We start from the raw sequence: 143,622 nt of genomic DNA on the forward strand, positions 1-143,622 counted from the left end.
GGGAGTGTAGTCTGGGGTGGGGCTTCATTGGGGTTGCGATGCCACTGATTCCCCCTTCCAAAGCAGTCATTTTCTACAGAGGAAATGACCTCTGTTGTCTGAAGATGCATTATTGTAATTAGGTCCCAGGTGAATGTTGACAACCCTATTGTTGCTTCAGATCAGAAACCTTTATTAGGCATCAAAATAGAAAATCAACAGAGTAGAAACAAACGAAATGAAGTAGCTGAAAAATATATATACATATCCAGCATTCATGGATAAGGTGACCAGATTGTCACCTTTTAAAACCGGGATGGGGGGCGCATGTGCGCACGGCCTCAGGAGCGCATTGCCTTTTTGGGCGCTCCCCGGTTTCCCACGCTGTGACAGGGTGGGAAAAGAGGAGTGCTCCAGAAGGCAAAATCAGGACAGTTAAAAAAACCCACGGGACAGATTGGTTTAAGGCGGGACTGTCCCACCAAAAGCGGGACGTCTGGTCATCTTATTCATGGAGGCAATATCGGCAGAGAACAACTTACTGGCATCCCTGGCCCCTCCATGATGCAGCTGGCCTCTACCCAGGCCAGGGTTTTTACGGTCCTGGCCCCTGCCTGGTGGAACACTCTTCCATCAGATGTGCGGACCCTGCGGGATCTTGGCAAATTCTGCAGGGCCTGCAAAACCATATTGTTCCACCGGGCCTTTGGTGAGGCTGGCCACGGATTCCCCCTCCTAGGTGCCCCTGTGTTGCGTGCTGTTCCATCTTTGGGACGCCTGACGTAACATCTAATTAGATCTGCCTGCCCCCTCCCGGCCTTGGGATCAGGCGCCACCATATTTGCAACGCTGCTATGTTTTTATAGAGTTTGTAATATGGTTTTTAATTGAATTTAACTTATTTATTGTGTGTATTGTTGAATCTGGTTTGATGTACACCACCCAGAGCCCTCCGGGGGTGAGCAGTTCTAAAATCCATTATATAAATAAATAAAAATAAATAATATAAACAGGAAAAGAAAAAAACACCAATCCAGAGTGTTAGTCAAAAACTTAGCCACCGTTTCTAATCCCTATTATTGCTTATTTTATATCAAACCAGTAGAACAAAACACTATACTCAAGACTACATGTAATGATAAAGTGAACTATAACTATGGCTTATTTAGATTCAGCTTCTCCGCTCACTATCCATAGCTGACTGTTAGCTGAGTTTTATATAAGAAGGTACTGAGGGCTGTTTTCGCATGCGCAATGTAATTTAAAAGCTTAACTGTGAGAGACAGCATATTTCTTGGGCCCTGGATTTTTTCCTGGTGGCTTTAAAGGTATGTCTTTTATGATTCTTTGTATAAGAGATTCTTTAAATATTTGGTGTTTCATGAGACATGTATGCTGTTTTAGAGCACGAATTGTGATCCCAGCCCCGCCGTTTGGAAGTGAAGTTTTGCATAAGGAAGACAGCAAGCAGTCCTTCTCAACAATATTTTTTTCTGCAGCTTTTCTACAATTCTTCTTATATGGTTGACTCTATTTTTTTAGGAACTTCTTCTATTACATTTCTTGGTATTGTTAAAAAAAGGAGGGAATTTGGTTTCAAGACAAAACTGGCTTAATGTGTCTGGGAATCCTGTTCAATATCTATGAACTGTGGATGTTTACAATTATTTATCCACTTGTGTAATTCCCATACCTAATTTTAGGATTGGGATTTTGATATATTTATTGGATTGTCAAAGGCTTTCACAGCCAGAATCACTGGGATGTTGTGTGGTTTCCGGGCTTTATGGCCGTGTTCTAGCAGCATTTTCTCCTGACGTTTCACCTGCCTCTGTGGCTGGCATCTTCAGAGGATCCAATGGCCAATCTGTCCTCGCTTTCCATGAAGAACGCTCCCCATCTGATCTCTAGCATCTCTTCTTAGTATTTCAGGCGTTGGGATAGACTCTGGGAAGCCCCAGACATGATAAATTAGGTTGGCTTCAGATGTTGATTGCTATTGTATTTTTATGATTTGGTTTTATTCATGGCTTCATTGTTCATAGTTAAACTGCCATGAAACACATCCTAAATACCATAAAGGTATAATAAATAAAAAGCAAAGCCCAATTTTAAGTCCCTCTGACACTGGCGTAATGCCCATTAGGCAAGGTGGGCAGCTGCCCAGGGCATCATCGAGTGGGGGGCATCAAATTGCTGGGTTCGTTTTGGGGTATTTTTAGTGGTTTTCCATTTTTGGCCTGCAGGGGGAGCAGTTTTTAGGCTAGCCAGCGGCACCAAATTTTCAGCGTATCATCAGGAGACTGTCCTTATGCTACCCCCCAAGTCTGGTGAGGTTTGGCTCAGGCAGTCCAAAGTTATGGACTCCCAAATGGGGTGCCCCTATCCCCCATTGTTTCCAATGGGAGCTAATAGGAGATGGGGGCTACAGTTTTGAAGGTCCATAACTTTGGCCCTCCTGAACCAAAATGCACCAAACTTGGGGGGAATCATTAGGGCAGTCTCCTGATGAGACCCTGAAAGTTTTGAGACTATGCCTTCAAAAATGTGCCCCCCCAGTCTGCAACCCCCATTGATAGCAATGCAGAAAACTCAATGCAGAACAAAGATTCTTGGTCAAATTTCTGGGATGTTCCTGCAGGGGGAGCATTTTTGGATGTATTGGCACCAAAATTTCAGGGTATCATCTGGAGACTGTCATGATGGCACCCCAATGTTTGGTGCAGTTTGGTTCAGGGGGTCCAAAGTTATGGACCCTCAAAAGGGTAGCCCCATCTCCTATTAGCTCCCATTGGAAACAATGGGGGATGGGGCACCCCCTTTGGGAGTCCATAACTTTGGACTCCTTGAACCAAACCTCAGCAAACCTGGGGACTAGCATAAGGACAGTCTCCTGATGATATGCTGAAATTTTGGTGCTGATATGTCTAAAAACTTCACCCCCTGCAGGCACCAATGTCCTGGTGCAAAAAAAAAATTTGGTCGTGGTGGAGTGGCCCCCATGGGGGAGGGCATCCAACTCAGGTTTTGCCCAGGGCTACAGTTTGCCCAGGGCTGCCTCGTTACGCCTTTGCCCTCTGATTTCAGCCTGAGATGTCTGAGCGTGGACGTCGCTCTCCCGTTGCAAGCTAAATGTTTACCTGGTATACTGTGGATGTTTGAAAGCAAAATAGTGTGTTATTTAATGAAGTGTGTATAGGAGGGAACTCTCGCTGGCTTGCCTAAGAGAAAAAATTAGCTGGTTTGAACAAGAAAAACAGGTTTATTTATTTATTTACTTCATTTATAAGCTGACTTTCTCCGTTAGTAGTGTTTGCTTCAGGACTGACAAAGGGAACTTGCCGTTTGAGGTAAATGGTTATTAAAGAAAAACAAACATATTGATTTCACAGTTCAGGAAAGGTAAATTGAGAGAAGGAAAGAAAGGATAAGAGAAAAGGAATGAGATTTCATTTGGAAGTGATATTCTTGACATGAGTAACGAGTTGTGGAAAAGTATAATTTCATTAGTACATACCCAAGCTGTTAGGTCTACAATGAAGAAGAGAAGAAGAAGAGTTTGGATTTATACCCCCCCCCCCTTTCTCTCCTGCAGGAGACTCAAAGGGGCTTACAATCTCCTTGCCCTTGCCCCCTCACAACAAACACCCTGTGAGGTAGGTGGGGCTGAGAGAGCTCCGAGAAGCTGTGACTAGCCCAAGGTCACCCAGCTGGCGTGTGTGGGAGTGTACAGGCTAATCTGAATTCCCCAGATAAGCCTCCGCAGCTCAGGTGGCAGAGCTGGGAATCAAACCCGGTTCCTCCAGATTAGATACACGAGCTCTTAACCTCCTACGCCACTGCATAATACAGCTGACCATTGCTTGACTGACTGTTCAAATCTAGTTTAGTTAACTGCCGAATATCAGTATCATCTGATCTGTAACTGCTTGATGGCCTCAGTCCCAACTCTAACGGACCAGGCCTCACATCATAAAGTCTCCATCCCTCTTTGTTCCTTTTAACTTGTTCGTGGGCTGGCTCATCAAAGGGACTGAGGACAAGACGCATTCAACCACTGCCATTCTTTAGTTTTAACTCATGCACTCACGAGTATAGTAGAAATCACTCTTCAGGAACCTGTGTATGGAATGATGTCTACTAAGAAGCACTGAATTATGGGCCCTTGCAATTTCTCTCTCCTAGGAAATATGATGAGACCCAGGTTAGCGTAGTACTGTAGTGCTTCAGGCGTCAGACTAGGACTTGGGAAGCCCAGGTTAATATCCCTACTCACGAGGTGGAGACGTGCTGGATGACCATGAGCCACTCACACAATCTCAGCTCTGACCCTGGCTAGGAGCAGCAGTGGCGTAGGAGGTTAAGAGCTCGTGTATCTAATCTGGAGGAACCGGGTTTGATTCTCCGCTCTGCTGCCTGAGCTGTGGAGGCTTATCTGAGGAATTCAGATTAGGTTGTGCACTCCCACACACGCCAGCTGGGTGACCTTGGGCTAGTCACAGCTTCTCGGAGCTCTCTCAGCCCCACCTACCTCACAGGGTGTTTGTTGTGAGGGGGGAAGGGCAAGGAGATTGTAAGCCCCTTTGAGTCTCCTGCAGGAGAGAAAGGGGGGAATATAAATCCAAACTCTTCTTCTTCTCTACTATCTGGAGAGGAGACCTCCAAGGAATACCAGGGTCATGACATGGAGGCAGGCACGGGGTGGAGTGCAAAACCACCTCACACACCCCTTGCACCGGCCCGGGGGTCATTTGACCCCCCTGTCACCATGGGCAGTACGCGGCTCCCATCCGAGCTGCCTCCTTCCCTCCCCAGGCCCTCGGGGTGGGGTGGGGGGTGGGGGGTGGGGGGCTTGGACAGGCCACAGCGCCCTGCCGGCTGGCTTCTGCAGGAGGTGGCCTACAGGGAGGCGGGGTGGTGGTGGATCAGACGGGCACCGTAGCAACAGGCTGGCCTGCCACTGCGGTGCCCATCCGAGCCGCCCCCCGAACGTGGGGAGGCACAGGGGGCGCCATTTCCCCCCCATACGCTTCTGGAGGCAGGCAATGGCAAACCACCTCCAAATGTCTCTTGCCTTGAAAATCGTACAGGATCACCAGAGGTCAGCTATGACTTGACAGAAAAAAGGAAGATAAAGTAGAAATACCCTGCAGAGTATTTGAGGAATTTTCCATAGACTGTGATGGCGTACACACATACATCTTTCTCTCTCTGATATTTTATGGTCTTTGTGATAGATGTTTGGAACTAAAATTGTCTGAAGAGTGGGATAGAAAAAGTCAATAAATCTTATTGCAGCTATTTGCTATTTTGTATGAAAGGGTTGTGGCGGGGAGGGGGATCCACAAATTGCCAATGCACTGAAATTGTGGATGTTACAGAGGCTTAAGGGACTCGAAGTGATAGTGGATTCTTTGGAAGTTTATTGCAAAGGTGTAGATTTGATATTTACAAAGGTCTTGAAAAGCTACGTTGTGTATTGTCATTTCAGGTGTCTCTGTGTGGGTTCTTGCAGGGTACTTCTCTCGTCTGGTTCGGTTTTTAGGGTGACGAAGCTCCTTGTCTGGCTGTAACCTCAAACTCACCCTCCTCATATTTTCCTTCATGGATTTGTCACTATGTAGCCAAGCCAGGGAAGAGTCTGCAGGGATCATACTGCGAGGTAAATGACCAGTTCGCACATTACAAAGTCCACATGTTTGCTGCATGCCCTTTCAACAGATACGCTCTGGCAGTTTCTCGCTCAGAACTTATTTTCTGGGCACACCACAGTACCAGTCCAAACTGGGTCCATGTGTGAGCTTGGAAGTTAATTTCTGAGCGGAACTCTCAAAGTATTATAGCCGTCATTCTTGCATTGCTGGCTGTTGAGCTAGGTACGCTGCAGTCTCAGCGACTGGGCAAGAGGACCCCGGGAGGCGGGGGGGCTGTTGGGAGGTAAATTTTGTCCCTCTGTGAAGCTGGCCTGTTTTGAACTGCCTAGCCAGATTGACAGACTGTTGTCACACGCTGACGCATCAGCGAACCCAATGGCCTGAGACCCTTCAAATGTCTTGGAAGGCACTACCAATCCCTGTCGGTTCCCTCCAACTATCTGTGTCAACCTACCCACTTGCTTCAGCGATGTTACAGTGATGTTACAGTGGCGTAGTGGTTAAGAGCAAGGTACATTCTAATCTGGAGGAACCAGGTTTGATTCCCAGCTCTGCCGCCTGAGCTGTGGAGGCTTATCTGGGGAATTCAGATTAGCCTGTGCACTCGCACACATGCCAGCTGGGTGAACTTGGGCTAGTCATAGCTTTTCGGAGCTCTCTCAGCCCCACCCACTTCACAGGGTGTTTGTTGTGAGGGGGGAAGGGCAAGGAGATTGTAAGCCCCTTTGAGTCTCCTACAGGAGAGAAAGGGGGGATATAAATCCAAACTCCTCCTCCTCCTCCTCCTCCTCCTCTTCTTCTTCTTCTTCTTCCTCTTCCTCCTCTTCATCATATTTTCCAATGCTCTCCTTATGAATGCCAAGTCTGGGTTGGAAAATACATGGAGATTTTAGTGGTGAAGCCTGGAAAACACAGGGTTTGGAGAGTAGCCTCCTCCAGATATAATGCGATGGGGCCAACCTTCCAAAGCAGCCGTGTCCTTGAGGGGAATTGATTTCTGCAGTCTGGAGATCACATGTAAAAGTGGAATCTCTCCAGGTCCCACCTAGATCTTCTAAGGTTTCGATCTTTTGTCAAACTATACTGAAGAGTGTGACGATAAACCTAAAGAAACCAATCCATGTTAAAAAGGCATATTAAGGAGGGGTTTTTCCCTTCCCGTTGTGTTTTTTTAGTTGGCACTGATTTTTTTAAAAATCAAAAGCAACATTTGAACTCCTGTTGTCCGCAGTGCAGCAGCCTCCTCCTTCGAGCTCTGTCCCTTCATGGCACAGTCAACCTGGCCAGTGATAGCAAACCTTCTGTGCTCAGCATGTTGAACATTCGGAAAATGCCTAACTTGGCTCTGCTGACGTGCCACACCCAACAAAAGAGAAACCATTTTTGATATTATTTTTAAAAATCCTATCTGATCACGTGTGGTACTGTGTATCAGTAAAGAAACGTCAAATAGGAAATTGTGTTGTGACCCGCCCTGGGCCCTGCAGGAATTGGGCGGGCTAGAAGTCGAAAAATAATAATAATAAAATAAACAATGACTCAGATGCAAACAGGGAGAATACTTGTTGTCAGATGCTGGTGAATGCTGGCACGTCACCCCAAATGTTGTGGCGCGTCATCTTTGACACGTGTGTCACGCTGGTGTGTCACCTAGAATGCTGCAGCGTGCCGCCTTTGACACATCACGCTGGCACGTCACCCCAAACGTGGTATGTCACCTTTGACACGCAGTCACGCTGGCCCATCATTCCAAAGGTTGCGGCGCGTCATCTTTGACACGTGTGTCATGCTGGTATGTCACCTAGAATGCTGCAGTGTGCCACCTCTGACGCGTCACCCCAAATGTGGCCTGTCACCTTTGACACGCAGCCACGCCGGCCCATCACTCCAAAGCTTGTGGCGCGTCACTTTTGACACACAGTCGCATCACCCCCAAACACTGCAGTGCATCGCCTCTGACACGAGTGCGACGCTGGCACATCACCCCCAACGTGGTGACACGTCACCTTTGACACGCGTGTCCTGCGTTTACCATCATTGCTGCCGTCCACTTTACGCAGGGGCCTTCAAACGATGACCCCCCCCCCAGATGTTCACGAACTACAATTCCCATCAGCCCTGCCACTTGGCCCTGCTGGCAGGGGCTGATGGGAATTGTAGTCCATGAACCTCTGGAGGGTCTGAAGGCCCCGATTAGCAGGCTCGGACGTTCCCTGGAGCCTGTGCGAGCCGGGCCTTCGGGCGAACCCAGAGGCTGGGATGGAGGCCCTTCATTTCCTGGGGAAGCCACCCTCGGGGCTTTAACGGGGATCCGTTGCGAGGCGCACCGGCGCGGCTGAGGGAGGAGAGCGACTCGCGCGGGAAGCGACGGCCGGATCCCTGCCTGTCTGGCGGCGGAGGGGCGGGCGGGCGGGCGAGAGGAGCGCCATGGTGGCCGCCGGGTCACCTGACGCCGCCGCTCCGCCGCCATTTTGTCTGGGAGTGGGAATGTGAGGAGGGAAGGACGGGAAGGGAAGGGGCGAGCGGGGCTCGGGCCGGAGGCGAGGAAGGGCGGGCGGACGGACGGGAGGGGGGGGTCCTCCAGAAAGCGAAGCCGGGCGGGCGGGCGGAGAGGCCGGGGCGTCGGTGGCGGGAGGCGGTGGTGCGGCGGCCGCCCTCCCTCCAGGGGTCCCCTCCGCCGGGCCTGGGCTGAACCCCCTCGGCCGTGCCCGCGGGCGCCAGCGGGGGCCGGGCCTCGGTGGGGCGGCGACCGGCGCTCCTCCTCCTCCTCCCCCTCCTCCTCCTGAGGGGGCTGTGCTCCTTTGGGGCGTCGGGAAATTCCGCCTCCTCCTCCTCCTCCTCCCGCTGCCGCTGCTGCCGCTGCTGCTCGTCTCGCTCGCCGCTCTCCATTGCCGGGGCCGACAGGGCGACGCGACCATGATGTCGGGCCAGTCGATCACCGACCGGATCACGGCGGCGCAGCACAGCGTCACCGGCTCGGCCATCGCCAAGGCCGTCTGCAAGGCCACCACCCACGAGGTCATGGGCCCCAAGAAGAAGCACCTCGACTGTGAGTCGCCCGGGATTGATTGACAGCGCGGGGAGGCGGGGGGGGAGGGGGCGCCTCCCTGGACCTCCTGGCCTACCTGGCCGCGGGGGGGGGGGAGACGAGGATGATGGTTCAAAGGGGGAGAAACACTCCAGAGAGCCAACCTGGGGGTTCACATGGGGGAGGGGGGGGTTGCAATGCGGGCTATTTCGTTGGGGAGGGGTCCTCAGTCGTCCTAGGCAACCTGGACAGGTGTCGGTGGGGAAATGAAGGGGTTTTGGGGGGGGGGTGTTGTAAAGGGTAGGGTACTTGTAAGGGGTAGGGTAGTTGAAAGGGTTGTAAGGGATAGGGTACTTGGATGTTGTAAGGGGCAGGGGGCTGTAAAGGGTAGGTACTTGAGGGGTTGCTACGGGTAGGGGGGAGTAAGGGGTAGGGTAGTTGAGGGGGTTGTAAGGGATAGGGTGCTTGGAGTGTTGTAAGGGGCAGGGGGTTGTAAAGGGTAGGTAGTTGAGGGGTTGCTTTCTGGTGGGGTAAAAAGGGGGGGTAGGAGTAGTTGAGGGTTGTAAAGGATAGGGTACTTGGATGTTATGAAGGGCAGGGGGGGCTGTAAGGGGTAGAGTACTTGAGGGGTTACTTCTGGGTAGGGGGGGAGTAAGGGGGGTACAGGTGTAGTTGAGGGGGTTGTAAGGGATAGGGTGCTTGGAGTGTTGTAAGGGGCAGGGGGTTGTAAAGGGTAGGTACTTGAGGGGTTGCTACGGGTAGGGGGGAGTAAGGGGTAGGGTAGTTGAGGGGGTTGTAAGGGATAGGGTACTTGGATGTTGTAAGGGCAGGGGGCTGTAAAGGGTAGGTACTTGAGGGGGTTGCTTTCTGGGTAGGGGGGAGTAAGAGGTAGAGGTGTAGTTGAGGGTTTGTAGGGATAGAATTTACTTGGAGTGTTGTAAGGGGCAGGGGGTTGTAAAGGGTAGGTAGTTGAGGGGTTGTTACAGGTAGGGGGGAGTAAGGGGTAGGGTAGTTGGGCGGTTTGTAAGGAGAAGGGTAGTTGCAATGTTGTGGACTGCGTGTGCAGGGAATCTAGGGGTTTCAGTGGTCCGCACTGGAGAGGCGGCCCGGATGGATTCAGTTTGAGGGGTCAAAATGCAACTGGCAAACTAGGCAGGGTGGACTTGTGCGAGGTGCGTGTTGTAACATCCCGGGTCACTGCAGTTCATTGTATTTTGGCACTCCAGCTGAGACCGAGTCATTGGTGGAGCTGAAGAAACGCGCATTGGCGAGCTGGAAGGTTTTGTTTTGGGGTTGAAAGTGGGCCCGTCGGCCCGTGGGGTAATGTCAGCTTTGGGGTTAAGTGTTCACCTGCAGACCAGGCGAGGATAGATTCAGTGGGGCTGAAATCAACACGGGCAAGGAAGGTCCCCCCCCCCCCCTGTAAAATTCCTTTGGGCACAGCAGCTCTTCTCCATCGTGTTCCCACAGAGGATGCAGGCCTGTCATCTTTGCCACTGTCCGACATTTTTGGACAGTACTGGGTAGCTCCTTGTGGCTTTGCTTCTAGCTCTCATAAGAAATAGTTCCTGTGGGGATGGGATTCTGATGGATTTGCAACAGTTGTCAAAAATGGTGGGGTGGGAACTGGGAGAATGGGGTGGGTGGGGAGGAGGAATCACAGCTGAGTAAATTTGATAACAGTAGTTTTCAGTCGTCTCTGATTCACTGCCCACCTTTAAACCCCTTCTATGGCATGAGACCCAACTTACATTCTTTATTGCATATTTCCACCTTTTGTCTGTTCTCTCCATGATGACCATGCAGGGCTCCTGCAGTTTTGTGGCAGAAGATGGTGTCACAGTGGCGTAAGATGCACCTGCCGAAACCTCTGCTGCAAAACTGCGAGGTGCTGGAGGTGTGACTTTCTTTGCATCTCCTGATTAACTTTTCTTCTGTTTTACGATGTTGACAGCATAATCTGCGTGCAGGTGAAGTAGATGGATGGAGATATATTCTCCATATTATCTCCATATTCTGGATGGAAATAAAGGAAAGGTGTGAGGGAGGTTATTTCCCCCCCATGTCGTGTAAGAACTCTCCATGGAATAGGATTTGTCTGTGCCATGTTTAGCCTTGGAGTTGCCTTACTCCTTACTAAAAGGACAATGCACAAAGAGATCGAATAATGGTTCTTCTTTGCTGCTCAAGCAATGAATAAAACATCGATAAGGCTTTTTTGCGGCAAAATCTTTTACTCTGCCTCTTTGCAAATAACTGAAGTGTGTCTGGTCTTAAGAGGTCAGTTGAGTGAACGCTCAGTCCAGCAACTCTCATCTTAATGGAATTTGCCTCCAAATAAAGAGCATTCTTGACCTGATGCCTCTGAGGTCTGAAGGCTTTCTGTTAACACTCTGACTAGATAAGATACCAGGTCTGGCTGCTTCTGGCTTAGCAGCTGAAATAATCTCCACCCTTCAGCCTTGTTTTATACAGATGGTTAAAAAGTGCCGTCTTGAAAGAAGGAAGTTTTCGTTCCAAAGCTGGTATAGAACAAAAGCCAGGAATCCTCTGATTAAATTTTTTATCTTAGCTACAGGTTCCCTGGGTAGCTTTTAGCAAGCTGCTAAGTAATACAGGTCTGATACTGGCCCTCTTTTTTTGGATTGTTGCAGAGTTTATCCTGATGTGAAGCATTCAGTATTGCTGTAGTACTTCGGGGTGTTCTAAATGCAGCTATTGCTGTTTCATTAAGTACATCTTGTTTCTTATTTCATTAGACAAGGTGCACTGCAATAATCTGACTTCTTAGGGGACTGATGGTTGCTTCTTGACCATGCTTGTGTGAAATGTAGTTGTCCTTGTGTGTATTGTTAAATGTTTCTTGGACCTTCTGTTCTCCTCTAGTATAATTATGTTACTGTGGAGGCCCACTCCTCTCAATTAGGATCTCACCCCCTGGCTTTCTATAAATACTCCTTCCTATCATGTACTGAAGGAGCCATGTGCCATTTCCATGAATTTTTATTTTGCAGTGAAGTAATTCTGTGTGAATAGCCTTCTTTACTTACACATTCCTGAATCCTGTTTCTGCAAACAGATAAAAGTCAGGCAACGGACGCAGCCACGGAATTTCAGAAGGCTGGGCCCCCCTGGTATATTCTAGCACTCTTCTCCATGTTTTCAGCCTTCATTTAAAAACAAACAAATGAAAACATCATTGTCTAGTCTCTTATGTGTGCAGATATAGATGAAAGCAGGCTGACCGTATTCAAGCCAACTGCTTATTGGACAGCAATACCAGCTTCCTGTAATCTGGCCACTGAATATAAAAACAGTGTGGCAAATATCAAGCACTTGAGCACTCGTTAATTTTATTAACATTATTTACCAAATATATTATTTAGGATTTCCAGGTTTTGTGTTGACTTAGATTGCTTCCCACAATGTATTCTTTGTCTGTCCATTGTAGTAATTTCTGGCTATCAGCCTGTAGTATGTAGCGCCATCCCAGTCCTTATCTCGTCCTTATAATTTCACCTCTTCTCTGAAGAATTCATGGTTTTTTGTTCCCCTGTTTATAATCACTCCGTGAGTTGAGGAGTGTGGACTGGCGTCACCAAGGTTTAATGGCAGAGTGATTACTTGAACCTTAGTTTTCCAGATTCTAGTCCCAACAGTATGCTGGTCATATTATATGTGACTTTTCTTGAAGAAGAAGCTTTAAAAGCTAGGTCTTTTAAAGATAAGCAGGTTATGAAGTTTGAGGAATTGTGCAGTTGCTATTACTGTCAGTTGTCTAACCAATTCTAGCGTGAGGTTGCTTTTTGAATCCTGCTTTTTGTTATTTGGACTGTCTCCCTCTCTGATGCTCTTGAGAAGTTTTGCTCATTTAGATCAAAAGGAATTGCTTGCCTGCTAGCTTTGGAAAAAAAAGGTGTTCAAAGAGATAAGTTTTAAGCATGAAAGAGTAAAGGTAGTAGACGTTTTTTAAAAATTGTTTGGTTCCAGAGGGATAACTGTGTTTAGTCTGACAACGACAGCATCGGAGATCTCACTGACACCTGACAGGCTAACATACATTGTTTCTTGAGTTTTGCGGAGCTGTTTAAGTGTCTCATCTTCAGTGATCACAGCCTCAAGATATTTTCCGTCTGTGATCAGAAGCTATCCCAAGCTGATGCTGTCATGATGAACTAAAGTTCAGATGTGAGCTTTAAATCAGTAAGCTGAAATGTATGAGCAAACAGCAGAACGGTGGCAGCGGAGCATTACTCAACAGTTTTGGAGGCATCAGTATTCAAAACCAAATTAGTTTACTGTATGCTCATTTGCTAACATGCAGTCTGTGATGTAATCTCAAGACATTGCGAAAAGCAAACAAGATTCCTTTCTCCAGTTATGAGTGAGCATCTCCGTCCCTGGACACTCGGTAACAGGCTTGTTATGTTCCAGGAAATAAGTTTCAAAGGGAGACTCCAGCATGAAACTATCAAGCTTTGACTCCCTAGAGAATGGAAATAAGGTTACTCATAGTTAGGTTTGCACACTTAGCACAGTTTAATTTGCTTTGCCAGTTTTTGTCAGTTGGGAGAATTCTACACTCATTCCGATAGAAATATTTATGCTCTTCCAACTGGATCTCATTTTCATTGTTTTGCATATGCCTGTCTTTTGATTGCTTTTGTAAATCCCCACCACTTTCCCCTTTGTACCCATGTGTATATATCATATATATACAGACACACTTGTCTACCAACTGCAGGTAACACTTCATAATATGATTTTAGCTTTCGATTACAACAGCTTCTGCTAAAATAAACCTGTTAGACTATTGCAGCCAAAACTGATTAACATAGCTATCCCATACAACTGTAATGAGGCTTGTAGGAGCTATTTCTCATTGTTGAGATTTCTTATTCATCATGCATAGGTTTCAGGGTAGAAGAAAAATAACTGTGATGTGTGTAATTTTCTCTGTTTTCTTTCTTTGGGGGAAACTATTCGTTTAAAGACAGCTGTATAAGGGCTGTTGATGTTCCAATCTGGTTGGCTGAAATCAGTAGGAAGTTTGATGCAAAGGCCCCTTCCGCACACGCAAAATAATGCGTTTTCAAACCACTTTTCACAACTGTTTGCAAGTGGATTTTGCTATTCCGCACAGCTTCAAAGAGCACTGAAAGCAGTTTGAAAGTGCATTATTCTGCATGTGCGGAATGAGCCTAAAAGAGATTACTAAACAGTTCTATGGTTTTCCCCTATAAAACCTGTATACCTGTTTTTCAGACTTGTTGGTATGGTGCTAACATGGGTTTAAAAAAAGCCTTACCGCTGATACACGTCTTATGGATCACAGGCTCTGTATTTATAGAAGATTTCCCCTGAGTTTGCTTCCAGCGCACAGCAGGGACTAGGACTAAGCTGTATGATCATCCTTTCACTCCTTGAACCATCTGAAGCAGGAGTATGTCAGTTATTTATCCTTGTGGTAACAAGGAGTCTTGGACTAGCGAAGGCTATTCTGATTTGAACGCACCTGATCAGAGGCTCATTCCGCACATGCAGAATAATGCACTTTCAAACTGCTTTCAGTGCTCTTTAAAGCTGTGCGTAATAGCAAAATCCACTTGCAAACAGTTGTGAAAGTGGTTTGAAAACGCATTATTTTGCGTGAGCGGAAGGGGCCAGAAACCCAGCTCTGGCTAACTTCAAAGTGTTTTGGCTGAAATCCCACACAGGCAGATCATGACATTTCCATACTATTTGCAGCAAATGGTATGTTGACCAGCAAAGTTCTTGGGTCATAGGCTCATTCCGCACATGCAGAATAAATGCACTTTCAAACTGCTTTCAGTGCTCTTTGAATCTGTGCGGAATAGCAAAATCCACTACAAGCAACAATGAGTGGTTTGAAAGCATTGTGTGGCCCTGTCTTGTGGAAGGGGCCTTGTTACTTATTAGGTCAGCATGTTGATATTATTCATGTAAAAATAATAATATTAAGAAGATTATTAATTTGTTATTAACATACAAAAATGGTTTAGTAATGTTGCTGCAGAACCAATGGATAGAAGCAAGTGAATTTTTAAGACTTTGTAATGTTCTCTCTGATAATACTAGTTTTGTTATTTCAAGATCCAACGTGCTATAGCTAATATCTATACCAGTGTTTCCCAACCTTTTCAAGGTCAGGGTACCCTTGACCTTACTCTTCATATCTTACGGTACCCCTGCTGCCACCCCCACCTTTCCCTTCCATTGCCCTTGCTTGCCACACCCCCACCTTCCCCTCCCAAGGTGAAGGGAAACACTGGGGGGGGGGGGGTGGCTGCTGACCTTGCGGCAGGCCCTGCCCAATGGGCCAGCTCCATGTCCTTGCTAGCGCCGGTGGGAGATACCACAAAAATGAGGGGGGGCGGTAGTGTTGCCGCGGTACCCCTGGGACATGCTCACGGCATCCCAGGGTACCACGGAACCCTGGTTGAGAATGGCTGATCTATACAGTTCTTGGGTAGATGTATTATCTTTTTCTGTTTTGTCTTTGTTTGTCTTGAACATTTTCTTTCCCCCCCTGTTTCATATTTCTCTTTTTTGTTTGTGAATTATACTGAGAAAATTAATAAAAAATATTATAACAAAATAAAATACGTTGTCAATTTTGAATGCATTGAAGAATGGTGTTTTTTGCATGCACAGAGAAACTTTTAAGTGTCAGTTGCTGCTAGTTTTTCATCATGTTTCTTAAATGTAGAACGTTGGGTGTAGGTTGGCCTTTTCCCCACCTTTATCATCTAAGAGAAAAAATTTCCAACATCATAGTGCCTGTATATATCTATTTGTGTTACATTTTGAATATTGTGAACTGTGCTGGTTGCCCCACCTCTAAAATGAAAATATAGTGGAGAGAAAAGGGAAGGCAAAAAAAAATTTAAAGAATTGGAATATCTACTCTAATTAGGAACCCAGGAGCCTAGGGCCAGGAATTACACCTTATCAAGCTCCTACAAGCATGGCCAATTGGCCATGCTGACAGAGGCTGATGGGAATTGTAGTTCCTGAACATCTGGAGAGCCGCAGGTTCCCTACCCCTGGGCTAGACTGAGTAGTTTAGGAAGACCACGCCTAAGGGAGATTGTGATATCAATGCATATATAGTTGAGAAAGAGGATAAAGCTGTTGCCCACCCTCCCACAATGTTAGGACCTAGGTCAGGGGTGTCCAACTCTGGTGCTTCAGGTGTTAATGGACTACAATTCCCATCAGCCCCTGCTGATGGGAATTGTAGTCCATAAACATCTGAAGTGCCAGAGTTGGACGCCCCTGACCTAGGGCATCCAATATAATCCATTGGCAGTGAATTTAGAATAAATACAAGAAAGTGCTTCTTCACCCAGTGTGGACTTCATTGAAGAAATTTGGTGTCACAAGATGTAGTGGTAGCAGCTAGTTTAGGTGACTTTTAACAGGATCAGGTAGGCAATGAGGATGAGCCTGTCAATTGCTGTTAGCCATCTGTGATAGCTGAGATATCCTTCGTGTTTTCATGGCCCGTGCAACTTGGTGATTCTCCAGGAAGCTGAGGGCAATTTAGTGGCAGGGGTAATGACTCTGCTACAGTTGCGTCTGATACAAGTGGTACAGTATAGCTTTCTTCGAATAGAGGCCTTCTTCATGTCAATCCACCAGGTTGGGGGCCAGGGGAGATGCTGATAACTGACTGTATCTGTGGACAATCTGATAGACATTTCACATCTAAACTTACTTGCATCTTCTCCTGGTTGAATTCCACATTAAGTAGAGAGTCGAATCCACAGCTTCTTGTCTGGGTTCAAAGAGAATTTTTTTCAGTACATGCAACCTGAGACTGTGGACAAGATTTTTTTGAGAAGTGAGACCCACCACAACTATACTTGACTCTAGTACCACCTGACAGCTGAAACTGATTCCTATAGTGGTGGTAGAAAGGTGGGGCTGGTACCAGATTCACTTAAAGAGGCTGTGATTTAACTGTGGGGCAAAATATTATTGCTGTGTTGAATTTTAATAGTTAGTTCATTTTGGGGGCAAGGGGAACTCCTTTGAAAAGTTCTTGTGGACCTCAGTTGGATCAAAATGGGGTCTAGTTGCTATGAATATCTTAATGCAACTCTCAATTTCAGCTTAAAATATTATTTGTAAGAATATTTTTGGCTGTGGTGGATAGTTTCGTAAGGATCTTCACAAGCAATATTTTTAGTCTAGAACTGAGACTTGTGTAGTATTTATTTATTTATTTATTTATTTATTTATTTATTTATTCATTTATTCATTTATTCGATTTGGTAAACCGCCCTACCCCCAAAGGGCTCAGAGTGATTGCACATATTTCAACAATACAATAAAACAAATCCGAATAGCCCAGTTAAAATACAAAGCCTTAAAATATAAAACTCTGGCAGCAGTAGTAGCCTTCAATAAAGCCATTTGATTAATAATAGAAAGGCGTCTGGCACCCCACCCCAGTGATCAAACTCTGGGAAGGGAGGATTGGCAGATGGTCAATAGATAGTCAGTGTGCAGGAGGACAACCACGGTGGGCTCAGCGGCCGGCCCCTCAAAAGCACCGGTGGAACAGCTTGCCGTTTTGCAGGCCCTGCTTGGAACTCTCCGGGGTCCACGCGGGAACCTAACTGCTGGAGGCGTTCCACCAGGCGGGGGGGCCAAGGGCAGTAAGCGCATGAAACCAGCATCATGGAGGCAGGGGACCACCAGTAGATTAGCCTCCATGAAGCGGAGGCGACTTTCGGGACATAAGGGGTGAGGCGGTCCCATAGGTATAGAGGCCCCAGGCGTAAAGGGCAAAGGTCAGAACCAGCACCTTGAAGGCGATCCGAGATTCCACTGGGGAGCCAGTGCAGGCACAACACGAGGGGGGGTGATGTGATCTCTGACTGAGACCCCAGTGAGAAGACGAGCCGCTGCATTTTGGACCAGCTTCAGTTTCCGGATTTTGACCACTGAGGAAGGCCATTTGGCCGCAACGTTTGGTCAGGATTAGAAACAGACTTAATGCAACTTCAGGGTCTTCCAGTTGATTTCTGGACACAGTTCCAAGTGCTGTTTCTGAGCTTCGAAAGACCTTACCACAGGGGTGTCCAACTCTGGCACCCCAGATGTTCACGGGCTACGATTCCCATCAGCCCCAATTGGCCATGCTGGCAGGGACTGATGGGAATTGTAGTCCATAAACATCTGGGACGCCAGAGTTGGACACCCCTGGCTAAAAGTTTGGGACATGGGGCACTTTAATAACCCCTCCCCTCCCCCCTGTGAACCTACATACTAAGGTTAGTTGGCGGGATGCTGCTTCGCAAATCTCTTCAGAGGTTCCTAATTCAGGCACTTATTACGAGGTTTTCTGAGTGCTGGCGTCAAGGCTGTGGAATTCCCACTCCTAACATATGTGTCTGATCCTTTCCCCATTGAACTTTGAATGCAGGTAAAGCCTGCTATTTTTTTGTGAATCATTTGGGCTGAATTAATGGCACAGGGATTACTTTTTCACCTGTGTTTCTTCTGATCTTGGCTGTATCCTGTCCTTGTGGATGAAAACTAATTTCTTTGTTAAAAATGTGCTTATTGACTTTTGCCGTTTTTTGTCATTTTAGGTTTGTTTGTTTGCCAGTTTGTTGCACAAAAAATATTCTGTGGTCAGCCCTGAGGGTATAGAATACATCAATGTTCAGGGGCAGTGTGGCATTTTGTGAAGAGCTATTAGTTCTTGCCCTGCAGGGACACTTCCTGTGGCAGCTAATGAACCATGATGAGGGGGAAAGGATGTGGACCCTGTGATGTCATACAACACAAGGAGCAGCAGTGGCATAGGAGGTTAAGAGCTCGTGTATCTAATCTGGAGGAACCGGGTTTGATTCCCAGCTCTGCCGCCTGAGCTGTGGAGGCTTATCTGGGGAATTCAGACTAGCCTGTACACTCCCACACACGCCAGCTGGGTGACCTTGGGCTAGTCACAGCTTCTCGGAGCTCTCTCAGCCCCACCTACCTCGCAGGGTGTCTGTTGTGAGGGGGGAAGGGCAAGGAGATTGTAAGCCCCTTTGAGTCTCCTACAGGAGAGAAAGGGGGGATATAAATCCAAACTCCTCCTCCTCCTCCTCCTCCTCCTCCTCCTCCTCCTCCTCCTCTTCTGCTGCTGCTGCTGCTGCTGCTGCTCTGGAGTTACAATTTCATATAAAGTCTGTGTATCTGAACAGATCTGTTTTGTAATAAGATCAAAATCTTAGAACAGTGCAGTGTTTTAGTTGTTCTTTTGCTTATAATGTTGTTTAGTTTACCATGTTTCCCTGTTGATGTCAGTGGTGCTGTGGCTTGGAATCTGTTAGAATATCTGAAATAACTGCTCAAACTTGTCCATCAAAAACTGACCTTTGACAAACCCCTAGGTTCTGTGTGCTAATGATCAACTTGGCAGCATGAAAATTTTTACCAGTCAACATGCCGGAAGACTTAATTCAAACTGATGCATTCTAGGTCAGTGGTGGCGAACCTATGGCACGGGTGCCAGAGGTGGCACTCAGAGCCCTCTCTGTGGGCACACACAAACAAAGTGCCCCCCCCCCCCCCCACATCTAGAGCTGGCCTGGGCGCTGGAGCTTGATTATTAGCATTAAACCTAAGACCTAGTAGTTTTGGGAAGCAGTGTAAATAACCCTGTTAAGTGCTGTTAGAAGCCCACTGATTTTCATGTGGAGAACTAAAAGCAATCCTTTACCTGGGAGTAAGCTTGGTTGCTGGCAATGGGGCTTGCTACAAGGTAAACCCTCCTAGAATTATTGATTCACCCGTTGGAAGAGATGCAGTTGCTTCAAAGCAAAGCCACCGACTACCACCAAGCACTCGGGGTACATTACCAGACCAGCCATTTTTTCTAAACTAAAACCTCAGTATTCAGGTTAAATTGCCATGTTGGCACTTTGCGATAAATAAGTGGCTTTTGGGTTGCACTTTGGGCACTCGGTCTCGAAAAGGTTCGCCATTGCTGTTCTAGGTATTTATCATCTAACCCAGCTCAAAATGTTGGCTGATTATTTTTACACATGTAATAGAATCTTGAATTGCCTTCTTTGGTATGGGATGGTCCCTGGAGGCCGGGTATATTGTATTATTGTAGACAGAATATTGAACCTGAATCAGAGGAGACCTTCAGCAAACTAGTGGGCCTCAGTGTAGAGCAAAAGAGGATAAGCTCATTTATACTTCCCTGAGCTCTTCCGAAGAAAGGTGGGATGCAAATATGTTCGAGTGAATGGGTTTTCCACTTGTCTCCGAATATTGGGTATGTCGATTCTGGTTGAAGTGTAACTGCAAATCTTTTGCAAAGTATGGCTCCTAGGACCTAAAGATAGAGTAGCAAATTGTAAGGAGGACTGTTGGATCAAACTAGTGGTCCATGTAGGTCAGCATCCTGTTTCAACTAATAGCCAATCAGTCGCCCTGGAGGGCCTACACAGTGGTGGCGAACCTTTGGCACTTCAGATGTTATGGACTACAATTCCCATCAGCCCCTGCCAGGATGGCCAATTGACCATGCTGGAAGGGGCTGATGGAAGCCAACAATCCATCTGGAGATGCCAGGTCTTTCCCTATCAGAATAGGGCATAGAGACCAAGACCCCAATGCTTCCTCTTAGCATTGTGGAACTAGGTCTTGCTAAAGGAACTTAACACTGATACAGAAATCCCTGTGGTTCACAATCCTTTTGGTACTGCATTAGGTCATTATTTTCTGAAAGTGGTATTAATACCGTATATACTCGTGTATAAGTCAACCCGCATATAAGTCGAGGCACCTAATTTTACCACAAAAACTGGGAAAACTTTGCATTGACTTTATGTGATAAGTCGAGAGGCGGTAAATGCAGCAGCTACTGGTAAATTTCAACAATAAAAATAGATACCAATAACATTACATTAATTGAGGCATTAGTAGGTTAAATGTTTTTGAATATTTATTTCAAAGAAAAACAGTAAACTAGCTCTGTAAGTGGAAAAGGGAGTCTACGAAAACAATATGGTCTCCCAACAATACACTTTAAAAGTATTAAAACCTTTATTCAGCCAGCAACTGAGCCAATAAAACACAAGAGTTAAAATCCTTCAAAACTGGATTTCTGGTCAGGGGAGGAATGTTTATAGTTAAGCTGAACTGCCAACATTTCAGAGACTATTTTTTAGAGACCCTCCTGATGATACCTCACCCAGAAGTTTAGCGAAGTTTGGTTCAGGGGTCCAAAGTTATGGATCCTCAAAATGTAGCCCCATCTCATTATTAGCTCCCATTGGAAACAATGGGGGATGTAGGGCATTCTCTTTGGGGGGGGGGGGGTCCCATAACTTGGACCCCTAAACCCAAGCATCACCAAACCTGGCTGGTATCAGCAAGAGAGATTATCCTGATGATGCACTGGGACAGGCAATTTATTCAAGTGATCAAAAGTTATGGACCCTCAAAATGTAGCCCCATCTACTAATAGCTCCCATTGGAAACTAATGGGGGATGGGAGCCTGCTTCTAGTAGGGTCCACAGACTATGGTAAACCTTACCAAATTTGGTTGGTATCATCAGGAGTGTCACCTGATTATACCCTGAAATTTTGGTGTCACTAGACTAAAACTGCACTCTCTGGCGTCTAATAAAAGTAAAACCCTAACATATTTTTTAAAAGTATTGAGGCCTGACTCGCGGTATAAGTCAAGGAGGGCTTTTCCAGCACATAAAATGTGTTGAAAAACTCGACTTATACACAAGTATATACGGTATGTATATTTTAGTGTCTGCTGCCAGAATCCTATAATAATGAAGCAGAAAACATAAGCTGAAAATATACAATGTTACTTTGCTTGTATCAGTTGAATTGTTAATCAAAAACAGTTAAATTATTCCGATATCCTTATGTGAATTATACATCGCACATTTAATGTGTGTGTGTTTTCATATTCACGGATGCTTTCTCTGCATACAACATGGGAGGGATCCTGAGGATCCCCTTGTATTATAGTTGTCATTTGAGAAGGGTGAGAGCAAGGATCCCCAACATGGTGAACGTTGAGCCTGCTAACCCCTCTCCTGGTGTTTTTAGAAAATCTATGGAGCAAGAGACCTTCTGATTGGCCACTGGAGATATGACAGAAACTGTCAGCTGACTGTTTCTTCGCTAGCTGCATATCTCTGTCTATGCAAGGACATATTTCAAACCAATATATTCTTCCTGTTAAACAGAGCGTCAGCCTGAAATGCTGAAGAGCTACAGTCAGACTTGTGCATAACCTCCCTTTTTGACATTTTGTGGTTGGCTCCACCTTCTGCAACAGCCATTTTGTTGTGCCCACCACCCTGGGTCAAATTTTCAAAGGTACCCTCTGGCTTCAAAGGTTGGGGACCCCCCCGGGTTAGAGATAATTGACGTCCAAAAGAAGCTGGAGTGTGGCCATTTGGAGTCATGATTTTGGGAGCCCTCCAGATTTTATTAGGATGGAGTATAGAGGTGGTGTTGTCACTTGCATGCTAATGGATTTGGCGGATAATGTTTTACTTACCCTGTTTCCCCGAATATAAGACATCCCTGAGAATAAGAGGCGGTAAGTAGGGGTTTTGCTGAAGTGCTAGAAGCCATAAAGAAACATCCCAGTAAGGCGTAGCAAAGTTTTGTTTGGAAGCATGCCAGCTAGGCAGAACACCAGAGCATTCTTTGTGGGCTGGAAAAATAAGACATCCTAAAAAATAAGACCTTAGGCGCATCTTTGAGACAAAATTAGCCATAAGACACTGTCTTATTTTCGGGGAAACACGGTATGTTGCATGTCAGAGATCTGATATACACTGAAATGCCAGTATTCAGAACACATATGGAAGATTCAGATTCTTACCTGAAATTCTTGATGTCATTGGAGGTAATTATATGAAGGAGGTGGTTTTGAGTATCTTAACTTGCTATGGATTTTATCTTCAGATAATGTCTGAATTTGGAGAGAAAATGTCATTACATGGTGATCTTTTGGGGCAGGTGAAGAAATTTTTTTTACCGCAGATAGCGGCAAAGGTGCGGGCCCTGGATTATTACTAACCCACAGGGTCAGGCAGTCCAGTTCCACCTCTGTATCTAGACATCCCCGTGACGCAGGATGGTCAGCTGCAGTACATAGTCTGCTTAGTAAACACCCCTTTGCCTTCCCCAGTTGTCTGCATGCTACTCCTAGAAAGCTGGGTAATCATTTTACTAACCTCAGGAGGATGGACAGCTGAGTCAACCTTTCGCCGGCTGCCTGAAACCAACTTTTGCCGGGATCAAACGCAGGTCGTGAGCAGAGCTCAGACTGTAGTACTGCAGCTGACCATTCTGCATCACGGGAATGTCTAGATCAGGGGTAGGGAACCTTTAACACTCAAAGAGCCATTTGGACCTGTTTTCCACCGGAAAAGAAAACACTTGGAGCCGCAAATAATGCTTGACATTTAAAATAAAGATAACACTATATGTATATTAGGGATTTTTTAACCTTTTACTCCACTCATTCTGAGAAGCGCATGGATGCTCCCGCCCTGCTGCCTGCAGGGCGGGCAAGGATGAAGCCGGCGGCTCGGCCTTGTCGGCTGCCAGGAAAGCACCCACCCTGCTCCAATGGGGCGGGCGAGAGGGGAAGCCCGCTGCACGGCCCAGCCGACCGTGGGCAGTTGGTGCGCCCGCCCTGCTGCCTGCAGGGTGGGCAAGGATGGGGCCGGCGGCTCGGCTCGTGGAGCTACAGTGCAAGGGCAGAAGAGCCGCATGCGGCTGTCGAGCCGCAGGTTCCCTACCCCTGGTCTAGATACAGGGGTGGAACTGGACGTTGAGCTTATTTCTGAACTTTTTCTGAGTTTTGTTCTAGTAAAAAGACAACACTCTCCAATCTTTTAGTACTGAGCTTTAAAATGTTAATGAGTCTCCCTAAATGTAAATTGAGTCTCCCTAAATCTCTTGGGAGAAAATATTGCACGACTGATGTTTTCAGAATTTAAACTGGGATTGGCTCACTTGCCATTTCCCAGATATTGACATCTTGCGTTCAGACAGGGCATGATTGTGCATCAAGCCCTAGGACAGTGGTGGCGAACCTATGGCACGGGTGCCAGAGGTGGCACTCAGAGCCCTCTCTGTGGGCACGCGCACGCAGAGTTCATCATGTGTAGGGGGGCAGAAAATCATACCCCCCACACACACATCTAGGCTGGCCTGGGCACGATCCTTTACCTGGGAGTAAGCTCGGTTGCTGGCAATGGCACTTGCTTCTGAGTAGACCCTCCTAGGGTCATGATTCACCCATTCGAAGCGTTGCACAGCTGCTTCACCAAGCTTACTTCTGAGTAACGCGCACTTCGGAGCCAACCGTTTTTCCTAAACTAAAACCTCAGTATTCAGGTTAAATTGCCAGGTTGGCACTTTGCAATAAATAAGTGGGTTTTGGGTTGCAGTTTGGGCACTCGGTCTCAAAAAGGTTCGCCATCACTGCCCTAGGACCTCTTTCCTAAGCCTCATGTCGTGGCTCTGCTTTTCTAAGGTGGCATATCCAGCGTAAAATAAATAAATAGACCCTGCAGAGTGGACGGGGCGCAGGTCTCTTAGACATCCTCTTTCTGCGCAGAGAGAACTGCCTGCAAAACCAGAACTAGGGCACGGGTCCTTCCGGCACTGCTCTTGGCCAAGAGAGAAATGTTTCACGTTTTCCTTCTGCCAGCATCACAGAAGCCTTTGAAGCCTCCCTGTCATTTTGGGCAGATTCTGATACCGTAGATGAGGCACGTCTGCGGCGTAAACGAAGCAGGTTTATGCTGGAATGCTTTCTGGTCTTTCGGGTGCCACTGGGCTCCTGCTTAATTCCTTTGTGATAGACAAACACAGGTGCCCTCCTGTGTGCCAGCAGGAAGCCTTCCCTGCGTAGAATGAGAGGCCATTGTGATGACATCCCCTTGCCTTTGCAGAGGAAGGCGTGCCTGCTTGGTGGTGGTTGAACTGTGCATAAAGCATCTAGCGAGCATCCGAATGGTTTGAAATTATAAGAAAAGACGTTTCTATTTATACATCACGCCTGAACATCCTGTAATTCACCAAGCTGATAATTGTCCCCTACCGTGTCTTTATGTAGCCTGACAAGTATTTAATAACTTCCTGTTTGGGTGGGTTTCAGTCTGGCACCAGTACAAGGTGATCCTTTTTTTTTTTGGCCCTTGTAGGTTGTGTGTTGGCTTGGGGGGCGGGGGGAAAGTTGTGTAGGTGTGTTGTATACCGTTATATCACGGAGCACTGAAGCGAATGGCCAGATTGCCCCAGGTTACCTTGTGTAAAAGGGTGAGAAAATTGTAAGTTGGGACTCAGTTGGTAGAAATAATTTGAAGAAGAGGAGGAGTTTGGATTTATATCCCCCCTTTCTCTCCTGCAGGAGACTCAAAGGGGCTTACAATCTCCTTGCCCTTCCCCCCTCACAACAAACACCCTGTGAGGTGGGGCTGAAAGAGCTCCGAGAAGCTGTGACTAGCCCAAGGTCACCCAGCTGGCGTGTGTGGGAGTGCACAGGCTAATCTGAACTCCCCAGATAAGCCTCCATAGCTCAGGCGGCAGAGCGGGGAATCAAACCTGGTTCCTCCAGATTAGATACATGAGCTCTTAACCTCCTACTCCACTGCTGCTCCTGACAATCCAGTTTCCTGAACCTGATAGATAGGCTAACAGTTAACCTAGGTTAGAAACAGTGTGTTTCTGTTCACAGAGATGGCATGAGAATGGTGAAAGTTCCCGCCTGTGTTGGGACTGCCAGTTCTTTATGGGTACTGTTCTCCATGAGTACTGGCAGCCAAGTATTCACATTCTCATGTGAACGTAGAGCTGGTTCCCAGCTGATGTGTAGCAACAATGGTGTAGCTGGTAGGCATAGTTTCAATATTTTCTACCCAGTGTGTAGCCTACAACCATCTTGCGGTTTCTCTGTGGTAGCTGTTGTGTTCGTCACAGTAACATTGGTCGTTATAACATTGCTGGGGATTACACAATGTCTCAGTCATCAGCGGGCTCCAGGTACGCCTGGGGTTTATAACAGAGCACCCGAAACAGCTGCTTAGCACAAATAAGTTATGGATGGGCTTTAATGGAGAAAATCAGAGTTCATTGAAGCCTGAGCTTGCATAGATGCAAGTTGGGACAAAGGTGCCTTTGACTAGCTCTCTTTGGAACTATGAAAAACAGTCATAAGTGAAAGCTATTTCTGAGCACTGATTGGAGCACTCTGGTCCCCTGTAAGGCAGAAGATGTCGGGTAAAAATAAATAGCATTTCTGGTATTAGCAAAGCTGGAGACTAATTATAGAAAGCACACCATGCGCAAAGGAAATGGGAGCCAAATTGGGAGAAGTTACTTAGCATTTTCTAATTGTTAGGTCAGTGGTGGCGAACCTATGGCACGGGTGCCAGAGGTGGCACTCAGAGCCCTCTCTGTGGGCACACACAAACAGAGTGCCCTCCCCACACATATATCTAGACTGGCCTGGGCCACTGGGCTCAATTATTAACATTAAACCTCAAACCTAGTTTTGGGGAAGCAGTGTAGGTAACCCTGTTAAGCACTGTTAAACCCGACTGATTTTCATGCAAAGAACTAAAGCGTTATCCTTTACCTGGGAGTAAGCTCAGTTGCTGGCAATGGGGCTTGCTTCTGAGTAAACCCTCCTAGGGTCGTGATTCACCCGTTGGAAGAGTTGCACGGTTGCTTCAAAGCAAAGCCACCGACTACCACCAAGCTTACTCCCGAGTAACACACGCCTCGGAGCCAACCATTTTTTCTAAACTAAAACCTCAGCAATCAAGTTAAATTGCCATGTTGGCACTTTGCGATAAATAAGTAGATTTTCGGTTGCAATTTGGGCACTCGATCTCGAAAAGGTTCGCCTTCACTGTGTTAGGTGTTCGATGCCCATTGTTGTATCTTCGTTGGAGTTGGAAAGTGTGCATACAGTTATTTTCACTAGTACCATCTTTCAGTTTGACAATGATTTTCCTTCTTGCTCTAGCAGGTGATTCTGCCCATTGTTCTTTGCTTCTTCCTTGGTCTAGAAGTCCCTCCCAGATGGCTATGGAGTGCCTGTTTCAAATATCTTCCCTAAAACCTACCTTTCTTGCACCTCAGCCTCCTACCTGATATCCTTCGCTGAAAAGCAGCAATGTAGCAAACATCCATTCCATATTTTCAGTACCTCTCCCTTTCCCTCTGTCTCATTTATTTATTAATTAATTTATTAATTTATTAATTATATTTATATACTGCCCTCCCCCGAAGGGCTCAGGGCGGTGAACAGCAAAACATGTCAATAGAGCACCATATAAAATCAATATCAAAATCAATCAGATAAGTCATTAAATAAATAGCTCTATACATTAAAACCAAACCCCATTTAAAATACAGCGTCCTAATAACAATTGCAACAGATGGCGTCCTACTAACGAATCCCCTAAGAAAGAGAGGGGGACGGCAGGATCCACGGATGCTATAATAGGGGGGGGGGGGCATCAGCGGCCGGCCTCCCCAAAGGCCTGGTGGAACAGCTCAGTCTTGCAGGCCCTGCGGAACTCATTAAGATCCCGCAGGGCCTGCGTAGTTGGAGAGAGAGCGTTCCACCAGGCAGGGGCCAGAGCTGTAAATGAATGTTTAGTGAATGTTTCTTGGAGCAGGATATATCCCTTTTGTTTTGTCACTCTGAAGTGTACCATTCACATGAACTATGCTGTAGTAATGATAGAAATTATTGGTGGTATTTTCAGTGTAGACCTGGTTTCACTAGCACTTTTCACTGAATCAGCTGTTGGACGTTATGGAAGAGAGTGTGCTGTCCATGCCGCATCCCATAAACCAGTGGTGGTGAACCTATGGCACGGGTGCCAGAGGTGGCACTCAGAGCCCTCTCTGTGGCACGCACGCGCAGAGTTCAACATGTGGGGGAGGAATCACTCCCCCCCCCATCTAGGCTGGCCTGGGCTGCTGGACTTGATGTGTGTGCACCTCAGTGAGCTCACCCCAGTGAGCAGGGAGGAGGGACTTCCGGGACTGGCGGGACCCTGGTGCCTGAAATGCTCCAGAGCGGGTGGCTGCTGCCAGGGAATTGGGGGGGTGGGGGGCAGAGGTGGCAGAAATGCTAGAGAGGTGCAGAGCGGGGCATGTGGGACTTGCTGGAGGCTACAGCAGGCTGGCCCCTGCTTGAGGGGGTTATTCAGGTTAAATTGCCGCATTGGCACTTTGCGATAAATAAGTGGGTTTTGGGTTGCCATTTGGGCACGCGGTCTCGAAAAGGTTCGCCATCACTTCCATAAACCATTGCCTCCCACTTCCTGGTTGTGTTGCACAGAAGTATGTTCCTCTTCCTGTTTTTAAAAAATAAGAGTGTGTTTATTCTATTACACATTATCCCACCATTTGTCCATCAGGATTCTGGAGCTGATAGCCCTCATTCTCACTGCTGGTTCAGGAACTTCTTCAGATGTTCACATCTAACCACGAGTTTGTTCCAAGCAAATTGCTGGGTCCATTTCTCCATGCGAGTGTTCTTGATCAGGCTTGAGCATGCTATTGTATGGGGAAACCATAATATGCGATCCATCGTGCATTTTATCATGCCGTCCAGCAAGTTATTTGGAGATGGAGCAACCGTATGGACTGCTGAAAATGCATGCGTGTACCTGTGTTAGTTATCAGTGAAGATTACTAAGTACACTAATGTGAAAACATATCCTCCGGTAATTTCATAAATAGCTTTGGCTAATAATAGAACTTTCTTGAGAGAGGAATGAAATGGAAAAAAACACACCTTGGGTCTTGGTTGCTTGTTTCCATCTAGCAATCACATTCACAGATCAGGGTGGGCAAAGCCTTGTTCTTTACAAAGCACTGGTTGATTTATCCCGTCTTTTAGCTAGTGGAAGAATTTGCTTGACGGCTTTGGATTAGATCTGAGCTCAGCTGTAGTCCAGAGTGTCAGTTCTCCATACAGCGAGCCTCCTCAGGTCAAGGGGCAAATCTTTGAGATAGACAATTGAAGTGGTGTGAGAAACTTCAAGACGAAGCAGAGCCAGAGGGGTTGACAGGGAAGTGCCTTATTAACTCTGTTAGGATCAAGTCACTAGCAAAATCTCTTTCACTGCTGTAATTGTGTTATTCCCCATGGAAATATAGATACCTGTATGCATACCAGGTGTCTGTATACCTTTTTTGCAGGGCAAATAGCACCTTTGTGTATGTGTGAGACTTGCTTTGGGAAGTGGTACAAGAGAGTCAGGATCCTGAACTGGACCCCTGTAGTGATTTTAAAGCATAGAAAACCTCTGTGGGGGACGCACGCACACATGCATGCCCTTATCCATCCATCCATCCATCCATCCATCCATCCATCCATCCATCCATCCATCCATCCATCCATCCATCCATCCATCCATCCATCCATCCATCCATCCATCCATCCATCCATCCATCCATCCATCCATCCATCCATCCATCCATCCATCCATCCATCCATCCATCCATCCATCCATCCATCCATCTAAAGCTGCCCTCCCCCAGAGGACTCAGGGCGGTGTACAACAGTAAAAAACAGTAGGATAATGTTAAAATCATAACATTAAAAACCCATGTACATACATGTATCCTTAAAATTGCATCTAGATTCTGACATTAAAATTTCTTATGTCCATTCAGTTGTAACATCCACTCTTTTTCTTGAAACAGGTACCTAAAAGTCATCATTTCTTAGCCTCTCCCTATGCAGGAGGTTGAATAAAGCGACTGTATTATAGAAAAATACCTTGGGGGACAATCTGAGATGACTGCACAAATGTGTTCTGATCTGGTAATTACTGCAGCAGCAGCATTAGATTTTGCTTTTAACTGTGACTTGTATCTAGTGTTTTGCTCTGGACGACTTAAGGAATTTGTTTTAAAAAGTGATTTGCCAGGAAATATAAAAGGTTACTCTGTTTTTTTGTATAAAGACTTGTTTGTTTTCTTAGGACCCAGTTTTTTATCCCCCCCCCCCACTTGTGATGAAACTCTGCCATATGCAAAGAATTTGTGTTGAGAAGTAAATCAAGAAAACTCCAATTTGTAGCATGATGGGATTGCAGCATTATTGTCTGATACTCAACCCATTTTCAAAAATACCACTTTTAATTGGCTTTATTTTTTCCATGAATGTTGGCCGGGGGGGGCGGGGGGAGGGAAGGGATGTGGTCATAAATGGAAAAAGCCTTTCCAGATTTCTCCACTGTTGTTTCATGGCATCATACTCTAGTTTAGAGTATTCCGTTAAACCAGGGGTCTTCAAACTATGGCCCTCCAGATGTTCATGGACTACAATTCCCATCAGCCCCTGCCAGCATGGCTAAGTGGCAAGGCTGATGGGAATTGTAGTTCATGAACATCTGGGGGGCCATAGTTTGAAGACCCCTGCGTTAAACCAATCTGATACGATGACGCGGCTGGCTTCCACTCGGGCCAGGGCCTTTATGGCTCTGGCGCCAGCCTGGTGGAACACTCTTCCTCCAGCTGTCCGGGCCCTGCGGGACCTTGGGGAATTCCGCAGGGCCTGTAAGACTGAGTTGTTCCACCGGGCCTTTGGAGAGACCAGCCGCTGAAGGTGCCCCGGTGCCCTCCCTGCTTTCTATGGGTCCCTAACATCGTCGGGACCCATTATTCTCTCTCTGTCTCTTTTTAGGAGGGTTATGTAAGGGTTTCGCGGGGCGCTGTTTTAGCTTAAAATTGCTGTTTATATTGTATTTATGTTTTATATATGATGTTTTTATACATGATGGGGTTTTTTGTGCACTGCCCTGAGCCCTTTGGGGATAGGGCGGTATATTAAATCTAATAATAAAATAAAATAAATAAAATAAATTTTTTCATATGGTGATTTGGGAGTGACATTTCAGAGAAGGACCAGTTCCTGAGAAAGTGCCTTCCTTCTGTGGAACAGACACTTGCCCTGGGTTGAAAAGTAAATAGAAGGTGGTATAAGTTTTGGAGGAGTTCAAGTTCAAATATTTTTCAAAAATCACTGAAACAAATTAAGAACCTAAGAAAGAGCCTGCTGGATCAGACCAGAGTCCATCTAGTCCAGCACTCTGCTACTCGCAGTGGCCCACCAGGTGCCTTTGGGAGCTCACCTGCAGGATGGGAAAGCAGTGACCTCCTGCTGCTGCTGCTCCTGAGCACCTGGTCTGCTAGGACATTTGCAATCTGAGATCAAGGAGGATCAAGATTGGTAGTCACAGATCGACTTCTACTCCATAAATCTGCCCAAGCCCCTTTTGAAGCTATCCAGGTTAGTGGCCATCACCACCTCCTGTGGCAGCACATTCCAAAAACCAAACAAAATTCTTCTGTTTTTGCCCTGGGCAGTGGCATACATCAGTCAGTCATCACTGCTTGAAACCCACTGTCCCTGGTCAGTCGATCACCTTTTCCCTGCCAGGGCATGATCTCCCCAGGTAGTTCTTTTCTGAGACAGTGGTGCCTTGAGCTACAGTGAGGACTTTGATCTGTTGTTCGAAACCTGAAAGAACAAGTCTGTTGCCGCTGTAAACAGTTTTAACCTCGCTGCCCATCGGAAGGTTATTAGTGTTTCATAACTGCTAGACTTAGGAGTTATTTTTGAAGGGCAGCTGTCAGGTTAATATATAACTGGGCAATTAGTATCCCGTATTTGGAAATCAAGAACTCCAGGATAATTCAGAAACTGCAACACAGATACAGTTTGGGTAAAAACAGAGTTCTTAGTGTGAGTTGGTTAGTTAAAGATTAGCTTTAAAATGTGTGCCGTTGCATTGAAAGAACTTGCAGGAGCAATTTATTGTGAAATCTGTTTTAAATTAGTATTTAAGAGAGAGAAAATATTATTGGACAGTAATGCACCATATTGTTTTTATAAAGAATCGGCAACTGTTCGGCGGAGCTTGCTGGGGGCATCAGTGCCCCTTTTTCATCAGCTGATGGTGTGGTTTGGCTTTTTCATCCTCTGCTGTTTCTGAGATACATGTTTACATTCTCTCTCCATTCTGTTTCATGCAAAAAAAGGGAAACAAGCTCCTCGTTTGTGGTTTGGGCCCTCTTAACAGGATGAGGAGAAATTGAAGCCTGGGTCCTTCCTCTTAAAAAGAAAAGAAAAAGGAAGAAGACATTCCTTTACATTCAGGCCGTTTCCGCACGGCCACAATGGGGGTTGGGTCGGCGTACATGACGCCAGCCCAACCCCCCTGGGACCGTTTGCACGAATGGTCCCAGAAACTACCGGGACCACGGCGCCACGCTGCGCCGTTGCCCGATCGACTTACCTTCTCTGTGACCGTCCGGCGCGTCGCCGAGGCCAGGGGACGCCCCACTACCCTGCGCGACCGCTCTGGAGAAGGTAAGTCGATGGGGAAAGGGGGGAGGAATGGTGCCTTCTAGCCGCTGCCGTTTTCCAAAAACCTCGCTGGGAAGCGAGGTGGGAAAACGGCGGCTTCGCGCCGCTCGGGAGGAGTGAGGGCGGCACAGCTTCACAGCAGCTGTGCTCCCCGTGCGAACAGCTTCCTGGGGATGGCGTTATTGCCGTCCCCAGGGCGCTGTTTATGGCCCGTGCGGAAAGGGCCTCAGACTGCTGCTAGGTGAGGTGGAAGCTCCACTGGGGACGTGGCACGCATACTTTGTTGCTTAGACAATTCAGGAGGCAGGGGAGAAGAAGAAATGGAGCTTTATTCTAGTAATGTCTAGTTCTGGTCTCTGAAATGCAAGTGTGCAGGTCCTGCTGCTGATATTTCCTGCCATAGAGTAACCTGGATCAAAAACAGCGGTGTGAAAACAGTGTAAAAGGGTTTAAAACAGGGTAAAAGGGTTTACATCGTTTTCACACCGCTGTTTTTGGCCTCTGCGGAATCCGCCTTTGAGATAGGATTTGCCAGATATCCTCTTCCCTTCTGGCTATCATCTCTTGAATTCTACATTTCACATGATTTCTTTGGTCACAAAGTATTTCTGATGCAGGGTTACCTGCAAATCATTCTAGCCTATCTCCAACTGTGACACTTGTGTCCTTCTACCTGCTTCGGGAAGCTCTGTCTCTTGTTGTTGGCTCTTCCTTCAGCTCTTCTAACCTTGGCCTTCCTCAAACCCCACTTGCACAAAAATCTCTGCTCTGCCCAACTGGGCTACAATTTTGACTGGGTTTTATTGGTTTTGCTCTGTTTTCCCTCAAGTAGCAATTGGAAGATGCTGGCTAACTCCACCTCACCCCTGCGTATTTGATCTTGCCTCTACATTCTGCTGTCTGTCCAAGCACTGACACCATCTCCCTTCTTTGGCTGTGATGAAACCCTGAATTACTCCAGAGCGAATGGCTTAATTGCATCAGATATCCTGCTAGCTCAAATGGCCTTCATACAAATGGGTGAAATGTTCAGTGGTGCTTGACATTCTGTCATGGAGGCTTTTAGATAATGTCACTTCTCTTTGCAAGTCCTTCTAGCATTCACAAAGGCCTCCCTCCTGAGTCTCCTGCTCTATTGCGGTGTATGAGGTTAAAAGTGGGAGTTACAAGTTGGGAAGTTCCTGGTTTGAATCTTGCTTCTGCTACAAATTCACTAAGTGGTGTTAAGCAACATCCTGTTCTTGCTTTGCCTTCGCTTTCCATGTGCAATAAGGGATAAAAATGCTGTCTGAAAATGACTTGTCTGAAAAGATCACAACAATGTAATGTATAATATACTTTTCCATCGGCCATTACAAAGGGTCGCTACCTATCTATCCCTCTCCAGGATCGGGTCTGTCCACACTGTAAAAACCAAGTGGAGACCCTTGCTCACATTATACTTGACGGTCCAAGATATGTGGGCATTAGGAATTTCTCTCCTGGGTGGGTCTTAGACAAATCTGAAAGAGACTCTGACAACTCTGTTGTGGAGCTTTTGGAAAAAGTAGCAAAATTCCTTTTACAAGTGACAGAATTTTCTAAGTAACGTCCAATGCTAGATACGGTTCATCTGTCTGCGTTTTGAATGTACTTTTGATTTGTACTTCAGAAATGTCTGTAATGCTCTGGAGCCTATTTTAACATGCCTAATAAAGGTTGTTGTGTTGTATTGTATAATAGGTTATCTATAATTTGCATGACCATAAAGTCATTCTGTATCAACCAGCTTTTGCAGGTCCTAAAGTCCTTCAGAGAGGCATAGAGAAGAGCAAACATCATGTTTCTCCCATGGTTGTTTTCTTCAGAATTTTGGGTACATTGCCTGTATATCATATCCTTCATTTTAGTTGGGGGCTGGGATGAGGGTTGGGGAAGGGAATGACATACGCCTCCCTTGAGATGTACCGTACTCGAATAATTCCTGTGATATACCTTCATAGGGTTTTAATGCCTAAAAGCAATTTCAGTTATGAGCAACTCTAACCCTGAGGGGCTGTGTCATCAGTCTTTTAATTTGTGCTGTCTCATTCAAGAACCCAGCTCACCTAATTCCCCCGCAGCAAGACGGTTTTGCATTGATGAATTACTGATATCCCCCCCCCTCCCCAAATCAGAGTCCAAAAGAACCTAAGTGGAATGGACAGAGATTCTTGATAGCAGGAATGTATGAACATGTAGCCTTGGGTTATGAACTGCATGTTTTTGAAAGTGAGTTCTTCTGTTGCAAGTCTTCTGGAAACATCCTTAAAAGGGGGGCGGGGTTTGCCTGGAAGATCAAAATGGAATGTCAGTCATCTAAATGTGAGACTTTGGAAGAAATAAAACCCAGCCTGAACAAATCGTTGCATATTTATGATACAAATGATGCATTGGGAGATAATGTAGTGTCGAATGAACCCGTCGAACTGTGACATCTTGAAACCTTTATGCAAGTTGTATTTTGCTCTTCAGAACAGGAAAAAAGATTGTTATGGTGCCCTTTTGGCAGATGGAAGAATTATTTGCGTCGTATGCTCCACTGAGGCAGTGAAGAGTGCTGGTGAGGCCATTCGGTGACCTCTTATTTTGTCTTTGGTTTGGGCAAGAAGTTGTGATGCACAAGATTTGGGAGCTTTCTGGAAAAATGAAATTACCGTATATCCTCGTGTACAGCTTACCGAATTCACATATAAGTCGAGCCACCTAATTTTACCACAAAGAAGTGGAAAAAACTTATTGACTCGTGTCCCTACTTCATTGTGGGGTGCCTCAGGGAGCGCTATTGTCCCCGCTGTTATTTAACATCTATCACGCACCCCTGGCTTTGGGCTGATCTCTCAACAGTATGCTGATGATACTCAGTCTCATTCTGTTGATGGAGGGGAACGGTAGTCGCCCTGCAGCTCCTACCAGGTGCACTGTTTGGAGAGGTGGTAGCTGGTTGGTTTACAACAACAAGAGCAGGTTAAAACTTAATCACATCTAAGACGGAGATCGCTTTGGCTCGGTGGTGGGGAAGATTGGGGAATTTTCAGCCGCCCGGTGTGGGAGGGGGGGTCTCATTGGCGCGGGCCTCCTCTTCGGATCTGAAGAGTCTGGGGGTCCACCTGGATTCGTCGCCTTCCTCTCAATGGAGACCCAGGTGGCTCCATATATAACCCGGTTGTGATGCATTTTTACCCTCTTCGTCAGGCCCGGGCGGCTGGCTCCCCTTCCTCTCCCCACACGGACCTGGCCACAGTGATTCATGCAACAGTCACCTCCAGGCTACCTGGACTATTGTAATCCCTCGCTTCTACGCTGAGCCTACCCCTTTGAGGTTGATCCGGAAGTTACAACTGGTCCAAAATGCGGCGACCCGCTTGCTCACGGAGGGCGCCTTCTACGGTGACCATATTCGACCTATATTGTGTCAGCTTCTGCACTCGGCTCCTCGGTTGAATTCCAAATCCTCTTCAAAGGTATGCGGTGCTTACCTCTTAAGGCCTTTACGCTGACCTGGGACCAAATCTCTATACCTTCGGGGACCGCATTACCCCATACGCCCCTACTAGGCAGCCTCTGGCGCCAGCCGGAGAGCCAATCTTGCTGACAGTCCCTGGCCCTCCATGATGCGGTTGGCCTCCACTGGGCCAGGGACCTTTACGGCCCTGGCCCCTAACGCCTGGTGGAATACTCTTCCTCCAGCGGTAAACGGGCATATTCCTGCGAGGACCTTTGGTGAGTTCCGCAGGGCCTGTGTAAGACTGAGTTGTTCCGCGTCCGGGCTTTTGGGGTGTCCAGCCGCTAGAAGGGAGTGCCCCCCTCCCTCTCCCTTCTTTTTTTCATCTTATAGGTAGGGTCCTTTTCCATCCTGTAGGACCCACTCTTTTCTCTTTCCCCTCGGGGAGGGTCTAAGAGGGACTTTTGGCAAGGGCATTGCTGTATTATGTAATAATAATTTGCTGCATTTTAAATATGTTATTTGAAGTGATAATTTATATATATATATTGATGTTTTGCTTATGCTTATTGTATTTGAATTTTAGTGTTGTCCGCCGCCCCAGAGCCCTTCGAGTTGAAGGCGGGATATAAATTTGGTCGGTCGGGTCGGAATTACCGGGTCGGTTACGGTCGGATTCGGGTCCCGGGTCGGGTCAGGTTTCCGGTTTGTCGGTCGGATTACCGGTCGGTCGGTCGGTCGGTCGGTCGATCGATCGATAGATAAGGGTGGGAAATGCAGCAGCTACTGGTAAATTTCAAAAATAAAAATAGATACCAATAACATTACATTAATTGAGGCATCAGTAGGTTAAATGTTTTTGAATATTTATTTCAAAGGAAAACAGTAAACTCGCTCTGTAAGTGGAAAAGAGGGTCAACAAAAACAGTATGGTCTCAGTACAAACAATATGGTCTTAAAAGTACAAAAACCTTAGCTCAACCAGCAACCAAGCTAAAACACAAGAGTTAAAATCCTTCAAAACTGGATTTTTGGTCAGGGGAGGAATGTTTATGTTAGCAGTACCAACATTTCGAGTATCTTTAGGAGACCCTGCTGATGATACCACCCAGGTTTGGTGAAGTTTGGTTCAGGGGGTCCAAAGTTATGGACCCTCAAAATGTAGCCCCATCTACTATTAGCTCCCATTGGTAACAATGGGGCATGGGGCACCCCTTTGGGGGTCCATAACTTTGGAACCCCTAAACCAAACTTTTCCAAACTTGGGTGGTATCATCAGGAGAGTCTCTTGAAAAATCCCTGAAATTTTGGTGCCACTAGTCTAAAAACTGCACCCCCTGGCGGCCGACAAAGTAAAAACCCTAAAATATTTTTTAAAATACACCTGACTCGCGTATAAGTTGAGGGGGGCCTTTTCAGCACAAAAATGTGCTGAAAAATTCGACTTATATGTGAGTATATATGGTATACCAGATACGTTGTTGGAGGGGGGTCAGTTTACAACAAGGAGTTCTGCTCACAGACATGACTGAGTCTAGGACGCTGACATTTGTTCCGGGTGACATGTCTCTGAATATTACTATTTTATTATGTTTATACCTCTCCCATCCCCGGCTGAGGCGTGAAGTAACACTTCCGAGGGTGAGCAGGAGTCTTCACGATTTGGACCTTGGACCACTGAAGACAGTTTCAAATTATGTACTACTACAGTGTTCACAGAAATTGGGGGAAAACACATATTGCATGTAATGACTGCACATGTTGAATGCAAGATCAGAGAGTTATTGGCATCATTGAATAACATAGGCATTAATTTGGGTTAGTTGTTCAGGCAGCTAATATGTGTTGGGCAATCTCCAATATGTGATTCCAATATGTGACTCCCCCCCTCCCAATTATAAAGCCACTGTTCAGCGGATGAATTTTGGCTTCGCTGGACAACTCAGACCATTCAGCACTTCCTGTAACACTGAGTCACCATGGCACTGTTCAAACCCTTTTCCAAGTGAGACCAATGTCTGTTGCATCAACGATACCCATGTTGTGCTCCACTGTACAAAGCAGATCCTGTAATGTATTGTCGAAGGCTTTCATGACCGGATTCAAGTGGTTGTGGTGGGTTTTCCGGGCTGTGTGGCCGTGGTCTGGTAGATCTTGTTCCTAACATTTCGCCTGCATCTGTGGCTGGCATCTTCAGAGGACACATTGTGTAACAGACTTCCCTGTGATACACCTCTGAAGGTGTCAGCCACAGATGCAGGCGAAATGTTAGGAACAAGATCTACCAGACCACAGCCCGGAAAACCCACCACAACCAGGTCCTGTAAGTTTACCGTATTCAGACATTTGTCATGCCTACAGCAGTGGCATTTTACCGCCAGAATGCAAGGCAGAGGATCATTTTGCTTTGATTTAGCATCGATGGTAAAGCATTTGTGTTAAGTCCAGTGAAAGCAGGCTTCAGCTTGGATGATGTCCTTGAATCTTCATGGGCTGGTTGTTGTGCGCTGCTTTCATGTGCAAGTGAGGTAATAATGCATGTTGGATTCCATTCATCTACTCAAGTGATGGTGAACCTTTTTGAGACCGAGTGCCCAAACTGGAACCCAAAACCCACTTATTTATCGCAAAGTGCCAACACAGCAATTTAACCTGAATACTGAGGTTTTAGTTAAGAAAAAATGGTTGGCTCTGAGGTGTGCGTTACTCGGGAGTAAGCTTGGTGGTAGTAGTTGGCTTTGCTTTGAAGCAACCGTGCAACTCTTCCAACGGGTGAATCACGACTCTAGAATCAAGCCCCATTGCCAGCAACCAAGCTTATTCCCAGGTAAAGGATCGCGCTTTAGTTCTTTGCATGAAAATCAGTGGGGTTTAACAGCACTTAACAGGGTTACCTATACTGCTTCCCCAAAACTAGGTGTTAGGTTTAATGCTAATAATCGAGCCCAGCGGCCTAGGCCAGCCTAGATGTGTGGGGGGGGGGGCGATTCCCCCCCTCCACATGATGAACTCTGTTTATGTGTGCCCACAGAGAGGGCTCTGAGTGCCACCTCTGGCACCCGTGCCATAGGTTCGCCATCACTGACCTACTCCTTACCCCAACTCATATTCAGCTACATTATATATACTTTTATGCATAACTTCCTCAGAGTTTTGTCACATAGGAAACAGTCTCCACTTCTATCATTACGGAAGGTGGGGATTTTCATGTTGCTCTTAATATTGTAAGAAGTTGATGAGGGTTTGATGGCCACATTCCTTGGATTTCACACAGTCAGTGGCTCTGAGGAAATGGAGTTTGACTGATGCTTTTGTGGAAAGGGGGGGCCTTTGGCAACAATGTGGTGGAGTCTGTAATACATAATATGCTTATGTGAGGTCTCTATGGAATGACACAGTGCATGAAATGACATGCATTTTGAATGACAACAATCTTTAATAAATATGTGGACATTCCTGATGCAGTTAGGTGTATGAGGACACCATTTCTGGGGAGAAAGTATGTACAATGACAAGCACAGTTGATTATGATCCTTTCTATAATTACTCAGCTGAAACATGACTTTAAAGGATTCCCAAAGCCTTGTTGGGAGAAATTGCAATTTGTACTTACTGAGGTTAATTTCTTGATTTTGAACGGTTTCTTACCTGTTGCTATTCCTGTAGAATTCTAGGCAGAAACGCACCTGTAAATCTTGCTAACATGGTCACTGTGGTGGTGCAGTTAGTCTAGACCAGGGGTCTGCAACCTGCGGCTCTCCAGTTGTTCATGGACTACAAATCCCATCAGCCCCTGCCAGCATGGCCAATTGTTGTCCATGAACATCTGGAGAGCCACAGGTTGCAGACCCCTGGTTTAGATAGAAATAGTTCCCTTTTGAATGTCCTTAGAAACCACTGTACTATGGTAATTCCAGGGAAACCCTGTTTCCCTGAAAATAAGACAGGGTTTTATATTAATTTTTGCTCCAAAAGGTGCATTGGGGCTTATTTTCAGGGGGCGTCTTTTTCCCCCATGATTTTGCCCCCCCCCCCCCCCACATGACCAGATCAGCCTCGCTGGGGAATTTGTAACTAGGGCTTATTTTTGGAGTAGGTTTTATATTTCAGGCATCCTCCAAAAATCCCAAAAAATCATGCTAGGGCTTATTTTCGGGGGTAGGTCTTATTTTTGGGGAAACAGGGTAACAAGCGAAGTACCCCTTTGATACCTTTTGCTTTCAGTCACATAATTTCTTATCAGATGTTTTAAAAATACATATTTCATAGCGTATGCCACAAAACTGAAAACCATCTAAGAAGATGCTAGGTGATCAGATTGAAATATCTATATTTCTAGTGTCCTTGCTGTGTAACTTTAAAGGTTCAACTTTGACACAACCTTGGAAATTTGCCCCTGACTTTGACATAAGTTTTATAATTGGGGATGCCATGGTTTTGGAGGCAGATCTGGAGAATGAATGGTGGCCATTTTGGAAAATGGCACCCGCAGACTTATGCCTACCTAATCATGGTTTTTACCCAAGTTTTTCTTGGTTTCAAACTGAGCCTTCTACTTCATACAGTTGAAAATCATTGTCAGTCATACAATTCCTGTAGAGACTTGCTAGAGTGAAGACTATTAAATTTCCTCTTGTTTTGATAATTCTTTTGTTAAACTCCCATTGAAAAGCATCAATCATTATTGGAATTTTATTGCTATGGTTATATGCTGTTTAAGCAAAAATACAAGGCTATGAAAAAAGGATACCTGACAAGTCAAAGGCTGAACAGTAACTAATCAGGGAAGACTGGTTATGGTGAGATAACGAAGAACATATTTCTGACTGAGTCGGGGTTGAGTCCAGAGGTATATTTGCACACTTGAAAGGTGCCTCTACATTTTGGATGAGTTGCTTCATGCCTGGAGCACTGTCTGAGCAGAGTGAAACTAAATCTGGAGATGTTTGGCTTGTGTAAATGGTAGTGTAACTTTATATAGAAGTGGTGGTATTCATGCACTGAGACAGTGTTTGTGGGATTGTCCTAGGAGTTATTTTCCTTTGGTTTACAGCTACTTGAATCCAGTCCAGTCTGCAGTAAAATCGACGAAGGTAGAAAAAAGTTTAGATCCCGTGACTGTGTTCCATGCGGGCTGAACATCCTCTGCTGCAGAACATGCTTCCTTGGTCTCAGGCTCATCCAGTCCCACAAGATCAGTCTTTCCCAGTAACCCCTTGAGAAACCAGAAGTGCTGGCAGTCGAGGAAGTGTGTTCTGCAACCTAGGCGGTTCATGATGTGTGGAACACAGTCATTGGATCCAAGCCGAAGGAGGCTTACCTTCATATGAGACCTGGTGTATCATAATGGCTACAGTACTGAGCAATAAGCCAAGAAATGGTTCTCTCCCCCCTGTCTGAATCATGTCTCTGATGACTGCACTGAGCATATTAAGCCAGGCATTAGTGATAGAATAACTGCCCACAGCTTGGATCACAATTGGGTTGCCCATTACGAATTCACATCTGTGAATGCTACCAAAATAAAATCACTTGGAGAGTCAGTGTGGTTTAGGTCAGAGTTTTAGACTAAAGATGCAGAGACCCAAGTTCAGTGGTGCTCAATTGGGCCTGTTACTGTCTCACAGCACAACCTGTATCATAGAGCTTTTGGGAAGCTAAGACATAGGATGAGGGATGAGACAATGCGCCTCATTCTCCTGGAGGTGGAGGCCATCTTGGTGGGTGATTTCATACCCCAATCTTTGGGAGGCAGGAACTGAAACTTTTTTGACTTTCTGTCTTGTCCTTGGACTCCATTTTGAGCCAGTATTGAACTGACATAGCCGCATAACTTGGAACCTTAACACAAACATATAATGCCCTCCTCTTCCCCCCTTTACACTCTGGACCCTTAACTTTTACAGGGCCTATGGGTTTGTTCTTTCCAGGGTGGGCCAGGGTTTTACAGGGCCTATGGGTTTGTTCTTTCCAGGGTGGGCCTATGAAGTTTTATGAAGTTTTATGCTGGATGCCGATAAATTTGTTTAATCCGCTGTTTTAATTGGGGTTTTAATGTGAATTGTTGAATTGCTATTATTGTGTTGTTCACCGCCCAGAGGCCTTTGGGGGAGGGGCGGTATATAAAAATGATTATAAATAAACAAACAAACAAACAAATAAATAAAAACTATAACAACCATAACATAACACATCCAATTGGCCATGCTGACGGGGCTGATGGGAATTGTAGTCCATTAACATCTGGAGTGCCATAGGTTCGCCACCACTGTCCTAGAACTATGTACACCACAGGAAAAATTTCTCTTTCTGAAAGAGGCATTTAACCTGTCTGAGGTCAGGAGAGATAAGGAGCACATCTGTACGCAATGCTGAAGGGAGGGCCGAGATGGCCTTCTGTCCCTCAGGAGAAGGACCTTTCCCAGTAAGTATCCAATGGTCCGATCTCATTTCTTGGAAGACGGGTGAGATAAAATTCCAATGAATACATTTCTGATGAGAGGTTTCAGAAGCACTTTTCCTCTTCTTCAATGATGTCTGCAAACTACTTACTGAAATATATACTGAATTTGTTTTTCTTCCTGTGACGTTTTTCCCATTTGTCTTCACTGAACCCTCTCCCTGCTTACTTTTTCAGATCTAATTCAGTGCACAAACGAGATGAATGTGAATATTCCGCAGTTGGCAGACACCCTTTTTGAGAGGACGGCGAACAGTAGCTGGGTTGTAGTGTTCAAAGCTCTAATTACAACACACCACCTCATGATGTATGGAAATGAGGTAAGGCTGCAATCGTCGTGTCACAGAACGTTGTGTTTAATGGCCAGAAGAGAGTCTTAGTTGTGCCAATTGTGTGATAGAACAGGTAAAAGGCACTGTTATGGCTTGTGCATCCATCCCATATTCTACTAGAAAGTAAGGAGTCAGAAGTTGAATGTATGTATGTTTTCTTTAGAAGCCCTGATTTAGTGAGTTAGAGAACAAATTGACAGTACTGAGATGCTGGTATAACTTCTCACTACTGCACTATCAGAAGAGAATCCGTTGTGCTGAAATTCACCTCTCCACTCAGAGGCACAGATGCTTGGGGTCTATATTTAACAATAAATTTCCTGTGCTAGAATTGCATAGGAATTTATGCACATCTGAACAGCCTAAGAAGAGTCCAGCATCCTGCCTTATACAGTGGCCAGCCAATTCCTCTGGAGGTCCAACAACAGGACATCGAGGCCGAGGCCTTCCCCTGATGTTGCCTCCTTGAACTGGTCTTCAGAGGCTAACTGCCTCTAAAGGTGAAGGTCTTCTTTAGTCACCGTGGCCAGTAGACACAGGTAGACCTGACCTCCATGAATCTATCTAATCCACTAATAAAGCTGTCTGTGTCCCTGGCAGCAAATTCCACATTGTAATCACCCTCTGTGTAAAGACATATTTCTTTTTTGCCTATCCTGAATCTACTGCCCATCAACTTCATTGATGCTCTCGAGTTCTAGCCGTTTGGGAGAAGGAAAAAAAAGTTCTCTTTGTCAGCTCTGCATCCTGTGTGTATTTTATAAACCTCTATCATGTTCCTCCTTATTTGTCTCTTTTCTAAACTGAAAAGTCCAAGACGCTTCAGCCTTTCATCATAGGAAAGGTGCTCCAGACCCCTAATTGTCTTGAAGCCCCACCCACGGGAGGGCCCTCCGAATCCGCTTGTGGAAGTGGTACTCTGCTGCACCAGCAGATTCGCCCTCCCTGGGGCATTTACTCCGGCGGAGGGCCATTTCTGCTCACATGCAGTCACCGTGCCCCCTCCCAGCAATGGAATGCGATTCTGGATGCTGTGCCAGCGTCCCAGGGCCCCTTCCACTGCCACCGGTGTAGTGGGAGTGGGTCAGGGGAGGAGTCTACTCTAGCAGCAGCAGAGGTGTGGCTAGGGAAAATGGAGCCTGGGGCAAAATCTGTGTCCCCCTCCACCGTATGGACGGCCGCCCCCTTCCAACAAAAGAATGATTTTTTGCACCAGGTCATCTCAAAGTCACGATCACATTAAAGAACATGCCCTAACTCACAAATGTGAACACACCCAGGGCTTCCTAGTTTAAACAACATTGAAAGTGATGCTGTTTTGGGGGGGGGGGGCGGCGGTGGAATCCACCCCGAAACAGCATCTCTTTTAATGTTGTTGAGACTAGAAAGCCCAGATTCTCCTTTTAAATCCACCTTAAAGGGAGACTCTGGGCTCCCTAGTCTAAACAACATTGAAAGTGATGCTGTTGGGGGGGGGATCCACCCCAAAACAGCATCATTTTCAATGTTGTTTAAACTAGGGAGCCCAGATTCTCCCTTCAGGGTGGATTTAAAAGGGGAATCTGGGCTCCCTTGTCTAAACAATATTGTAAGTGATGCTGCTTGGGAATGGATACCCCCCCCACAGCATCACTTTCAATGTTGTTTAAACTAGAGAGCCCAGATTTTCCTCGAGAACCCAGATTCTCCTTTTGAATCCACCTTAAAGGGAGAATCTGGGCTCTCTAGTTTAAACAACATTGAAAGTGATGTTGTTTCAGGATGGATTCCCCCCACCCCATCCCCCAAACAGCATCACTATCAATATTGTTTAAACTAGGGAACCCAGATTTTCCTTTTAAATCCACCTTAAAGGGAGAATCTGGGCTCTCTAGTTTAAACAACATTGAAAGTGATGCTGTTTCAGGATGGATTCCCCCCACCCCATCCCCCAAACAGCATCACTATCAATATTGTTTAAACTAGGGAACCCAGATTTTCCTTTTAAATCCACCTTAAAGGGAGAATCTGGGCTCCCTAGTTTAAACAACATTGAAAATGATGCTGTTTCAGGGTAGATTCCCAACCCACCCCCCAAACAGCATCACTTTCAATTTTGGTTGTTGAGGGTTTTCCAGGCTGTGTGGCTGTGGTCTAGTAGATCTTGTTCCTAACGTTTCGCCTGCATCTGTGGTTGGCATCTTCAGAGGTGTATCAGAGAGAAGTCTGTTACACAATGTGTCCAGACTTCTCTTATAACAGACTTCTCTCTGTGAAACACCTCTGAAGATGCCAGCCACAGATGCAGGCGAAATGTTAGGAACAAGATCTACCAGACCATGGTCATACAGCCCAGAAAAAGGGGTCCAAAGTTATGGACGCTCAAAAGGGTAGCCCCATCTACTATTAGCTCCCATTGAAAACAATGGGGATGGGGGCACCCAAAGTTATGGACCCCCTGAACCAAACTTCACCAAACCTGGGTGGTATCAGAAAGAGACTATTCTGATGATACCACCTAGGTTTAGTGAAGTTTGGTTTAGGGAGTCCAAAGTTATGAACCCTCAAAAGGGTAGCCTCATCTACTATTAGCTCCCATTGGAAACAGTGGGGATGGGCCACCCCATTTGGGGGTCCATAATTTTGGACCCCCTGAACCAAACTTCACCAAACCTGGCTGGAATCATCAGGAGTGTCACCTGATGATAGCCTGAAATTTTGGTGCCGCTAGCCTAAAACTGCATCCTTTGCTGACCGACAAAGTAAAAACACTAAAAATATCAAAAAATATACAAACGAACCCAAATTTTTCTGCGACCCCATGCGATCAACTTTTGGGCACCCGGGACATTTGTCCCCACATGTCCCCGTGGTAGCTACACCTCTGAACAGCAGGCCATACTTTGGACTTACGCTACCCTTACGCTACCCACTGCCCTCTTTTGCACTTTTTTCCAGCACTGTGATGTCCTTTTTGGATAGAGTGACCAGAACTAAACACAGTATTCCAAATGAGGGCGCAACATAGATCTATACAAAAGCAGTATAATATTGACTATTTTATTTTCTGTCACTTTCCTAATAATTCCTGACATAGAGTTTGCCTTTTCCATTGCTGCATTGCTCATTGACCTGTGTACGGTGACCCCAAGATCTTTTCCCCTCTCAGTCTTAGCAAGTTCAGACCCCGTTAGCCTACACCTGAAGTTAGGATTTTTTATCCCAGTGTGCATCACTTTACATATACCAGTACTGAACTTGATTTGCCACGTCACCTGCACATCCCATTTGTGGAGATCTTCTTTTAGCTCTTCACAGTCATCCATGGTTTTTACTATACTGAATAATTTTGTGTCATTTGCTAACTTAATCACTACACTACTCTCCTTTCATTCCAGATAATTTATAAACCAATTAAAAATACTGGGCATGAACACTGATGCTTGTGGAACCTCACTGCTTAATTTCCTCCATTGTGAGAACTGTCTATTTCTACCTGTTGGAACCTATAATTTAACCAACTTTTAATCCATAAGACAGTGGTGGCGAACCTTTGGCACTCCAGATGTTATGGACTACAATTCCCATCAGCCCCTGCCAGCATGGCCAATTGTCCATGCTGGCAGGGGCTGATGGGAATTGTAGTCCATCTGGAGATATAAAATACTTCACCATTCCTAGAAGAGGACCTGTCCTCTTATCCCATGACTTCTAAGCTTACTCAGAAGTCTTTGGTGGGGTACCCTATCATAAGCCTTTTGAAAGTCCCAAGTATATAATGTCTGCCAGATCATGGTTATATACATGCTTATTCATTTTCTCAGAGAATTCCAAATGGCTGGTAAGGCAGGGATTCCTTTTGCAGAAGCCACGCTGCTGATTTTCCTCTGGAGGCTTCGTACCAAACCAGACCTGATGGTGGGCGGTGTAAAGCCGGCTTTCCTGCACTGTGGGAAGCTCGAAAAAGTTTTTTAAAAACTCTGAACTCTCCCATAAGGGATAATAGAGATACACCATGAAAATTGTGTTGTATCTTCACCGGTGACTCCACTGGTGCACGGGGACTGGTTGGACCCTGCCCCCAGAATGCCCCTGGCCATGCCAGCAGCGCGTTTTGTTTCTTGTAATCTGTTCTTCAGGTTCTCTTTTTTCATGCCTATTGACTTGCATTCCTTTTTCCATTGGTTCCTTCTGTTCAATTCACTGGAGCAGAATTCCACTTATTAAGAGAAGCCTCTACTTTTTATAGCTTCCTTTGCTTGCATTGTTGACCATGCAGACAGTTTTAAAGACTTGGCTGTGCCTTTCCTAATTTGTGGAAAGCGTTCCATCTGGGCATCGATTAGTGTGGTTTAAAATAGCTTCCAAGCATCCTCTAGATTGGGATTTGACATTCTTGTGTTTCCCTTTCAGCTTTCTTCAAGATGTGTTGAATGGTTGCCAGCTTAGATGGCTTTCAAAGGGAACCAGAAACATTTGTGGAAGATTTAGACTTACTATCAGCTAACATGACTAAATGGAACCTCCATTTAGCAGCTTTAGGCCACCAGCCCAGAAGTTGGGTACTAGTAACAGGGGGCTTTCTAGAAACATCTGGCTGGCTGACCAGTCTAAAAAATGGGATGCTGGACTAGGAGGACCTTTGGTCTCATCCAGCAGTGTTCTTATTTTATAGTGAGCAGGAATAAATTCTTGACTTTACAGCTGGTAGAATCCCAAAGGCTGGGTGAACAATCCCATAGGCCTGGCAGATGTGATTGTTGGAGGTGATATAAGTGGAGAAGTATGTACGGATCTGTAATCAGAACTGTAAACTTAACTATATTTCTACCTGTTGGAACCTATAATTTAACCAGCTTTTAATCCATAAGACAGCGGTGGCGAACCTTTGGCATTCCAGATGTTATGGACTACAATTCCCATCAGCCCCTTCCAGCCTTTTGTTGGGGTGATCTTAATGAATTGGATTATAGGGCGCCTGTCACTGTGATATTAACCGCTGTTTTAAATAGATTTTAATGGATTTTAGTATTATATTGTTTGTTATTGACTTTAATTAATTGTGTATGTGTGAATGTTGTACACCGCCCAGAGCCCCTAGGGGATGGGGCGGTTTATAAATCGAAAGAATAAATAAACAAATAAATAAATAAACAAACAAACAAACTATAGGATTTTTGATGTCTTTATCCAATATAGGCGTAGATTTTGTTTTGTTTCTGAGATTAGCTCTCTCTCTCTCTCTGTATGTATGTATGTATGTGTATCTTTTCCCCACCCATGATAGGATGATAGGATGGCAACCGTATGAACTGAATTCCATACAAGGGCACAGTCAGCTGTGCTGTTTTCAACACCAAAGAGTCTCTGTAAGACCTAGGCCAGGGGTAGGGAACCTGCGGCTCTCCAGATGTTCAGGAACTACAATTCCCATCAGCCCCTGTCAGCATGGCCAATTGGCCATGCTGACAGAGGCTGATGGGAATTGTAGTTCCTGAACATCTGGAGAGCCGCAGGTTCCCTACCCCTGACCTAGGCTGATTCTGCATGGGCCAAAAACAGCAGTGTGAAAAGAGTGTGAAAATGGTATAAAAGGGTTTAAAACGGTGTAAAAGGGTTTACACTGTTTTCACACCGTTTTCACACAGCTGTTTTTGGCCCATGCGGAATCAGCCCTAGTGTTTGCAGATGCTGTGATGTGTTGGGGTATGTTCTAGATCGTATTCTTTCCTGCATAGCAATTACACAATCTGTAGCTTTTGCTGTAACTCACCTGCTTTCTTTTGTATTGGGTATAACTTGAGTAGTTTTGATACATGGAAAGAAAATAATTGGAATATTTACTCTTCCACCAACAGCGCTTTATCCAATACCTAGCATCTCGAAATACACTGTTTAATCTAAACAACTATTTGGATAAAAGTGCCATGCAGGGTAAGGGTCTTTTTTCTTCTTCTTTGGAGAGGCAATTTGCAATATGTATTATAATTGTGTAGACTACAGAAATGCTGGCAATTCAGCTATATTAAATTGGTCTGTTAAGCTGCTCCCTGTTGTATTTTAGCATTGCTACTAAGTTTGCCTAATCTGCCATCTTGAAGAATTCATTTGGACATTGATTGGCCACAGGCAACATTACTCTGGTTTGTGAGTTCAGATAATGTCCGTGTTGCATCAATCACAACCCATACAAACCCTTAGACCTAATTGTCTAAGGCCGTGGTGGCGAACCTTTGGCACTCCAGATGTTATGGACTACAATTCCCATCAGCCTCTGCCAGCATGGCCAATTGTAGGGGCTGATGGGAATTGTAGTCCATAACATCTGGAGTGCCAAAGGTTCGCCACCACTGGTCTAAGGGGACATAATTGTCTGAGGGATGGAATGTTCCAACATAATTATCTAAGTGATGGAAAGTCCCGATGACGAAACCCCCCCCCCCCAACAATCACTGGGTTTTCACCTTTCACGCACGCATGCACGCACGCACACACACCGCAAACAGCAAGCCAGTGAGATGTGGGAAGAAGTGGGCCTGATCCACCATGTTGTATGCAGTATTCAGGATTGTACCCCACACCTCCCTTCCCAAGACATCTGGGCTTCGGGAAGCAAGGTGGGGGAAGAAGCGGGCCCAGTCCCACATGCTAAATTCGGTATGCTAAGTCCAGTATGCAGCATCAGGTCTCCCCCGTCCCTTCCCAAGATCTCCAGGCCTCAGGAAGTGAGGTGGGGGGGAGAAGCAGGCCAAGAGACTCACCACTCCCCTCTCAAAAACACCTGTCTAGTGCCCGTTGTACTTTTTAGCACAATGGGCTTTACTGCTAGTTATGAATAACAATCTAACTATATTCCTCAGTTGGAAGTCCCAGTTTGACACTACCCAACAAGCTGTGTTTTTATTAGACTATCTGCATTTGGACCTGTCAACTGGTTGGTGTTTGATCAAACCATTTGTGACATTTTACTTCTTTCTGAGACCCCTTATATATAACATCTGCCATGTCACCTCTCCCTGGTTTTCTGAGAGGGTGTGTATTAGGTTGCCTCCATGCCTTCTTTAAAAATGTCCTACTTATTTTCACTGTCATCAAAGGCGCTCGCCATAGAATTCTCAGCTGGACCCAAAGAACAGAATGGCCTAGCTATATCTGGCAGAGTAACAGAGCAGTCAGCACATGCCGAGGGGGTGGGGGTAGCTCTGAGGTAAAAGATCAGTCTTTTACTCTAGACAAAACAGCGGTTTTCACTTAAAGGCCCCTTCCGCACACGCAAAATAATGCGTTTTCAAACCACTTTCACAACTGTTTGCAAGTGGATTTTGCCATTCCGCACAGCTTCAAAGAGCATTGAAAGCAGTTTGAAAGTGCATTATTCTGCATGTGCGGAATGAGCCAAACAGAAATTATTTAGAAGTATAAAGGCATAATGGTTTTAGTGTGCTTCATAACCGTAAAGGGTTCAAATAGGTATAGTTCTTTCTCTAAAATTCTTTGAATAGATCTAGTCAATCCATCAATCCATCAATAATTTATTTACAGTCAGCGACCAGTACAACAAAACAAATATGCATCAATTCCACAGTACTATTAGCGTAAACTGTGTGTGTACAAAAAATACACTAAAAACACAGATCAAAGATAAAACATAATCTGCAGTATATACAAAGGGAATATTCTCGTGTAACTGAATATTATTAGTATTAGTATTTGTTTGTTTGTTTGCGGTCAATGACCAGTACTTAAAATCCCATTTCACCATAATAGCGAAACAGTAGATAAAATACATTGATTGGAACAGAAATTGGAGATTTAAAATTTACAGGCTTTTAAAAGTACCTATGCAGTCTTACTAAAAACCCTGACTTCCAGCGAGACATCTAGAGATTGAAACCGAATCAAACATCCCATCCCACCCCATCCCTGCCAGATGTCTCTTTTTGTGTTCATAGGTTATTGAGCAAAAGCGAGTCATTTCCCCTGTGATTTTCCGATCCCTGCCCATTAGTATGTAGTCCAGTATATCTTTGTCATTTAAACCAGTTAGGCCTGTCAGGACTGGACTGAAGATTTCCTTTCAGAACTTTTCATAAGTGGGGTATCTAAAGAACATATGTTCTCCTAGAGGCGACTTAGGGCATCTTGGATGGGTGATTTCCAACCCCTTCCTCAGGGAGGCAGGAAACTAAAACTTTCCACTTCCTGTTGAAGCCTTGGCGTCCATCTTACACCCCAGTATTTTTCCTTACTTGCCATCTTAGGTGTTCTGGTGCTAAGAATTTGGATGACTTCATAAGATCTGTTTGTCTCCCTATATCAAAAAAATTCTGTTTAACCAGCACATGGGCCCTTTCAGCTCCCATAGCTATAAGAGTTTGTATGGAAAACCCCATCTGTTGTATGGTACTTTGGACTGTCCTATGCCAGTTGGACTGAAAGTTGTCCTGGAGAAAAGACCAATAGATCTAGTCACAAAGACTTATTTTCCTCATTTGCCACTTCTGCAAAGAATGCAGATTTCTCTCATATTCCATAGCCTCTCACTCAATCTCATCACTCTCTCAACTCCCTTCTTTACTCTCACACCCAAACCCTCTCTCCAAACCAGTCAACTCCCCCTCCTAGGGTGCAGCTACCATGCAATCATAACACACTCTCATCATCCATCCGGCCCACACAAAATATTTGCATAGCAAAACACAACACTGCTGTTTATTGTAATGTCTGAATCCAGTCAGTGGGTCGGCTCTGTGGCAGATGATGGCGAAGAAAACTTAACTGTTTGCTTAATGTGACTTGACGAACTGCACTTTGCTGCTGACCAGCGAACTAGAATCAGAGACCATGGTTTGCATTCATTATGGCCTGGCTAATATCTGAATTGACAAACCATAATTATAGTCAGTACTCTGCCAACAGATGAAGACGCTCCTAGGAGATGATAGTGAACATGCAAAGTTTAGTGATGGGAGGACCAAAAATGGAAGTAGACCAACAGCTGTAAACTGTGATTTTCCTGTTCATAAATGTTTGGAAACTTGAACCTTGGTTTGAGTTCTTCAGCTGAGTTAGAGCAAGCCATGGTTTGCTGCAAAGCCTCTGAACTGAACCAGTTTGTTTACTTCCATTAAGAATAATCCCAGTGATCTCAGTGCCTTAGACTAAATCAACTCTGTGCTGTTACAGCATGTACACTTTATAATGTGTATTAGGATCCCATTTTTTAAAGTCTGGTTGTTTTTAAATACAAACACTGTGGTTGAAATAAGTAGCCAATATTGTGTGTATGTGTCTGAGAAAGAGGAGCAATGAAAATGTATCCTTCCGGTAAAATGGCCCATGAGAGGTTTAGATGTACGTGATTAGTTTATTGGCGATCTTGCTAAACATATTGTCTGAAAAACCAGGGGACAGCAAATCGTATCAGTTTAATTACAAGCTAAAATGCAAGAGTTTTGCAGCTTCTGTCCATGTTAAACTGAGATAGTGTCACCATTCAAAGAAATCTCACCTTGTTGCCAATTCCTAGAAGAATTATAATTGTAACAGAAGCTCCCAAGTTTGTGTAATTATAGTAAAAGTGAGAAGGTAGCCCCCTGGAAGTATTGAAGGGTGTGATTTGCACTGAATAAAATTTGACATGTGAACTCTTTAATTAGAAGAATGTTTCATTTCCAGGCTATGATATGTCTACCTTCATCAGACGGTACAGCAGATACTTGAATGAAAAAGCACTTTCTTACAGACTCGTAGCAGTTGACTTCACCAAAATGAAAAGAGGGTGAGGATTCCCTTTGTGGCGCTTTATTGCCATTCTGTTCCTTGGAAGTTGGGGGCCGGGCGCAAGGTTAGCTATTTGGACATCTTCCTTTCCAGGATTTTCTAAGCTCTCAGGCTGGTTTTCTCACACTCCTTCCTCATTCTGACGATCTGTGACTCTCCAGATGTTCGTGAACTACAATTCCCATCAGCCCCTGCCAGCATGGCCAATTCGTGACCATCTGGAGAGCTGCAGGTTGCAGACCCCTTCCCTAAAAATTGACCATTTGTAGTGTTTCACCCCTTCAGTCTTCGGCAGGTTTCTTTTTATTTGCTTTTCTTTGGGATTAATTTGTAAAGTCCTCCCCCCACCCCATACCCAGGGAGTCCCTCAAGTATACAGAAGAACTCCCTGCCTTCTTTCTGACATTTGGTGATAATGGCTTGATTCTCACGGAAACGTCTGACCGAACCATTTGTCAAACCAGAGTCCTATTTAAAGAAAACTTCCAGCCCAAAAATACGGATCCCAGCAAGGAACTTTATAAAGTTTGCAAGGGTGTTCAGAATACTGTTTGGAGGGACGTTTGAGAGGGAAGGTGTTTTGTGGATTTGGCGTCACGTGAGGTATGTTGTATCGCTGCTCCCCTTGTATCAGAGTGTGAATCATCTTGATAGAATCTAGTAGGGAATTTGCATATTTGTTGAAACAAATATGTCAGATTCGATGAGCAGTTTGAAAAAATGCCGGTTTTTATGCAGCTCAGTTCTGTGGCATGTTCATTTCGAAGAAAGTCCCGCTGATTTCCGTGTGGCCTACTGTGTAGCCTCGGCTGCCTCTGCTTGTGATAGTCGGTAGCACTGTGATGTCCTGGCTCGGCACCCTTTGTTTGTATTCTTCTGTGTAATCTTTCAATTACATTCTTTGAAGGATTGATGGTGTAATGAGGACAATGAATACCGAAAAGCTCCTGAAAACCCTTCCAATTATTCAGAATCAACTTGATGCACTTCTCGATTTTGATGTAAGTGCTTGAAGTGTTTTTAATTGATCTAATCCAGTGTTCTATTTTTGGAACGGGGAAAAAAGTGTTGTGATTTTATTCCATTGTGCTTTTTTTTTTTAATTAAAAAAATATTCTTTCTGCTTTCTACACAGGCAAACCCAAATGAACTAACAAATGGTGTAATAAATGCTGCCTTTATGCTCCTCTTTAAGGATTCCATTAGGCTGTTTGCTGCCTATAATGAGGGAATTATTAACCTATTAGGTATGTGAAATAATAAATTAAAATTCTCTAAACATTTACAAGTGGAGACACCTGTGAATATGCAGATGTGTTTGTTTTAGTAATACCTGCTGCATTCTTTCTTCCTTTACTTCTCCACACACTCACTTATGCAAGCATTCATAACACTCATGTACACAACTACTCTCTTTGTCTTCTCCCCCACAAATATGCCGGTTGGAGTGTTCATGAAGATTCCGTAACATGTTAGCAGCTAAGCCAGTGTCTAGGGAGTTCTTATTTCACTTGAAACCAGAGCTCTCTCCAACCATAGCAGCAGGTATTTAAAAATGGCCGTACAGTTTGGTCAGCAATTCTGATGAATCATTTGCCTCTGTGTATGAAGCAGCTACTTGACCTTTGGAGCATTTATGTTCAGGGAGCTGTTCTCAGAATTTGTTTCCATAAATATTTATATTACAAAATTTATATTACAAATGTGATTTGATGTGCATGTTTATGGGGGGGGGGGGATTCTCTGACTTATGGTTGATTCCTATGTTGTCGGGTATAATCAAGGCATCTATGAAGAATTGGAACATTAGTTTGCCTTGGCGCATTAGACTCAATCCATGGAAACCACCACCGTTCACGCCCATGTGGATGTGCCTTCAGATCCACAGGCAGATTGCTGTTAACGGCGGATAACAAGGGAATGTAGCAGTTCGCCCCTCAGCCTGCAGTGATTTTTATGTTTGCTATGCAGGTTCATGCACCAAATTATACATGCAAAGGACTGATTTCTGAATCATCTCTCTCAGTCCTGGTTGTGATTGCTTTGATTAAGGCACCCCACTGTTATTTGCATAGAAAATGTTAGTATGAAGTAGCAATTAAGTATTTTGAAAAGTTTGGAAAGCGGTGGCATTTTGCCCAAACACATTTGTGCGCTGAAAGTGATTCCAACAGCCCAATTAAGTTTATTTAAAAAAATATAGAAAAACCGGGCTGTAAAGCGTCAGGCATTCCTTAATTAAGTAGCAGGAAAATACACGGTGTGTTCACTTTTACTGTCTTTCCACTAGTCCTGTTTTAAATATTATCTTACAAATGCTTTCCCCCCCCCCCCTTTGAATTTCCTGCTTCAGAAAAGTATTTTGATATGAAGAAGAACCAGTGCAAAGAAGGGCTGGACATTTACAAAAAATTCTTAGCCAGGATGACCAAATTGTCAGAATTCCTCAAAGTGGCAGAGGTAAATGAATCCGGTAGCATCCATCGAATTTCATTTCGCTCTCTGTTCTGGTACAGTAATAAGTGCATATAATCGCAAATCTCACCTCACAATTTCCTATAAATATGCTAACGTATGATGGTTTGTTGACTTTTAAATATCACTTGAAATAGGTGTATTTAAAAGGCGGTATTTTGAAAGTCTAGTTTTGACCATTAGCTTTTATTTAGCAGGCGTAGATGACCATGTAGGCCCTGACCAACTTGTAAACGTTTAAAAAGTATTTCTTGAAAATAATTTATCAAACTAGTTGCAATGTCCTCTACCTGTCACTGTTTCTAGTAACTGAAAGAGATCAATTCTTATGACAGACCTGGCAAGATCTGCATGTGAAATTCTGCTTACGGGGCTATTACAAATGGCATTTAGAATTGTACCAGTTCAGAAAGCTCTCCATGTCTTCCCTGGTATCTTAGCTTCTATGTAGACATTCAGATCCACAGTTCTTTCTTTTCATTGTCACTGCATGTAGTAATGTACATTTCTTTCCCTTTTTTGTGAACCCAGCAAGTTGGAATTGATCAGGGTGACATTCCAGATCTTACTCAGGTCAGTGTACATTTCATATTAATTTAACCCAAGTCCCTTCGTGATTTTAAACAGTTAGTGTTCCATTATATACATCATGAGATTTCATTTCCTTCCATATATGTTATATATGGAAATACATGTCACTTTCCTGTGAATTGTGTTGTTTGCATTGTAGTGCTTATATTCAGTAACCTCTGGTTGTTGTTTTTTTTTTTTGTCTGATCTGGTTCTAGAGAATATTCTTACTAAACATTTGGGTGTTTTTAAAAAGAAACCTCTGAAATGCATGGTATAGCTTCCTAAGAATTAGGATGGCTATTGATTTGCTGAAATAGTCAGCATTTTCCTCGGTTTGATTGGGCAAGATACAAAGATCTGTGCCACTCCTTCTACATTCCCTTCAGGGCTTGTTTTCTCAGACATCAGCCTCCACCCAATTTTCAATTATTTGACTCCTGACAAGGGCTGTGGCGGTGGGAAAGTCATAAATTCTTCAGAAAGTCATAAATTCCTCGTGGTACATCTAAAAACTGCTCTCTGGACACTGGATTATGTGTGAATCATTGGTTATGGAAACTGTTTGGTTTGTTATGTGTTTCTTTTGCTGGCACTCTAGACTCAAAATGGAAAAGTTGAAAGCTTGGTTTCCGTAACATGAAAGAGCCTGGTGGATCTTCGGGCACAAACCAATTATGAGAGTTCTGGGTTTTCAGCAAACCATAGTTTGTGACCAAATCCAGGATTCCCAATGGAATGAACTGTGGTTTGAATCCCAGCTTACAGGTATAAGCAAACTGTGGTTGGAAAATCAGCAATCTCTGATTAGCAAGCCTAGCCACACATGAGAGGAGACTGGGGAAGAGGTGAACCCCCCCCCTCCTCCTCCTCCTCCTCCTTCTTCTCCTTCTCCTCCTCCTCCTCCTCCTCCTCCTCCTCCTCCTCCTCCTCCTCCTCCTCCTCCTCCACCACCACCACCACCACCACCACCACCACCACGGCTTGATATATCTCTGGCTGCCCTGCAGACAGAGATCTTTTACATGCCAGTTATAAACAATTGGATAGTTTGCATTTTCCAGATGACCAGACCTCCTGCCACATGCTAGTGTTCTTTGTTGCCCTGTCCCCATGCTGATGCCATGCCAGCTGCTTTCCCCTCTTTCTCCCCTCCTGCCCCTTGGTTGCTTAGCTTGCTTGCATCCAGGCCACGCTGCATGCATGCCATCCTCTTCGACCTGCCGTATCACTGTCTCTCCCAGCCTCTGCAGCTGTGAAGCTCCTTTCCTCCTTTGCCCAAAACCATCCCTTCCAGCCAGTCTAGATATCCACTCTGCCCTGCAATGTGGGTAATACAGATTGCTGTGTCAGCAGTTTAGGCTTCTCGTGTATTCTGCAGACTGGGATTTGGTGCCCGAGAGGCCTGTGGTTGCTTGACACGAGTTCTTTGCTTTGAATTTCTTTTGTTTGGACCCTTTAAGTGAATAAACATGGCAATTGCAACAGTCCAGTCAAATTGTGCTGTGTGTTTTATGTATTTGTTTAACCTCGTACACTGGGAATAATTGAATTACTGTGGGATTGCTCATTTATGTTGAGTTCAGTTGCGGAAATGATTGAGATAGGAAAGGATCTTTATTATTAGAATGTCTAGTGCAGAGGTGTCCAGCTCTAGTGCTTCAGATGTTCATGGACTACAATTCCCATCAGTCCTGTAGGGGCTGATGTTAATTGTAGTCCATGAACATCTGAAGTGCCAGAGTTGGACACCCTGGTCTAGTGAATGCCGCTGGGACAAGTTTTGCAAAGTAGAGCTTTTGTACCATAAACAAATGTCTTAATACCTCACCAAAAACATATCCTTCTTTGTGTTCCTGATGTTAAAATGTCTTTCCTGTTACCTGTATTGTCTCTTAATTTTTCTTTCATGAACACTTTCCCTCTAATTCCTGGGAGGCATAACTGGAGTCTGAGCCAAATTCTGTTTTGCATGCTACATTAATGTCTAGGGTACATCCCTCATCTGTTTCCTGGCTACTTGTTTTGCTTACTGTGTGGTATGCCTCTCCTCCTTCCTTTTTCATCACTAGAACAGGTACTGGATCGCTGCTATACACGTAAGGGTATTTTCTGTAAGGCCTCAGCTGATAACATCACTATTTCTTTAAAGAATTTTGCCATTTTTTGCTGAGCTCAGCTGTTTTTTATTGTTGTTCTTTAATGTACTTAGATGTGGCAAGTTCTTTCAAGGAATTAGCACAGGGAGTGCATCAGTAAACATTTGAGTTATCAGATGAGTTCTCTTTTGAGCATATCATTTAACTTACTCGCTTTCTTCAAGGAAGTTCGGCTAGCGAACATGGGGTCTCATTTTACCTGGGCTGAAACCCTGGCAGGCAGGGGTTAATTTGATGTGAGGGTTTCATCTGTGGGGGAGGGTGAAAAGTCCAGGCCTTCATTCTGCTTGGGGCCAAACTAGACATGAGACCAGCAGTTACCATTTCTGCTTTTTCAAAATGTGAAATTTTAACAGTTGGTGAGAAGGAGGGGCCAGTTAAACTGGGGCAGCAGAGCCGGGAGGCAGAGCTGTTTAACTCTCTCCCTCCCTTCCACACTACTTTCCCAATTTAAATTATTTCCCCTCCCCACTAGATAGGTAAGGTGAGTATTTTATTGCGTCTTTTCTGGTTGTCCTCTTGAACTGATATAACAGATATTACAAGGGGCTTGGACAGATTTATGGAGGAAAAGTCGATCTATGGCTACCAGTCTTGATCCTCCTTGATCTGAGATTGCAAATACCTTAGCCGACCAGGTGCTTGGGAGCAGCAGCAAGCAGCAGCAGGAGGCCATTGCTTTCACATCCTGCATGTGAGCTCCCAAAGGCACCTGGTAGGCCACTGCGAGTAGCAGAGTGCTGGACTAGATGGACTTTGGTCTGATCCAGCAGGCTCTTTCTTATATTTTAAGGCTTTTTAAAAAAAGTTTTGATGCCACAAGCAAATTTATCAGAAACTACCTTGGGCCTTCTAGGGAAAAAACTGGATTTAAATGAATAAAAATTGGCCTTTGGAATTGGAAACTTTGAGGTACCTTTATGGGTTCCCCGCAGAAGAAATAGCAGCTTCTTGAAGGGAGGGGATTGGAAAACTGCAAGGGACGCTTGTTCAAGATTTGACACTTTTTTGCTGTGTACATCACATCTTTGGTTTTTCATCACTCCTGTCTTGTTATAAAAGTAATGAATTTTGTGAGTTGATTATTCTTCTTTTACAAATAAATGGACGCATCTGACTGCGGAGTAGAGTCCAAAATACCAGCGCTGTAAACTGAAAGCAGCCAGCGATGACCTTGAACAGTGTCCTTCAGATGTCTTGCCTTCAGGCAAAAATCATTGTGTTTGAGACCCGTGCATTAACAGAACGCGTGTGGGTTCTAGTGCACTGATGGCGAACCTTTTTGAGATCGCGTGCCCAACTTGCAACCCAAAACCCACTTATTTTTCGCAAAGTGCCAATCTGGCAATTTAACCTGAATGCTGAGGTTTTAGTGTAGAAAAAAACAGTTGGCTCCCTCTTCCTCCACCCTACCCCCTCGAACAGGGGCCAGCCTGCTCTAGCCTCCAGCAAGTCCCACGCGCACTGCTCTGTGCCTCTCTAGCATCTCTGCCTCCTCTGTGCCCCCTCCCCTCAGGCAGCAGCCACCCGGAGCACAGGCACCAGGCCCGCCATCCGAGTCCTCCCTGCTCACCGCGGTGCGCACATGTTATGCTCAGTGGCCCAGGCCAGCCTAGATGTGTCTGGGGCGGGGTGTGTGTGTGTGTGATTTTCCACCCCCACATGATGAACTCCGTGTGCACGTACCCACAGAGAGGGTTCCGAGTGCCACCTCTGGCACCCGTGCCATAGGTTCGCCATCACTGTTCTAGTGAATCACGTGCTACACATCCAGCGCTGTCCCGGGCTTCTTGGGCTGTTCACGTGAACCGAGAGCGTGTCCTACGCCACGGTCAGCTGAGTCTGAAATGCTTTCAGTGTACCTGACGGAAGTGGTCGAGGAAACAGCTGCCAGACTGGTGGGGAAGTCACAAGGGTTTCTGGCACGTTGACTGCAGGTCTTTTCCCGCCGTCGTTGAAAAACACACAGATGACATTTGACTGTTGTGACCAAACGTTTGACAAGGATTTTACCTTTAGGCTCCCAGTAGTCTGCTTGAAGCATTGGAGCAGCATCTGGCTTCTCTGGAAGGAAAGAAGACAAAAGAGGTTTCGGCTGCTAGCAGGTAATCCCCAAGCCGGTTGCAGCGTGGATATTGATTCTTGTCAAATTAACAGCATCTGTTTAATCTGGAAGTTTAGACCGTTCTCAGTGACGTGGCAAGATTTACTTCTCTTTGGGAACAGCTTTAATGCTAATTCGGCTCATCGCTCAGTGGCAATCAGAAACAGTACAGCCACAAAAGGGTTGTGTGGCTTCAAGTACGGATGCGTGGCACAGTGATGATTTCTAGACTCGCGAAGATCCAAACATACCTGTTGTCACCTGTCACTAAAGGAGGGAGAGGGAAGCTGGAGGTAGTTGGGAACATAGTGAAAAGGGGAATATCCTACTTGTGGAGGCTTATCTGGGGAATTCAGATTAGCCTGTACACTCCCACACACGCCAGCTGGATGACCTTGGGCTAGTCACAGCTTCTCGGAGCTCTCTCAGCCCCACCTACCTTACAGGGTGTTTGTTGTGAGGGGGGAAGGGCAAGGAGATTGTCAGCCCCTTTGAGTCTCCTGCAGGAGAGAAAGGGGGGATATAAATCCAAACTCCTCCTCCTCCTCTTCTTCTTCTTCTTCTTCTTCTTCTTCTTCTTCTTCTTCTTCTTCTTTTCTTCTTCTTCTTCCCCCTCCCTGGAGAACTCGCACATTTCCACCTGTGCGTCTTGTTCAGGTGGGATGGTTCTGCACATGTCTAGAGGCAGCTGGGTGTGTGCGTGCAGGCTATGGTCCTTCTCTTCTAATCTCTGCCCAAGCCTGACTCTGCTTAACTAGGCAACCTGGATCTAGTGTTTATACTGCAGAGCAGAAACTGTGAACCTACCGCAGTGTCATGGCAGACCAAATGTTAGTCAAAAAATCCCCCCCCCCCAAAAATATGAGTATTAATGGGTGCTGCTGGCTTGATTAGACTAGAATCAGGTTCAAAACCGTAGTCTGGGGCCAGCGTACCTTCAGAATTGCCTCTCCAGGTATATCCCCCACAGATTGCTGCAGCCAGTGAATGAAAATCTACTGGGGCTCCCTAGCCTGAAAAAATGTCCAGCTAGCCTCAACCAGGGCTAGTGCTTTCTTGGCCCTGGACCCGACCTGGTGGAACGCTTTGTCCATTGAGACCTGGGCCCTGCAGGATTCCCCAGGGCCTGTAAAACGGAACTGTTCCATCCGGCATATAGTTGAAACAGCTATGGTTTCTCATCAATGTGGCCTCCCCTTTTTCCCTCCTCTTTTCCCCCTCCAGTTTGAGTAATTTTTCTTTCTATTATTGCTATAGGGATTTTAGAACTGATCTTAAACGTAGCCATTTCAGTTTATGATTTTAGAACTGTTGGAAGCCACCCCAAGCCCGGCTGGGGGAAGGGCAGCATATAAAGTAAATAAAAACATAAATAAACCGAATGAAGCTCTTTGGGTGCTCCGGCGTCAGCCGTTATCTCTTTATCTAATGCCCTTTAATGGGAGGGAGAAGCATGGAGGGAACGCAGGATGCAAAGGAAGATGGCCCTTATATTTATTTATTTTATTTATTTATTTTATTTATACTTTAAGCTTTTATACCACCCCGTCCCCAAAGGGCCTGCGCGGTGCACAACATATAGTAGATACAGTCATAAAACCATCATAAACTAGATAAAACCTATAAAAGCAGCGAAAACCACTTAAATAAAGGTCTAAGTATAAATATGGGTGTAGGTGGCGCCCGATAACCTGATGTTAAATCCTTCCCCCAAGGGAGGAACGGCAGGTCCCATCAGATGATACAGGCCCAAGTGTGGGGGGGGGGGCACCATCAGCGGCTGGTCCCTCCAAAGGGCCGGCGGAACAGCTCCGTCTTGCAGGCCCTCGGAACTAATCGAGATCCCGCAGGGCCTGGACAGCTGGTGGGAGAGCGTTCCACCAGGCTGGGGCCAGAGCCGTAAAGGCCCTGGCCCGTGTGGAGGCCAGCCGCATCATCGAGGGGCCAGGGACCACCAGTAAATTGGCCTCCACTGAACGAAGAGGCCGTGTAGGGACGTATGGGGTGATGCGGTCTCGAAGATACGAGGGCCCCAGGCCGCGTAAGGCCTTAAAGGTCTATACCAACACCTTGAAGATATCCTGGTTCTCACTGACTTCAGGGAGGACTGGAGCTTTCATGCTTCTTTGCAGCGTGGATTTAGAAAACTGAGTGTGATTAAAATGAAAAGCAGTCTCGTGGTGCCTTAAAGACCATCAGGTTTATCATGGCCAGAAGCCACTTCAGTTGGAAGCAGGCGCTGTGGATTCTTTGAGGTTCCAATCAACTCTCTAGATGCTACATTGAAACCCACTACAATACACAAACGCATTGCATCAATTCTTAAATATTTTTTAAATATTTTTTTTTAAAATTTAGTTTAAATACTTACAATCATTCAAGGTGAAACTTTCACACCCATTCATTTCCCCACCTATCTCACTGGTATCTTACAAGCTCGCATTTAAACTAAATTTTTTAAATTGAAGAATTGTAGATAAGAAATATTTTTGTATAAATATATAAATAATTTATTCAATAATTTATTCAATGGGTAATATTGTAAAATTGTAAAATTTTGAATTGAAGGACTAAAGTTTGTAAATATGTATATTGCACAGATCCCAGTTAAGACTGACAAAATGATCTGAAGAAGATTTTTTTCGAAAATGGCTATAATAGCGCAATCCGTTCATCGCAGTGAGCAGCAGTGGCGTAGGAGGTTAAGAGCGCATGTATCTAATCTGGAGGAACCAGGTTTGATTCCCAGCTCTGCCACCTGAGCTGTGGTGGCTTATCTGGGGAATTCAGATTAGCCTGTACACTCCCACACACGCCAACTGGGGGACCTTGGGCTAGTCACAGCTCTTCTGAGCTCTCTCAGCCCCACCCACCTCACAGGGTGTTTGTTGTGAGGGGGGAAGGGCAAGGAGATTGTAAGCCCCTTTGAGTCTCCTGCAGGAGAGAAAGGGGGGATATAAATCCAAACTCTTCTTCTTCTTCAAACAATTTCAAGTATTCGGATTGGCGATTGACCAGTCCGCCTGTCATTCAGACGTTGAGTAATTCAGCATTGCCATAAAAAGAGTTGGATGAATCGTTGATGCAGCACACTGCAGCCTATGCGAAGTCTTTGAGAACAGTAGGCTTTGTCCCTTTGAGGATTATAGATACGGAGTTTCGTGACAATTAAAGATATAAGAGGACACTATTGAGACGTATTAAAGGCTTGATAAGTGAATGCTGCAATTGTAACCATCATAAGCTGTATTGGTGTAAGAATTGCACTGTTTGTTGCGTTTTGCACTGAACTTCACCATTTATGCACTTTATTGTTGTTTGTGATGCACATATATAAAAGCAGTTGATGCAACGCGTTTGTGTATTCTTTGAGGTTCCCCAAAGCTTCATTTGTGTCCTTTCTGCAGCGGGCTATAATACAGCTTTGTGTGATTGAGCACTGGCACGTGTACTGCTTTGTTCCATGTGCTTTAGTATAGTTCCATAACCGTAAGTAAGCAAATCTGGAACCTGGATCGAACTCTGTTTTCCTTTAGCCGAGTATCTCAGCAACCGTTGAGATGTCCTTCTAGTCTCAAGATGATCGTATGGTTCTGACTGAGCTTCTCTTGTTTCAGAGCGAGCACGCTGTCCAGTGCGGTTTCCACGCTTGCCAACACGGGGATGTCCTTCAGCAGAATGGACGAGAGAGAAAAACAGCAGGCGTTGGAGGAAGAGCAAGCTAGACTTCAAGCACTGAAGGTGCTGCCCTGGGCTTTCTCTGACTTGTACATAATTTTACATAATTTACATAATTTAGGACCCACTGCAGGGGTCTGCAACCTGCGGCTCTCCAGATGTTCATGGACTACAATTCCCATCATCCCCTGCCAGCATGGCCAATTGGCCCTGTTCTAAACCCTCTCTTGAGGAGGGAGCAGCAGTGGCGTAGTGGCTAAGAGCAGGTGCACTCTGATCTGGAGGAACCGGGTTTGATTCCCAGCTCTGCCGCTTGAGTTGTGGAGCTGGGGAATTCAGATTAGCCTGTGCACTCCCACACACGCCAGCTGGGTGACCTTGGGCTAGTCACAGTTCTTCGGAGCTCTCTCAGCCCCACCTACCTCACAGGGTGTTTGTTGTGAGGGGGGAAGGGCAAGGAGATTGTAAGCCCCTTTGAGTCTCCTACAGGAGAGAAAGGGGGGATAGAAATCCAAACTCTTCTTCTTCTTCTTCTTCTTGACTCTGCCAATTATACTAACACACCCTCAGGAACTTTCTTTTCCCATATCTAGGTGCAGTCTCCGTCAAGAGTATAACCAAGCCCTCCATGTGGTCTTAGGAGTTTCCCTGTGAATAGGTTCCCCTCTAGTCTTTCACCAACCTAGCCTGGCCACCTATCTTCTGGTGAACTTAGAATCTTTTCCTCTCAGCTTTTGAGAGATTTCTTTGAGAACTCTGGCACGCTACCGTTCCCACTTTGTCTCTGGCTCTCACAGCCTCCAGACACGATCTCTTTCTGTCCAGCGAGCACCCACTGCCTCTTGACTGACTCAATCAGTCTCAGGTGAGCACACACGCTCTCTGTGGCTCTGGCTAACTGCAGCTTGGCTGGCAAATCAGGTGGAGTTCTAGTTAACTCATTGTGCTCCTGTTCTGTCTGAACTGCACCTTTTAAATTAACCATTTATCCAGTAACCCGTCACACACGTGTTCTGTGCATGCAGTGATTGGAGGCCACAGAAACAGTTAAGAAGTCTTTACCTTGAATGCAGTGGGGTTGATGTCAGTGAAGTGACCTGGGAATTCTGTAATCAGGAATCCTTTGAGCCTACCTGTCATCTTGCAGAGAGGGAAAGAGCAGACATCAGGGCCTTCCTTACCCGTTGGTCAGGTTTGTATGGGAACAGATGGCCTCTTGTGAAATAGGGGTGGCCAGCCTATGGTGCTCCAGATGTTCATGGACTACAATTCCCATCAGCCCCTGCCAGCATGGCTGGTGGGAATTGTAGTCCATGATCATCTGGAGCACTATAGGTTGGCCATGCCTACTGTGAGGCTTAGCTCAAGCTTTTAGTGGGTTAATGATTGATCAGCATTCAAAAGACTGCTCCGTTTTCATGACTCCTTCACATCCGAAGGACACGATTCAGCCACTTTCAGGACCCATTGATTTTTGTGGAAAAGAGCCAAGCGTGGTCTTCCCTACTAAAATCAATGGGAATTGAAAATAAAACTTACGTTTAGGCAAGGTGGTGACCTTAAAAAGCTGCCGATTTCCATGGGAGGGAAGATTAAACAGCGGGTCTGGCTGGATTGCTCTATAACTGTCAATCCATGATTTACTGTAGAATGGAGAAGTGGGTTAATTATTCAAGATCGTTAAGTTGCAGTTTCAGCAGATTTGTGTTCTGCGCACCAGAAACTCTGGAATAGGAGAAGAAAGACAGCTGTTTCCTTTTATTTTTCTTATAAAAGGAAGTTATTTGGAGATTTTTGGCTAGAGTTTTGCTAGAATTGTGCAGCCTTTTTAAATTTGTAATGAGAGACTTGGCTTTTTGCTGAGTGAATCATGTGATAGTGTACCCTTGTTTTGGGCTGCCCCCCTTGTTCCCAACTACGATGGGTCAGTTTGGACGTGGATTGTGGCTGCTATTCAAGTTTTGAGAGTAATCTCCACGTCTTATATCATATTTGTACAATTCAAATGTGCAGATCAATCCTTTTATTATTTTTTTCTTTGCTATAAAGCGCTTGTAGAGAAAGTGGTGACTAGCCACCTCTCATATGTGGGTCAGGATTTGGGGTAAACATAAAAACTCAGAAGCAAAAGGGTTGAATAAAATATTTTTTAAGGTTTATTGAGTACAACATATGCTCACTGAACAAAATAACAGAAAAGAATATCTAAAGATTAAAATAACAGCATAAAACAGTGGTAGCGTAGCTTTTAAAGCAAAAGCAAGCAAAGAGCGAGACGAAAAGTATTGCTTGTTAGAACTGGCTGGTAGAGTCTAACAGCTTCAAAATATCTAAGAACATGCAGGAGAAGAAGGATATGCTCAAAGTAGAGAGTAATAAGAATGAAAGTAAAGTTAGTTAGAGAGTGAGAGTGTTGAAAGGCAACTATACAAAATTACTTGTCAGGTGGCATAAACAGACCAATCGTACTCTCACACTAGTTAGCAAAGTCAGTTTGGCATAAGGACATTTTTGCTGTCAGGTGCAAATACTTGAAAGGGATTGTTAAAGTCCTAATTGCAAAGGAAATAATCTACAGCTGGGGGTGTGACCCTCATCTGAAGCAACTACTAACGTTGGGAGAAAATTAAAGCAAAATTGCAATTCTCCACAGAGCTGTTAAAGGACAATTTAACATTTGTATATTTATGCATCGTAGAATATTTCTACCCCTTTGCTGATGATGTGCAGAATTCTCAAGGTAGCTTATAGAGAATTTAAAAAAAACGCTACAACAATCGATACAATCAAATTATTAGCACACAATTAAAGCTACCAAGTTGGCAGCTAGGACTTAGATCAAATCAGTAGAAGTGAAATCAGTTTTGGGTCGTCCTAACAGCCTGGGTAAATGTGAATGATATCATATGGGTGCCAGAGAAATGAGGGCAGTAAAAAGGTCCATCAGTTAAAAGCCACTGAAGAGAATTCCATTGCTCTGTAACTGGAGGTAGATGGTTTGGCTGCTGGAAAAGGCATCAGCTGTCATGCAGGTGCATTTGGGAAAGGTGGTCCTTCAAGAGAGGTCCAGTGGCACCATAAAAATTACCAACACTTAGAATCATGGAAGAGACCCCAAGGGCCATCCGGTCCAACCCCCTGCAATGCAGCAACACACAATCAAAGCACTCCTGACAGATGGCCATCCAGCCTTTCTTTACAAACCTCCAAAGAAGGAGACTCCACCACACTCCAAGGTAGTGCGTTCCACTGTCCAACAGCCCTTACTGTCAGGAAGTTTTCCCATTACTCCTGGTCCTAGTCTCTGGAGCCACAGAAAACAAGCTTGCTCCCTCACCAACATGACATACCAAATTATGTAGGGTGGTGAGAACCACAAAGGATTGCGAAGAGCTCCAAGCGGGCCTTAATAAATTAGGTGATTGGGCTAAGAAATGGCAAATGCAGTTCAATGTAGCAAAATGCAAAGTGATGCACATAGGGGCAAAAAATCCAAACTTCATATACACGCTACAAGGGTCAATGCTATCAGTCACAGACCAGGAAAGGGATTTGGGCATCTTAGTTGATAGTTCCATGGGAATGTCAACTCAATGCATGGCAGCTGTGAAAAAGGCAAACTCTCTGCTGGGGATAATTAGGAAAGGAGTTGATAATAAAACTGCAAAGATTGTCACGCCCTTATATAAAGCCGTGGTGCGACCGCACTTGGAGTACTGTGTTCAGTTCTGGTCGCCACATCTCAAAAAGGATATTGAGGAGATAGAAAAAGTGCAGAGAAGGGCAACAAGGATGATTGAAGGATTGGAGCACCTTCCTTATGAGGAGAGGCTGCAGTGTTTGGGACTCTTTAGTTTGGAGAGGAGACGTCTGAGGGGGGATATGATTGAAGTCTATAAAATTATGCATGGGGTAGAAAATGTTGACAGAGAGACATTTTTCTCTCTTTCTCACAATACTAGAACCAGGGGGCATCCATTGAAAATGCTGGGGGGAAGAATTAGAACTAATAAAAGGAAACACTTCTTCACGCAACGTGTGATTGGTGTTTGGAATATGCTGCCACAGGAGGTGGTGATGGCCACTAACCTGGATAGCTTGGGGCTTGGACAGATTTATGGAGGAGAAGTCAATCTATGGCTACCAATCTTGATCCTCTTTGATCTGAGATTGCAAATGCCTTAGTAGACCAGGTGCTCGGGAGCAGCAGCCGCAGAAGGCCATTGCTTTCACATCCTGCATGTGAGCTCCCAAAGGCACCTGGTGGGCCACTGCGAGTAGCAGAGAGCTGGACTAGATGGACTCTGGTCTGATCCAGCAGGCTAGTTCTTATGTTCTTATGTTAACAACAACCACCTTTATTTGGCATTTAAAAATAGGTTCTAGAGCATTGCCAGACATTTTTGAAATACAAATCAAGAGTACATTCAAAGCGCAGACAGGAAGACTGTATATAGCAGTTTACATTACTTAGAAAGTTCTGTCATGTTCTTATGACATCCTTTCAAAGATCTAAACATGGCTATCATTCTGACCTGAGTCAGTGTTCCCTCTTTGGTCTTTCAAATCACCTGTGCCATTTATTCCTTTGGCAGATTTTAACCTATAAATACTGCGAGGTATGTAATAACTAGTTTGTTATGAAGAAAGGGGTGCTGAGCATGTGGTCTCCTAGAGAACATTTCAAATGTGGGAGCCCTTCTGCAATGCACGTTTTAATTTTCTTGCCTTGCCTGGCACTTCTTCTTCCATAGGAGCAGCGGCTGAGAGAGATTTCCGTGGTCTCCAATTCAACTTCTACATCTGCCTCTCCAAGTACTTTATCAGGGAAGAGTGTGAATACCAATGCTGCTGTTGACCTCTTTGCCACGCCTGCCCCAACCACCAATAGGTGAGGGTTCCTTTTCCAGTAGGGAAGCAAGTATAAAGATTACACAGACATCTGTGGAATTCTTAAAAATTGAAAGTTAAAAATTATTGGCACTGGAGCAGCTACCTGAGTTAAATGTTGCCAACATGAATTGACTGTTCTCTTTCTGAGGCCAAAGGTTCAACCATAGATTATTATTTTTTGTGTGGTTGTGTGAGGAAGTTGGTAGGGCATTTCCTGTGTGTTGAAAATAGATAATTAGAATATTAACTTAGCTAAAAGATAAAATATTCACTCTTCTTATTATCAACTTCTCAGTTTGACTTGTTAGAATTCAGTTGCTTTTTCTCTTCAAAGCATTCATGGGTATCAAAGCATTTCCCATTTGGTTTCCAGCCATCCATTTTTCATTTGAGGTTCTGATTTTATTTGGTCCCAGGTGCTGTTTTTATTTCACAGAAATCTGAGCATTCCACCCCAGTCACACACCCCAGCTTCCCCCCGGGTTTCGATGAGGGAGAATGTGATCAGATAGGGACCCTGTTGGCCCAGGCCAATGCTGAAAAACTGAAAATAAGCTGTTGGTAGTTAGTTCTTTGCTTTACTGAAATATCATGTCTGTATTGCCGAAGGCTTTCACGGCCGGAATCACTGGGGTGCTGTGTGGTTTCCGGGCTGTATGGCCGTGTTCTAGCAGCATTCTCTCCTGACGTTTCGCCTGCATCTGTGGCCGGCATCTTCAGAGGATCTGATGTTGGGAAAGCAAGTGGAGTATATATACCTGTTGGAGTGTCCAGGGTGGGTGAAGAAACATTGTCTGTGAGTAACAAAGAAGACAACCAGGTCAATAGTCAGACTACACAGAGAAGCCATTGAAATCCATAAGCACATGGACAATTTTAACAGAAAGGAAGAAACTATGAAAATGAACAGAACTTGGCTGCCAGTGTTGAAAAATACAAGAGTCAAGACAGTGTCTAACCAGCTCCACACAAACATAGGATGACTATAGACAAAGGAAACAAAGGTCAGGATACTTCTAGTCAGATGCTCCCACCAGTGACGTTGCTATCTCCATTGTTACTCCCATGCTATAGACTTCATTGTTACTCATACTTCTATTCAGATGCCCTCAACTATTGACCTGGTTGTCTTCTTTGTTACTCACAGACAATGTTTCTTCACCCACCCTGGACACTCCAACAGGTATATATACTCCACTTGCTTTCCATTCCTACCATCAGATCCTCTGAAGATGCCAGCCACAGATGCAGGCGAAACGTCAGGAGAGAATGCTGCTAGAACACGGCCATACAGCCCAGAAACCACACAGCACCCAAATATCATGTCTGTTGCAAACCTGAACCTGCATTGGTGCTTGGATCTCAAGGTCCGGTCTTGAAGACTAAACATGGAACCACCCAACCCTCCAGTTCCAAATTGTGGAGGAGTGTGGTTCATACCGAAGGTCCCAGGTTTAATCCCAGGCAAAAGGATCAGGTTAGGAGGTGAAGTGAAAGACCTCCTACCTGAAATCTTGAAGAGCTACCACCACCCAGGGTAGCCAATACTGACTTGGATACACATGAAGCTACCTTACACTGAATCATACGGTTGGTCCATCAGAGCCAGTCTTGTCCAATCAGACCTGGCAGTGGCTGTCCAGGTTTCTTTCACATCACCTGCTGCCTAGTCCTTTCTAAGTGGAGATGTTGGGATTGAACCTGAGAAGTTCTGGATGTAAAGCAGAGGCCCTTCCACTGAGTCACGGTGCAGCCATTCTTCCCCGAGGTCAAGGTCACTGTTTCTGCACGGATCTTGTATTGCTTAATTGTAACTGGACTTCTCTTTGAACCTTGCAGCATGCCCAACCTTTCTACTGATCTGTTTGACCTTCAACCTGCATTTGTTCCAACTGTACAGAGTACTCCAGCCATAGCGACTTCAGCTAGCAGTGCCTGGGGAGGTAAGTTGCTGTTATGGCAAAATAAAGCTGATCCAGCCCAGGAAATTTTAGGAGTTTATGGTACTCACCAACGTATATATTGAGTCCTACATAACGGGTTGCCCATCATGTTCTCTGTTGCCATAAAATCTAGACTAGACTCTCTTGTCTTCATGTACAGCTGTAGCAGAAAAACAAAGCAACTTGCACCAATTATTGCTGCACTCCTAAAGGGGGTTTGTATTCAAGGAGCTTGTCAGGCAAGGATGTAGGTAGGGGGGTGGTCTCGGGTTCAACCCTCCCATTTACATATCCTAAGCTCCACCCCCTGTTTGCAGGGTTTTTTTGTATTTTGACTGTTTTTCCCCGATTTTTGGCCTGCAGGGGGCGCAGTGTTTAGGCTAGCACCGTGGTGGCGAACCTTTGACACTCCAGATGTTATGGACTACAATTCCCATCAGCCCCTGCCAGCATGGCCAATTGGTCATGCTGGCAGGGGCTGATGGGAATTGTAGCCCATAACATCTGGAGTGCCAAAGGTTCGCCACCACTGGCTAGCAGCACCAAAATTTCAGGGATGTTTTGGGAGACTCTCCTAATGATACTGGCCAAGTTTGGTTCAGGGGGTCCAAAGTTATGGACTCCCAAAAGGGGTGCCCCCATCCCCCATTGTTTCCAATGGGAGCTAATAGAAGATGGGGGCTACACTTTTGAGGGTCCATAACTTTGGACTCCCTGAACCAAACTTCACCAAACCTGGGTAGTATCATCAGGAGAGTCTCCTAAAGATACCCTGAAAGTTTGGTGCTGCTAGCTTAACAATTGAACCCCTGACAGCAGGCACCCCCCAAATTTCCCCAGATTATCCTTTTAAATCCACCCCCTTCAGAATGGATTTAAAGGGAGAATCTGAGGTCCCCAATTTAAACATTTAAAGTGATGCTGTTTCAGGGTGAGGGATAATCCACCCCAAAACAGCATCACTTTCAATGTTGTTTTAACTGGGTACCCCAGATTCTCCCTTTAAGGTGGATTTAAAAGGAGAATTTGGGCTTTCTAGTTTAAACACCATTGTAAGTGATGCTGTTTGGAAGTGGATTCCAGCATCACAGCAACCGCCCATTGGGGGGGGCAAAACTCAGATTTTGTACCGGGCTCCATTTTTCCCAGCTACACGTCTGCCCAGAGGGGAGGGCAGAAGGGGCTTCCAGCTGCCAACTGGGAGCCCAGCTGGTGGGGAGGGCGGGGCAGGGGAGTCTGCCATCCCCGTCTTTGGACAGCTGCTTTTATAAGCACTAAGGTTGGGGGCGGGACTTGGGGAGGTGTGGCCATGCCCCCAGGGGTGGGTGGGGGCGTGTCCCCACTCCCCGAAACCCCCCCTCTAAAAAATCTATACCTACGTCCCTGTTGTCAGGTTAGCTTTGCTTTCTTCCTACTGGTCCTTTCATGTGGCATTGAAGTATGTGTATAATATTAAGCATATTTGCACACTGCTTTCCAGTCGTTGTGATTCTTAAAGTGGCATTCTTCCCACTAGTTTGATTAACAGAAGCAAAATTAGCTGGTCCTTTAGAGAGAGAAACTTTCTAGGAATTTTGAATCCATTGGTAAAAATGTCGACGTTTTAATTCAGGGGAAAAGAAATGTGTGTGACCCTTCCCTATTAAATCTGAGTGTAGTTTACTGTTTTGTTGACATCAGATGTGTCGTTTATAACTTAGCAGGTGTGAATTGTGCTATTTGGCATATTTCCAGAATGTAAAAGAATAACAAGCAAAACTGCAAATATTCCTGACAGTTCAGACAGGTGGAAAGCGTTGTACCTTATGCTGCCTGACAGTGCATGTCTTAATTTTACTTTTCTGAGAAGAAGGGAACAGTCACAGTTGAAATTAGAAAATGGACAATGTAAACTCAAGAAAGTGGGTTGGATATAGCTGACCTTTTTGTTCCGCCTCACCCAGGGCGTTTCCCCACTTACCTTTGCTGCCCTTTGCTCCGCGCTACTCTCAGCACGCGTCATCTCTGGCACGCGCCCAGGCGTCCCCATGACCCCGCGGTCATCAAAAGGCACCGTTTCAAGGAGCGCCAGGGATGCCGCGCGCTGAGGGCACGAGAGCGTAAGCGTCGGGGCAGCTGCGTTGTTGCCGCCCCTGTAGTGGCGAGTGCTGGGGGACCCCACGCTACTTGAGGAGAGTAGTGCGCGGCTTAAGGTAAATGGGGAAAGGGCCCCAGTCCCCCTCTTTAGTACACCCCTCCCACATAACTTTTGTTCATGTGGTTCCCATGATCCCCAGCATAGTTTGAGTAGTTAAAGGAAACCTCTTCCTTCTTTTTTTAACCAGCAGAAAAGCTGGCTAGATCCAAACCAGTACATTATTGGCTAGATCCAAACTGTTTCATCCAGGACGCAATAGGACTGGCAGCATTTTTAGCTGTCAGGTAAACTATAGCATTAAAGGTAATACTTTATTTTTTTTTAAATAGTGTTTTTAAGCACACTCTAGCACAGTGGTGGCGAACCTTTGGCACTCCAGATGTTATGGACTACAATTCCCATCAGCCCCTGCCAGCATGGCCAATTGGCTGATGGGAATTGTAGTGCTTAACCTCTGGAGTGCCAAAGGTTCGCCACCACTTCTATAGCATGTTAACCCTGACATGGATAGCCCCAGGCTAACCTGATCTTGTCAGATCTCAGAAAACTAAGCTGGCAGCCAATGGTACACCACCTCCAAATGTCACTTGCCTTAAGCTGTGACTTGATGGGGCACATGCACACGTGTGTGTACACACACACACACACACACACGCACACACATACAGGTACATGGGGAGAAGTATGAGCCCAGTTTCTGCCCTTGCTGCCTTGAGAGGCAAATGGGAAACCTAGTGAGAGGAATCCATCGAGTTTTCTAGATTGAGAAATGGATGGGAGGGGTCCATGGCTCAATAGCAGCGCATCCGCTTGGCACGCAAAAGGTTCAAGGTTCAATCCCCAGCATCTCCAGTTAAAAGGCTTCCACCGGAGACCTTAGAGAGCCCCTGCTATTATTCAGTTGGTGACGCTAACCTTGAGGAGAAGGATGGCATCTCAAACCAATAAATGAAATGGAAAGGAAAGGAAATAGGACATAGGTCAGTGGTCAGTGGTGGCAAACCTTTGGCACTCCAGATGTTATGGACTACAATTCCCATCAGCCCCTGCCAGCATGGCCAATTGTAGTCCATAACATCTGGAGTGCCAAAGGTTCGCCACCACGGACATAGGTCAATGGTCTGATTCAGTATAAAGCAGCTGCAGTATATGTAGATATAACCATCCTGGACGGAGGGCCTAGAAGCAGTGGTGGGATTCTAAAACTTCACCAGTCTCTCCCACCCCGCTGCATGCTCCCGCTGCCCACTTACCAGGCTGCTGTGCTGCCCCTTTCCGATGTGGGGTGGGGGAGAAGCAAGGGAAGGCAGTGGCTGCAGGCTGGGCTTCTTTCACCTCGGCCTGGGCTGGCAACGCGGCCTGCCGGGGCGGCCTATAGGCATTCCAGCAGGCCTCCCCTAAAGGCTGCGCAGCCAGCCCAGAGGCGCAGCCTGCGGTGGTGGGATTCCAGCCAGTTAGCTACCAGTTCTGATGAACCGGTGCGCTGAATCCCATCTCTGCCTAGATGTGTATTGTCATGTCAGGATACAGTTCTTTAGCAATCTTGTTTCTTTCTCCTGTTATAGTAGCTTTACCGGGGGTGGGCGGGGGGGGGGGGGTTAGCAAATGGAAGACATGTAATTTGGCCTTAATAGGACCACACTATTGCATGCAGGAAAGTGTGCAATACTTGAAGCTCTGCTTCTGTGAGCTCCCTGTGAGATTGTGCCCGTGCATTGTCTTTTTCTTGACCACTACTTGTATTCTGGTTTATCTTCTTTCCCCCTTTTCTTGCTGCTTAACGCTGTGTCTAAAAGGACCTTTCTCATCCACAAATGGTTGTGTTGGGTCTCCGCCCCACCTGGACCTCTTTGATATGAAGCCGGTTGAAGAAGCTGTAAAAAGTACCGCCCCTTTTGTGACATCCACGTTAAACTCCAAACAAACAGTGGAACTGTTTAGTGGTAAAGCATCATCTCTTTTCTTTCTGGCTGCTCATTTTAATTTAGAGTAAAAGTAGTGAATTTGCAGAAATGTCTGGCCTTCTTAACAGTGGTAACTGGGGTTTCTCAACCTTTACAGTCCACTAGATGATGTAGGCCTCTTATAGTCAGGGCTTTTTTCTCTCTTCTGTGAAAATGATTTTAGTGATCCTTTGAATTTTTTTCCTGCTTTTTGCGCTATCTATATTTATAGTAACTATCATCTTAAACAATTGAAATTAATGGGGTGCTGTGTGGTTTCCGGGCTGTGTGGCCATGTTCTAGCAGCATTCTCTCCTGACGTTTCGCCTGAATCTTCCTGGGATCTTCAGAGGATCTTCTGAAGATCCTCTGAAGATCCTCTGAAGATGCCAGCCACAGATGCAGGCGAAACGTCAGGAGAGAATGCTGCTAGAACACGGCCATACAGCCCGGAAACCACACAGCACCCCAGTGATTCCAGCCGTGAAAGCCTTCGACAATAAATTGAAATTAATTGTTGAATACTCAGGATTCTAATTTTGATTGTTGTAATTAAATTTTCTAGGATATCCTCTTCATTCAGCCTCCCAAAAAACTGCCTCTTCAACAATCAATGTGGACTTTGATGCTGTATTTGGCGGGAAGTCAGCAGTGAATGAGTTTAGAACCACAACTGGTAAAGCTACTTCATGTGTATTGAATTTTTCACCTTTAAAAGGACTCTTCTGCTGTGTGGCTGCCTTTGTATCGTGTCATAGTTCAGTGAGTCTATCACTTCCATTTTTGGAAGTGATTTTTGAAAGATCTGTAAGAATATTCAAACCGTGTCTGATTTGGGCTCTGACCTCTTACTTCTCAAAGAGTCTCTGTTTATCTGATTTTATGGTGCAAGATCATCAGTTCCATTTTATGGAACATACATGTTGAGAAATAGATTCCGGTTCAATTCAATTCACCTTTATTGGCATAATAACACAATATTTATGCACATTTGTCAATGACAAAACATAAAAAATTTGCTACAGGCTCCAGAATCTCCTTACAATTACCATTCAACAGACGTATAATTATTTGAGTGTCGGCATGCTCTTCAAGACACCCCTGGAGAGAGAGATTTGTTTTTGTGTGTGTTAATATTTTCATTAGTGATCCTGAGATTGAATTGATCTCGGTTCTTGTAATCTAATATTTTACGAACGATTTGTAACTTAGGGGAATTTAACAGTGACCCTTCAACTTTATGGTGTGGTCTTCAGTCCTTCACAAATTGTGGATGTTACTGTTCCCTTGTGCACATGAGACCACTAAAATTATACGCAGACAAGGACGGGAGACCAGCTGGTGGGAAGCTTTGGGGTAAGGGTAAGCCAGTCTGGTGAACTTTCCTCATACCTCATCCCACTTATTGTGATGCCTAGCAGAATCACTCCTCTCCTGGCTGTTCCATTGATAGTGGCTCTTGGTGTGCATCCCCTGTATTGGAGAGTTTGCTAGATGCCCTTGTAGGAGTGTATCTGTTATGTGGGGAGGAGGATACAATAATTTTGGCAGACCTATCTTCCGTCTGGTGTGCTAGTCCAGGGGTATCCAACTCTGGCGCCCCAGATGTTCATGGACTACGATTCCCACCAGCCTGTAGTCCATCAACACCTGGTTCCAGAGTTGGACACCCCTGTGCTAGCCAATTACCTCTTGTTTCACCTGTCTTCCTCAGTACTGCATGGGTGGAGAGTGTAGATTATATTTTAATTTAGCTTCTGGGTTTAAATCCTTCATGTGCTGTAATGTGTTGAAATTTTTAAACTTAACTAAATCACTTACAAAAATCCACCAATTTATAACTAAAAGCTTTCAAAATGCGCAGATGAAGGGACCGTTAAAAATACTTTTTTAACGGGCATTTTGCACTTTATTAATTTAATACAAATTATAATTATCCTTTTCTTTTATCTTTTGGGTATAATTTTCCAATACGGCCTTCTGGATCTTATTTTTTTCTCGGGTAAGTTTTTTTTTAAGTGCAAACTTGTAGATTAAGCGCCGGCTCTCTCTTTGTTGTAACTGTGGTAAACATATTTTGGAAAAAACGAAATACTCAGTTTGTGTGGAGCTGATCTCGTCAGGTTTGAGCTGAATTTAATGTAGTCCAGCTTTAACCCCTTGAGAAAAGTTTGAAGGAAGGGGAGAGGTGCAAATTTTGAAGGCTCAGTTTTTTTATTTCATCTTTAAAGCTGGAAGGGGAGTTGGCATGTAATTACATGCCGCTAATACCTACAAAACATATAGTACAATCCTAAACACAGTTAAAACCTTCTAAGTCATTGTGCTTAGAATGGTATAACTTTGCTTAATGATCTCACTTAAATATAGTCTGTGCAATGGCAGCAATGTTGGCTATTTTTATTAAATGGTCAGTTCACAGCAATGTAATTTAAGAACTGTATTTCCATTTGCATAGTGGAGTGACAAATACATTTGGCTGTTTGCTGTAGTTATCATCAGTGGCATAGCACCTACAGGGTGGGGGGGCACGACACCCCGGGTGCGCACCTCTGCAGGGGCTTGGCGATGGTGTTCCGGGGCATGGCAGGGACGCGGGGCATACACGTGCCTTGGGCGCAGTTCCCCCTTGCTCCCCCCCCCCCCGGTTATCATCAAACAGCCCTCCTGGGGTGCGGCTCTGGCAGTGGGGTTCAGGGCTTTAGGATCCTATTTTCACTGTTCATTCTGATAAGTTTTTCATAACAGTTTAAAGTTGTGGGTTTGGGTGGGGGTTATATTTGCAGAAGGGATTGTTTTAGCTGTCTGGTTGTACATCTCCAATGAATAGCCAGTTCCATTCAGTAAAATACACAGGAGAAGAGGAACTTGGTGCTATAGGTTTTGAATGACAGTTTAAATGTTTGTTTCCTTAACCTATTGGAAGCCAAAGTATTACATTTCAACAACTTATTATTTTGTCTGGAATCCTTTCTTGCAGAATGGTGTTAGGATTAATTTATGTCTTGACTCAATCTTCCTTTGAACCAGAAAGGGTGCATACACATAATTAAACAGCAGCAAACCCTGTGTAGCAAAAAACCAATTACCTGATCCAAGCAGACACCATTCAGCCACAGCCCCCCTCCCCAGGATTGCAGTTTTAATACAATTTCCATAAAGTGGAAGTTCTGCAGGGCCTGTAAGACTGAGCTGTTCCACCGGGCCTTTGGGGAGACTAGCCGCTGATGGGGCCCCCTCCTTATAATATCAAGTGGATCCTGCCGCCCCTTCCCTCTGGTTTTTAAGGGAATTGATAGTAGGTGCCATCTTTTATGTTGATCTTAATAATGCTGCATTTTAATAGGGTGGGTTTATTTTTATTTTATTAGAGCCTATATCAATCGATTTTAATGGATTTTAGTCCGATATATGTGCTCTATTTTACATGTTGTTCACCGCCCTGAGCCCTCCGGGGGAGGGTGGTATATAAACCTAACCAATAAATAAATAAATATATACAAATCCCGTGTGGTTAACTTAAATGCTGTAACAGCTTGTGTTATAAGCTTTTGTGATCAAAAGCCCACTTCAGTCAGCAAATACACACATACACAGACAGAATGTGGGGTGAGTTTGACTGCAAAATGAGAAGGTCAGCCAACCCAAGAAGGGGGTATTTTACATTGTTCTGTAAAACCCTCATGTGTTCCAGCCATTTGCTGAGCATTGTAATGTGGGTACAACTGTACAGCGGCAGGAACCAGTATGTTCACACCTGTGTCCTTTATTCCATTGGGACATGCACATTATTCAGAATAGGGAGTTTCTTGATGATGGCACTTCATCTGCTGCCTTTACAATCCAAAATCTTTGCTAAGAACCAGTAACACTGTCCTATCCTTTCTCCTTTTGTACCCAGTCTTTAATTTTGCAGATGATGTATTACAGCCGTCGATACCAACACAAAGTCAGAGGGGAGCTTTAGTTGGTCAACAGAGTGGGAAGATTTTGGCCAATGACCTTGATTCCTCACTGGCTAATCTAGTAGGAAGTAAGTAACAATGTCTCCATTTTACAACGTAGATATATTTATTGTGTAAAACATTCCTGCTTTTTAATTAAATCCTTTTGGCTTGTGTGTTTGTTTGTTTTTGTTACAGACCTTGGCTTTGGAGGAACACCATCCAAAAAGTGAGACTTATTCATTTTTTACTTTATAATTTGTTTGTGTTCACAAAAAAGGAATACTATAATACTATAATAATACTATAATGTTTCATAGGCCCCTTCCGCACACGCAAAATAATGAGTTTTCAAACCATTTTCACAACCCTTTGCAAGTGGATTTTGCCATTCCGCACAGCTTCAAAGAGCACTGAAAGCAGTTTGAAAGTGCATTATTCTGCATGTGTGGAATGAGCCATAGTTTCAGAGGGCAGCCATGTTAGTCTGCAATAGAAGAGCTTCAGGAGCTAGATTCAAGTCAGGTAGCCCCTTAGAAATCAACAAGATTTTGGGGGTATGAGCCTTCACGAGTCAGGGCTCTCTATCTGGCAAAGGGAGCTCCCAAAATCTTGTTGGTCACTGAGGTGCTTCTGGATTTGAACCTACCTCATGTTATTATTGAAAGATGTAGGGCAGGATTCAAAGTTCAAGGATGTAGTCAACACTCAGAATAGGCACACCTTTTCCAGACACTTCCCTTTGTCTGAAAAGTGGGCTGCCTTCTGGCTTGCGTGGTTAGAGCTACTGAACATAAGAACATAAGAACTAGCCTGCTGGATCAGACCAGAGTCCATCTAGTCCAGCACTCTGCTACGCGCAGTGGCCCACCAGGTGCCTTTGGGAGCTCACGTGCAGGATGTGAAAGCAATGGCCTTCTGCTGCTGCTGCTCTCGAGCACCTGGTCTGCTAAGGCCTTTGCAATCTGAGATCAAGGAGGATCAAGATTGGTAGCCATAAATCGACTTCTCCTCCATAAATCTGTCCAAGCCCTTTTTAAAGCTATCCAGGTTAGTGGCCATCACCATCTCCTGTGGCAGCATATTCCAAACACCAATCACATGTCCTAATTCTTCCTCCCAGCATTTTCAATGAATGCCCCCTGGTTCTAGTATTGTGAGAAAGAGAGAAAAATTTCTCTCTGTCAACATTTTCTACCCTTTGCATAATTTTATAGACTTCAATCATATCCCCATGCATAATTTTATAGACGTCAATCATACTGTTTCAGAAACACAGACTCAGAACCTTGTGCACGCAGAATTTGCTGAGTAGTTTGTCTGTGCTTTAAGGAGCCCTGATTCTGTTAAAGAGTGGCATGGATTTTATCCCTCAGTTTTACCTTTTACACTACAGTGTAAGATTCTGGCGTTACAAAATTCAATGTGAAGAGTACTTTCATGGGAATATTTTAATTTTTTAATGGTAGTTAATTTTTTTTAATTTAATTTTTGAATGGTAGACTAGTGCCAGGATGACTAATGTACACAAAGCACTTTGAACACCGAATACTATATAACTGCTGTGTGTTCTCCTTTCCCCTGTCATGGTCAGAATTAACTAGTGGTCATGTGCCTGGTCACGTGATGCCCAGCCAGTGTTTGGAGCCATGTTTGACTGCCCTGCTTGCTGGACCAGGTTGCCCAGAAAGCACACTGAATGACCTCCTCATTCAGACAAACTTTAACCACAACGGCAAAAGAGGGTTTTTTGAGCCAGGCCAGAATGGGCATTTTCCTTGTCTGACACTTGGCTTCCTGAACCCATTGAGAGCTTCTGCCCTCTAAGGGCAGCCACAGCTCCAGCTTCAAAACTAAGCAAGTGAGCAGTTCTGTTGCTCTTGTTCAGTCGATCCCAAGGAACCCTAGAAATAATGAGGGGAAGAACTGTGGGAGGTGTTAATATTAAGTAGACGGTGTGTGCTGTGTGACCTTAACAATCCAGGGGAATGGAATGTATGAAGGAAGTTGGAAGAAGCGGGTGGCTAATGGAACAGTTTCACATTCAGCAGCAGCTTCTCTGGGGGGCTGTTTTGCCCTTGTGACCCCCTCGGCTGTGCCATTTATCGTTAGATCCGACATGCAGTGGAATCAGCCTACAGAGAAGAAACTGACCGGCGGAACGCACTGGCAAGCAAAAACGAGCACCTCAACCACATGGAACCCGGTCCCGACTCCTCCAGCTCCACAGATGGTAACTCTTGAATCATCCGTGTGTTTTACTTTTAACTCGGGTGCTGTCATCGTTTTGAGCCTCCTTGAAAACATACCGGCTTCTGGAGAGAATACAAACAGTGTCCTGGCATAACATTTTATTGAATCCCAACAGATACATTTAGAGACAAAATAAATCGGAGGTCGGGTTGTGTTATATATGATGTCACAATGAAGCAGGGCTGTAAAAATCCTGGGGAGCTACTGTAATGTCTTCTAAATAAAATTCAGTGATATAGAAGAAGAAGAAGAGTTTGGATTTATATCCCCCTTTTCTCTCCTGTAGGAGACTCAAAGGGGCTGACAATCTCCTTGCCCTTCCCCCCACCCCCACAACAAACACCCAGTGAGGTGGGGGAGGGGGGGCTGAGAGAGCTCCGAAGAACTGTAACTAGCCCAAGGTCACCCAGCTGGCATGTGTGGGAGTGCACAGGCTAATCTGAATTCCCCAGATAAGCCTCCACAGCTCAAGCAGCAGAGCAGGGAATCAAAACCCATTCTTCCATATTAGACTGTACCTGCTCTTAACCACTACATCACTTCTAATGTAAACATTAGACCCACAAGAGGGCCCACAAGAGTTGCTTCGGTTCATGCTAGAGTACGATCTTAATGTATTGAAGCTTCAGTTGCTCTGAGCTACAAAGACTCATGCCTATAACCATGTCCTTGTCATAAGGAAAACAGCTCTTTAACATAAATATGTTTCCAAGAAGTTCTATATGGCACTATAACCCCCTCATTCAGAGTTGAGCGTTCCTATTTCTGTTCATCAAGGGAAATTATATGTAACTTCTTTTTTGTTGTTGTTTTCATAAAAATCATCAAAGGTACCTGCTCCAGTAACCTACCCGGTGAATACACCTCAAGTGCCTGTGTACGGAATGGTAAGATCATCTCTGCTTATAATCTGTGTCATTTAAGCTTGGGTATGTTTTTAATTGTAGGGATTTGATGTTTGAATGTAATTTTTATAGGCCAGCTAGCTAGCAGTGACTAAATAGTCCTGAAAGCTTATTCTTTGATAGGTCTTCTCGTTGATCACACCCTAGCCTTGTCCATCATTGTCCTGCAGTGTGATGCATGTGTGGGCCAGAGCCAGAGGCCTAGCTGATGGCCCACAGGTCTGATACGACCCTGAAGGAATTTTGTCCCTGACAAATTTTTAATTAGATTTTGCTCACTGTGCTGCTGGTTAGACCCAATTTTGTAAGCACTGACCGATATTTGCAGGATTCTGGTTTGTTGTGGGGCACCACATGGCCAAAGTGCTGATTTTAAGCTTAGATGTACTAAATGGCATGGACTTGCTCCTGTACAAACCTGTGTCTCTTTTGAGATGGTTCTCAGAGGCCCTCCTACTGGTATCTTCATCTTCCAAGGTTAGGTGGGTGGTGATTGGGACGAGGTCCTCTGCTATGGTGGCACCCCTTTTATGCAATACCTGCTCCAGTGACATCTTACTGGCACCCACTTGGTTACTTTTAGGCAACCACTGAACCTCTCAAGCATTTGATAATCGACGTGCTGTAATTGCTGCATTTCTGTGGCTGATTCTTTTGTAGATCTTTTCCTGAGGTGGTTTGGTGACCGTTACAGTTTTCTATCTTGTTTCAACTGAATGTTTTAATGGTGTTGTACCCGTCTTGAAAGCTTTGAAGGTGCAGAGCAGAAATGTTTTAAATTAATAGTGGCAGACTTTCTCCTGGAAATTACTAAATGCCAGTAGATTTCCTTCGACTTAACATTTATTTCCTGTATTGTATATGCTTTTTAATCCGTTTTTTAAATTATTGTTGTACTGTTGTCTATGCCAATAAAGGCTTGCTGAAAAAAATTAATAAAATGATAAATAAGATGGGGAGGACTAGTCCACATTGGGGCACGTGCAGAGGCGTACGGCCTGTAGGGACAGGGGGTCACCCATGTCCCTGGGCACACACCTTTTGGTCACATGGGGGGCACTCACTGCCAAGGCTCCACCCCCGACCTCCATGCAGGTCAGATTTTGGCCTCCCCAGGCCCTGCACCCCCAAGCATAGGGGGGATAGGGGGTGCCTGGAGAAGCATAGGGGGGATAGGGGGTGCCCGGAGAAGCATAGGGGGGATAGGGGGCGCCCAGAGAAGCATGGGGGGATAGGGGGCGCCCGGAGAAGCATAGGGGGGATAGGGGGCGCCCGGAGAAGGGGTTGTTATGTATGATATCCTCTGATGTTACATATGATATCCAGAGAGATGCAGTGCCCAGGCTGTGCCTGAGCTCACGTGTGCCAGACCTCGGCCTTCAGTGCTTGGTCTCCTTATAGAACCTGACCTCCTCTTGGAGGATGGGGCTTAAATTACATAGCACAATATTCTCCTGATCCCTCAGCAGAAGGCTTTAAGGGCTGCCCAAACTGACCACTGTTGCACTAGGGATTTTGCACTCAACTTTGCTGTTGATTTCAGTAGAGCAAGTCATTTGCAGCTTGACGATTCATTGGTCTCAAGACCTCTGGTGTGCATGTGGCACTTATGTGGCCTTTTAAAACACTGTTGTGGTGTTCATAAACAGCTCTCTAAACATAAACAGCTTCCTTGTAACATGCAGGTACCTACTCAAATTGGAGCGACTCCTATTATGGCATCTCAGCCCATGATTTATACCCAGACTGGTCTAAGGCCAACAAATCCCTTTGCACCTATTTCTGGAACACAGGTGAGCAGTTCCGTGAAGCGAGCCTGGAACGTTTTTAGAATTCCTACATCTCAATATCTTGCTGGCTGTTCCTAACATTTCAGGTGTTTGAAGGATTATCCTGCTCTTGATAGTAGCTCCTGGGGCACTTTATGGCTGTTTTTCTGTTTGCACGGAGTGCACAGACTAGCAAAAACACTGGTCCCTGTAAGGCTGGTGAGGTAAATGCTGGTCTGCGTCCTGAGGACCCTGCAGTCTAAATTTCTGCAGTGGAGGAGCTCACTAAGTGGGAAGGGGAAATGGAGAGGGAAGGGTGGTAAAATTAAAACGGGAAGCATGTGTGGAATGGGACAGGCAGAAGTACGAAAGAGTGGAAGAAAAGTCATTATACACATACTCAGACCTTGTTGTGATTGAGGGAAAGAAGCTAGCCCAAAATTCTGAGGAGGCATTAAAAAGGCAGTATATGGTGTTCTGTGAAGGAATTCTGAGGAGACATTGAAAAGGGAGTGTATCTAGGCCAGGGGTCTGCAACCTGCGGCTCTCCCGATGTTAATGGACTACAAATCCCATCAGCCCCTGCCACCATGGCCAATTGGCTTACCTGGCTTACCTCCAATTGGCCATGGTGGCAGGGGCTGATGAGAATTGTAGTCCATTAACATCGGGAGAGCCGCAGGTTGCAGACCCCTGAGGCAACAAGGGAGTGAGTAAAAAAGGAGACTTGTGTGAATTGGAGGTACAAAGAGGGCTGGGAGGTATAGAGAGGTATAGGTGGTATATAGGCAGTATAGTAGTCATTGGCCTTGATAAAGGCCATCACAGGTCATCACTGAATGCTGTTGTGAACCACTTGGGTTTAGACAAGGCATGGAAGTTGAATTTCCAAGAAGTTTGTTGGTTACATCCTTATTAAAGCAACAGTTGTGGGTTCCTTCCGTTACGGGTCTGTAGGCTTTTGAATGTACCTAGAATAGTGATTAGCAAGAATCAAGTCAGCTTTCACTAAGTGGAATTCCTGATTTTGTCTTGTAGTGGAGCACGGAAAAACAATTCTGAATGGTAAACAGACTTATTTGCATCTAAAATGCACTTCACTGGAGTCAGTTCAATGGTGACTATTCACTGTGATGAATGTGCACGGGCTAAGATCGGCTTGCTTGTAACTCACAACTTGCCACCGAGAAGTCTGCGTCTCCACTCACTCCTCCATTGGTGTTATTCACGTGGGTCAGACTGAGCAGACAGAGCTGACCTTAGTTGTAGTTGTTTGTTGATTTGACTTAACCCTTTTTTTTTTGCATTGCAGATACAGTTTATGTAGACCTGCCAAAGCAGCGAGATACTTTGTCAACCAAATATTGGTAGAAAGAAGACAACTTTAAAGAGCAGTCTTCACCAGGGCACGTACCTGCTCCCCATACAATATAAATTACTTGGAATTGCTGTGCTGTAGAAATTCTTCTTATGACAGTCACTATGGTATGAAATCATGTTTGGTTTTGAACTGCGCAAGACTGTTTTCAGTGGAAAACTGAAGTATTGTGAAGCTGAAGGTCAGCAGTGTTAAAAAAAAACGTCTTGACTTTCCCTTACTGAAGAGGAGAAACTTACGTAGGAATTCCTTGCAGCCTTTTCTCACCCAGCGAGTAGATCGCTCATAGTAAGCTTCAAGGAGGGTGTGATGCTTTCTATTTATTTATTTTTTTCCTCCCCAAACTCTTATCACTGATATAATCATGTCACCACTTAAATTGAGCTGAGCAATAAATTTTCAGGTGCTCTCCAGCAATACCTGATATATTAACTACTCTTTCATGATCATAAATGCCAATATCATACGAAACCTGAACTGCTTCCTGCCCCCCCACCCCCACCCCCAAGCACGTCAGGCAAGCTTCTTCTAATTCACAAATTTTGTACTGTGAGTTTTCAATGCTGTGAATCTACTTAACTAGCAGGAAACGCAGTCCCCCGATGCGGCAAGCAGAGTCTTTTCACACTGCGCGACAGAGCTACGCTTCAGCAGAAGCGTGGCGTCTGACTCTGGTCCTAGGGCAGTCGTGCATTTCGGAGTAGCAAACGTGGTTCCAGCATGGGTGGCATTTAGCTGCGTTTCCTGACGCTGATTCTCCCATCCCCCTGCCTTCCCTGTGTAGAGGCAGCAGGATCATTCCTGATTCTAGCAAGAGAAAGCCTTCATGTCCTGGAGAAAGTCCATGCGCAGCCAGCAGCAGCAAGTTTTGGCGAGTTTGTTGCCCTTTATATAAGATATGTGGCATCAGCATTTTCTTTCTTAGCTTCTCAGTTTTAAGAACTGGAAAAAAAAAACCACTTTTCTGAAAAATGTTCCACCCGTTCTGCATAGTGCGAGACCCTTGTTACGGGACAAAAGGAAAAGGAAAAGAAAGCCGATTCACTACGTAAAAGGAGCTGAGCGAGAGTTTGTGTGCTCATGTAAATATTTATAAATCTTTATCTGCAAAACGTCACTGCTGCAGAGTGCCCCCTTCCTTTTTGTAACGCATACAAAATGCAAATATTATATTCCTGAAGAAATTTAGCTCGGTTTTTTTTTCTGTTTTTTTTTTTAAAGCTCAAACTATTCTCCTCGGAGATGCACACAATCTTCTTGCAGTGTTGGAGAGCACACAGTGAGTGGGGCTGATGCAGCCAAGACGGTCCGTGATTTTCAACAGCCTCAAATTTTATACGAGGATTATGGTCTTTAAATTACAGTGCAATTTGACACAATGCAGTTCAGGACACACTTAAGAGGGGAGGTGGAAAGAAATGGGAAAAGTGTTGAGGACAGTCCAAAGTCACACAAAGATCCCACTCCTCCTGTCACATTTCTACAGTGAAACCCCACTGAGGTACCCATGATGGCAAGAAGAGTCTAGATTGGTGCCAACATGGCTGTCTTCCTGAGGCTGGACCCTTTTATCATTAAAAGCATCCTTTTTTAAAATGCAGCGCTTGTGTTTGATTTTCCAAATATTTGCCAAGGTGCTGCTTGTGCACCTGGAAAAGGGGTTTACAGATGCAAGAAGTACTTTGCGGATCGAGCTGTGTCAAATTCAAGAAAACCATTCTTTCTAAGTGTCTTTTTGTGTTGGTTGATATTGTGCCAAGAATGTAAAAAAACAAAACAAAAAAAACTTGCTTCAAAAAGGATTTACTTGTTTTGTCAAACTAAACATGGTTTTTTTAAAGAAACAGAATCATTTTTTTTACATATGTGTTTGGAATTTGTAACCACTAACTTTGTATGGATTAAATGTTGCAAGTGGAGAAAAATGTTTTAGATCAAAATCTTGGACATGTACTGGCAAAGACATAAACTGGATGCATGTACAGTAATTAAATGTGGAAAAGTGAATTTTAAAGGGCTTATGGCTTTAATGTATTCTCCAGGTTTGACCAAAACCAATACTCATTGTAGCCCTAACAAGCTGGAGCAGCTGATTATAGGCCTTGTTTTAGTGGATAGTCTAGTGAATTAATTCAACTAATCCTCATTTAGGATCGCATAATCTCGCTTCCAACCAATTTTCAGTCTTTGATCCAGTTTAGACCAGTACATGTGTTAAATAACATGTATTTTATTATAACCAACTAGAAATGTTTGTTCTTGGAAACTGTGACCATGTGGTGTGTGGGACTGTAAAGTAAGCATCAGATTTTTTTTTAATAATCCCCAGAGAGTAGTTTCTAGTCATACTGCTGAATTAATTTCGTCAGTTTCCTGCCTGCAGCCCTGCAGCAGAAATTGCAGCAGAAATTTCGTCAGTTTCCTGCCTGCAGCCCTGCAGCAGAAATTGCATGGAAAGAGGGCAGCTTTAACTCAAAAGGTCTTTCATTTATATACTTTATTCAATCGATTATGTAATTCTGTAAAGTCAGACCCAATGCATATTAATCAAATGTTTCACATCTAAGTAATACATACGCACACACGCGCCCGCTTTTGATATATTTTGATATGTAAATACCTGGATATGAAGATCAATATTTCATTATATTTCTTGCTGATCTGTGCTAATCAGGCACAGGTTTTTGGAGGACATATAAATTTGCCTCTCTTTCGAATCTTCATGATGTATGATAGTTCACACACATTAAAGCGTGCTCTCTTTCTGTAATATGTCAGTAACACTTGCTCCACGGTTTCCTAATGCAAATTGCTAGAGATGCCGGGTCATTCCTTTCAGTGGTCATAAAGGTGCCCAATAGACCCTGTGATTCTTATAAACAATTTATGATCATGGAAGAATAGAGCAGTTTCCATATTGCATTCTAGCCCTTTAAGGTTGAAATTTGCCGCTTGCTTGCTCAACAATCCATCTCCTAATTCTCTAGGCAATACTTGGTTTATTCATTTGAATAAGAATATTTGGCCCAATGATGCAGGTCAGTTAGGTGCACCAACTGTAAATATTACCATTGAAACTCTGGAGCAAATACATAGCTAGTAGTTCTCTTCATGACATTTAACAATCTTGCTCTTTCCTCAGATATGGAGAGTGGGGAAGGCCCCAAGGGTTACAACCAGCCGTTAATCCTAAAATGCTGTATCAGCTGTTTCCAGCCTCATGTGGAGAACTATATAGGTGGGCAAAATGCGTGTGGCGTCAGATTGGGTAGGTCAGAGGATATAGGATGAAGGCAAGGCAGCATCTAGAAGTGGCCGATGGCACCTTGACAGTCAAAACAGGCCAAGAACTGTGTCAGTGGAACAGTTTGGGTGGGAGCATACAGAATAATGCCCTTTCAATCCACTTTCACAATTGTTTGCAAGTCCAGCTGCAAAGTGCACTGAAAGTGGATGGAAAGTGTGTTATTCTGCTCGTGCGAAAGTGTTGCATTTGAGAATAGGAGCCAGCCTGCCTCTGAAGAGATGGATGTAGCATGCCGTTCCTGTTTACAAGAATGCAGCAACAGGTTTCATGGCAGACCTAGCAAGTAGATAATTAGCTGCTGTTAACGTCATTGGAAATGCACTTAGAGCAATTGTGACTGGAATTACACGTGTATTGTTCTTGCCCGAAACGACTGAGTACAGGTGGCTGTGCTCCGTTCAACTTCCAGTTGGCTAAAGGTTGTTTACAGTGATGTTAGTGGATGTTATTGAACTGTTGGAAGATGTTAGATTATATATATATATGTTTTTAAGATAAAGAGCCAATAAGATATGCATTATACATACTTGACAGTTTATCCCTTCCTATTCTCTGGGCATTCATGTATTGACAGATTAAATTATGTCCCTAAGTAGATGTACTTATAAAAAGAAAATGCTGCCCAGTTTATTCTGCCTTCTTAAACATATCAGTTTTGAGGAACTTCCTCTTTATGTACATATTGGAAGGGATAATATGTTTTAGCACCCTTCCTCATTCATTAAGAGAGGGGTTTTGTAAATGAATCCTGGACTGCGGGTTTGTGCCTGCAGTCCTAAAACTTTTGCTAGTGAAGCAGTGTAGTTTGTGTTTGGACAGATGCTTTTTAGAGCCATTGGCCCGTGCAGGAATTTTAAGCCACCCTTCATCCTTGTCAAAAGTTATTTCGGCTGCTAAAGTAAAAATTAAGCCAGGGTGGTTTAGACATGACCTGATTTAGTTCCCATTGTTTACATTGGGCCCAAATCTGAAATTGGCAACTTCCTCTTTCGTTGGGTTGAAGATCAACCCCCCCCCCCTTGGCCATCATATCACAGCTGACAACCCTGCAGGGTTTTAAGGCAAGAAATGTTCCGCGGTGGTTTGTCATTGTCTACCCCTCTGTAGCATCTCTGATATTTCTTGGTGACCCTCTATCCAAATACTAAGCAAGGCCAACCCTGCTTAGCTTTCAAGATCTGACAGGATTCGGTTAGCCTGGGCTATCCATGTCAGGGCCAGACAAATCCTAGATTATACGGCTTTTGTAATTTTCCATAATTGCATTGGTAGGGCAGGGCTGTAATTCCTATTGCTATAGGGCTGTGGTGGCAAACCTTTGGCACTCCAGATGTTATGGACTACAGTTCCCATCAGCCCCTGCCAGCATGGCCAATTGGTCATACTGGCAGAGGCTGATGGGAATTGTAGTCCATAACATCTGGAGTGCCAAAGGTTCGCCACCACTGCTATAGGGAAATGATGTTTTGCAAAGGGAAGAAGGAAAATAAACATACGCATTCATATAAATAAGGACTACTGTGTCAATACCATGTTCTACATTTCTCTTCGAAACTGTGAGTTGGGATTGGCTGAATCCCAACACTCCACGACCATTCAGGATTTTTAAAAAGCCAGCAGGATATTGAAATTCCAGGAAGCCAGTCTTGAGTGCTTCAAAAAGTAGAGATAATTGGATTTTAATTTGCACAATTTCTTGCTTTCTGAGAGGGATGACAGTTTTATTATATTCACTCGTGAATTTGAAGAAGACCTGGGAGGTTTCTAGTGCTGGGAAGCTAGGGCTGAACTTCTGTTGTTCAAAGAATGCGAAGAGGGGCTGCTGCCTTGCTTCTTTAAACATGTTTCTGTCCTGTTTGCTTGTAAATAGGGGTGTGCGCCAAAAAGAAATAGGTATTTCTGAAAAACCCCAACCCACCCTTACCTGTATGGGCTTTTTTAGGGGGGGGGTATCCAAAAATGTTCAGCTCCATTCAGCTCTACAGGGAATCTTTCCAGGGCTCCAGGTGGGTTGTGTTTTTTTAAAGTTAGAGGCACCAAATTTGCAGCATAGCTGCTGGTGACTCTCATGAGAACATAAGAACGAGCAGTAGTTTTCCTTCCACTTAACATTCCCCCTCACTCTGCTACTCGCAGTGGCCCACCAGGTGTCTTTGGGAGCTCACGTGCAGGAGGTGAAAGCAATGGCCTTCTGCTGCTGCTGTTCCCGAGCACCTGGTCTGCTAAGGCATTTGCAACCTCAGATCAAGAAGGATCAAGATTGGTAGCCAGAGATCGACTTCTCCTCCATAAATCTATCCAAGCCCCTTTTGAAGCTATCCAGGTTAGTGGCCATCACCACCTCCTGTGGCAGCATATTCCAAACACCAATCACACGTTGCATGAAGAAGTGTCTCCTTTTATTAGTCCTAATTCTTCCCCCCAGCATTTTTAATGTACGCCCCCTGGTTCTAGTATTGTGAGAATACTTAGAAGAATGGTCTCCTTAGAAGAACCCCCAAGTTTGGGAAAGATTGGGTCAGGGGACTGATAAAATCATTAGCAAATTCAAACGTTCTTGTGATGAGAGTCCCCAGCAGCTATGATACAAATTTGGTGCTTCTAACTTTAAAAAGTAGCCCATCCAGAGCCCATCCACAAAGATTCCCTGTAGGTCTTAGCGTTTTGGACTGTTTTTTTGGCTCCAGTCAAATGGTGCCTTTTTCTGTTTGACACGTCCGCATTCAGACCCTCTGCTTGTGAAGCAGAGTGGATGAGTGGGGCTCCAATCTTGACACGGAAAGAAGCATATGCAAATGAGTGGATCTTAAACCCTCCTCTTAACTTTCAGCTGTCAGTTGCTCCCCCCCCCCATTTAAAAGGTCAACTATTGGATAGAGAGTTCTCTACCCTAGTCACCGCAGCCAAGAAAACGTGCTCCCCCCTGTATTTTTCCCTCCCATTTGAACGGGGCCACTTGGCACACTACCTGTATTGCTTAATAAACCCTGCTCAAAGGAGAGCCATGATGCTCGCCAGGTTTAATGTTATGCCTTCTGCCTTGTTACATGGTAGATTTAATAAGCAAGAAAAGGCTAAAAGAGTGTGCCCATGTAATGATGGCTCAGTTGAATCTCTGGCTCCACCACCAATTACTACACTGTCTCAGATTCAAGGAAATCAGATCCAAGTATGTGAATCTTATTCCTTTACATTTACCCAATCTCCCCGATTTAATTAGATTACACTACTTGTTGGACAACCCTGATCCTTCTCTCTGTACGATAGTGGCAGACTTTCTCCTGGAAATTACTAAATGCCAGTAGTTTTCCTTCCACTTAACATTTATTTCCTGTATTGTATATGCTTTTTAATCCATTTTTATTATTGTTGTACTGTTGTCTATGCCAATAAAGCTTGCTATACTATAGTTGCTCCCACCAGGTTGGAAGGTGGAGTGAACCATAGAGGCATGGCTTGTAGAGAGATTGGGGGAGGGTATTCCACTCCCCTTCACTTGCATACTTTTTTTCTGAGAAAATTGGACTCCCAGGCAATCCCCATTAGTCGTCATACATGATACAAAAAGAAACAGACATAGATATCACTGCTTTGTCTTGTTTGACCCCAAAAAGAAAACAGGATGAACTGACATTAAAGGATGCCTCATTTGGAAATGTTCTTTCTAAAGCGTTTGTTCCCATTTCTGCTTACTCAGTTCCAACTTCAAAGAGTGAAAGAGGTTGTTGTTGTTGTTTTGCACGTGGTAAAAACATATAGAAGTTTTGGTGTTTTGTTTTTAAGGAAGCATACCTTTAAAATACATTGTATTTCAACATCAAATACAGGGTGTACCTGGGGCGGTTTTGGGTTCTTTGACATATGGTAGGGAAAGGCGGGTTACAAATTTAGAGTAGAACGCACTGTGGATCAGTGCTTTATTTGTACATAAAAGGGAAAACCTTTTTTTCGGAGCAGCTTGCGTTTTGAAGACATCTCAGTGATCTGTGTAGCTGTCCTTTTTATTTCTGTTGTAAAGATTATATTTTTGAGTAACGGACGCTGTACATGTTGTTGCTACAGTTACTGGAAATTACTTAGAAATAGAAATGTTACTCTGAATTATGTCATTTGATTTTGGACTATCTTGTACAGCTTACATATTTGCTGCGTATCTCATTTTCCCTGTAATAATCTCATACACCTTTATTTTAAAAGATTGTAATACCTAGTGCAGTCTTCTGTTCCCCTTCACTTGTAACTGAACTTTCTTTCTTGCAAGCAGTGAAATCATTGACATAACCATTTTCTTTCACAAAATCGTTTGCTGCAATTTGTCCAGAGTACTGAAAGGAACCAAGGTGCTAAACACTTCTGTTGACTTGGATTGGTTCTTTCAGTAGGTCATTTTAGGCATATGTTGTCCCCCGACCTAAAATAAGTTTGTGCCTTTTTTAGGATATTTATTTGGAAGGAGCGCACTGTTGGTTAGGGTGACTTCTTAAAATCCTTACGTGCTTCTCAGAGCTGGGCAGTATTGAAAATGCTTGTGTTTGAAATTGAGACGCCAAACACAATTTAAATTGCATTGTGTGCTGGAATTAATTGTATAGAAAATGTATCGTTTTGTATTGGAATAGTTCTCCTCCACCCCCCGCCCTCTTGATGTATTTGGTATTTTTGTATTTTGTGTGCAAGTAACACCCAACTTGACGATTGGAGACAACCTTCCCCGACACGTTTGAGACCGATCAGGGCTTTTGAGCAGATATTCAGCACTCCCCCTATGCCAGTGATGGCGAACCTTTTTGAGACCGAGTGCCCAAATTGCAACCCAAAACCCACTTATTTGTTGCGAAGTGCCAACACGGCAATTTAACCTGAATACTGAGGTTTTAGTTTAGAAAAAATGGTTGGCTGCAAGGAGTGTGTTACTCGGGAGTAAGCTTGGTGGTAGTTGGTAGCTTTGCTTTGAAGCAACCGTGCAACTCTTCCAACGGGTGAATCACAACCCTAGGAGCGTTTACTCAGAACAAACCCCATTGCCAGCAACCAAGCTTACTGCCAAGTAAAGGATCACACTTCAGTTCTTCGCATGAAAATCAGTGGGGTTTAACAGCACTTAACAGGGTTACCTACACCGCTTCCCCAAAACTAGGTCTTAGGTTTATTGCTAATAATTGAGCCCAGCAGCCCAGACCAGCCTAGATGTGTGTGGGGGAGGGGGGGGACTCTGTTTGCGTGTGCCCACAGAGAGGGCTCTGAGTGCCACCTCTGGCACCCATGCCATAGGTTCGCCACCACTGGACTCTGTGCACGCATGCCCACAGAGAGGGCTCTGAGTGCCACCTCTGGCACCCGTGCCATAAGTTCGCCACCACTGCCCTATGCTAACTGAACCCTCAACACTGAGTGGTGAGCCAGCTCTCTGTTTGCAAGACAGAAACGCTAGCAGTTCCGTGTGCATGCTTTCTCTTTAGCTGCTTTTTCCACGGAAGGTGCTGCGGGTCCAGCCCTTGCTGCCCTACAGAACAAGTCACTGCCACATTCAGTGTTCCCCAGCCTCAGAGAGCTGATGAGAGAAAGGCTGGACAAATGCAAAACAGTGATTTAGATAAGACACACACCCACACTAGGCAGGAAGTTTTTACATTGTCCCAGTCAGCAATCAGTTGACACAGTTGGTTGCGGGGCAGGGGGACCCTCAGTATCGATGTGAGGTCTAATCTGAAGGTATCCTTCCACCCCACTGAAGTATTAACTAATGTTTGCACCCTGGATTCCAAACGATAATGCTTCTGTTTGCTTCATCTTAAAACATATGCATATCTTAGAAGCTGCTCTCTGGGAGGATTGGCTGTGAGACTTGCATAATTTTATGACTTCAGTTCTCATACTACCTTGCACTGCTGCATCAAAGCGGTTAGCTGTCTCTCGGCTGGGACAGAAGAGGCAAGCTAAATTAAAACAAACAAAAAACCATATTGCATGCTGCTACAGAATCCCCCCCAACCATGTCAATATAAGTCAGGGCAAAATGTCATCTGATGTAGTTGCTCACGGAGAGTAGCGGCACTAACATTTTGAGGCCAGTATTAGCTGCCAAAAGAGATCTGTTCCGTTGCTTCGGTGACTGCCAAACTTTAGAATGCTAAATGAAGAATACCCTGTAACCAACAAGTTTTTAAGCCAATAAAACACAAACTGACCTGCAGGGTTTTTACATGTTGCTATGATTAGGCACCACAAAAGCGAGATCTTAGCGACTGGAGCTTTAAGCAATTAGCCTTTAGCTGGTCAGGATGGATTCAGCAAATTTTGCATAATTGGTGTTTTTAAAGAAATAAGGTACACTTAAAATCCTTCTCCAACTGTGAAAAAAAGGGTTTCCGCGTTTACTTGTCCCAGTGTTAATAAGAGAAACATTTATTGAATGAATGTATTTAGTATTTTGATTTGGAAATACATTATGGATTTCTATAGATTTTTTTTGTATTTTGTTATGTGGAAATGCTTCTCAGTTAGGTTTTTATTTCATCTTTGAAATAGTATTCTGGCTTGTTGGAGTATTTTGTATTTTTTATTTGAACTGCTCAGAAATATATGTTTTGCCCAACTCTTCTCGTTCTCATTTAGGATTATGTCTGTGTACTTTCCCTTCAAACAAGTTGCAGAATGTGAACATAATAACATCAGCCATCAAAAAGGATGTTTTAAATTGTTGTGTCCTGTCCTGTCCCCACACCCCCCCCCCCCCCCCCAGTAAGACATCCACTTCTGCTGAAGCACAGGATTTTCTTAGTTGGCATTTAATTATTCTGGCACTTCATAGCTTGGCAGCGAATGAAACAGGGCAGAGGTGGCGACTGTTGCTTGGAGTCCTCCATTTTGTTAATGAAACAAATTTTGGAAAATAAACTTTGACACAAAGTGTCTCAGATGTGTCTTTAATAACTGTCTGAAATTGGCAATGTGTTCAGTTTTGGTGACTGTGTTGAAATACAGGGCAACAAATTACATTAAATAACTTCCATTTTCCTTTTCCAAAAGTCATGATTCAAATATCCATCTGTGTGAGTCGAAGGGGCTTATCTGGGGAATTCAGATTAGCCTGTACACTCCCACACACACCAGCTGGGTGACCTTGGGCTAGTCACAGCTTCTCGGAGCTCTCTCAGCCCAACCGACCTCACAGGGTGTTTGTTGTGAGGGGGGAAGGAGATTGTAAGCCCCTTTGAGTCTCCTGCAGGAGAGAAAGGGGAGATATAAATCCAAACTCCTCCTCCTCCTCCTCCTCCTCCTCCTCCTCCTCCTCCTCCTCCTCCTCCTCTTCCTCTTCCTCTTCCTCTTCCTCTTCTTCTTCTTCTTCTTCTTCTTCTTCTTCTTCTTATTATTATTATTATTATTATTATTATTATTATTATTATTATTATTATTATTATTCGTTCCCCCTCCTTCTGTTGACACCCAAAATTAAAACTGACATTTACCTCTAGCAGTTTGAGGGGGGCTGCAGAAAGGTGGGTCGGAGGAATGGCTTTGTTTTCATAAAGTAGGGACTTTGGATCCAGCCTTTGGTCAGTTGAAGGACCTGCACGAAAGTCTTTTTGAAAAGGGCAATTTTTTTTAAAGCACTGAAGCCATATTTAAAAGGCATGTTCTTGGCTGTCCTAGTAACTTGTAACATTCCTGCTAAAGGCTGCCATTCCACTTTACCGCATATTTTGAATCAGGCATAGCTGGGCCATACTGCGCCCGGTGTGCATTCTGCATTTCCGCCCCCCCCCCCCACACACACACACCTTAGTTCAGCCTGAAGGTGGAGACTGGAAAAAGAGGCCTGTTCACTTGAGGCTAAAATTGACCTGGTGGGAACTACACTTCCCAACAGACCTTGGGACTCGCAAGGTCTCATGGGAAGTGTAGTTCCCACCAGGCCGTTTTCAGCCTCAAGTGAACAGGCCGCTTTTCCCGCCTCCGCTTTCAGGCTGAACTAAGGTAAGTGTGGAAGGGGGCAGGGGGCAATTTTACGCCTCTCAGGTTTGCGCCCGGTGCAATTCGCACCCCCTGTCCCCTGGTAGCTCCGCCTCTGTTTTGAATTTGACACATCTTATTCTCCTGTATTACAACACGTACTGCCTACCACTTCCAGTGTGTCCAGGAGAGGGAACAAACTTTACCAGGAAGATCAGCCGATGGAATCTTTTTGAGGCTGCAGCCATGCGAAGGTTTTTCTCTGCCAAACTGTTTTACTTGTCCTGCCCCTCTTTTTTTCAAAAAAGCTGGAGATTCAGAGGAACTAGAAGGCTGTGGCAGTAGATTATGATAGCCTCACACACCTACATCAGGAAAATGAAGATGAAATGGCAGCTGGCAGAGGAAAACAACTGATGATACAAGGTGGCTGTCAAGCGAATTATAAAAAATATGATTGAAGCAGTTGGTGAAAATCTATGTCTTAAAGCACTCAGGGAAAACGAACAGGCATCCAAGTACTGTAGAACACAAAATTATATACAATTAAAGGAAATCATCTGTTGGAGGCGGAGACTCGGAACAGATAACTTATTTTTGAGTCAGATCCAATGTTACCATTCTGATTGACTTGAATAAGAAATAGTCTATTCACTTGAGCAATTTGGGGTGAGTGGGGAAATGTCCAGCCGATGTAACCCTTCTGCATAGAGTAAAATCCTAATGTGCAATGTTTCTTTTCCCAAAACAGATGAGAATTCATATATACAGTGGAACATCGGTTTCCATTGGTAATCCGTCTGAAAAGAATCGATGAAAAACAAAACCAGATGAAAACCGAGGCAAACTTTTCCATAGGAATCAATGTAAATCCAATTAATCCATTCTAGGCACCCCAAAAAACATACCACAAACACATTTTTGGGTGAATAAACCTAGTGTTTAATGCTGGAAACAAACAATAACACTAGGACCAGCTTCAGAGGCAGTGGATCAATGTCACGCCAGAAAGCTGTCCAAAGAGGTCTGTTTCTGACGCCTCTTTAAGATTTGTCTGAAATGGGGCAAGACATTGTCATTAAACAAGTTGCAGACACGGCCTGCAACAGCTTTGTCCAGGTGATTTTTTTCCACAAACTCCTGCACCTCACTGCAAATCGATGAAAACTGAGACAAATTTTTCACTGGAAAAATCGATGAAAACCGAAATTGATGAAAACCGAAGGCAATGAAAACCGAGGTTCCACTGTAGTTTGTTCCACAGCTCCTTTGAGTATATCTTCCTAATGTAAAGTGGCCATTTTCAGAACCAACTTATTAGAACAACAGCAAGGGAAATCTCTCGATATATTTTTTCTTTCTTTTTTGCTACAGTCTTTCTTGCCCCTCAAAGATAGTTGCATATCGGAGCTGGGGGCTCTGACATTCTGGCCCCCCAAAGCTTGGTTTCACTTTATGGTTAGGCCCTAAAGAAAAGCAACTCTATGAGATCTCTCTTCAAACTATTTACAGGTATAGTTCATACAAGCATTTGCAGCGTGATCAAGAGTAGTGGACTCTGTTCTGAGCCAGATTTGATTCTGCACTCCACTGAATGAAACTTGCCAGGATTTTCAGTGATTTCCGGATTGTTTCTATGGGCTCCAGTCACTGCCTTTCCGGCATACATGTGAAAGGGGGGAAAGGAAACCGGGTTCTTTTATCACATGCTACCCATTACACATTTGCTGTGTGGAATCGACCACTGTGAAACTTCAGCTGGAGGGCCCCAGTTCAGAGTGTGCCCAGGGTACATGAGGTTCCACTATCCTCTTCACCTCAAATGACCCCCCCAGGTGCTCTCTGACTCAGTGGGGCAGTGAGCATCTTTGGGGGCAGTGGAAGGTGGGACACCAGCCTGCATTAAGTACCTTCCCCCAACAGCCATGATCCAGGTCACCATCTGACAATCAAAGCCAATCCAGAGACCCAGCTTTCCAAGGATTTCCTTGGCTTGCCTTTGGGTGGCAGCTCTCCTGAGCCAGGTGGGGCCACCTGATCAGTGCTTATGTGACAAATAACCTCCTCCATGTCAGCAGGGCGGAATGCATCAAGAAGAGAAGGGAGGAGAACTAAGCAGCAAGTGCTCGGCCTCAACACTATCTCCTAGTGCAGTGATGGTGAACCTTTTTGAGACCGAGTGCCCAAACTGCAACCCAAAACCCACTTATTTATAGCAAAGTGCCAACACGGCAATTTAATCTGAATACTGAGGTTTTAGTTTAGGAAAAATGGTTGGCTCCGAAGCATGCGTTACTCAGGAGTAAGCTTGGTGGTAGTTGTTGGCTTTGCTTTGAAGCAACCATGGAACTCTTCAAGCGGGTGAATCCACGCGACCCTCTAGGAGGGTTTACTCCAGAAGCAAGCCCCCCATTGCCAGCAACCAGGGCTTATTCCCCAGATAAAGGATCACGCTTTAGATTCTTCACATGAAAATCAGTGTAAGGGCTTTAACAGCGCTTAACTGGGTTACCTACACTGCGTCCTCAAAACTAGGTCTTAGGTTTAATGCTAATAATTGAGCCCAGCGGCCCAGGCCAGCCTAGATGCGATTCCCCACCCATGACGAACTCTGTTTGCGCGTGCCCACAGAGAGGGCTCTGAGTGCCACCTCTGGCACCCATGCCATAGGTTCGCCATCACTGTCCTAGTGGTATTTTTTTAAGGATGAAATGGGCCCTTTCAAAGTGCTGTTTGCAATCAGCACGACAGCATTGCAAGGTAGGTTAGTATCGTCACCCTCATTTTCCAGCGGGATTGCTAAGGAGGGGGGGTGCCATGCAGTGCAGAGGGGCATTGGAGCGCCATCGCCTGGGCAGAACACGCATTGCGACCACCGTAGAAGCGGGCGGCTCCTCTGGCTCAGCGGAACGACCCGCCGCCATCGCAATACACACACGAAGCACGGCTTCTGGGGCTCTGGCTGACTGACTTTCCACGGCGCGTACAAAGGCTGCTCTTTTACGCGCGCCCCCCTCCCCCGGCCGGCAGGACTGACAGGAGCAGCGGGCCCGACCAGGTAGCGGCGCCCCATTGACAACTCTGGCGGACACGCCCCTTCGGGAGTCTAATCTGCATAGCGGCTCGCGCCGCAGCCAATGGGGAGCGCCGTGGGTTGGGGGCGGGGCTTGAGGGGTCCCCGCTGCCCGTGGCGGGGATCGCTGCTGTCCGGCCGGGGGGCGGGGCCTGGTAAGCCCGGGGATGCTGCGAGGTGGCCGGCGGGGCCCTTCCCTGCTACAGAGCGAGCTGTCCGAGGACACACGAGAAGGGACTCACTCGTGGCCATGCAGTTGTTTCTCTGCTGAGATCTCTCTCAGACCTGCCTTTCCTGGTGCTCTTAATTCCACCCATCAATTGACCCGGACAGTCACAGATCTCATCACACCCGGTAGTCTCAAGTTTGTGGGCTTTGTAAAAGCCTTTTGATTATATCAATATTGCAATTCTTGCAGTTACATTGACATTGTTGTCCTTAATTTAAGAGGCGAAGCAATTCCCTTCACTACACACTGCAAAAGAAGGGGATCGTGTCCTAAAGCTAATATTCTCTGCCTTTTACTCCCCACCACACTTTCTGTTGCAGCTGCTACGGAGGGGGGGGGGGGGTTGTTATCTGGGTGATTGAGATGCATTCCTAACTCTATGTAACTGATTGAAATAACAAACCAATGCTGCTCTGAGATATATGTAACCAGCCTGCTATACGTAACCACTGCCATCTGTGCATTCTCTCCTTGATCTTTACTTTATGGCTTCACATGCTTTGTAGGAAACTAGGCTTCCCCTGAAACCTCTGTCCCCTGAGGAAAGAATTACATCTGTTATATAGGGGCAGGCAGCCAAGCAGGGGCGTAACGAGGCAGCCCCGGGCAAACTGTAGCCCTGGGCAAAACCTGAGTTGGATGCCCCCCCCCCCATGGGCAGCCACTCCACCATGACCATTTTTTTTTTGCACCAGGACATTGGTACCTGCAGGGGGTGCATTTTTAGACATACCAGCACCAAAACTTCAGCATATCATCAGGAAACTGCCCTAATGATACCCCCCAAGTTTGGTGCAGTTTGGTTCAGGGGGGGCCAAAATTATGGACCCTCAAAACTGTAGCCCCCATCTCCTATTAGCTCTCATTGGAAACAATGGGGGGTAGGGGCACCCCCTTTGGGAGTCCATAACTTTGGACTCCCTGAACCAAACCTCACCAAACTTGGGGGGTAGCATAAGGACAGTCTCCTGATGATACGCTGAAATTTTGGTGCCGCTAGCCTAAAAACTGCACCCCCTGCAGGCCAAAAATGGAAAACCACTAAAATACCCAAAAACGAACCCAGCATTTTGATGCCCCCCACAAGGTGATGCCCTGGGCAGCTGCCCACCTTGCCCAATGGGCATTATGCCAGTGCAGCCAAGTGGCTCTCTCACTATCTGCTGCCAACCTTGGGGCGCTTCAGCTCCAAAGGCTGTTTTTCACAAATTCTTGGGAAACTGGGAGGGGGGCTTTCAGCGGGGGATAAAGGGGACTGTGAGTGCCAGTTTAGTCAGAACTGGCATCGCCAAGTATGGTGCTTCAGTACCTCATCAATAAATGCTGATCAATACCTCAGAGTCCGGTTGTTGTGGGTTTTCCGGGCTGTGTGGCCATGGTCTGGTAGATCTGTTATACACTTCTCTGTGTGATACACCTCTGAGGAAGACATCAACGAAAACACACTTTGAAACGTGTGAGGCGTTTGAGAGATTGACTGAGATTGACTTTATAAAACATTACTAAAATGGATATGATTTTGATTCTATGGAAAAATTGTGGAAATGGATGATTATTGCCCCTATGTGGGAATACATTGAAGACATGATTCATTTTTCAGTTTGTTGAACCATGATTATGGTCTATTAATTAATGAATGCCTACAAACTTAGATAAAAATATTTGTTCCATATGAATTGTTGTGTTAGAATTTGTTAAAAAGGAAGTTCTATATATACATATATTGGTTTAGTGCAACCTCTGTCTTCAGGTGTGTGGCGCGCTTCTTTGGTTCTATTACCAAATGTAGGGTGTTTATATGTAGGGTGGTGAGAACCACAAAGGATTGCGAAGAGCTCCAAGCGGACCTTGATAAATTAGGTGAGTGGGCTAAGAAATGGCAAATGCAGTTCAATGTAGCAAAATGCAAAGTGATGCACATCGGGGCAAAAAAATCCAAACTTCACATACACGCTACAGGGGTCAGTGCTATCAGTCACAGACCAGGGAAGAGGGAGTTTGGGCTGCCTTAGTTTGATAGTTCCATGGGAATGTCAACTCAATGCATGGCAGCTGTGAAAAAGGCAAACTCTATGCTGGGGATAATTAGGAAAGGAGTTGATAATAAAACTGCAAGGATTGTCATGCCCTTATATAAAGCCGTGGTGCAACCGCACTTGGAGTACTGTGTTCAGTTCTGGTTGCCACATCTCAAAAAGGATATCAAAGAGATAGAAAAAGTGCAGAGAAGGGCAACGAGGATGATTGAAGGATTGGAGCACCTTCCTTATGAGGAGAGGCTGCAGCGTTTGGGACTCTTTAGTTTGGAGAGGAGACGTCCTGAGGGGATAGGATTGAAGTCACTATAAAGTTATGCATTGGGGTAGAAAATGTTGACAGAGAGAATTTTTTCTCTCTTTCTCACAATACTAGAACCAGGGGGCATTCATTGAAAATGCTGGGGGGAAGAATTAGGACTAATAAAAGGAAACACTTCTTCACGCACCGTGTGATTGGTGTTTGGAATATGCTGCCACAGGAGGTGGTGATGGCCACTAACCTGGATAGCTTTAAAAGGGGCTTGGACAGATTTATGGAGGAGAAGTCAATCTATGGCTACCAATCTTGATCCTCTTTGATCTGAGATTACAAATGCCTTAGCAGACCAGGTGCTCAGGAGCAGCAGCAGCAGCAGAAGGCCATTGCTTTCACATCCTGCATGTGAGCTCCCAAAGGCACCTGGTGGGCCACTGCGAGTAGCAGAATGCTGGACTAGATGGACTCTGGTCTGATCCAGCAGGCTAGTTCTTATGTTCTTATGTTCTTATTACACCTCTGAAGATGCCAGTCATAGATGCAGGCGAAATGTGAGGAACAAGATCTACCAGACCACGGCCACACATCCCGGAAAACGAAGAACAACCAGTTGAATCCAGCCGTGAAAGCCTTCGACAAGACCTCGGTTCGTTGGCTTAAGGTTCCGAGACCTAACTCTGGTGTTTTAGATTCTGGCCTACTAAAGGAAGAGATGCTGGAACCGTTTAAATGGCTAATTTCAACATTGTACATGGAGAGGAATCATTTTTCTTTCTCTAACATTTCAACAGAAACTGTTCGCTCACTGCTGCAAGCGGGGTGCTGGCTCCCAGAGACAGAAAGATGAAAGTTACCACACATGTGATGTTTCCGCTGCGAATAATGGGTTTCTATTTATTTGTGCAGACGGGGGAAAAAGCATTTCAGGAAAAGGCAAGATTAGCAACTTGGAGGGTTTATTTCTTTAAAAAAAACCTGTCCCCCAAATCACTATAATCTCAAGTAATGCACTAAAGTCTTATTTGTTATAAACAAGTGTCAGGAGGATAATTGTTGTCCTGGAATGAGCTGTTGGCCGTCTGACGAGGCATTTGGAAGTCTGGTAAAGACACTGTACAAAAATCTTCACTCTGATTCTTTCAGAAATTTTCCTGGGGACCTCCGCTTGGGCAGTGCAGTTGTTTCTGAAAAACAGGTGGAAACAGGGGAGGACAGTTGCGTGAGGGCTCCTTCTGTCTGTTCAAGCCAGTGGTGGGATCCAAAAATTTTAGTAACAGGTTCCCATGGTGGTGGGATTCAAACTGTGGCGTAGCGCCAATGGGGCTGGGCGGGGCACCACGGGGGCGTGGCCGGGCATTCCGGGGGTGGGGCATTCCTGGGCGGGGCTGTGGCAAGGACGCAGCCGCTGCGCCGGTCCTTGGGCGGGAAACGAATGCACGCAGGCGCAGGCTGCCACGCCCGCCGGTGCACCTCCTGCTAGACTGCTTCAAGCTCTGCGCGCTGCTGCTGAGAGGAGGGGCGTAACTAAGGCAAAAACCACGTGGCAAAATCACCAATTAGTAACCCCCTCTCGGCACACACCAATAATTAGGAACCTACTCTCGGGAACCTGTGAGAACCGGCTGGATCCCACCTCTGGTTCTAGCCTTAACTGAAGGAGCAGCAGTGGCATAGTGGTTAACAGCAGGTGCACTCTAGTCAACTGGCAGCCCACGACGTGGCGATCCTCCGGCGTGGTGAGGTCAGAGCAAAACAACCCGGCCTAGGGAATTGCTGGCTCGCCTGCTTCCTCTGGCCTCTTCTCTTGAGCGGGGGGCGGGGGGGGGGGGGGGTTGGGGCTTGCCGTTGAGGTTGCCGACTCTGGACAGGGGAGCTTTGGAGGTGTTGGCTGGGACAGGTGGTATTTGGGAGGGAGAGAGAACTTGTTGGGACGGGATGCCCTGGATCCCACCCTTCGAAGAGGGTCCAGTTTGGCTGGGAAGAGACGGAGATTAGGGTCATGATAGGCTGAATTGGGCTGTTACGTTCCTCCCCTTCCGAAAATGTGTTTGGATTTTAGATTATATTGTCATTTTATATGAAGGCGATGTCCTGCGTAGTGTTTTAATTGTCTGTAGAAGAAGAAGAACAAGAACGAGAAGAAAAAGAAGAAAAAGAAAAGGAGGAGGAGGAGTTTGGATTTATATCCCCCCCTTTCTCTCCTGCAGGAGACTCAAAGGGGCTGACAATCTCCTTGCCCTTCCCCCCTCACAACAAACACCCTGTGAGGTGGGTGGGGCTGAGAGAGCTCAGAAGAACTGTGACTAGCCCAAGGTCACCCAGCTGGCATGTGTGGGAGTGTACAGGCTAATCTGAATTCCCCAGATAAGCCTCCACAGCTCAGGCGGCAGAGTAGGGTATCAAACCTGGTTCCTCCAGATTAGATACACGAGCTCTTAACCTCCTACGCCACTGCTGCGCCTGGATCTCCCTGGGAACCTCCCTGCCCTTCCACAGCTTCTAGAGAAGGGCAGAGAGGCTCATCCGGAGGTCCTCTTCCTGGAGAAGAGGGGAGAAAGCCCCCAGTGATCCCAGGGATCCTTTTTCTCCCAGCACACGGCTGTGATTTTGCCCTCCGTCTCTTCCCCGCCCCCCCCCCCCCCCGCTTCCATCCCCCAGCTGCTCACCTCTTCCTCCTCCTCCAGGAGTTTGTGTGCCCGGCCCAGGCGGGAGTACAGGAGGACGAGGCTTCCCTCCCTCATCCAGTCCTGGGCCAGGTGGGAGACATTGCCCCAAGCTGCCACTGAGAGGGCCTCCTTCTGTGTTTGGGTGAGGCGTCCCCAGAACACCTGCAATCAAGAAGTCACCCGTTGAGTCAGTGGTGGGATCTTAAAATTTTAGTAACAGGTTCCCATGGTGGTGGGATTCAAACTGTGGCGTAGCGCCAATGGGGCTGGGCGGGGCATGATGGGGGCGTGGCCAGGCATTCTGGGGGCGGGGCATTGCTGGGCAGGGTTGGGGCAAGGACACAGCCACTGTGCCGGTCCTTGGGCAGGAAACGAATGCACACAGGCGCAGGCTGCCACACACGCCGGTGCACCTCCTGCTAGACTGCTTCAAGTTCTGGGCGCTACTGCTGAGAGGAGGGGTGTAACTAAGGCAAAAATCACATGGCAAAATCACCCATTAGTAACCCCCTCTCGGCACACACAAATAATGAGTAACCTACTCTCGGGAACCTGTGAGAACCTGCTGGATCCCACCTCTGCTTTGAGTCCTCTCCCACCCTGCCCCAGCTGAAGCCACGGAGGGGGAACCGCCCTGGCCTCCCTCCCTCCCTCCCTCCCCGGACAGCCGGGCTCCTGCCTTGCTCCTTTGGCCTGCCTCCTGCCCTTTCCAAACGGAGGCCTGAAACTCCCTGAGGCAGGGACGTCTCTCTTCTCTTCCGGGCAGTGCTGGGCACTTTCAGGGGACACGGAATTTAGACTGGAATCCAGGGATGGCCCTTGAAGGCGCCCTCACTAAGGCCGAGGGAGAGGGCAATCTCTCTCTTTCGGCTTTCCTGGCCCTAGGAGGGAGGAATCCAGAGGCCCCACTTGGCCCAGGCCCTTCCCTTTCACAAGAACACCTTCCAGCACCCCCAGAGACCCTGCTTACCTTCCCCACATGGAGCAGGTGCAGGTAGCGCTCCTTCCAGGGCTGCCCTGGGTTTGAGTCCCAGCGGGGCCCCTTTGGTCTTCTTGTGGAGCCCTGAGAAGAGGAAAGAAGAAAAGAAGAAGAGTTTGGATTTATATCCTCCCTTTCTCTCCTGTAGGAGACTCAAAGGGGCTGACAATCTCCTTGCCCTTCCCCCCTCACCACAAACACCCTGTGAGGTGGGTGGGGCTGAGAGAGCTCCGTAGAGCTGTGACTAGCCCAAGATAAGCCTCCACAGCTCAGGCGGCAGAGCTGGGAATCAAACCCGGTTCCTCCAGATTAGATACATGAGCTCTTAACCTCCTACGCCACTTAGGTGACCTTAGTTGCCCGGCCTTCTTTCTGGTTCAGGATCTCTCTCTCGCCTCAACAGGGAACAGCCCTTGAGACGAGGGCCTCTCAGCCTGACCCAGACCTCCCGTCTCGGCATGGCAGTGTTCTCAGAGGGGAACCCAGCTGAGCGTTCCACTGTGTTCACCAGCCCTGGGGACAGAGGGGCCGTGGGGACAAGTGGGAAGAGCACCATGGGAAGGACTGTGACAATGTGACGGGAGGAGGCCTCCAGCAAGAAGCAGGGCCAGAGGACGTGACCCAGTTCCAGTGAGGTCAGAAAGGTGGGGACCAGCTTCTGGCAAAGACAGCGGGCCTCATCCTGCCCCAGTAACTTACCCCGCTGGTATAGCAGCAGCCTGTGCAGCTGGCACAGGGTCTCCGTGCCCTGTGTGTTCAGGTCGACCAGGGAGACAGCCAACTGCACCAGCAGGGTCCCCGGGGCAGCGCTGTCCTGGATCTGGAGGGGAAAGGAGAGAAGGCACGGCTTGCTGATCCACTGGGAGAAGAGCGGCTCTGACCAGCTAGCTTTCTGCCTCCTAGTCCCGCCTGTCCACAATGTGGTGAGAGGCAAGAAGGCATAAGTAGGGAACACTCTGGCCACCAAGGGACACTGGCTCGCCTGAGGGTTGGTCAAGAGAAGACCCCCTTGCACAACTAGGAGCCAGTCACAAGGAATCAGCAGGGTGAGAGATGGGGGTTGAGCAGAGGTGGGATCCAGCAGGTTCTCACAGGTTACCGAGAGTAGGCTACTAATTATTTGTGTGTGCCGAGAGGGGGTTACTAATTGGTGATTTTGCCACGTGATTTTTACCTTAGTTACGCCCAGTGGTGGGATCCAAAAATTTTAATTACAGGTTCTGATGGGGGTGGAATTCAAACAGTGGTGCCGCCGTACACACGCACCTCCAGTCCCTATTGGGCAGGGAGTTTGCTTTAGTAATCCCTTCTCGGCACTCAGAAAAAATTAGTAACCACTTCTAGAGAAGTGGTGAGAACTGGTTGGATCCCACCTCTGGTTACGCCCCTCCTCTCAGCAGTAGCGCGCAGAACTTGAAGCAGTCTAGCAGGAGGTGCACCCCGGGGCGCAAGTCGCGTGGCAGCCACCTGCGCCCTGGCAAGTGCATCTTCAAGCTTCCCCGCCCAAGGACCAACGCAGAGGCTGTGTCCTTGCCACAGCCCCGCCCAGGAATGCCCCGCCCAGGAATGCCCCGCCCCAGGAATGCCCGGCCACGCCCCCATCATGCCCCGCCCAGCCCCATTGGCGCTACGCCACAGTTTGAATCCCACCACCATAGGAACCTGTTACTAAAAATTTTGGATCCCATCACTGGTTGGTCAGCTTCTCCAGCGCTGGGGGGCAACCTGAAGGCTCCCCCAACCCAAGTGGAAGCAAAGGAGCTGAGGGTGTCCCCCTTCTCCTGCTTTGCTCTGTGGCCCTTGGGGAGGCAGGTGGGGGACTTACCTTGAAGGAGGGCTGGCGGCCGGCAAAGTGCAGGAGGCAGCTGCTGAGGGAGGCAGCCCTGGATCGGGTGGCGGGACAGCTGCTCTGCAGCCAGGTGGCCGGGTGCTATGGAAGCAAGCAGCACGTTGTTCAACTGGGGCTCTGCCCCTGTGGGGCTGCCGCCTGCAGTCCTTCTGACCTTGTGCCCTCAAGCAGGCAGAGGGGGGAGGGGGCCTGGGTCTTTCTTAGAGGAGGTCTCCCTGGGAGGAAAGGGTCAGCGGACTCTCAGCCAGACAGAATCCAGGGACCCTCGTCAACCCTTAGCAAAGTGCAGCTTGGACTGGACCGCTTCACGCTGCAGGTAGGGGACTGCACGTGCGGATAGTCCTCATTCCAGGGACGCGCTCCAAATCCCAAACCAGAGTGCACTGCTGTGACCAGGAGAGCAGGCAGCTCCCAGAATGCCTGCCCGGGGAGGGGGGTTGATTACACTGGAATGGAGAAACCTGATTGGACGCTGGCCCTCAGGCCCCCGACACGGGGGAGTTCCTCAGCCGGCAGCTGAGATGGGTTCCCAGTGGGAGTACAGTGCGGTTTCTGCTGACCCTGAGGAGACGCCCCCCCCTTGCACCCACGGCCTCATCGGGGACCTCCCTTCACCCCCTCCGAGTCTTCTCCACACTTACTTCCAGGAGGCCCACCACGTGCCCAGCAGACTAGTTCTCCCTCAGCAGCTGCTCCAGCATCTCCTGGAGGCCCTTCTCAGCCTTTTCCTGAAGCTCCTGAAAGGAAGGTGGAGCTGGTGTGGATGGGCTGAATCCACTGCCCTGTAGAAGACCAGCCTGTTCCTCTGCTGCTGCAAGCAGGCCCGAGCATTTGAGACCTAAAGAGTGATACTGTCTCAATGGTCCTTTCCTGCCTCACCCGAGGAAGGTCGCTCTTCGCACAGCTGCTCCTCAGCACTCCAGGAAAGACCTGGCCACGGGCCCCCCGGAACCGGCAGGAGGCCACTCTGCCACGCCTTGACAAGGTGATCAGTCGGCATTGAATGTACCAGGCGGAGGGGCTGGTTTGGCCTGGGCTCCCGCTCACGACGAGCAACAGAGCCCAGGCCACTATGGAGCTCCTCAGGTCAGGGCCCAGTGGAGGCTGGAACTGGCTGTCAGGAGGGAAGGACAGGCATCAGATTCCACACCCAAACCTCATGCCTGGTCCCTGAACCACCCCACCCTCCCTTCTCCCAGGCCCCAAATGTGCAAACTCAGAGTGCGAACGCCTGGGGGAAGGGGGAGGGTTATAGCTCCAGTCTATGCAAATCTCCTCATGTTCGGGGATCCCTTTCATTCTCCCAGCAGTGGCGTAGGAGGTGAAGAGCTCGTGTATCTCATCTGGAGGAACCGGGTTTGATTCCCAGCTCTGCCACCTGAGTTGCGGAGGCTTATCTGGGAATTCAGATTAGCCTGTGCACTCCCACACAGGCCAGCTGGGTGACCTTGGGCTAGTCACAGCTTCTCGGAGCTCTCTCAGCCCCACTCACCTCACAGGGTGTTTGTTGTGAGGGGGGAAGGGCAAGGAGATTGTAAGCCCCTTTGAGTCTCCTGCAGGAGAGAAAGGGGGGATAGAAATCCAAACTCTCTCTAAGAGTGTGGAGGGCCCCCGGCCAGCCTCTTCCTTTCAGTGGATCTCTCCTCTTTCCTGGCTCTGCTCACCGTCCCACAGCCCTGCTTCATCCAGGCCTCACCGAGCTCCTTCTCATCCTACTGCTGTGGACAACGGTGCTCTCTGGAAAAGACGTACATCAGTTTTTTCACTGTTTCCGTGGCCTCCACAAAGGCCTCTGAGATGGCAAAAAATGGCACCTCCATGATTTCCTGGGAGTGAGCAAGGGGCAAAGCAGAGGGTCAGGTGTCGTTGGGCTCAATCAGGCTTTTCCTGCCCCCACATTTCCTCCCTCCTCCCCCACGCAACACCGGACTGAACACAAGTCCACGGAGCAGAAAGGCTCCCGGAGGCTCATGCACCTTGGCCCAGCCTTCCACCAAGGAAAGGCCCAGAGGTGGCATCCAGCAGGTTCTCACAGGTTCCCGAGAGTAGGTTACTAATTATTTGTGAGTGCCGAGAGGGGGTTACTAATGGGTGATTTTGCCACGTGGTTTTTGCCTTAGTTATGCCCCTCCTCTCAGCAGTAGCGCGCAGAACTTGAGGCAGTCTAGCAGGAGGTGCCCCGGCGTGCGTGGCAGCCTGCGCCCGTGCGCATTCGTTTCCCGCCCAAGGACCGGCGCAGCGGCTGCGTCCTTGCCACAGCCCCGCCCAGGAACTCCCCGCCCCCAGAATGCCCGGTCACGCCCCGGTTGTGCCCCGCCCAGCCCCATTGGCGCTACGCCACTGTTTGAATCCCACCACCATGGGAACCTGTTGCTAAAATTTTTGGATCCCACCACTGGAAAGGCCCAGTCGGTGAAGCGTCTGCCAGCCACCAACACAACCCCGTAAAATGGCCTCCGACAGGAGGCAGAAGGCAGAAGGCAAGGCAGCCTTTCCCCCAGGGCCCTCGCAGGATCTCCCTCCTGGCCCCTTCCCACTGGGCCTCGGTCTTGCTCACCAGGATCTCCTCCCCGACGGCCTCCTTGCTGAAGGGGAGGGTGCGGAGGCCTCTGCTCTTGCTGGCCTCGCACATACCCCTCACCGCCCGGAGAAAGGGCAGCTCCTGGTTGGGCCCCTGCAAGGCAGAAGAGGGGGTTATTAGCAGGCCGAGGAGAGCCCCGTGTCCCTGCTGCATGGCAGGGGTAGGAGCTGCGTTTCCACCATGACAGAGAAGTCGTCAGCCTCGTTGGAAACGAACCCGTCCCGTCCTCCAGGGACCGGAAGACAGCCAGGCTCAGTCGGGATTGCCTGGGGGCTGATGGCCCAGTGTGCCCTGCCGGCCTCTGGGGAGTGCCTCGACAGACGCTCAGAGCACAGGGTGTTCTGGACAGACAAAAAATGCCCCAGCCCGGAGGAAAGGAGTGGAACCCAAGGAGTCCCTCTGTGTTGCCCAGGGCCTGCTGAATCACTGGGAACAGCTCTCGTCTTCTTTGCCATGGGAGGTTTACCTTCTTGCCGCTCAGGAATCTGGCCACGACCTCAGCTGGCGGGGCAGCAGCTGCAGAGAGAGCACAGGGAGGACACAGGGTTGGCTTTGGGACTCCTCCTATCCCCTGAGCCCTGTCAGTTGGGCTCCTGGACTGGCGATGGGTTTCCAGCAAGCGCTTGAGAGGCCCTGAGGGGCGATCTCCACCCAGAGGTTGGCAGGGGGAATAGCTCTCTGCCAGGACCATTGGTGCTTTAGTAAGGTGACCAGATGGTCACCTTTGTAAACCAGGACGCAGAGGCGTAATGCCCATTGGGCAAGGTGGGCAGCTGCCCAGGGCATCACCTTGTGGGAGGCATCAAAATTCTGGGTTCGTTTTTGGGTATTTTTAGTGGTTTTCCGTTTTTGGCCTGCAGGGGGCGCAGTTTTTAGGCTAGTGCACCAAATTTTCAGCGTATCATCAGGAGACTGTCCTTATGCTACTTCCCAAGTTTGGTGAGGTTTGGTTCAAGGAGTCCAAAGTTATGGACTCCCAAAGGGGGTGCCCCATCCTTCATTGTTTCCAGTGGGAGCTAATAGGAGATGGGGGCTACAGTTTTGAGGGTCCATAACTTTGGTCCCCCTGAACCAAACTGCACCAAACCTGGAGGGTATCATTAGGGCAGTCTCCTGATGAGACCCTGAAAGTTTTGAGACTGTGCCTTCAGAAATGTGCCTCCCCAGCATGCAACCCCCATTGATAGCAATGCAGAAAACTCAATGCAGAACAAAGATTCTTGGTCAAATTTCTGGGATGTTCCTGCAGGGGGTGCATTTTTGGATGTATCGGCACCAAAATTTCAGGGTATCATCTGGAGATGATGGCACCCCCAAAGTTTGGTGCAGTTTGGTTCAGGGGGTCCAAAGTTATGGACCCTCAAAGGGTAGCCCACATCTCCTTAGCAGAGAATGGGGGATGGGGCACCCCCTTTGGAAGTTCATAACTTTGGACTCCTTGAACCAAACCTCACCAAACTTGGGAAGTAGCATAAGGACAGTCTCCTGATGATATGCTGAAATTGTGGTGCTGATATGTCTACAAAATGCACCCCCTACAGCCACCAATGTCCTGGTGCAAAAAAAATTTGGTCGTGGTGGAGTGGCCGCCCATGGGGGGGGGCATCTAACTCAGGTTTTGCCCAGGGCTACAGTTTGCCCAGGGCTGCCTCGTTATGCCCCTGCCAGGACGCGTGCAGCCGCAGGAGCACACTGCCTTCTGGGTCGCTCCCTGTCACAGCGCGGGAAACGGGAGCGCCCCAGAAGGCAGTGCGCTCCTGCGGCCGCATGCGCGGGAGGCTGCCGCTCTGCCTTGCGCCCCAGAAGGCAGTGCGGCAGCCTTCCAAAAATCGGGACACTTGAAAAAAACCCGCGGGACAAATTGTTTTAAGGCGGGACTGTCCCGCCAAAAGCAGGACATCTGGTCAGCCTATGCTTTAGGCAGGACAGACCTGGCTTCTCCCTGAGGTTCTGGGTCAACTCATGGCTGTGGCTGATTTCAGCCCCTCTCACCCCACAGGACCCGGAGGGTGATGGCTGGGGATGCCCTCGCTCCACAAGCCGGTCCATTGCTTCCACCTCCCCACCTGCCAGCAATGCCACAGGTGTGCCTGGAGCGTGTCCTCACCTGCATCCTCCTGTCCTCATTTTTGTCAGGGCCAGAGGGGCAACCTCCCCCCTTCTGAATCTGGCATTTGAGCCCGGAAGAAAGTGCAGAGAAGGTGAGAAGTGGGCCTCGTGGCTTCCTCTAGCTCCGGCCCTCCAGCCCTGTCTTGTGGACACAGCTCGGCTGTCCTGTGGTTTCCAGTGGGCATCTGATGGGGATTTCGCTGGAGCCTGTGGTTTGGGGGCTGTGGGGCCCCTCTAAGCATGCTGGGCTCTCTGCCTGCACGAAGGGGTACGTTTTCCACATACCCGAAGGCAGGGACAGCAGCAGGAAGCTCCCCCCCCCTTTCACAGTGGCCTGCTAGTTTCCGGCAGACCCCATTCCCTCAGGGGTCTCGCTCCCCTTTGGGGCAACTTGCTAGGTACTAGTGGTACTATAGATATCAGCAAGATGCTGAACCCCCACTTTACATTTTAAGGTGTTTTCCCAGCATTGTCCCCTACAAACTAATTCACTAACTCACTAAGTAACTAACTCACTAACCAACTAACTAACTCACTAACTAACCAACTAAGTATGAAATTTTAAAATGAAAACCTATTTACAAAATATGCACTAACTATATACACGCTACACTACACTCTACACCAGCCATTCTCAACCAGGGTTCCGTGGTACCCTGGGGTGCCGTGAGCATGTCCCAGGGGTACCACGGCAACACTACCGCACCGCCCCCTCATTTTTGTGGTGTCTCCCACCGGCACCAGCAAGGACATGGAGTTGGCCCATGGGGCAGGGCCTGCCACAAGGTCAGCAGCCCCCCCCCCCAGTGTTTCCCTTCACCCTGGGAGGGGAAGGTGGGGTGTGTGGCAAGCAGGGGCAATGGGAGGGGAAGGTGGAGGGTGGCGGCAGGGGTACCGTGAGATATGAAGAGGTCAAGGGTACCCTGACCTTGAAAAGGTTGGGAGACACTGCTCTACACTTCTAGAAATAACTAAAAGGGAAACAACAAACACTTATCCTAACTTTTAAAAACTCAAAAAAACCTACCTAGAAGAAACTCTTCCAATGAAATGCAAACAAACACAATTCAAACAAACCAACGAAACAGGAAGCCTACCACCTCCTCCTCCGCTAACCAACCACCTCCTCCACTAGCGCCCCTCACTAACCGACCACCTCCTCCACTCAACAACCAACAACCTCCTCCTGCACGAAAGAAACACCTCCAACTCGAACTCCGCTCCCAAACCGACGGAGCTCACCAACTGACCTGGGGCCCAGAGAACCAGCAGGGGGGTGATGTCACCAAGGAAGGTGTGCCTCGTCGCTTAACAACCGGCCCCCACCTGCCTGGCTTTTCCTCCCCCATCAGCCATGGGTGGCTTTTGGGACAGGAGGGATCTAGCGATTGGGGGATGGTAGGGGGCGAGGCTGCCCCCTACCATTCTTCTTTGCACGCCACCCAACTTCTTTGCACGCCGCCCAACGCAGATCCCGAGTTGTTGAATGAGACCTTTCTTCAGAATATTGCTCTGCTTCCCCTTCCGGCGGCTGACCGTCCAAGCCCACAGCACAAAGGACAAGCCATTTGACATCAGCAGGGCCGGAGGCCCCCAACAGAGCCGACGATTCAACCCTTTCTCCAAGCCTGGGGGGGGGGGGGAAGATGCCTTTTGGCCTGGCCCCTGAAGGCGTGCAAAGAAGGCAGGCGAGCCTCATTAGGGGGGGCACCGAAAGATGGGGTGCCACCCCTGAAGAAGCCCTGTTTCTAGTCCTCACCCAGCTCGGGGGCTGGGGGGGAGCATAGACAGCAAGGCTGGAGAGACAGACTTGAAAGGGCTCAGCATGAGCCCCGGAGAGCCACTGCCAGTCAATGATGGCCTGGGGGGGGGGGGGACCAGTGGCCCCACTCTGTATGGGTTCATGCTTGTGCTTGGGATTTCAGCCCTGCCAAGTGGCCTTAGCCCCCCAGGACTGGGTCTCCAGGAACTCAAGAATGGCTGCTTCCTTGGATTTCGACTATCCCTTTTCATTGGCAATGTTGCCTGTTTCCTGCTTGTGAAGAGATTGCATGCTGGGAGAAATTTTCAAGAGTGAACATTCTATCAGCGGCAGTTAAGGCAGTTAAGCTAAGTCAGGGGTCTGCAAGCTGTGGCTCTTCAGATGTTCACAGACTACAATTCCCATCAGCCCCTGCCAGCATGGCCAATCCCTCCATAAACACTGACCTGGCTGCAACCCCATTGGTTGTCTTGGACATTGAGATGATAGAATCATAAGAGCTGGAAGAAACCACAACTCACATCCAACCCCCTGCCATGCACAAATTGGCCATGCTGGCAGGGGCTGATGGGAATTGTAGTCCATGAACATCTGGAGAGCCGCAGCTTGCAGACCTCTGAGCTAAGCCTTCACACTGAGGGGGGTGAAAAAAGCTCTCTCTGGATACCTGCGTGTACTTATGTCAGGAGAGATGGTTTACTGTTCTGCTTGAACTTGAAATCCGAAACAAATGAACTATAACTACATACAAAAAGAGTTACTTAGTTCAGTGTGTGTGGTAACAAACTCAAGCTTCAGATACATTATTTTGCTTTTGCTTGTTTCTTAAGGAATAAAAGCCAACGCTACCATAGCTAACCATTTGTTGGCCATGAATTTATAGTCAGCCGTGACCTTAGATAGAATTGATTTTACATCAGCTGGCTATATGTTATATTTAAAAATGTTGTTTAAGTCGTTGAGGAATATTTACCTCTCAATAAATGACAGATTTTTCTAATTGGCTCTTGAGTGCTTTGTGCCAACCAAATCAGAATCCCCGCAGTAGCAGAGAGTTCCGCTTGCTCTACGCTGCTCCTTGTCCCTAGTAAAACTGTATCTTGATTTTGTCTCTGTGTTGCTTTGGGGGAGGATTTGAAGGGCTGTATTTTCTTGGATGGTTAGCAAAAAGATGAAAACTTTTTCTTTCATGCCCTCCATAAACACTGACTTGGCTACAACCCCATTGGTTGTCTTGGACATTGAGATGATAGAATCATAAGAGTTGGAAGAAACCACAACTACCCTCATGTCCAACCCCCTGCCATGCACAAATACACTATCAGAGTGTCAGGTCCATGCCTGTCAGTGCTTAGATGTCTTGCTGTGTGGGAATTGCAAATATTTCCTGTAAATGCTTTCCTGTTTCCCTCTCCCCTCCCTGGCAATTCCCTGGCGCCAGCCCTCCTGCGGGAAGGTGCGAACGTTCCCAGGTTTCTTGAAGCTCTGTAGTGCAAATGGTATACACTTTGTGAAACACATTTGGTGGGAATCAAATGGGGGGGGATTGAAGGATATATTAGCTGGATCTAAGCAGGAGAGCTTAGATTCAGCTTTCTCTGTTACTCTACGCGTTGTAGAAATAAACTGCTTTAGGACTCTCCTACGGTCTCTGTTATTTCCACGTTCGAGAGCCTGACACAGAGCACTCCTGGCCGATGGCCATCCAGTTTCTTTTAAAACCTCCAAAGAAGAAGAGTCCACCACAGTCTGAGTCAGAGTATTCCACTGCTGAACAGCCCTCATTGTCAAGAAGTCCTTTCTAATATTTACAGGGAATCTCTTTTCTCATCATTTGAACCCGCTAATCTGCATCCTAGTCTCTGGAGTTGCAGAAAACAAGCTTGTTCGATCTTCTATATGACATCCCTTCAAATATTTCAACGTGGTTTTCATGTCACCCCTTAACCAGAGGTGGAATCCAGCAGGTTCTCACCAGTTCCCGAGAGTGGGTTACTAATTATTTGTGTGTGCCGAGAGGGGGTTACTAATTGGGTCTGCTTTTCTGTTAGAAATTCAACTAGGTCCAAAAATCATAAAGTCCTGTTGTTTCCTATGTGGCTGGTTAGCGAAGGTAGAAAACGGGACAATTCTCCCTGTTGGGCTGTTTTAAAAACATGTTTCAGAAATATGGTGAAGTTCCTTGTTTAAGGAAAGTTTCCTTCTTTTGATTTCTAGAAACAAAATTAAATATTAAGTATTAAGTATTTGACAGGCAGCCAATTAGAGAAGAAGTCGTTGTTTCTGTTGGCAGCAGACTATAGGACTTGCTATAATGAGTTTAAATTATGGACAGAAAGATACCAGCTGGAAATTAGGAACTTTTTTTTTACAGTAAGAGTTTTTTACAGTAACAGAGAAATTATTAATGCCCTGCCCCCGGAATGCCCGGCCACGCCCCCGTCGTGCCCCGCCCATCCCCATTGGCGCTACGCCACTGTTTGAATCCCACCACCATGGGAACCTGTTACTAAAATTTTTGGATCCCACCACTGCCCTTAACCTTCTGCAGACTCAATTTACCCAGTTCCTTCTTCAGGCATGAATTCCAGACCTTTTACCATCTTGTTTGCACTTGTCAGGACACACTGCAGCTTGTCAATATTCTTCTGGAATTATGGTGCTCAGAACTGAACATACCATGCCAGATGAGGTCTGACCAATGCAGAATAGAGTGGTACTATTACTTCCCATGAGCTAGACGCTGTACTCCTGTTGATGTGACTCAGAATCACATTGGTTTTTTTAGCTGCCACGTCACAGTATTAACTCATGTTCAGCTTGTGGTCTGCTAAGACTCCTGGATCCTTTTCACATGTCCTGTTGTCAAGCCAGGGGTCACCCATTCTATATCTGTGTATTTCATTTTTTTCTGCCTAAGGCCCCTTCTGCACACGCTAAATAATGTGTTTTCAAACCACTTTCACAACTGTTTGCAAGTGGATTTTGCTATTCCGCACAGCTTCAAAGAGTACTGAAAGCAGTTTGAAAGTGCATTATTTTGCATGTGCGGAATGAGCCTAAGTGTAGTACCTTACTTTTCTCCCTGTTGAAATTCATTCTGTTCGTTTTGGCCCAGCTCTTTAATCTGTCCAGGGCTCATTCCGCACATGCAGAATAATGCACTTTCAAACTGCTTTCGGTGCTCTTTGAAGCTGTGCGGAATAGCAAAATCCACTTGCAAACCGTTGTGAAAGTGGTTTGAAAACGCATTATTTTGCGTGTGCGGAAGGGGCCCAGGTCATTTTGAATTCTGACCCTGTCCTCTGGGATATTTGCTACCCCTCCCAATTTGGTGTAATGTGATTAGCGTTCCCCTCTATTCCATCACCCCAGTGATTGATAAAAATATTGAATAGCATGGAGCCTAGAACAGAACCCTGCTGCACCAGACTAGCCATTTCTTTCCAGGATGAAGATGGACCATTGGTGAGCACCACTGGGGTTCAGTTATAAACCCACCCACCAATAGCATTGTCTAGCAAACATTTTACTAGCTGTTTTGCAAGAATATCATGGGGATCTTGTCAAAGGCCTTAGGTATGCTACATCCACAGCATATTGAGGTTCTCAGCTCAAGTTTATGCTTCATTCCCACCTCTAAAATTAATTTCAAAACGAAGTCCACTTTTTCACCTTATGTGGGCAGAGTGGATGTAGGGGGTCAGAGGGCTCAGAGAACCCAAGGGGTCACATTAAGGTGTCATTGGGCAGTCCCCACCCAAGGGGCCACATGGGGGGTGTCATTGGGCAGACCCCAGCCCCAGCCCACCAAAAAGCCCCTTTTGGTAGGGTACTTTTAAAATCCCAGAGTTGCTGGGTCACCGGGCAAAGAAGCCACACAGAAGAGCAGCCCAGACAGAGTCTGCCACTCCTCCAGGGAGGGGTGGGGTGGGCTCAGATATTACCCAATGAACTCACCCACCCACTCACCCTTTGCTTTGTATCCTACCAACTTTAAGGTACTAAAACTTGGTCTTAACATTCATTTCACTCATTCTAAAAGAGAAAGCATTTCATAGTAGTGATCCCTCAAATTTTTCCCAAGTTTTTTCCACTGAATTAATGAATGAAAGCCCTTTGGGGCAGAGTTTTCTCAATTTTTCTTTTTCAGGTCTTCTCTGACAACGCAGGGTTGCCACACTCAGCTTGAGATATTCCTAGTATTTTGGGGTAGAATCTGCGGAGGGCGGAGTCTGGGGAGACAAGATGGACTTCAATGGGCCATCATGCCATAAAGTCCACTGGCCAAAGCTTCCCTTTTCTCCGGGGGAATTTGTCTAGGCCAGTGATGGCGAACCTTTTCGAGACCGAGTGCCCAAATTGCAACCCAAAACCCGCTTATTTATCGCAAAGGGCCAACATGGCAATTTAACCTGAATACTGAGGTTTTAGTTTAGAAAAAACAGTTGGCTCCGAGATAGCATGTTACTCGGGAGTAAGCTTGTTGAAGCAACCATGCAACGCTTCGAATGGATTAATCACGACCCTAGGAGAGTTTACTCAGAAGCAAGCCCCATTGCCAGCAACTGAGCTTACTCCCAGGAAAAGGATCATGCCCAGGCCAGCCTAGGGGTGTCTGGGGTGTGTGTGAAATTCTGCCCCCCCACATGATGAACTCTGTGCGTGTGTGCCCACAGAAAGGGCTCTGAGGGCCACCTCTGGCACCCGTGCCATAGGTTCGCCACCACTGGTCTAGGCAGTCTGGGCATCAGAGTAGATCTGGGGGATCTCCAGCCCCCACCTGGAGCTTGGCATCCTTGGCATCCAGCCAGCAGCAATAGCCACAAGCAGACTTCTCCCTGGTCTCCTACCACTGTCATGGCTTCCTCCTGGACTATTGAAACTGCCTTGCCTGTTTCTAAGATAAGACAGACATTGATGGAAGAGGAGACTAAGGTGCAGAGGCTGCCAGAAAAGCGGCCGAACCTAGACAGTTTGGTTGCCAGGAGGCATAAGGGCATAAATCCCTTAAAATGAACAGGGTAACCATCCCACATTTCTTGTAATATAATCATATCAACCTCACTAAGCTATTTACAAAAGTAAGAGTTCCAAAGCTTATTTCCCCATCCTGAAATGTTCCACGACAAGATGGAAAGGCCAGCTGAGTTCTGACATCATTCAGTAGTGGCTGAATCCGAGATTCTGGGAACATCATGTTGAATACAGCCATTGTTGTAAGACCGTGTTGTTCCAGGGATAGAAGGCACTGCTGGTAATCCCAACTTCAAAGCAGAGTTCTCATCCAAGGTATTTTCTGGGGTACACAGATTGGTCTGATGATGGCAGGAATGATATATTTCAGCTGTCAGTTGATTAAGGTTTTCTGGGTTGGCTGAAGTGGGGCTTACAAGATTCATACTATGCTCAGACCCAGGGTAAGTTTCTGGAGTCTGATCTTCTGTTACCACAGTCGAGGGTGGCATGAGTTGGGTAAGCTTAGTAGTAGTAGTAGTAGAAGAAGAAGAAGAAGAGTTTGGATTTATATCCCCCCTTTCTCTCCTGCAGGAGACTCAAAGGGGCTGACAATCTCCTTGCCCTTCCCCCCTCACAACAAACACCCTATGAGGTGGGTGAGGCTGAGAGAGCTCCGAGAAGCTGTGACTAGCCCAAGGTCACCCAGCTGGCATGTGTGCGAGTGCACAGGCTAATCTGAATTCCCCAGATAAGCCTCCACAGCTCAGGCGGCAGAGCGGGGAATCAAACCCGGTTCCTCCAGATTAGATACACGAGCTCTTAGCCTCCTATGCCACTGCTGCTAGTAGATTCTAGTTTAACAATGATGGCTTTTTGTTCAGAGCTTGGAAAATCCTGGAACCCCACAAGGACCTCTTCTTCTAACATATGGGGGTCAAGTTGTAGAGCTACATCCTGGTCCTCCTCACGAGCCAAAGAAACTCCAGTTGATATAAGGAAGACTGTGTTCTGGTCAGGAACTGTGGACGAAAACTGAATAAGTTCCAACTCTTCAAGCTCCTTGGCCCAGGATTTCCCTGGAGGGTTAGGGGAGTTCTTCCTGCTAAGCACCCTCATTGATCTAAGGTCAATATCCATATCCAGCAGAGTTGGCAATTCTTGATTAGGAACAATCGCAGGTTGGAAGGTATTTGCAGAGTTTGTAGCACTTAATAGGTGAAGGTGATCAGAGTGTAGCAAAACTGGAGAACCTTTAGGAAGCAAAGAGTGACCATCCAGTCTGTGATGCACAGGGGTTCCAAGATCTGGTTGGGGGGGAATTCCTAGAACCTTGCAGATCCACGGATTGTTTCATCACAGACGGTAAGGTGATTTCCATGTCAGCAGCCATCATCAAGTTATCAGGAGGGGGATCCAAAGAGTTTGTTGTTGCAAGTTGTATTCCGGCAATCTTTTTTATTGAGAGTTCTAAGCCCTTTCACCCATCAACGAAATTCTCAATTTTTGCAGGTTTGATGGTGTGAAAATTAGGGGAAGCTGTGGAACCCATAGGAGGAATTTGCAAATTAGCTTCACAGCTAAATATCTATCCCAACCATTGGCGTATCTGCCTAGGGACAAAATGTCTTTTAACTAAGTTACCCCTTGTCCCTGGGTGCTACTCTTCTGGTTACCTGGGGGGCACAAAATCGGCCCCCACGTGACCAGGAAGTCCTGCTGTCTCATCATTTTCATGTGCCTCGACCCCATCGGATACTGCTGCAGAGAAAACATGAGGACAACCTCCTGCCCCAAGCACCCTCAACCCCACCTTGCATGGGGTCAAGGGCAGTGGGGGGGGGGCAGAGCCTGGGGGCATACTGGAGACAATTTGTCTCCGGGTGCCATTTACCCCTGGTACGCCTCTGATCCCAACTGTCAGAGCCCAGGCAGCGATGGATCATCACTCGAGCTAGATGTAACGCATTCCCCTCTGCCGTTCTTAAGGGCCGACAGTTGACTATTCCACTTCAAGATAGAACATGTGCAGATTGTCAGGATACTGTTGAGACCCTCGAGCATATTATATTTTCTTGCCCGAGGTATGCGTTTCCAAGACTCTCCCTACTTGTCCCGGCTCTAGAGAATAAAAAAAGTTGTTTGGAGCATACAAAGACTATTCACCTGCTGAATAATAGCAATGGCAGGATAACTGGAGAAACTGCTGAATTTTAATTAGAAGTGCTCAAGTCAAAGACATAATGGAAGCTTGACCACCTCTTCTGTACCAATTTTACATGCTTTGTCCATGTCCTGTTTTAACACCCACTCTGTCCTGTACTTTGTTTTATTGATATGCCTAATAAAGGTCAGTTGAAGTTGAAGTGCCCCAACAGTGAGACGGGTGAGGGTGACCAAACTAGACAGGGCACTCAAGATGCCTGAGCAGATCTCTTGGTTGTTTTTTTCTTCTTCTTTTTTTCTTTGGTCCATTCCGCACAGATCAAATAGAACAGATCAAATAGAATAGGAGCAGATCAATATATAACGGGGGGGGGGGGGGGGGTTCGCACAGGTCCCGCCCCCAAAACAAACCTGACCTGTTTTATTTCCCTTAGCCCCGCCCATCCTGACTGACTCCGCCTCCTGGCAACCTCCTTGCCCCTCCTCCTCGCCCGTCCATCACAGCCACGATCAGCCAATGGCGAAAGCGCTGGCGCTTTGACCGCGGCGTCGGCGCGGCGATTACGTCACGGATCGAGGCCAGCGCCTTCCGCGCCTGCGCCGCCGCCGTGTGTGTTTTGCGGCGCCTTTTTCCCTCCCCCTGCCCAAGATGGCGGCGGCCACCAGCGGCGAGGCGGTTTGTGGGGACGGCCCGGCAAGCGGCAAGAAGACGCACCTGGGGATTCCCGAGGCGGTCTTCGTAGTGAGTGAGGGGCCAGAGCGGGTCGCGTGGGGGACGGGGAAGGCGGCTGCCCGCCACCGGGGCTTGGGGGCCGGAGGGAGACGACAGGCCTTTCGAGAGGGAAGGCAGAGGTGTCTGAGGGGACGCGAGGAGCGGGATGCGGATTTCCCTCTGTTCTGGACTCCTGAGCGGTGGGCCTCGGTCTCTGCCTCGGACAAGCAGGCCTGGGTTCGAGTCCTCATCGAAGCATGAACCAAGGGCGATCTCGGGGCTCTCAGCCTGGCCTACTCTACATGGGTGTTCTGGGTATCCAAGGGACTGTGGTGTCATCTCGTGAGATCAAAAAGATAACTACAAGTGCACTGTTTTGTTCTTTGAAGAGTGTGGATTTCAGGTTTTTTTTTTGAATAAAGCATAGTATTTTGCTATGTGTACAAAATGTAAAAAAATGTTCTCCGTTTGTTGAAATGCTAGCAACTAGCTATAAGTGCATCGTTTACAGCTAAATATGCCAGCAGTTCATAAAGTGTAGTCCGAAAGAATGTAAACTATGCTCCTGTTTGGAGTAGATGTTCAGGACGACCGCATGAGGAAGGGATGGGGGGGTTGTAACTGTGTGCCTTGCTGGGTCCCGCAGAAGCCTGCCTAATTTCGTATCCTGAGGATCCATTGGGGAAAAGCAGGAGGATATTTATGCTGAATAGCTCTGTCTCCGCCCCATCCTGAAGAAATGCTAATTATATGTGCCTCTATTCTAAAACCTTGATACAATTTGAGCAGGCTTGGAATATTGTGTTTTCAAGATGACAGACTGGGAAAGAGGCAAACACAGGCTTCAGGGCGATGGTTTGCCTTTCACATGCATTCTCCCCTTCCCCTCTCTTCACTTATCTCAAGGACACACTCCCTCACCTTGTCACCCTTAACTTGTCTTACCTCTGTCTCTCTTGCATGTGCTCCCCAGCCTCAGTTGTCTCACCTCTCTGCCTCTCTCCTGCATGGTCTCCAAGCCTCAGCTCTAAAGTACTTACCACCCACAAGAGTTCGCCGTACACCTAGCTAGCTCCTGTGGTAGACTTGTGTTCTATGGCACTCTGTTTCAGTTCCATAACCAGGCCTAGAACCAGATCAGAAAAGATGCAGGCAAACTGCTCCATCCTGCAGAGCTTGGAGTTGTCCAGCCACCACACATTTAGTCAAGAATGGAACATCTGAAACTGAGGTTTCCTGGGTTGCCTTTTTTAGAAGTGGATGCACCACAGCCTGTTTCAAGGACGGGGCAAGCATCCCATTTATTCACATACCTAAAGAAGGGGACCAATCAGCTTTAAGTAGCCAAAAAGTGTGTCATGCAAGGTTGTCTCATTTTCATTGCAATTGAGGTGCTTGTTCCATGCTGGTCCAAACAGTTGCTCTGGTGTCTCCGATCTGAAGATCCCCTGACTAAATCAAGGGGTTCATACGTGGACTATGGTTTTGACTCTGGGGATCCTTTGTACTCCATGTGGATGGTGTACAACATCTGTCTTTGTGCCATGCAACAAAAACAGAATGGTTTTCTCTCACATCTTCTTATGACTATCTTCAAGTTACTTTAAAGGTGTTTGCATTCCCAAACAACCAAGAGATTCCAAGGCTTGCAACTTTGAATGTTGAAGTGTAGGTAATAGAACTGTCCTTGACCAATTTTCTTTGGGTGTTGGAGCTAGTAAAAAAATTTAGGAGCCAGTCTTGTTTTTCAGCCATCAGCATTTTAAAGATTTCTTTTCCCAAATTGTTGCCACCAAAAACCTAATCCTCCACCTAACTTCACAGTTTCTTGCAATGACAAAATTATTGTAGCATATAAATAAATATAGAGTGGCTATCACCACAAGAAGATTTACTTCTAACTTTAATCTAATTTCTTCCTTCTTTCTCATAATTCTGCCATTGCTTTAAGAAGCTCCATTTAGTTGAAGCCATGATAGAAAGAATTGGTTATGAAATGAAATCACCACCAACAAAGATTGTAAAGTTAAGCTTGTGTATAAATGAGCAGTAATAGGAGCATCATTCACAATCCACTGGGGGGCAGGGAGGAAGAATAGGTAAAGCGATGGGAGGGCACACTGGAGCGAAAGTCTAGGTGCCAGTGTCACCTATGCCATTGAGAGGGACACTAACACTGGCAGGTGGGTGCAGTGTGGCACTGAAGTGCCCAAATGTGGACGCTGCCATTCCGTCAGTTTTCCTCCACAATGGCAGACTGCGCTGGTGCCAGTTAGGGCATTCTTGGGGCAGTCCACTTTAATCAGCTTCCGGTGGTCTTGCTGGGGACACCCCAATTCCTGGTGTGGACTTAAGGCAGGTGCAGTCCATTGGGCTCCACAGGGGATTTGCGGGGTGGGGGGGTTTCTTCTGTTTGTCTTGCTTTCTGTGCTGCAGTGGGGCCATCCCGAGCTGCTGTGACACTCCCCCCCCCCGTGGATTGAGTTGTCTGTTTTCTGTCATACAACAAAACATTCTGATGTATAAAGAGGCTTTATAATTACATAGAGATATGCCAAGAGACACTACCAGAAAATAATTGCTGAAAATGCTCCAGTGGTGGCGAACCTTTGGCACCCCAGATGTTATGGACTACAATTCCCATCAACCCCTGACAGCATGGCCAATTGGCAGGGTCTGATGGGAATTGTAGTCCATAACATCTGGAGTACCAAAGGTTCACCACCACATTAAAATGAAATTTCTGGGGACCTGGCATTTGGGATTTGTTGAGCTTTGCAATAGAACATTTCAGGTTGGCTGTATTGTATTTAATTGGGGAAATATTTAACAAATGTGTTCCAGTAATGTACTAGTCTCCCTAAGCAAAATTTATCCTTACAGGAATCATGCCTTAATAGACAGGCAGGGTGGTTATGAAAGTTTTTTTCATTCTGCTGACTCTTCTAAGGAATGCACATGAAAGGTTGTAGATATTCCGATAACTTCCATTTCAGTTTGTTCCTAGAGCAGGCTACACTGCTGAAAGAGAGACGGTGCAGTCGATATGAGTGTTCAGTAGCTTGGAGTAAGCCAGTACTATTCAAGTTAAACTGCCACATTACTGACTATTACAATTTGGCCGTGTCTCAAGTTCTATCTTTTGCTTATTGACTTTCCCTTAATAACATAAAATTCATGCTTATGGAAGATTGGCAGAAAAAGGTAATGAAATCTAATGGAATTACAGAGTAGCTGTTGTATTCTCTATCTTCTTCGGTGCTATAACTACAGGTCATCTGATTGTTTCTCAGGTCAGGCAATATGACAGGGCCAACACCTCCCCAGAAGTTTATTTTTAACCATTAAAAGGCGCTCTCTTACACACCCTTGCACACTTTCCTTTATACTGAGTCAGACCATTTGTCTGCCAGGGTCAGTACGGATTACTCTTTACTGGCAGCAGCTCTTTGCGGTCTCAGGCAGAGGTCTTTCACATCACCTATGGCATGATTCTTTTAATTAGGGGTGCTGGAAACGGAACCTGGAAAATGGATTTTTTTTTAAAAAAAGAAAACAAAATGGAAATATTTCTGCTTACCATACCACCAGTACAAGATGCGATGCCCAGTTGACAGATTTCTCTAAATTTATCAGGGACAATTGAGAAACATAACTAAGTATTCATAAGTACCAGTTTCAAATTTCTGGATGCGTAGGAGAAACAAGAAGAGATGCCTTTTTGGCCTGCCTGTGAGTCTCCAGAAGTGGTTGTACTGCTGGCTGCTGTTCAAAATGGATGAGTTTCTCACCCTTCATTCTTGTACATATTGTCTGATGTAAATTGACCAAGTGGGTGTGCATGAACCCAGCACTTGTCTAGCTCATGGATAGAGAATATTGCTCCCATGACCCATTAGATCCATTATAACTGCCTGAGTGGTTCTTCCGGGAGAGGATGTCAGAACAGACTCAATACACTTTTGTATTTCTCCAGCCTCATGATATCTTTGTGCTTTTTCTTTTAACAACAACTGGCTTGGGAGTTGCTTAATTTGCCCAGGTCTCAGTTGAATCTCTGGCCCACCAATTACTACACTGTCTCAGATTCAAGGAAATCAGATCCAAGTATGTGAATCTTACCCCTTTACATTTACCCGATCTCCCGGATTTAATTAGATTACACTACTTGTTGGACAATCCTGATCCTTCTCTCTGTATGATAGTGGCAGACTTTCTCCTGGAAATTACTAAATGCCAGTAGATTTCCTCCGACTTAACATTTATTTCCTGTATTGTATCAGGGTCTATGCCAGTGATGGCGAACCTATGGCACGGGTGCCAGAGGTGGCACTCAGAGCCCTCCCTGTGGGCACGCGCAAACAGAGTCACCTCCCTCCCACACACATCTAGGCTGGCCTGGGCCACCGAGCTCGATTATTAGCATTTAACCTAAGATCTAGTTTTGGGGAAGCAGTGTAGGTAACCCTGTTAAGTGCTGTTAAACCCCACTGATTTTCATGCGAAGAACTAAAGCACAATCCTTTACCTGGGAGTAAGCTTGGTTGCTGGCAATGGGGCTTGCTTCTGAGTAAACCCTCCTAGGGTCATGATTCATCTGTTGGAAGAGTTGCACTGTTGCTTCAAAGCAAAGCCACTGACTACCACCAAGCTTACTCCTGAGTAATGCATGCCTCGGAGCCAACCGTTTTTCTAAACTGAAAGCTCAGTAATCAGGTTAAATTGCCGTGTTGGCACTTTGTGATACATAAATGGGTTTGGGGTTGCAATTTGGGCACTTGGTCTCGAAAAGGTTCGCCATCCCTGGTCTATGCCAATAAAGGCTTGCTGCTGCTGCTGCATTCTTGACAAAATTTGCCCAGGTCTTTGAGCTTAAGATCTTAAGGATAGGATAAAGGCATGAAAACAGCCACGTTCTGGAGAAATATAGTGCAGCACTGCTGGGCAAAATAGAAGAAGAAGAAGAAGAGTTTGGATTTATATCCCCCCTTTCTCTCCTGTAGGAGACTCAAAGGGGCTGACAATCTCCTTGCCCTTCCCCCCCACACAACAAACACCCTGTGAGGTGGGTGGGGCTGAGAGAGCTCAGAGAAGCTGTGACTAGCCCAAGGTCACCCAGCTGGCGTGTGTGGGAGTGCACAGGCTAATCTGAATTCCCCAGATAAGCCTCCACAGCTCAGACGGCAGAGCAGGGAATCAAACCCGGTTCCTCCAGATTAGATACACGAGCTCTTAACCTCCTACGCCACTGCTGCTGTTTGTTGCCACCCCATCTGTTTGTTGCCACCCCATCACTTCCCCTGTCTCCGGCATCCTAGTTCTGTTTGTCCATAAACTAATGGTTCTTTTTGTTGTCCTTTGACAAAAAACCAACACAGAATAGGGGGTTGGCTAACTGCTCCTGACTGTCTGAACCAGTGACCTGGAGTTACTAACACTGAATGTTTTACATGTGCTTCTTTGAAGGAAGATGTCGATTCTTTCATGAGACAGCCAGGGAATGAGACAGCAGACGTAGTGCTCAAGAAACTGGATGAACAGTATCAGAAATATAAATTTATGGAGCTTAACCTTGCCCAGAAGAAAAGAAGGTAAGCTTTGCATCTTTCCTGTAGGCTGCTCTAACGCTTAGAGTTTTCTGATTTACCATGGGGGCTAATTAGCTCCAACACTTTGAGCTGTACATGGTGGACTCTTTTCCTAAGAACCTGTTACCACAGAGGAGCAGGCTGTGAATTTCAGTCTTGTTCATAGTTAGAGATGTTCAAACAGGCTTGGTGTAGCCCAAGGGCTCTTAATGTTTAATTCACAACCACCCACTAAGTCGGCAGTGGAAAAATTAGATTCAAACCTTAAAGATCAGCAAGATTTTTAGGGTATAAGCTTTGGTCTGTTTTCTCTCTGAACGGCTCTTGCCTCCTTTTCATTGGACACTGTGCCCAGTTCAGTGACAAATACGAAAGTGCAGGGTATGTTCTCAGTTTAAAGTATGTATTATCTGACTTTTACATGCTCTTGCACCTTAGTGGGGGCAGGGATAAAATATGTCTCCAGTTTTAACGCAGGAAAAAAATAAATTGGTGGTTTAGGAAGCAGCGCTGAACCTGTCTCCTCTCCTTTATGTGCCCATCTCCTAGTGCAGTGATGGCGAACCTATGGCACGGGTGCCAGAGGTGGCACTCAAAGCCCTATCTGTGGACACGCACAAACAGAGTTCATCATGTGGGGGGGAAATCGCCCCCCCCACACATCTAGGCTGGGCTCAATTATTATCATTAAACCTAAGACTGAGGCTGGTTCCGCATTGGCCAAAAACAGCGGTGTGAAAATGGTATAAACCCTTTTACACTGTTTTAAACCCTTTCACACCATTTTCACACCGCTGTTTTTGGCCCATGCGGAACCAGCCCTAGTTTTGGGGAAGCAGTATAGGTAACCATGTTAAGCACTGTTAAACCCCACTGATTTTCATGCAAAGAACTAAAGCGTGAGGCTTTACCTGGGAGTAAGCTTGGTTGCTGGCAATGTGGCTTGCTTCTGAGTAAACCCTCCTAGGGTCATGATTCACCCGTTTGAAGAGTTGCATGGTTGCTTCAAAGCAAAGCCACTGACTACCACCAAGCTTATTCCCGAGTAACGCACGCCTCAGAACCAACCATTTTTTCTTAACTAAAACCTCAGTATTTAGGTTAAATTGCCGTGTTGGCACTTTGCGATAAATAAGTGCGTTTTGGGTTGCAGTTTGGGCACTCAGTCTCAAAAAGGTTCGCCATCACTGTCCTAGTGAGTGCAGGTTAGTTGCCACCCCATCACTTCCCCTGTCTCCGGCATCCTAGTTCTGTTTGTCCATAAACTAATGGTTCTTTTTGTTGTCCTTTGACAAAAAACGCTGTATTGGTTTTTCCACTAGTTCCTTTTAGATTGTGAGTTTTAAAAAAGTCCTTGAAGTGACACCCACCCGCCCACCTTTATCCTCTCAAGGACATCTGTGGTCTTTGCCACCCTTAAAGGTCAGCTGCAGACAATCACTTGCAAACATTTTCCCATATGGAAGAATCAATGACTGCATTATTCCCACAGTTCAGTGGTAGTCAGATAAATGACTGGGCTAACCAACAAAAAAAGACATTTTGTCTATCTTAGAGATGTAAAAATTCCAGCAAATTTGAATCCATGACGGGGAAATGTTGTTGTTGTTTTTCTCTGAGGAATTTTGGGTTAAAAAATAGCAGTTTTGGGGAAAGGGGCAATATATGCACATTCTGGTTCTGGTGGGTTTTCCGGGCTGTGTGGCCGTGGTCTGGTGGATCTTGTTCGTAACATTTCACCTGCATTTGTGGCTGGCATCTTCAGAGGTGTATCACAGAGGGAAGTCTGTTACACACACGTATCACAGACTTCCCTCTGTGATACACCTCTGAAGATGCCAGCCACAGATGATCCATCTGTGACCATTAAGCACAGCCTGAAAAACCCACCAGAACCAGTTGAATCCGGCCATGAAAGCCTTCGACAATACATTATGCACCTTCTTTTCAAACCTAAACTGCTTCTGTTGTTTGGACAGCAAAAATGCGCAACTTGGTCAGCTAACATTTTGGAGTCTTTTGTGAAAGTGAACAAGCATGCAGATAACAGTGATCTGGTAGACCACTAGAATTTCAAAAGGCTTTTGACAAGGTACCTCACAAAAGACGGAAGTAGACTTAGCACTCATGAGATAAGAGGCAGGTCATTTTATGGATTAAAAATTGGTTTAAATGACAGGGAGCAAACAGTTCTCGCAGTGGAGGTAGGTAAGCTGTGGAATTTTACAAGGATCGGTATTAGGACCAGTACTATTTAATTGGTTCATAATGGATCTGGAACTCGGGGTGAGTACTGTAGTGACCAGAGTTGCGGATGACACAGGGTAGTAAAATCAAGGTTGACTGTGAACAATTCCAGGAGAATTACCACGGATTGGGTGAGCGCAACAGTGTGGTAGATGAAGATGAAATATGCATATGTTGGAATAAAGGTGTTTTCCCTTAAAATATTTAGCTGTTGTAGAAAAAAATTTACATCTGTATTTAATTCACAGGTTAAAAAATCAAATTCCTGAAATTAAGCAGACATTAGAAATCTTAAAGCACATGCAGAAGAAGAAGGTAAATGATTGTTTCTTGTGTGTTTGTATGTGGTTATAGAAAGCTCTAATGCCTTGTCACAGGACAGATCAGATTCAAGAGTCTTCTGATGCCTAATTTGTTGTTACTCATGCAATTAATCTTAACAGATAGCATTTGGAAAGAGCCAGGGGAGATAAGTCCCGTTCTAAATCTCGCAGTATGTCGAGAGATATGTTCAGCAGGCATTTCTGTTTTGTACCTGACAATACATCAACTATAGTGGCAGCAAGTACATGGTTCAGTACTGGAACTGCAACCTTTCTTGGTTGCAGGAGAACATAAGAACTAGCCTGCTGGATCAGACCAGAGTCCATCTAGTCCAGCACTCTGCAGTACTTGCACCGCGGTGGCCCACCAGGTTATAGCCTTTTGGGAGCCTCAATGCAGAGTGCAGCATCTTAAACAATGTGGGCTGCCTGCTGCTGCTGCTCCTGGAGCACCCTGGTCTGCTAAGCAAGGCATTTGGGTAATCTATGGGAGATCAAAGGGAGAGATCAAGACGGTGTAGCCATTGGCAGATCGCATTCTCCTCCATAAATCTGTCCAAGCCCTTTTAAAGCTATCCAGGTTAGTGGCCATCACCACCTCCTGTGGCAGCATATTCCAAACACCAATCACACGCTATACAGGAAGAAGCAAGTTTCCTTTTATTAGTCCCAATTCTTCCCCAGCATTTTTCAGTAGAATGCCCCCCTGGTTCTTAGTATTAGGAGAAAGAGAGGCAAAAATTTCTCTCTGTCTAACATTTTTCTACCCCTTTGCATACAATTTTATAGTACACCTTACAGACTGAATTCCTATCCCCCCCTCAGACGCCTCCCTTCCGTAAACTAAAGAGTCCCAAACGCTGCAGCCTCTCCTCATAAGGAAGGTGCTCCAATCCTTCAATCATCCTCGTTGCCCTTCTCTGCACTTTTTCTATCTCTTCATGGAGGCCATGCTAGTATCAGTGTCTTTGATATATCAGTTCTGTTGCCTAATGCCTAATTATCATTTGTTCTTTCCAAAGGAGTCCACAAACCCAATGGAAACCAGGTTTTTATTGGCAGACAACCTGTACTGTAAAGCATCAGTTCCTCCTACAGATAAAGTTTGCCTGTGGTTGGGGGTAAGTGAGTTTCAACAGGAATTTTTAGAAGTACATTGTTGTAGAATTCAACACCTCAGACAATGATGCTGACATTATACCAGCCGCCAATCTACCTGGAGAATCATTCTGGTGTTTTTTTAAAAATCATGTTGGGTTTTATTAGTCACACATGTGGGCAACCAAATGGCAAAAGGTTAGACTCAGTGAAAAGCAGTGCACATCAGAGCAGAAAATCCCATGCATGATATGTATTTTGAGGTAAAGATGAGCCTAGTCATCCAGAAAAAAAAAGTTATCTATAAACTATAATTCATTGAGGGGCTGCTGTCAAACTAAACCCATACTCAAAGTATCTGAGAAGTCCTCTATGAGCCATACAAAATGTATTAACGTTATCAATGCATGTTTCCATTTTAATGACAAGTCTCTAAATCTCTTTTCCTAAGTTCTAGACCCATAAGAGGTGATGCGATCAAAGCCAAGAAGAAGAAGAGGAGTTCTGGATTTGATATCCCCCCTTCTCTCCTGCAGTGGAGACCTACAAAGGGCTGACAATCTCCTTGCCCCTTCCCCCTCACAACAAACACCCTGTGAGGTAGGTGGGGCTGAGAGCCTCCGAGGAAGCTGTGACTAGCCCAAGGTCACCCAGCTGGCGCGTGTGGGGAGTGCACAGGCTGAATCTGAATTCCCCAGATAAGCCTCTCCAGCTCAGGCGGCAGAGCTGGGAATCAAACCCGGTTCCTCCAGATGAGATACACGAGCTCTTAACCTCCTACGCCACTGCTGCGGTTGTGTGTCTCGGAGGGGCAGTGGCTCACTGCTAGAGCATCCACCTCCTACACAGAAGGTTCACCCCCCGCATCTCCAGTCAAAGGGATTAGGCAGTTGAGAGTGGATATTAATGTAGAAAGATGGGGTCCTGTTCTGGAGACTCGGAGGTTTTGCTGCTTCCCAGCTTTGAGTAAGTGATACTCTTTTGGTCTTGGATGGATCCAGAAACCTGACTCAGTGTCAGAACCAAGGTCCTACCAGTGTTTCCGTTTAAGTTTAAGTTTCGTTTCTCCTGATCCCCTACTAATCTAAAAGGACCTTCCACACGCCTTCTATATATCCAGTGATGCATGCTAACCTTTTGGAGACCGAAAGTGCCCAAATTCAGCAACCCCAGAACTCTACTTATTTATGGCAAAGTGCCAACATGGCAATTTAACATGAATACTGAGGTTTAGTTTAGAAAATACATTTGGCTCCGAGGCATGCATTACTCAGGAGTAAGCTTGGTGGTAGTTGGTGGCTTTGTTTTGAAGCAACCATGCAACTCTTTGAGCAGGTGAATCATGACCCAAGGAGGGTTTACTCAGAAGCAAGCCCCGTTGCCAGCAACCAAGCTTACTCCCAGGTAAAGGATCACGCTTTCGTTCTTCGCATGAAAATCAGTGGGGTTTAACAGCACTTAACAGAGTTACCTACACTGCTTCCCCAAAACTAGGTCTTAGGTTTAATGCTAATAATCGAGCCCAGCGGCCCAGGCCAGCCTAGATGTGTGTGGGGAGCACTGTGTTTGCGCGTGCCCACAGAGAGGGGTCTGAGTGCCACCTCTGGCACCTGTGCCATAGGTTTGCCACCACTGCCCTATATATACTGGGACTGAGGGCAAGAACCCTCAGTTCCAGCACCCTGTACCCAGGGCGACATATATCAATAAAGTTCGTTCCTTTTTAAAAGTCGACTTTGTTTGAGTGTGTTCAGCCTTACACTCAGGATGAGGCGATTTCGTGTGTTCAAAAGGAGAAGGTGTTGGAAGAGGGATCCATAGCCCTGACTTTCCTGTTTGCATCCGTTAATCTTCTGTGACGGCTTAAAAATTCTTCACCTTAAATGATCTTGTTTTCAGGCCAATGTAATGCTGGAGTATGATATTGACGAAGCCCAGGCCTTGCTAGAAAAGAATCTCTCCACAGCCACAAGGAACCTGGAGTCTCTAGAAGAAGATCTGGATTTTCTTAGAGATCAGTTCACCACTACAGAAGTCAGTATCCTTTTTCTTTGAAGGTCTCGTTCAGCGCATTAGTCGCTCTGTATGTGTGTTTACTTGCTGACTGGCTTTGAGTTGGTTTGGTCTAGAACGGGTAGGGAACCTGCGGCTCTCCAGATGTTCAGGAACTACAATTCCCATCAGCCTCTGTCAGCATGGCCAATTGGCCATGCTGGTAGAGGCTGATGGGAATTGTAGTTCCTGAACATCTGGAGAGCCGCAGGTTCCCTACCCCTGGTCTAGAATCAGTGGCAGTTACGGAAGTCAGAATCTAATAACTGGCAAAACTCATGGTTTGGCCTGTTGGTTTTGTTTTGTTTTCAGGGCAGCCTTGTATTAATTTTTTGGAAAAACTCTCCCAAGACATGTGCATTTCACATATCCGTTTTTCCCTATACATTTATGTATCCCTATATATTAGGCTAGTTAATTCCTTTGCCTGTATTGGCTAGAGCAGGGGTAGGGAACATGCGGCTCTCCAGATGTTCAGGAACTACAATTCCCATCAGCCCCTACCAGCATGGCCAATTGGCCATGCTGACAGAGGCTGATGGGAATTGTAGTTCTTGAACATCTGGAGAGCCGCAGGTTCCCTACCCCTGGGCTAGAGCTACCCTGTTGTACTTGCGGCTTTCTTTAGAAAGGAAATGAGGACTAGATAATTCTAATGAACTTCTTAAGAAATTGGCTGTCTGTGCATCTATAGAAGATCGGAAATCTGGGGGAAAAGTGAGCAAACAATTTTTTTCTTGCAGTTTAAATCAATCCAATCCAAAAACCTTTATTAGGCATAAGCAGTTTAAATAACAGTTGACAACAAATTTACCAAGTTGTTATGCACGTGCTTTTGTTAAGTACTGTGGTAAATGGTCGAATAATCTTATTTACTTGTAGTCTATTTTATTAAGGGCTGGTTTATGCACCTAATTATTTTTTTTTTAGTCCATGTCAGCATGTCCTCCGGTAAAAGGTAATTGAGGAGGTGCTACAGTGAACGGACTGTCAGCATTTCCACGGTCACTTCATAAACTTCTAGCTCTCATTTTTGCCTCAATTTTTACTGCCCCCTCCCCCCCCCAATCGGCGCATGCATGATTACTAAATAGAGGGCAGCTTTCCATAACTGCCAAGACTGGGATGTGGGTATTTGACACTTTTATTTGCTTTCTCTGTTTGGTAGAACGAAAAGCTTCCTCCACCTCTTCAGTATAACAGTGTAATGTCCCATTAGTCTGGAAGTTCTTTCTATTACAGGTAATGTTGTGTGATTCTGCTTAAATCTCACTGCACTGTGCTTTCCTTAACTGTGCCTACCAGATATGGCTAGAGTTTATAATTGGGATGTAAAGAGAAGAAACAAGGACGACCCGTCTAAAAACAAAGCATAGTTTTGCCAACTTCAAATGTGGTTCTTATTTTCAAAGTATTTTCTTATTTTAAACAGACCTTTACATTCAGCCTGTGACGGACTGAGTTTTGTTTAACGTCATCTGTCAGTAACATAAAAATTTTAAAATAATGGTGAGCGAGCACACATGTATTTATTGGCGAGCCCAGTTTGGTTCCATGCATGCTTTCTGGGCTGGCTTGGCGAAACAGCTGCGGAGGGCTTGGCACGCTGGTCACAGGGCAATCTGAAGTGCGGTGTATTCATGACGTTCGAGCCCAGGACGTTCTAGCAGTCACCATTTATACCCTTGCAAAGGGATTTGCTTTAGTTTATTGTTATAAGCACTGGATGAAGGAATCCAGGAACATTTGGCATGACATGTCACCTGTGACAGAGCCAATATTTGGGGTGGGGAAATACATTACAACACCCTGTCCATTACAGCGATTTTTAAAATTTACACGTTGCCCACATGTTCTGTTCTGAGCAATTCTTGGCTCAGCTTCATCGTAGGTTCTCCGTGACCCACCTGCAGTGAAAGCTTTAAATGAGTAAATAGCACAGTCTGGTTGCGGTCTGACTTGTTTTCATTCAAAGGCCCCCCCGTTCACTCTTCCAAATGTATAGAACTGGGCGACGTACAGATGCTAGCAGCCTGTTACATCCTTTCACCTCACCCATCCGTCAAGTCCAGACGTCTTAATGCTTGCAAAGACGCATCCGGTGAAACCTGCATCGAGCGTAGAAGCCGTTTTGAGCTCAGCTTCAGTGAACGGGTTGAATGTTATTCCCGTGTTGCTTATTATGAAGCCTTGCAGAAAAGCGTTGCCTTGACAGCCGCGCTGTTTCTTTCAAGCTGGCCTGCATCTGGTGGTCAAATGAATGGTGGTGTTTACGCCACAGAGTAGCCGGCGCGGCAGGCTTCACTTCAGAACAAAAGCTAGCGTCAACTGTGTTCTAGTTCCATGTAATAAAAAACACTTGTAAAATTTTTGTACTTTTATTTCATTATATTAAAACATGGCAGAAATCTCTTGTGCCTGCTTTTTTTTTAAACCAGTGAAAGGATAGCAATATTTCCAGCATGTTCCTGGGATGGTTTGTGGGGGAATTGCTGCCAGCCAGGAAAAATACCGAGAAAGATGCAGTGGAGCATAACTTACTGAGCCGCGCACGTATTTCTCTAGCCATCATACATCATAAACGGATTATTGACTTTGTAGTAAACAAAGGGAGGGCAATATTTGTTCCTAGAACTCAAATAAATTGGAAACAAGTATTGCTAATATGCCATTAATTTTGCCGATTGCTAAATGTGTGGTCGTCCGCTTCTCCTGCGCTTCAATTTAGCATTACCGCCTTTTCCGGTGAGTGTCGTCTTCATATTAGGTTATAGAGAAGAAACATCTTTGCTTCCTCGTGATAAATGGGAGTTTAGGAAAATGAACAGGACAGGAGCCTGTAAGAGCTTGAGTTTAACTGAATATTTTCAAACTTGAGCATGTAGCGCAATGTAGTGTTGTTCACTCTTCCAAGTTGCAGAATTGTGTTGCAAGTCAGACCTCCTAGACCAGTGGTGGCGACCCTATGGCACGGGTGCCAGAGGCGGCACTCAGAGCCCTCTCTGTGGGCACACGCAAACAGAGTTGCCCCCCCCCCCCCCAGGCTGGCTTGGGCCGCTAGGCTCGATTATTAGCATTAAACCTAAGACCTAGTTTTGGGGAAGCAGTGTAGGTAACCCTATTAAGCGCTGTTAAACCCCACTGATTTTCATGCGAAGAACTAAAGCACGATCCTTTACCTGGGAATAAGCTCGGTTGCTGGCAATGGGACATGCTTCTCAGTAAACCCTCCTTCACCTGTTGGAAGAGTTGCACGGTTGCTTCAAAGTAAAGCCACCGACTGCCACCAAGCTTACTCCCGAGTAACGCACACCTCGGAGCCAACTGGTTTTCGTAAACTAAAACCTCAGTATTCAGGTTAAATTGCTGTGTTGGCACTTCGCAATAAATAAGTGGGTCTTGGGTTGCAATTTGGGCACTCGGTCTCGAAAAGGTTCGCCATCACTGTCCTAGACTGCAGTCTCACTCTAACAAGCAGACCTAGTGGTTTAGTGGAACAAATTGTAGTTCTGTTCTAGTCCCTGAGGTTATAGCTTGGATACTGTCCCTGATCTTCTGATCTACTCACTGCCAGGCCTAAATGCAACCATTTCCTGTAAATCCATTATTGATCAGTGAAGATACTCGACTGGAGTATCATCTAATCCACCCTGGACATGAAGAAGACTCTGGTCTCTCCCTGGGATCACTAAGAGATCAAACAATGGAAGTTTTTGTTTTTAAAGCAGTGAAGTTGTTAGAAAAAGAAAAAGTTGGTTTTAATACTCCACTTTTGTACTGAAAGGACTCTTAAAGCAGCTTACAAACATCTTCTCTCCCCTCACAACAGGCAACCTGTGAGGAAGCTGAGAGAGTTCAAAAACTGTGACTAGCCCAAGGTCACCCTGCAGGCTACATGTGGAGGAGTGGGGAATCTAATCTGATTCTCCAAATTAGAGACTGTTGCTCATGTGAAAAGAAGGGGTCAAATCTGGCTCTCCAGATTTAGAGTCCGCCACTCTTCACCACTACACCGGCTCTCGTTTTGGGACTATCTCCTCTCATTGTGACTTATCCAGGACCGCATGGAAAGGACGCAAAGTCTTGCATGCTAGCTTGGGACTGACAGCTTTTGTAAAACAAACAAGAAACATTTCTACCCTTACTAATTTCTTTCAGTAGATTTATGTGGTTGTTTCCGAGAGAGAAGAATCATGGCGGCTGTGAGAGTTATATATTCCACTTCAGAAATATCGTATTTCCCTCGATATTTGCAAAGTGTTATGAACATGAAAGTTTACTTGTACCCCACCTTTTTATTTATTTTTAATTTTTTAATATTTATATACCGCCCTCCCCGAAGGCTCAGGGCGGTGTCCATCAACACTAACAGTTTAAAACATCAAATACATAATTTACAATAAAATAATATATAAAATACTAAACCTACAGATGGCTTCAGCCCCTCCTTCCCCTTTTATGTACCCACGGGAGGCCAGATGTTCTTATGGCGGAGCTGACATCATCCTGGCTGGCCAAACGCCTGGCGGAACAGGTCCATTTTACAGGCCCTGCGGAAACTTTGTAAGTCCTGCAGGGCCCTGGTCTCACCTGGAAGCCTGTTCCACCAGGTAGGGGCCAGAGCCATAAAGGCCCTGGCCCTTGTAGAGGCCAGCCGGATCGCCTTGGGGCCAGGGATCACCAGTAGGTCCGCCTCCGACGAGCGGAGGGGCCTAGAAGGGCGGTATAGGGAGAGACGGTCCCTCAGATAAGCAGGAGACGCAAAGTGGATTACGTTGTTCTCTTCTGCTCCACTCTATCTTTGCAACAACCTTGTGAGGTAGGCTAAGCCGAGAGCATAACTGGCCCAGGGTCACCCAGCAAGCTTTCATGGCAGCACAGGAATTTGAACCCGAGTCTCCCAGATACTAGTCGGACACTCTGAACCACTATGCTGCACTGGCTCTCAAACATCCTACTGGGAGAACGGTAGACGCGTTCACATGTTGAACTTGTGTGAACAAATGCTGCAGAGGCAAAGGAGCCGTTTGATCGCAACTGTGTTGTGTTATTTTGGTCGGTCTAAATAGAAAGGTATTTATTCCATTATTTGGTTTCAGATTTAACACCCTACCAGTTATCAAGGCTGATGGCTTTGGAGACTGGTGGTGCGGACTAATTACTCAGTGCGGTTTAGCCACAGTACCACTGTTCTGAAATATGTACCAAACAAGCACCCTCGTGCGTACCTTTGCTTAAAAATGCCAATGGATTCTGTTATAAACAGTGCATGTTTATTATTGATCTACTCTGTATTGGCTTTTTCTGTCATGGTTGCTCCGGAACATAAGACAATTACCAGACGCCGAACGGAAAAGGGCAGCGCAAGGAGAGGAAACAAAACCACGGGGTGTGTTTTTTTTTTCTTCTTTACAAGTTTTGAATTTCACACAATCACATTAACCGTTTTGCTAGATACAAGCATAATTTTCATCCACACACAGCTAAATACAGCATGGTTGTCACATTTCATTACAGTGCATAAACACAAAGCTAGGCAAAGTGTACAGTAGAATTTAAATCTGGAGTTTCTGGGAAATTTTAATCCAGCATGCAGATTTGGAGTGTGAATTTTTTAATCAGTCGGTTTGTTTTTACCAAAGAGCAAAAAAGCCTCTTTATAACTTATCAGCCTCCAGTTTCTCTTGCAGTAATCAAAATGCTAAAACCGGTTAAGAAAAAGATGACGTTTTTCATCTCAGAAAGTCAAGACTCTCGTAATTTTGTTTTTACAGAAGAATCTCCTCCCCCCCAATTGCTTATGTATATAAGCTGCCCCAAAATCTAAGGCATTAGAAAATAGATTACACCATGGTTCCTGATCAAAATTAATATAAACGTACTTTAAAGTAGCTAATTATATTTCCTATACATTGTACTTTCTTTTGAAATTCTAACACATGATACAGGATAAATGAAAAACTCGGGCCTTAATCCTAGAGACGCTTCCCTAAGGATAAAACCTATCCAATAAAACGGTACTTCCAACTAAACCTGTTAAGGACGGCTCCCTCTCCACATGGAAGCTGGTTTAGCCATGAACACGATTTTTATGTGGGGCAGGGCTCTATTCGGATAACAACTCCTACAGCAGAAACAGCATATGCAGAGAACAGACAAACGAAATCTGCTAACATCGCAGATGACATACCTTCCACAAGAACTCTGTAGGATGATTTTGTCCCTCCCGTTCTTGGCTATTATTTGATGATTTCAGCAGTGAATGTACCAAGCTGCAATTTGCTGAGTTAGATGGTCTGTCTAGCTTATTCTGGCCTACTTTGCCTGGCAGCAACTCTCCGGGAGAGGAAGAGCTTTTCTCAGTGCCTGAGATCAGCAATCCTTTTAAGAGGAGATACTTGAACTCCGGGTCACGTTCATGATATCCTCTCACGGAACCATATTTCAACGGGCTAGAAATCTCTGAAGAAGTACCAGCGTGCAACCCAAATTTCCATGCCTGATTTCTTTAAAATGGAACAAAAATATAAATTGGCACCCGAAAAACAATAATTGAACGTGCACCGCTAATGCACAGGGTGTTTACTTGATGTCAGGATTTTAATTGAAGCTTACAGTGTTAAAATATTTCTGGGTAAAAGTTAAGAAGAAGAAGAAGAGTTTGGATTTATATCCCCCTTTTCTCTCCTGCAGGAGACTCAAAGGGGTTTACAATCTCCTTGCCCTTCCCCCCTCACAACAAACACCCTGTGAAATGGGTGGGGCTGAGAGCGCTCAGAAGAGCTGTGACTAGCCCAAGGTCACCCAGCTGGCGTGTGTGGGAGTGTGCAGGCTAATCTGAATTCCCCAGATAAGCCTCCACAGCTCCGGCGGTAGAGCTGGGAATCAAACCTGGTTCCTCCAGATTAGATACATGAGCTCTTAACCTCCTATGCCACTGCCATTATCTTGCACATCTCTTGATAATGAGACAAAATGTCTGAAGTTGTGAGAGGGAAGAAATCTGTTAAATGGAAAATTGGTGTGGTTTTTTGTTGTTGCATATTTAAATGGAAACGGTGCAACAGTAATTCAACCCCCTCCCCACTTCTATAGTTAAAAAGAACTTGAGTAGTAGATGCTGGGAAATAACCTGGTTTGCCTGGGAGCACAAAGAGTCGCTGCCAGTTATGGTCAACATTTTTAAGCCACCACTATCTTTAAGAGTGCAATGTCAACGTTAGCCCAAATAAACTCAAAAATACACACGTTGCACTCTGGCTGTGCCCAATCTTATATATTGATCTTACATATAATTAAACAACTTAACACTTCTATTTGTATTTACATTTCCTTATTTCTCTGACAAAGTTCTTAAAGATACAGCATAAGTCTTCCAGCTCTTATAACTAAACATAAATAATCACTTAGTCCATTCAATTCTTTGTTCAGAAACAAAGCTTCAGTTCCATATAGTCCATCTTCCAATTCTGTAGGTTCTACATAAAAACGTCTCGCGCGTATTGAACGTTTTTCGTGCGTCTTCCTCAGTGTGCCAGTATGTTCAATCAACTTCCAACAGTTCTTTGAGGCTTCTAATGGGCATATCTGAAATTAAAGTTACACACTGAAATCAAAATTATGCCTATGCATCTATCTTTCTTTGTCAGAGAAATAAGGAAATGTAAATACAAATAGAAGTGTTAAGTTGTTTAATTATATGTAAGATCTTATATGCCATTAAAGGTTTTGTATTTGTTTGTATATGTAAGATCAATATATAAGATTGGACACAGCCAGAGTGCAACGTGTGTGTATTTTTGAGTTTATTTGGGCCAACATTATTAAGCTACATGGACCAAAAGTTTGACTCCATAGAAGTTGTTAACCGGGCCTGCTACGGGGTGGGGTGCTAAGCACAGAGTTCTGCTTGCGGAAGCGGTTCTGCTGTTAACGGGAGCCCACCGGCGGATCTGATCCATTATGAATGTGGTAATGCACACGACAGTGCCGTTCGGTATGTTTGTGAAGCAGAAATGTGTGAATTTGTTAGCTGCCGCTGAAACAAAAATGACGGTGAGATCATTTTGAGAGAGGAAGTTGCTACCTTCTGTACATTAAGGTAGTGGTGCAAATCATTTGCCAAACAGTTTTTTTTAATTGACATTTTAGCACAGGAATGTTAGGTTTTCGGGTCTTTGTTTTTCCCCCCACAAAGAAAAGTTAGCTTTTGGGGGCTCAGAAAGTACAAAACCCACAAAATTATGATGCAACAAGAGACTAGAAATGGTGCTAGAGGAAAATCACAGAAGCGAACATTCTTATAGTACAACTGACGAGACATCATTCTAAAAAGAAACATTTCTTAAGAGGGGGTTTCCTTCAGTCCTGTTCTCTTCTCCCTGCCCCCTGCACTATAGTTTTCTCTTGTTAAGCGTTGGAACGGAAGGAAATGCATTATTTCCAGCTTTGTTTTGGCCTCTTGCAAACAGCTGTTGCAAAAGCTGCAGGTAAAATTTAATTTTGGCCATAGTTTGCCAGGTAGTAGCCCTGTTTTGATCCCTGGATTCAGTCCTGACCCTGTCAAGCACTAAAATAAATAAATAAATAAATAAACGAACAAACAAACAATAAAATAGTTCTGTTTCTGAGCCTGTACAGAGATCCTTTCTCTCGCCTACTGTATCCCAGTTTTACAATCCTTACACAAGAAAGATTTTCTGTTGACACCAGTGGAAACAGTCTGGTAGATGGATGACTACCTAGTTTGGGGTGGGTGGGAAAGATATTCGTCACACCACCCACCTTGCAAAGTGGTCACAGATGGGCTGACCACAGACTTACCACTGTGAGTCTCCAACAGTCAAGCGGAACCACAGCCAATGTGATCGGAGCCAATGGCTCAAATGTCACCTGACCGCTTGCAGACTTTGTCACATGACCACAAACATGGGCTCGAAACAGGAGCCGCCCATTGTAGGGGCCAGTCCTCATACATTTTTTCTTCCTGCCCCGCACTAGATGCTGGTGATATGAACTATAAAGCAACCGTGACTAATTTGCAATAATTGACCGATCAGCACAATTGTTTGCCCATATGCTTATCTGCCCTTCCCAATTCTACTGAAACTTCAAGAATAAATAGGACAGATTTCAGGGTCCTCTTCCCATTTTCAGCGCCAGTGTTCATTTTAGTCTGTGCCTGCCTGCGTCTTTGCAGTGGACCAGCCGTGCTAAAAAATCCCACAGAAATGGTAAGAATTATGGAAACGTTCCCCAGAATGTACAGACTCATCTGGATTAAAAACAGATGCAATCTTATACAGCCCCACACCACGAACGACTTCTGTCACTGCCTGCTTCCATATGCCCAGTTTGTTCCAACCAATCCTTCTCTTGCCGCATTAAATGTTAATTTACAGCCTCACACAGATGCCGCCATATATAGGGGAGATGGAGAGGATCACTAGTCTTTGATGCCTGCAATTTAGGGTTTCCGTTTTTTTCTTTTACTGGTGAGGGGCTTGGAAGCGAATGTTGTGTTTGGAGCTCGTACGGATATTCCTTATACGAACAATTGTATGAATTCACATGGCTGGGAATGTCCCCCAATCTGATTCGACCGTAAATCCTGAATGAACTCAACAGCCCTTCCAGTTCAAAACTAAAGAATTAACAGAAATGGTCAGTCCAAATTATTAAAATTAGGGACACTGAACTGGCCCAATGAGGTAAATATCTGTTGTGTTTCTTTTATTAGACTGTGTTTGAATGCTCCTAGACGTTTTGGTGATCTAATACTTCTCCCTCTCCATTTAAAACCAAACAGCCAATTGGCTGCCGCTAAATGGAGGTGAATCTATCTGTACCTCTTGTTGCTGTGCAGCGACAGGTGCATTTGCAACAGCAAGGAAGCATCCCCAGATAAGTTTTCCTTGGACTTTCCTTGCTGCAGCCCCGGAGGCCGCCTTGCCCAGCTGCTACCACTAGAGGGCTTTTCAGACTTTTAAAATGGTAGTTACTACATTGCTATAGCGTTATAACAATCTATCGCAACAGCTTACTGGTTCCCGGTTTTCCCAGCTTAAAAAAAGTAAATCGGTAGCCCTTTTTTGTTGCAAAGTTATAAGGGAAAATGTTCAGGCTGTGCTTTCCCCCTTATAACTCAACAGTGAAAAGGGCCCGGGACTTTTAAAAATGAAAACTGGAAACTAGCACAGTGTTGAAATACCTCATTGTCATGTTGCAGTGTAACAGCGATTTAGCTGCTACTATTTTTCTAAAGCCTGAAAAGCTCTTTAGGGGCATAGGGAGAAACCGTTGAAGGGATGTGGAAGGGAAGATGGCTCCAATGAGGGCAAGACCCACAAAATATCCGCATGTTCGTTGGCAAAGCACCCAGGGATACTTTTGACTGTGATCTTTTTCAAAAACATCAGCCGAGATTTGGGTAAGATCACCGCAACGTGTGTGTGGGCACACAGAAGCACGATGGGTAGAGAATGATGTCCTACGATCCTGAAAACAGCACTGCAGGACAGAAGACAAGGGGGAGCAAACGCTCCCCCCGCCCTTCAGTGGAAACAGCCTATGTTGTCACCAAGTACAGTCACGGACTGCCATGGGACCTCTGCAAATACTGTGTCCTTTTGCATTAACCCTTGAGGTACTGAAAAAGAATGGCAATCGTGTTACAGTTTAATCTTTCTCAAAATTTAGTATTGGCACAAACCCAGATTTCCCCCTCGTTCTCCATATCTGTTTTATTATTACTGTATAGAGGGGTTTTTTACACACTGCGGCCTCAACACAAAGCACTGGATGACAGGTATTAAAATGAGGGTGTCTTCCAAGTTCCCCGGCATCTACCATCCCTATCTGACCTTGTCTGTCTTAGCACTGCGCGCCTCCTACCATATAAGCATGCATCTGGGTTCATTCCTACATAATGGGGGGAGGGGGGGTTTCCATTCCCTGTTCCCTCCTTGGTTCTCATCTTCCGAGGACCAAAACACCGTGACCCGCTTCTCACCACGCTTTCCTCTGCATTCCGTTCCGTCACAACTGAGTTCATCTAGCAGGGGAGGTTCGGTTAGTAAAGTCTGGCATCGCTCCTCCTCCCTAGCAGAGGCACCGCCTGTCGGATTTCACCACCTCTTCCGAAGAATGCACTACGTTCGGGACAAACCCACTCTTCACGCCTTCCCATCCTTCCTGGATGGTGATTTCCCCCCTTTTAACCAGCTCGTATATGTCTCGCGTGAGGTCAGTGAAGGCCTTCTCCACGTTGATGGCGTCCCGGGCCGAGGTCTCGATGTATTTCATGCCGTAGGCGACGGCCAGTTTCTCCGCCTCGTGCCGAGTGACCTGCCGTTGCGTGTCGAGGTCGCACTTGTGACCCACCAGCACGAAGACAATCTGGTACGGCTGGACG

The 143,622-nt window shown here is 46.0% G+C and overlaps 3 protein-coding genes across 8 annotated transcripts in view; 2 read left to right on the forward strand and 1 right to left on the reverse strand.

Annotated features, from left to right (window-relative positions):
* Positions 1-8,180: 8,180 nt before the first annotated feature.
* On the forward strand, positions 8,181-86,278 carry LOC125442405 (phosphatidylinositol-binding clathrin assembly protein-like). Of its 5 annotated transcripts, none has more exons than XM_048513710.1 (20): positions 8,183-8,682; positions 42,197-42,339; positions 48,189-48,264; positions 52,009-52,111; positions 53,021-53,114; positions 53,249-53,360; positions 54,467-54,573; positions 55,120-55,161; positions 59,337-59,422; positions 63,039-63,162; positions 67,854-67,990; positions 69,832-69,935; positions 73,869-74,015; positions 74,581-74,691; positions 77,917-78,048; positions 78,158-78,188; positions 80,072-80,192; positions 81,043-81,099; positions 82,803-82,910; positions 84,199-86,278. In XM_048513710.1, the coding sequence occupies exons 1-20, from the start codon at positions 8,550-8,552 to the stop codon at positions 84,211-84,213; spliced, it is 1,983 nt and encodes a 660-aa protein (XP_048369667.1). In that variant the 5' UTR covers positions 8,183-8,549; the 3' UTR covers positions 84,214-86,278. The 5 variants fall into 5 exon arrangements, with proteins under 5 accessions (XP_048369669.1, XP_048369671.1, XP_048369670.1 ...); XM_048513711.1 differs by having other exon boundaries at positions 8,184-8,682; positions 77,932-78,048; XM_048513712.1 differs by lacking the exon at positions 73,869-74,015 and having other exon boundaries at positions 8,181-8,682.
* Positions 86,279-120,773: 34,495 nt separating this feature from the next.
* VBP1 (VHL binding protein 1) lies at positions 120,774-134,617 on the forward strand. The gene is made up of 6 exons (XM_048513752.1): positions 120,774-120,931; positions 126,368-126,492; positions 128,985-129,051; positions 130,082-130,180; positions 132,057-132,195; positions 133,515-134,617. The coding sequence occupies exons 1-6, from the start codon at positions 120,839-120,841 to the stop codon at positions 133,583-133,585; spliced, it is 594 nt and encodes a 197-aa protein (XP_048369709.1). The 5' UTR covers positions 120,774-120,838; the 3' UTR covers positions 133,586-134,617.
* Positions 134,618-139,740: 5,123 nt separating this feature from the next.
* Positions 139,741-143,622, reverse strand: part of RAB39B (RAB39B, member RAS oncogene family) — a 13,707-nt gene continuing 9,825 nt past the window's right edge. The window contains exons 2-3 of one of the 2 annotated variants that reach the window (XR_007245998.1): positions 143,221-143,622; positions 139,741-139,796 (exon numbers count right to left, since the gene is read on the reverse strand). The exon at positions 143,221-143,622 is cut by the window's right edge and continues 114 nt beyond it. Coding sequence is in view for 1 of the 2 variants with exons in the window: in XM_048513750.1 (XP_048369707.1) it covers positions 143,310-143,622 (313 nt within the window). In the remaining variant the exon portion in view is untranslated. Of the gene's footprint in view, positions 139,797-141,845 lie in introns of those variants that run through there. The other variant, XM_048513750.1, reaches the window with a different exon arrangement.

Source organism: Sphaerodactylus townsendi, linkage group LG13, assembly GCF_021028975.2.
Source record: "Sphaerodactylus townsendi isolate TG3544 linkage group LG13, MPM_Stown_v2.3, whole genome shotgun sequence".
NCBI lineage: Eukaryota > Metazoa > Chordata > Lepidosauria > Squamata > Sphaerodactylidae > Sphaerodactylus > Sphaerodactylus townsendi.

Coding starts and splice junctions, on each gene's coding strand:
- LOC125442405 (XM_048513710.1), top strand. CDS start 8,550: ATGATGTCGGGCCAGTCGATCACCGACCGGATCACGGCGGCGCAGCAC. Junction 74,016..74,580: donor AACAGTGGAACTGTTTAGTG/GTAAAGCATCAT, acceptor TAAATTTTCTAG/GATATCCTCTTCATTCAGCC. Junction 78,049..78,157: donor ACTGGCTAATCTAGTAGGAA/GTAAGTAACAAT, acceptor TTTTTGTTACAG/ACCTTGGCTTTGGAGGAACA.
- VBP1 (XM_048513752.1), top strand. CDS start 120,839: ATGGCGGCGGCCACCAGCGGCGAGGCGGTTTGTGGGGACGGCCCGGCA. Junction 126,493..128,984: donor CTTGCCCAGAAGAAAAGAAG/GTAAGCTTTGCA, acceptor TTTAATTCACAG/GTTAAAAAATCAAATTCCTG. Junction 132,196..133,514: donor GTTCACCACTACAGAAGTCA/GTATCCTTTTTC, acceptor TGTGCCTACCAG/ATATGGCTAGAGTTTATAAT.